We start from the raw sequence: 144,179 nt of genomic DNA on the forward strand, positions 1-144,179 counted from the left end.
TGGGAGAAGGAAACGTTACAGAGTGGGGGCTGAGGTTTTTGATGTTACCGACAGAAAAACAACCTTTTTGTCTCTCTTAGGACTCTGTGCTGGGGCAGCTCCACCTCCCCCAGTGACCCCACGCTGGGGGGATATATCCATGACAGCAAACAACGCCTCCAGACGTTGTGTTTGTCTGCTGTTTGTTCACACAGAGAGAGACGAGGAGGTCATGCCTCATAGCCTGTGGGCTAAACAGATGACACAAAAGAAGGAATGCCTCATCGCTCTCTGTCAGCCTGCAGTCTGGAGCTCATATTTACCCAAAGCAGGGCAGCTTTGTTCAGCCTGGTCTCCTCATTCTGTCCCCAAATACTTCATCTCAGCTGAGAGGAAAGACCAGAATGTTCTGATTATTTTAATTTAACTAGAACTCAAAACCTTATTGAACATTTCATTTCTCCCTAAATAAAAGACATGCAGACAGGGAGACTTTACTGAAGCTGACGGGCAAAAACTGAAAAATGTTCTTTGGTTTCTTTGCATTTTCCTTCCAAAAACAGAAGTGAAGGAGGGAAATAACCTGAGTTTGAGGAGCTGTTCAGACTCAGTTTCATCACATGTGATTTAAATCCATCCCCACATGCATCCTGATGGAGGACATGTGATCAGCTCCATATACCTTTAAAAACACACGGCCTCTGTCACAGTCAGTCAGCTGAGCAGCAAGCAGGACATCAGCAGGTTCTGATGTTTAAGATCAGGAAGACTTTCAGGAACCTGAACTGCATCGTTATCATGTTTCAGATGCTCCTGAGTCGCATTTAATGCCAACAGAAGTAGAGCTGGGCAACGATTAAAATGTTTAATCTAATTAATCACATGATTTCCCTGATTAATCGCATTTGTACGCAGAATCCAAAAATGAATCCAAAAGTAGCGTATAGCTTTTAGCATTTAGCTTTATTTTAAATGTGCTGCCATATGAATGAAAGTGCCATAACATTTGTTGTGCAAACACACTTTTAACATCAGCATCTTTCTGTAGTTTTTATGTAGAAGCCTCGCTCCACTGTCTGTTTCCTTGAATGACTTGCTGCTATCAGTTGTGTGTTTTGCCTTTAAGTGATATTTTAGACTGGAACTACTACGCTGAGAAGACAATTCAACTTGGCAGTGTTTACAGATGACTTTGGTTCGGTCGACTCCGCCGTCTGGAAGAACTTTAAAATGAAAATGGCCGAGTAAAAGTTCCGTACCCTTCTCCATGTTTGGTGGATCCGCCGATTACTTTCTTTTCCTGTTCCACAGCAGACAGCAGGAGACTTTTACAAAATAAAAGCCTGTGAGCAACAGACTTTTACAATAATAAAAGCCTGTGAGCAACAGACTTTTACAAAATAAAAGCATGTGAGCAACAGACTTTTACAAAATAAAAGCCTGTGAGCAACAGACTTTTACAATAATAAAACCTGCGTTAATGCGCAACATGTTATTTTACGCGATAAAATTAGTCGATGTTAATGACATAGGATGAACCTGAACATGTACGGCGTGCGTTCAATCCTGTAGTTGATCATTTCCCGTCACCATCAGGAGTTTCAGACGTCACAGAAACCTTTTCCGCCTGTAACCAACATGCTGGAGAGCCTCTAAAACCCTGAAAAATAACACGTTTCCATGGAGATAATCACCAACATCTTTCCCAGCGATGCCTCAGAGAGCACAGAAAGCACCCAGAGAACGACTTGTCTAAAGTTTTATTTCTGGAATGGGTCAGAGTGAGGGCTGAATGAGTCCTACGGCAGGACCACGATCTTCTTCTCCAGCTTCTGCGGCGGGAACATGAACCTCCTCATCACGTCGTCCAGCTCCTCCAGAGCCAGCTGCGCGTGGAGCACCGCAACCTCGTCCGGGTCCGAGCGAACCACCCACTTCAGGGCCCGGTACAGGTCCAGCAGGACGTCCCCGAGGACCTGCGGGGGGGCAGAGACACAGATTAGATACCCGGGGATGCGAGGGTGTGGACAGAGGGTTAGCATGTTAAAGGTTAAAGGTCACCCCAAGGTCAGACACCCAAGAGCTACATCTCAGACTGCAGGCCTCAGTTAGCATGTTAAAGGTTAAAGGTCACCCCAAGGTCAGAAACCCAAGAGCTACATCTCAGACTCTGCGGGCCTCAGTCAGCATGTTAAAGGTTAAAGGTCACCCCAAGGTCAGAAACCCAAGAGCTACATCTCAGACTCTGCAGGCCTCAGTCAGCATGTTAAAGGTTAAAGGTCAGCCCAAGGTCAGAAACCCAAGAGCTAACAACATAATTTCCTGAATCACTTTTCCGGTTTAGCTCCTTCCTCTCAGAACAACAACACCGCCATTTCTGAAAGAGTTTACTGTGTGCCGGTCAACATTTGGTCAGAATTATTTGCATTTCAACATCAACAAGCTCCAACTCCAACAACAGTCTTTCTCTCTCGGTCGCCATCGTTCACTGTGAGGAGTGGAACGGAGCCGGAAGGTGAACAACCAATCAACCACTTTCACCATAGACGTCACCAGATTGGGTCGTCTAACGTAGCACCGCCTGCTGATCGGGAGGTGAACTGCCTTGGGTATGCGACAGCCCGACGGAGAAGCATACTGAGGCCTTTAAGTTCATGACAGCACAATTAGAGAAAGACTAAACAAGTACGGCTTTTAATAGTTCTTTACTGCACGTGCAGCTTCCTTTTTAAACTATCACACACAGTAAGAACCATATGAAGGGTAGGGGGGAATCAAACTCCTGACATACGATTGGTGGACAACCGCCCAATAACCCGAGAACAGAGGCTGCTTCTAACATCTAATGTTTCTGTAACAGAAAAATAAGTAGAAGCTCTCAGTCTGCCAGCCAAATAACTCTGGCTGTGTTCGAAACCGCATACTTCCATACTGCATACTTCCATACTACATACTTCCATACTGCATACTACCATACTGCATACTTCCATACTACATACTTCCATACTGCATACTACCATACTGCATACTTCCATACTACCATACTGCATACTTCCATACTGCATACTTCCATACTACATACTCATCGATCAGACAACTTTAGCAACATTTGAAACATTTTCAGGAGAGAAAGTAGTCGTTTAGATCCCCAACGTGTTGAAAACCTGACAAAATACCGGCTATTTACCATTTTGTTCCCACGAATTCGGCGCTACTAAAGCTAGCCGCAGTGAGCAACGCACTTCTGGTTATTTTCACAAAATAAAATACCCGTTGCCTTTTATCATAGGGAAAGCCATTACCATACAATTGGTGCTTTTGTTTTGAAAACAGGAAGTGAACCTACCCTCGTTGTAGCTAGCTTGAAACTGCCGTTTTGACAGGAAATGACGATCGGCGACGTCACGTTACGTTGCATCTTGGGTAGTTTGAGTATGAGTAGTAACCTCATGATGCATACCCAACATTTAGGAGAATCTAGTATGCATCCGGGAACTTCTGCTGACTCAAACTCGCATACTAACTCAAAAAGTTAGTATGAGTAGTAGGAGTAGTAGGTGAAGTATGCGGTTTGGAACACAGCCCTTTTCTGCATCTCGGGGTTGTAACTGTGAGCAGCTCAGTCTGTCAGGGGGCAGCGTGGGACCTGAAGGCCACTCCACCCTAACCAAGCAGACCTCCTGGCCCCCTTTGACCTAACCTCGCTGCTCTGGTCTGCCTGGGTCCACCTCTTCCCCTGTTCCCACGTCTCTGTGTGTCATTAGCTGCTTCTAGCTGTGGCAGTAATGACAGGACCAGGTCAGGACAGCAGCTGGAGGGGAGGCAGCGTCTCAGGATCCACATCCCACCTGAGGCAGCCGCCCACAGACACATGCAGGTGGCAACAGATGCAGAGAAATGCTCAGATGTCATATTTGAGTTCATATTCCTCCTCATCGTACAAAGTTTCTCTCACAACCAAATGTAAAAAGCCAGGTCAATTTATAATCATCTGGGAAACATCTGGGCCCTTCAGGTCTGGGAAAAGTCAAAGTGGTGAAGATGATCCGATCTTCATGTTAAAGATGAAACTTTTCTTCAGTGTTTGAAACACCTTTTATTTCCAGATCTGCATGTTGTCCACAGACTGGAGGATATTTAGGTCGCGGGACCGTAATAAAACCTTGGACCGGCACCGAGGCTTTGTGGGGCGCTTAGGATCATTATCCTATGGCAACATCTTTCATCTTCCTTTGCAAACAGAGAAAGGTTTGCTTACATCACATTACGGTCATTCTGCAGACGCTTTTATCACAATAAGTGTGTTCCACATCGGTAGGCAAAAGAACTTCAGCTCACAAGAAATCATAAGTGCATTTCCTTCCAAAACCAAACAGCTAAGAGCAGAACTAGTGCTAGAGTAAGTGCAGTAAGTTAGGTGGAAAAAATACAATTTAGGGAACAAATAACAGACTTAAACGGACAGTTCGCCTCTTTAAAGGGACAGTTCGCCTCTTTTGACATGAAGCTGTGTAACATCCCATATCAGCAACATCATTTCTGAACATCTTCTTACCCCCTGCTGCGTCCTGTGAGCAGAGTTCCAGCCTCGTTTTGGTGTTGATGAAGGTAGTCCGGCTAGTTTCCTTTTGTTTCTGTCTCCTTTCCTTTCCTTTCCTTTCCTTTCCTTTCCTTTCCTTTCCTTTCCTTTCGTTTCCTTTCCTTTCCTTCTCTTTTCCTTTCCTTTCCTTTCCTTTCCTTTCGTTACCTTTCGTTTTGTCTCCTTTCCTTCTCTTTTCCATTCCTTTCCTTTCCTTTCCTTTCCTTTTGTTTCCTTTCCTTTCCTTTCCTTTCCTTTCCTTGTCTTTCCTTTCCTTTCGTTACCTTTCGTTTTGTCTCCTTTCCTTCTCTTTTCCATTCCTTTCCTTTCCTTTCCTTTCCTTTTGTTTCCTTTCCTTTCCTTTCCTTTCGTTTCCTTTCCTTGTCTTTCCTTTCCTTTCGTTACCTTTCGTTTTGTTTCCTTTCCTTCTCTTTTCCATTCCTTTCCTTTCCTTTCCTTTTGTTTCCTTTCCTTTCCTTTCCTTTCGTTTCCTTTCCTTGTTTTTCCTTTCGTTTTGTCTCCTTTCCTTCTCTTTTCCATTCCTTTCCTTTCCTTTCCTTTCCTTTTGTTTCCTTTCCTTTCCTTTCCTTTCCTTGTCTTTCCTTTCCTTTCGTTACCTTTCGTTTTATTTCCTTTCCTTCTCTTTTCCATTCCTTTCCTTTCCTTTCCTTTCCTTTCCTTTCCTTGTCTTTCCTTTCGTTACCTTTCGTTTTGTCTCCTTTCCTTCTCTTTTCCATTCCTTTCCTTTCCTTTCCTTTTGTTTCCTTTCCTTTCCTCTCCTTTCCTTTCCTTGTCTTTCCTTTCCTTTCGTTACCTTTCGTTTTGTTTCCTTTCCTTCTCTTTTCCATTCCTTTCCTTTCCTTTCCTTTCCTTTCCTTTCCTTTCCTTTCCTTTTCTTTCCTTTACCTGCTGTGCAGAGCGAGCAGTTCCCTGCTTCCGAGCAGCAAACAGCGTAACAGGCGCAGCTGTCGGCAGGCGGCAGCAGGCAGTGATACGAAGGGAGAGAAAATAGGGCCGAGAGATTGTGAGGTATGACTTTTTCCTGGAGAACCATTTTGTGATGCAAATGTATTACTCTTTATTTTTTAAACCCCAGCCAACTAGCCGGACTACCTTCATCCACACCAAAACGAGGCTGGAACTCTGCTCACAGGACGCAGCAGGGGGTAAGAAGATGTTCAGAAATGATGTTGCTGATATGGGATGTCACACAGCTTCATGTCAAAAGAGGCGAACTGTCCCTTTAAAGAGGCGAACTGTCCCTTTAATGCTGCAGATTGATGGGCTATGAAGGTTGTTGAGGACACAAGGTCAGACAGCAGGCCGGCGGCAGGTGGAAGACTAAACTGGGTTTGTATGAAGCTGCAGATTACAAAGACGCAGACTGTGGGAACAGAAGCTGCTGCGTCTCTCAGCACCACGTTCAGGACGAGCCTCCTGTGCTCAGGGACAAACTAACTTTTAGTCTTTGATCTGGGTGATGACAACAGGGGAGCTGGGGCCGGATTACAGGACCTGACCAGCTGCTCGCTCCAACAAACACACCTTCGACCGAATGCTTCAGCCCGAAGAAGCACCTGAGAAGCCCTGAGCCGCGGCGACACCCGTGTCAAACACACACCTGAGAGACCACCTGCGAGGAGCCCAGGTGGGAAATTACAAGCCGGCCAGGAACATCCATTAACAGGACAAACAAAGACTCGGTTTCACCTGCAGGTCAGAAGGTTCAAACTCCACAAGTTCAAATCTTCATGAAAAGATCTTAAAAGTTCACAAATACTGTGTTCGAAACCGCATACTACATACTACCATACTGCATACTACCATACTACATACTGCATACTACATACTGCATACTACATACTGCATACTGCATACTACATACTGCATACTACATACTGCATACTACATACTTCCATACTGCACACTGCATACTACATACTGCATACTACATACTTCCATACTACATACTTCCATACTACATACTTCCATACTACATACTGCATACTCCATACTACATACTTCCATACCGCATACTACATACTGCATACTACATACTGCATACTACATACTTCCATACTGCCATACTGCATACTTCCATACTGCATACTTCCATACAGCATACCGCATACTACATACTTCCATACTACATACTTCCATACTGCCATACTGCATACTTCCATACTACATACTTCCATACTGCATACTTCCATACTGCATACTTCCATACTGCATACTTCCATACAGCCATACTGCATACTTCCATACTTCCATACTGCATACTTCCATACTGCATACTACATACTTCCATACTACATACTTCCATACTACATACTTCCATACTACATACTGCATACTTCCATACAGCATACTGCATACTACATACTTCCATACTTCCATACTGCATACTTCCATACTGCATACTACATACTTCCATACTACATACTTCCATACTGCATACTTCCATACTGCATACTTCCATACTGCATACTTCCATACTACATACTTGCATACTACATACTTCCATACTGCATACTTCCATACTGCCTGTGAGCAACAGACTTTTACAATAATAAAATAAATAATAAAACATGCGTTAATGCGCGATTAAATATTAATCGGCGTTAAATAATTAACGAGTTAACGCGCCCAGCCCTACTTTAAGGCCACTGAGGAGGTTAATGCAGCACCTTGTAGGAGCTGCAGACGCCCTGTGAGGACAGGAATGGATCTGCTTCTGAATCACACCTTCACATAAGCGCGTAACATACCCGTCTGTACCATCCCCACCATGTTTTTCACAGAAGTTCCCAAAATGTTACAGATCTTTCACCTTATATTTGTCACTGTTCAGCGGCACAGATGCTTTGCAAAGATTCAGCTTTCTCTGCAGGCTTGTCTTTGAAACTTTGCACCACAGCAGACTCCCCGACCTGCCTGTTGTTGTGCAGCGTGCGCCTCCACGTGCACGGTCACAGTGTGTAAGTACAGTCTGATGTGAAGGCGTTTGTTTCCTGCACAGTGTGCACAGTACCTGTGTGGTTTTATCGCTGAGGCCTCGGAGCAGCAGAGCGATCACGTGGACGGCAGCTCTCCTCACCTCGGCCTCCTTCTCTGTCTTTATGAGAGCCGTCAGACAGGAGCTGATCTGCACAAACAGAGCACAGCAGCAAGAGCGCTTACAGTCATTCAGTAGAGCGGCAGCAACACGCCCAGCCGGAGTCTAAAGGAGGCTGAAAGCACAATCACAAACGGACACAAATCAGTTTCAGAGGAGCTCAGGAGAGCTGAATCACTCCCTGAAACTGCGTCGGTGGTCAAACAAACAGCCAACATACATTACAAACAAACACTTAGAAACAAAGTCGGCTTTATTTCTAATTTAAGCTGCTTACATTTAGGCAAGGCAAGTTTATCTGTACAGAAACTGTACACAAAGTGCTTTACAGATACATTAAAAAAGTAGAAATAAAAAGCATGATTTAAATTTTAAACAAAAAAGAAAGAAATAAGAACAATAGATAAAATCAGGAGTTAAAATGTGATTAAGTTTTGAAACTCAAGCTTCAGATTTGGAGCTTTATTCAGATGCAGCTGAAAATAGGTGTGTCTTCAGCCTGGACTTAAATACACTGAGTGTTCCAGCTGATCTGAGGCTTTCTGGGAGTTTGTTCCAGACATGTGGAGCATAGAAGCTGAACGCAGCTCCTCCATGTCTGGTTCTGACTCTGGGAACTGATAGAAGACCGGATCCAGATGACCTGAGGGGTCTGGAAGGTTCACACTGGGTCAGGAGGTCACATTTACAATCATTCACAGCAATCAGAGAGCTGGAAGGCTCGGCCTGGATTCAGTTTCCTCACCTCAAACTGACATATTTCAGGATGTTGCACAGCTGCAGAAAGTTTTCATTCTTTCTTTGGGTGGAGAAAATATGACCAAACCTGACATCTTGGTATTCTTTTTGTCAGAATGCAATGTGCTATTATTAGAGCAACGTTTAGGGTACTTTACTGTCTCTGTGGTGACAAAAATCTAAATTCACTGAAAGAGTGAAGCAACAGGAAATAAATAACATTTCACTGCTCTAAGCAGCTGTGACCATTTAAATGAACCCTCCTGCTGTTGAAAGTGACGCAGCTTCGCAGTCAGTTGGTGTAACTGCGTCTCTTCGGGATTCCTGCGGCGTCACATGCTGTTCCTGCTGGAAATGAGTTAGTTTACGTGGTCGGACTGATGCTGCTCTGCAGAGGTGAGGAAGGGAAGCGGGCGGGGTCTCCATCAACACGTCGCTGCGTTTAACACTCGCTGCTTTATTGAAAAAACATCTGGACAAATTCGCCAAGTTGCCAACGATGAGGACCAACAGGTGGACCAACAGGTGGACACATAATCCCTGGCACAGCTCTACAGGGGAAGCAGGTTAACTTGTGTTGAATCAAACTGTTTTATGTGACTTTATAACTCGTTTGAGGTAAATTTTACTCTAAATATTATTTGAGGTCCTCATACAGAGCCCTGGGGCACACCTCTCTATGTAAATGCAGAATGGACTGTACTTCTACCGTACTTTTCTGGTCTACTTGACCACTCAGAGCGCTTTTAACTCGATTATCCTCCTCGACAAGGATGCTGGTCCAGTTAGATGGCCGGGTCGAGCTGCAGCTGAACCCCAACTCAACTGTGCAATGAGAGTCTGGGTTTACGCACTGGAACAGTGAGACAACACTGCCACCACCAGGTCACAATATGCATAACAACATCGACTGATAATTCCTTATATCTTTAAATTAGTCAGACAAAAGAATCTTTTTTTCTCATTTCTGATATCTTGACCTCAGAACCTTTGATAAAAGGCAGTCGAATGGTTCAGAGATTATTTTGTCGCTGCAACTGTGTGAAAGCAGCAAATCTGATTTTCTTTAGATACCCAAAGGAGTCCCGCAGGGCTCCATTTTAGGACCCTTTTTTTTCTCATTTCTGATATCTTGACCTCATAACCTTTGATAAAAGGCAGTCGAATGGTTCAGAGATTATTTTGTTGATGCAACTCTGTGTGAAAGCAGCGAATCTGATTCTCTTTAGATACCCAAAGGAGTCCCGCAGGGCTCCATTTTAGGACCCTTTTTTTCTCATTTCTGATATCTTGACCTCAGAACCTTTGATAAAAGGCAGTCGAATGGTTCAGAGATTATTTTGTCGATGCAACTCTGTGTGAAAGCAGCGAATCTGATTCTCTTTAGATACCCAAAGGAGTCCCGCAGGGCTCCATTTTGGGACCCATTTTGTTTTCTAATTCTGGTTAAGTGTGGAGTTATTTTCATACAATAACAGAAGCTATTAAGGGCCCAGATTGGTAGAAGACTTTTTATAGGACTAAAACAGCAGCCACATTTAAAGAGGAATTCTTCTTACTCTGATGTTTACTTGTCAGACGAACGCTACAAGACAGATTTTTACCATGTTTGAAATTTTGAAACGAGAATATCAGACCAAGGGAAACGGCTTCAGGAAAGCCAGGAAGTGATTAACTTAGAAAGAAAGACTTTTACAATCTAAGGTATGGATCTGGGGGTCGATATAGTCGATGAGTTCGCCATGACATTCAGTCTGTTCTTCAGCCGCGGGCCGACACTGCTGAGGTCAGTGCCGGAGCTGAAATGGATCGATCGGTCAGACATCAAACCAACATGGGCTCCACGAACACACTCACAGCCTGCCAGAGGGAAAAAGTCAAAGTGTGCACGTTCATGAATAAGCATCCTGTTCCTGCAGCTGACAGGGCTGCTTATTCATAGCGGCCAACACAAACACGCACACGGCAGCATCTTCAGTCGAGCTGCCGGCCGCCGCCGCGGCAGCCCGGAAAGAGGCCGTGGGCGGCGATTCTGCGGCTGCAGGCGCTTCACGGTCAGCGTTCAAATCTGTCAGGACTTTTTTTTACTGCTTTATTTGATGGAAGTGAACACACCTGTCAGAAAGGAAAAGTTTGTTCCATCATAAGAAAACTATTTTTAACCCGTTGTGACAGAATCCCCGTCTGAGGAGGAAGTTAAATGAAAGAATTCTTCTGATTCCAGCCCGAATGTGGGATCATCTTTTGTTTTTTTGTGAATCCCACTTTTCTTTTTCATTCTGCATCTTATGTGTTTTATTTAGTGTCGTTATTATCTTACGTTCTGTTTTTAGGATGACTCTAACATGGGTTCAGGGACAGCAGATGATCTTATTTAAACAGGTTAAATCAAATAAAAGTGTTTTTCCTTAATAAAAACAAAGCTATTCATTTACTTTGGATGAAGCTGGAAGCGAAGCAGCTGTTTGTTTACTTTAGATTAAGAAGTAATTATTGGACAGATTTTAAATTCAGAATAATTAGTAAGTGATTTTGTCTTTATTCAAACTGTTATTGATTAAAGTTGCTTTTATAAATCATAAAACCCTGTCTCCATCCAACTTATTCTGAGGTGTGATACATTCTGAAGTTCTTTATGGCTCATCGTAAGTAAAGTTGACTTTGAGGAGAAGTTTAATTTCTTTTGGCCCAGGACGGCTCTCATCCTCACCTCTTGGGCCAACGGTCCCAGGGCGTAGTCCAGTCTCTGACAGAGCTCCCCCAGGTTGGACAAACTGCTGGCTCGAACACTCTGGTCCGGGTCCTTGGTTCCCCGGAGGAAGACGCTCACCAGAGGACGGCCCAGGTGTGGCGCCAGTTCACCTGGAGGAGGAAGATCAGGCAGACGGGTCACTGCAGGGACTGTTTAGACTTCATCAGCCGTCAGAAGGCGTCTCTGGTTCTCCAGCAGACGGGAAACATCCCCGTCTGTGGAAAGTGTTGCATGAGGACACATTTTTATTTTATTTATTTATTCATTTATTTTTATTTATTTATTATTATTATTATTAGTTAGTAGTTTTTATTAGAATTTGTATTATTATTGTTGTTGTTAATATACAATCATTGTAAATATTAATTATTTTTTAAGCTACTTGACTAATTTGAATTTCCCCCATTGGGGGATGAATAAAGTATTTTTCTATTCTATTTCTATTTAACAACATGTGGCTGTAAACGACTCCGTCGGGCTCAGTCCATCAGCAGGCAGGAGTTCATTTAAAGACAAAATTTAGATCTAACAAGCAGAAAAATGACAGAATATTTTCTGGCCAGTTTAGCTTCAAGCTCCACACAAACATCAGGTTATTTACAGGCTGTGTTTGCAGAGCTTTCACACTTTTTTGGTCCTAAAACATGTGAACAACTCCTGGATAGACAACCAGAGGATTCTGTGCTGATCTGCTTTTGCTCCACAGATGATGAAGCTTGACGACACCACCACACTCATCTTATGCGGACTGATGGTTCTGGCTTTCAGGGAGATGTTCGGATGACTACTGAATGCGTTGCGTTCCAGCTGCCTTTGGTACAAAGGGACCCTGAACGCAAAATGCAAAATGAGCTACTGAAAGACTCCGCATTTCATCCGGCCAACAGTCAAAAATCCTCAAATATTTACTTTACTACTCTGAAAAACACCACAGAAATGTCACATTTTTGTGTAACTGAGTTCCGAAACTCAGCTGAACATTTAACAGGTAACACTTGATCCTTTTTCGTCCTTTAACTATTCGAAGAAAAAGTCGGATTTGAACCAGGCAGGTGGATATTTTTTGGGAAATATATAAAAAAAAGTCAGGAGTTGTTTTTTCTACCCGAATATCCCTCATTAACCAGCGTATTTTAGCTGTAACTGATGGTCAGCGGCTCGTCTTTAACTTTGTTGTTTTACTTCTTCAGGCTCTCATTTAATGAATTCACAGAAAAGGAATTTTATAACACAGCTCAGGTTTTAGGATTTAGGTTATTAAAAAAAAAAAAAAAAAAAAAAGAAGCTCCTCGGAACACAGAACAAACATATGTCGGCATAATAGAGCGAACAATCTGAGCTATGGGCTGCTCTTGGTTGTGTTGGTGCAGTTGTTGGTCCTTGAAAAGACAGAAGTCACAGTTTTTATGTACTTTTAGAGTTTTGTCCTCTTTGTATATGATCGTTTGTTGCCAGATTAGCATCAAATCGGTATGAAGCGTATCTGGAGTCTATGGCTGTGTTCGAAACCACATACTACTCCTACTACTCCTCCTAACTTTTTGAGTTAGTATGCGAGTTTGAGTCAGCGAGAAGTTCCCGGATGCATCCTAGATTCTCTGAAATGTCGGGTATGCATCATGAGGTTACTACTCATACTCAAACTACCCAAGATGCAACGTAACGTGACGTCGCCGATCGTCATTTCCTGTCAAAACGGCAGTTTCAAGCTAGCTACAACGAGGGTAGGTTCACTTCCTGTTTTCAAAACAAAAGCACCAATTGTATGGTAATGGCTTTCCCTATGATAAAAGGCAACGGGTATTTTATTTTGTGAAAATAACCGGAAGTGCGTTGCTCACTGCGGCTAGCTTTAGTAGCGCCGAATTCGTGGGAACTAAATTGTAAACAGACGGTATTTTGTCAGGTTTTCAACACGTTGGGGATCTAAACGACTACTTTCTCACCTGAAAATGTTTCAAATGTTGCTAAAGTTTACAGAGTTTAGAGCTTAAGGGAAATCAGCTTCAGGCCGGCTGATTTCGGCTCGGGCAGGAGCCAAATGCATTGTGGGTAAACGCTCTGCATACCGTCTGATCGATGAGTATGCAGTATGTAGTATGCAGTATGCAGTTTCGAACACAGCCTTAGTGTTAGCTTTTTATGTCTCTGAAGGAATAAAACGTGATTTATATTTTTATTACACAGGAACATCTAAGATTAGCAGAAATCAGTAAATATTTTTATTGGCCCTGTGATGGTAACCTGTCCAGGTGTGTCCTGCTGCTCTGCTGGTGGCAGCTGGGAATAAGATGAAGCAGGTAAAAGGTTAAATGTAAATGTACTTTATTTCTACAGCCCTTTGGTACACCGTAAGGATTGTCTGTAAAGTGCTTTACAGCAGGTAATAAATAAAGAGAAGAATAAGTAAAAACAAATAAAAACAATGAAAGAACAGTGAAAGCAATAAAATACAACAAAATCGAATAAGATAAAATAAGATAAAAGTGTCATCATGCTACTGGGTATTAAAGCCATCCTAAATAAGCAGGTTTTTAGCCCAGATCTGCAGAGGCCCAGGTCAGAAATAAGACGCAGCTGGACGGGGGGCTTATTCCAGAGCCTGGGGGCAGCTTTGGGAAAAGGCTCGCTCACCCCAGGGTTTGTATTCTGACCTGGGCACTTCCAGCAGAAACTGATCTGCTGACCTCAGAGCTCTACCAGGACTGTTAAAAGCTCAGATAAATACGACGGGGCGAGGCCGTTAAGAGCTTTAAAAACCAACATTAAAAGTTTAAAATCAGTTCTATAAAGGACAGGAAGCCGATGGAGGGAGTTCAGAACAGGAGTGATGTGCACACGTCTGTTGGTGTTGGTTAAAGACGGGCAGCAGCGTTCTGCAGCAGCTGAAGGCGGCTGAGAGAAGACTGGGAGACGCCCACATAAAGAGCATTAAATAGTCTGACCTTCAACTTATCAGGGCACGGATGGCTTTCTCAAGGTCATGACGACTTAAAAACATTTTGACTTTGGCCAGTTAAAGGAGGGATGAATTTAGATTTTTAAAAGTGGAATGAGCAAATGATGAACAGGTTCAGGTGACTGGACGAGTCGGGTTTTAAACATTAAACAACATGGCGCCCAAGCGGTACAAACGCTCGAAGGTTTGGTTACACATCCCTAAAAAAAGACGACAACAGGGCAACTTGCAAAGTGAATATTTCACCAAAGGGAGGAAATACTACCAACATGCAATAACTATGAATGAATGATTAATGTTGGTGAATCTGAACCCAGCAACGTTAGCAACGTTAGCATGTCCTCGGCTAACACTGCAGGTAACTAACTAACTAACAAACACTGCCTATCATGTTAGCACCATTTGCCTGATTGTAAAAGCTGCTGTTAGTAACGGTTAAGGTTAAATGAATGCCTTCTCAGGCATTACATTTAGATGAAATCATGAGAGACAGAGCCTGACTGGCTCAGAGCCAGAGGCTGGTGGTACTACCCCCAGTTCACCTCTACCTCCAGCTTCTCCTTTCACCAGAGCAGGAAGAGTTCAATTACCCAGGCCATGATAGACCAATGTAAGGGTTTGTTAGGGTTTATAAGGTCATGACTCGTGTTACTTCTAAACTAAACAAAGTTGATGCTGATCGACCGGTTTGTTGTCCTTTTTCTCCAAATGAGAATCGATAAGGGAACCGATAAAGAACCGAATCGTTAAGCAGAATCGAAAACGGAACTGGACTCGTAAAAATCTTATCAATTCCCATCCCTAGTGAGGAGTCATTTCATAAAGACGCACAAAGAACAGAGCCTGCAGCTGCTCCTGGGCTTCCTAAGACCCACCCAGGCCATGTGTGTGTCACAGCTGGTCACATCTGTCTGAGCAGCAAACACACACAGCAGCCTGATTTAGAGCGGCTCATCCTGCCCTCCGTTTGTGTCTCAGCTCCAGCAGACCAAATGAAAGGGAGTCAGTGTGTCGCTGTGAGTCAGCAGCAGCTTCAGTCTGCGTCAGAGCCGCACACGCAGCTGGAAAACATGGACGCAACACGGATCCGGCCACATGTGCCCTTCCTGTGCCTGTACAGAACTCTGCATGCCGCTGAGTTCCGTCTCTGAGAGCATCATCTGGTAGAAAGCTCTCCCCTCTCGGCACATGAACCGTCTCTGCATCCCACAGCAGCTCACAGGACTCAGCAACCAGCCAGCACCTGGGAGCCAACCAGAAACCAAAACAGAGCCCCACATTCATTTACTGAGCCTTCACCCAGCCAGGCCAGTCTGTTAAGAAAACCTTTTTATTTACAAATCACAGCCTGGCAGAAGACTGGGTGGGGGGGGGTGTTCTGGTCAAACACAGCAGCCCTCTGAGTGTCTGCGAAGCAAACTGAAGCTCCCACCAATCTTTCAGCAGGGATATAAACCCTCCGATTGTCCCAGAGAAGTGGCACGATAGCCGTCTGGCACATTACACCAGAGCAGAAGGACAAAACAGGAGTGTTCATCAGGGGGCAGGTTGTGGTCCAGCAGGGATGTGTGCAGGAAACAGGCCCGCACTGTGGCTCATCATAGCCGTCCACCTCAGGAGCACATACATGCACATAAAAACATCTGTGCATCAAGAGGAATGAGAACATCTGCAGACTCATAGATGTGTATAGAATGGCTCGATGTGTTACGTCTGAGTTTAGAACGTCCGCACAAGTCGGCCATCTTACCACAGGGTGAGATGTCCGGGAGACAGTCAAACCTGAGGTAACCATAGTTACGCTAAGTGATCAGCTCTGAAGCCATTACTCTGATCTCGCAGAAATCTCAACAATTTTACACTATTTTACATACTAAAAGACCCTGTGCCATATTTTATTTATTCGGTCATCTGTGCAATAAGTACGTCACTACTGTGCAATATCTTATCTATTTATGGTCAGACTATGTGCATACAATGTGTAATTAACACAAGTGTAGTGCAATATGGGCAATAACTCAACCATAGTGCTATAACTTATTTGATTTAACTCTCTTTACTTTGTATATCTTGTATAGCCTATATTCTTTTTTACACTTTGTTTTAAATTTTCATATTAATTATATTTTAATTATATATTATATTAATTATTCTATATTACACTGTATTTTAGATTTATAGAGATCCTATGTGTGTGTTTGGAGCTACTGGGGACTTGAATTTCCCTGAGGGAGTCATCCCAAGGGGTAAATAAAGTTGAGTCATGGGGCAAATAAACGTGAAATATTTCCGTTTTTATTAAAAAAAAATACATATATGGACTTCGTCTGTAGTGTGATAATTAGCTTACTACTTTGATGTTTATAATAACCTAAACGTTTGAGAATTAAGCAAGTTATGTCTTGAATGTTTGAATGTTTCACCATCAACACAATGTTGTCGGGGAGAGAGCTGCCTGTGGTAAGATGGCGGCCATCTGCAGACGTTCCACTCCGTTGCCCAGCAACGCGGACGAGACATCGAGCCATTAAATACATATCTATGTGCAGACTGTGCAACACTGTGTGCAGCCGGGGGGCTTCGTGCACGCTTACCTGATTGGCTGGCTCCTGAATAAGTAGGAAATGAAAAGCGTGACACCGATTCACAGGTTTGGGTGAATTAAAGACACGTTTCCATTCTCCTTCAGGTGGGTAATGTGGCCTCAGTCAAAGCTGCATCATGTCATAATGATCCAACTCATGTGGACTTACAGGAGCATCTAACCTGCTCAGGACGAATGAAGTTGGGTACGTAAAGAGACGGGAGTCCAACCAAAAGCTGTGATGGAGCCGCATCTCTGTGGAGATGTGAGCCTTTGTGTTGCATGGTGTTTAAAGTTAGGGCCGGGCAACGATTAACATGTTTTATCTAATTAATCACATGATTTCCCTGATTAATCACGATTAATCGCATTTGTACGCAGAATCCAAAAATGAATCTAAAAGTAGCATATAGCTTTTAGCATTTAGCTTTATTTTAAATGTGCTGCCATATGAATGAAAGTGCCATAACATTTGTTGTGCAAACACACTTTTAACATCAGCATCTTTCTGTAGTTTTTATGTAGAAGCCTCGCTCCACTGTCTGTTTCCTTGAATGACTTGCTGCTATCAGTTGTGTGTTTTGCCTTTAAGTGATATTTTAGACTGGAACTACTACGCTGAGAAGACAATTCAACTTGGCAGTGTTTACAGATGACTTTGGTTCTGTCGACTCCGCCGTCTGGAAGAACTTTAAAATGAAAATGGCCGAGTAAAAGTTCCGTACCCTTCTCCATGTTTGGTGGATCCGCCGATTACTTTCTTTTCCTGTTCCACAGCAGACAGCAACAGACTTTTACAAAATAAAAGCCTGTGAGCAACAGACTTTTACAAAATAAAAGCCTGTGAGCAACAGACTTTTACAAAATAAAAGCCTGTGAGCAACAGACTTTTACAAAATAAAAGCCTGTGAGCAGCAGACTTTTACAAAATAAAAGCCTGTGAGCGACAGACTTTTACAAAATAAAAGCCTGTGAGCAGCAGACTTTTACAAAATAAAAGCCTGTGAGCTACAGACTTTTACAAAATAAAAGCCTGTGAGCAGCAGACTTTTACAAAATAAAAGCCTGTGAGCGACAGACTTTTACAAAATAAAAGCCTGTGAGCAGCAGACTTTTACAAAATAAAAGCCTGTGAGCTACAGACTTTTACAAAATAAAAGCCTGTGAGCAGCAGACTTTTACAAAATAAAAGCCTGTGAGCTACAGACTTTTACAAAATAAAAGCCTGTGAGCAGCAGACTTTTACAAAATAAAAGCCTGTGAGCAGCAGACTTTTACAAAATAAAAGCCTGTGAGCAACAGACTTTTACAAAATAAAAGCCTGTGAGCAGCAGACTTTTACAAAATAAAAGCCTGTGAGCAACAGACTTTTACAAAATAAAAGCCTATAAAACGGTGGTTTGTGGCGTAGTGGGCTGAGCAGGCGCCCCATGTACAGAGGCTATAGTCCTCGCTGCAGCTGGCCCTGGTTCGAGTCCCGCATCGGACCGCCCTGTGCTGCGTGTCGTTCCCCCTCTCTCTGCCCCCTGCTTCCTGTTTCTCTGAACTTTCCATTAAAGGCACAAAAGCCCCACCAAATTTTTTTTTAATTAATTTATTTTTTTTAAATAATAAAATAAAACAAAACATACATAAATTAAATAAATAAATAATAAGTAAAATATTTATCTGCGTTAAATAATTGACGCGTTAACGCGATAATAACGCGTTAACTCTCCCAGTCCTAGTTTAAAGGCTGAACTTCCCCTTTAAAATAAGCACATGCATCATTATCTGTGAACATGATGAACCAGCTCACCCAACGCCCTGCTCGCCCGCATCAACACCTCCCCCACTTTCAGTCGGGTCTCCAGCGAACGCTCCTGGCTGGATGAAGGGAGGGAGGGCCCGGTTTGGAAGTCTTTCAGAAGCCTCTCCAGGATCCGGTCCGGGTAAGAGTCAGCCAATGCAGCCAGACCTAAAGACAGTTTATACTCGTCAGCAAACACCATCATCTGCCGACATTACGGAGGTCATCGCCACACGCAGCCGAGCCGAAGCTCTTACCTTGAATGGCTGACAGGTAGACAAACGAGTCTTCATGCTCCAGGTTTTCTAAGAAGAGCTGGAGAGGACACACATCAGCGAGATTTATCACAGAACTCACAGCTGAAACCCACTGGGCTGCTCAGATAAAGTCTCAGCTCGTTGGACAGATACTGAGAAAGAACTTTATTATATGGAAGTTTTTCTGTGCCATCAGCTTGAATACAAATTTCTAATATTGAATTTTTACAGCATCGAAAAATATCAGACTTTGAATTTGAAAAACCAACGGTGTAAAAAAAAAAAAAAAAAAAAAAAAAAAAAAAAATCTGTGTAAAAAAAAATCCAACATCTAAAAAAAAAAATTCAACTTCAAAAAAATTCTATGGAAAAAAAATTAAATAAAAAGAATAAATCAATGGGAAAAGAAAAATCACCTTCAAAAACTTAAGTGGAAAAAAAAGTTGAATTTTTTTCAATTCAATTTTTTACACAGATTTTGGTTTTTAGAAATTGATTTTTTTTTTTAAACTGTTAGTTTTTCAAATTCAAACCCTGATTTTGATGCTGTAAAAATTCAATATTAGAAATTCGTATTCAAACTCTGATGGCACAGAAAAACTTCCATATTATTATCCTCCACTTTCTACCATTTATTAGTAATAAAGACGCAGAGCAGTCCGTATCAAGGTGCTTTTTTTCAATCCATGATTGTCTTCAGGTTTGATAGGATGTAGAAAATATCTGTCAGCCCCTTTATCCTTCAACCCAAACCCAGTTAAGTCCCTGCTCTCACGCTGGAAAAAGCTCGCCGTTTGTGGGTCGGGACGCTCGGTTAAACCATTTGCAGATCTGAGATCACATTTATTCTGGAACTGGCAGGACGACGGTGTCAAAGATAGAGGAGATTCTGGAGAGCGACACATCTGGAGGAACGTGTTGCAACTCATCAGGTAAACTTCTATAAAAGAGAGCACCTCAGAGAGGCAGAGTCCTCCCCTCGGCCTCCACAGTATGAATCCCAACACTTACGGTCGATGTGCTCGGTGTAAATTACCGGTTCTGGGTCACTGATCCACATGCAGGGGATCAAAACAATTCCACCAACCTTTTGTACTTATTACACGCAGAGCTGCACAGGAAGCTGGACCAGATGCCATAAGACTGGCATCATCATAACAAAGATCCTCCCTAACCGGAACCAGCAGAAACCTTTTAAAGACCTCTGATCGGTGACTTTAGATGCAGCCGGACTGCCAGCCAATCTGTGACCACGATTCAGCTCCCCGTGTTTTTATTTTCACCATCTAACACGGCCCGTCATTTCCCTTCATCTTAACCGTCTCTGCTGTAGTCTGGGAGAATAAAAATCAGCAGCAGAAGCAAAGAGGATCAAAGCTGCGTGCGTCTGGAGACGCACAAAGAGAATAAATCCAGTTAAAGATGGCGGGTCTGATGAGAGGTTTCAGGGAGGCTGGGAAGGGACGAGTGAACCTATGAAAGCTGGTCTGTGCAGAAGCCCAACGAAACTGAGAAATGGCAAAATCAATAGTGGGGGTTTGTGCCGTATCAGCAGGGGCTTCTGATTAAAGAGAATTGTAAATGAGGCGTTGCCCTGTGCTGACCATACCACCTTAACAAGCCCCGGGGGACCACCGGGTTCAACCGGCTCATTTATTAATCATGTCCCCGGAGACTCGGACAGAAGCGCATCCTGCTGATGCTCACATTCAGAGGTTCATGTTAAACCTTCAGACTCACATTCAGAGGTTCATGTTAAACCTTCAGACTCACATTCAGGGGTTCATGTTAAACCTTCAGACTCACATTCAGGGGTTCATGTTAAACCTTCAGACTCACATTCAGAGGTTCATGTTAAACCTTCAGACTCACATTCAGAGGTTCATGTTAAACCTTCAGACTCACATTCAGAGGTTCATGTTAAACCTTCAGACTCACATTCAGAGGTTCATGTTAAACCTTCAGACTCACATTCAGAGGTTCATGTTAAACCTTCAGACTCACATTCAGGGGTTCATGTTAAACCTTCAGACTCACATTCAGGGGTTCATGTTAAACCTTCAGACTCACATTCAGGGGTTCATGTTAAACCTTCAGACTCACATTCAGAGGTTCATGTTAAACCTTCAGACTCACATTCAGAGGTTCATATTAAACCTTCAGACTCACATTCAGGGGTTCATGTTAAACCTTCAGACTCACATTCAGAGGTTCATGTTAAACCTTCAGACTCACATTCAGAGGTTCATGTTAAACCTTCAGACTCACATTCAGAGGTTCATGTTAAACCTTCAGACTCACATTCAGAGGTTCATGTTAAACCTTCAGACTCACATTCAGAGGTTCATGTTAAACCTTCAGACACATTCAGGGGTTCATGTTAAACCTTCAGACACATTCAGAGGTTCATGTTAAACCTTCAGACTCACATTCAGGGGTTCATGTTAAACCTTCAGACTCACATTCAGGGGTTCATGTTAAACCTTCAGACTCACATTCAGAGGTTCATGTTAAACCTTCAGACACATTCAGAGGTTCATGTTAAACCTTCAGACTCACATTCAGGGGTTCATGTTAAACCTTCAGACACATTCAGAGGTTCATGTTAAACCTTCAGACTCACATTCAGAGGTTCATGTTAAACCTTCAGACTCACATTCAGAGGTTCATGTTAAACCTTCAGACACATTCAGAGGTTCATATTAAACCTTCAGACTCACATTCAGGGGTTCATGTTAAACCTTCAGACTCACATTCAGGGGTTCATGTTAAACCTTCAGACTCACATTCAGAGGTTCATGTTAAACCTTCAGACTCACATTCAGAGGTTCATGTTAAACCTTCAGACACATTCAGAGGTTCATGTTAAACCTTCAGACTCACATTCAGAGGTTCATGTTAAACCTTCAGACTCACATTCAGAGGTTCATGTTAAACCTTCAGACTCACATTCAGAGGTTCATGTTAAACCTTCAGACTCACATTCAGAGGTTCATGTTAAACCTTCAGACTCACATTCAGAGGTTCATGTTAAACCTTCAGACTCACATTCAGAGGTTCATGTTAAACCTTCAGACACATTCAGGGGTTCATGTTAAACCTTCAGACACATTCAGGGGTTCATGTTAAACCTTCAGACTCACATTCAGAGGTTCATGTTAAACCTTCAGACTCACATTCAGGGGTTCATGTTAAACCTTCAGACACATTCAGAGGTTCATGTTAAACCTTCAGACTCACATTCAGAGGATGGAGCACCACAGAGGTTCAGGTTCAGGTTCTGGTTCAGGTTCTGGTTCAGGTTCAGGTTCTGGTTCTGGTTCTGGTTCTGGTTCTGCCATCCCTACAAACAGGGCGGTCTGAGTCCCGACTGTTCTCCCTGGCGGTTCCATGATGCTGGAACCAGCTAGCAGACGCCATCAGAGCCCCTCCTCTCCCGACACACACCGACTTTGTTCTTCTGGACCCGTTCTGCTTAGATTCTGTCCTAATTACCGCCTCAAAGCGCCACTAATTCTTTTAGGTTTGAGTCGTTCTAAATGGTGAAAGGTTCCCTCCTGAGGTGGCCCTGCTCCGAGCGCCTTTAACTCACAGATCAGGAAACTTTCTTCTCACCCTTTAGCTGACTCTGCTGACTCTGGGCTCTGTTCCTGACTTCTACGTCTGTTAAATTATGGTTTCATCTCTAATTCCTGTAACATTAGATGTTGTTGGGTGCAGGGATGCTCGGCAGCTAAGTGGATGAATCATGAAAAGACAAAATAAAGATATTTCCATGCTAAATCCTTAAAGGTGATAGAATCAAAATCATCTTTTTCCTGTTTTTGGTGTTAGTTCTGAGTCTCCCCGCTGTGGGGAGTACACACCAAGTGCCAGCAAGTGTCAGAACCTCTGTTTTAAGTTCTCCCCTTTTTTGAATTGCCGCCAGAAAATGGGCAAATCCGTGTTTGAGCATAAAGTGACGTATCTTTTTCAGCAATCACCCCCCCGCACCCAAATCCACAGCCACCCCCTTTCAGACACGCCCCTTCGGCGAGAAACATAAACAGGTGAGCCTTCCAAGGCTGTGAAAACGGACTACGATCGTTACATATTCTTCCCCCGGAGAGCAATGTTCGCGATCAATGGCTTTTATTTATTTTTAACAGCATCCCCAACCGCCGACTTTTCCTTTGCACTGCGCATTTCACGGAGGACAGTTTCACCAACCTTGCACGATTCCGAGCAGGCTTCAGTCGGAATTTAACGCTCAGTAGAGGGTCAGTTCCGACTTTGCAACAAAATCAACCCCAGCAGTCAGTGCAGCCTGTAAGTATCACATTTTATTTTGTTTTAAATGTGTGTTGTGCCATATTCCTGTTGTAAGAATTGCACGTTAGCTCTGGCTTGTTCATCTAAAGGGAATGAGCTTTCTTTTCAGTGAGAGCAAGGGCAGCCAATCAAGCAACGGCAACCGAATAGCGCCAACACCTACCTGCATTTCATAATGAGGTTGCCAGATAAGCTCTGAAACGACGCCAATAAGGGAAAAAGACGCATTCTAAACCCAGCATAGTAACAGCTGTTTCAGAGAGCCTTTTAGGGAGGTTCTGAGCCATTACAGACCCAACCAATTTTTTTTGGGCTACATATCACATCACAGAACAAGGATTAATGCCCCATTCAACCTTTCTCTATCACCTTTAAATGTCCCACAGAGGAAAGGAGAAGATGTTACATACCGGGAGGACTTTCTCCTGGGCCTGAACGGCCTCTGGATCCCTGCGCTGCACCTTCTGGGTCAGCATCCTGAGGGCGAACGCTCTGGTCGGCACGTCCGGGTCACAGGCCTCCAGCAGCCACTCAGAGAGGGGCTTCCTGGGATGGCCCTTCTGCTCCTCTGCTGTGCTTTCAGTGGTCCTGGAGGCCCGGGCGGCAGCCGCTGAGAGGGGTCCAGGCACGAAGGCGCCGTGAGTGGCGATGACGGCTCCGAGGTTGGACGCCAGCTCCTGAACGACCACGTCACGGTGCTGCTGAGACAGAGTCTGCAGAGGTGGAAGCAGCCTGGACATGGACGCATGATCCTCCGCACTGAGCTGGGAAACAACAGGTTTTATCTTCTTTAGGCAAGGCAGGTTTATCTGTACGGCACAATTCAACTACAAGACGGTTCAAAGTGCTTTACAGAGACATTAAAACAGTAGAAATAAAAAGCATGATTTAAATTTTAAACAAAAAAGAAAGAAAGAAGAACAATAGATAGAATCAGGAGTTAAAATGTGATTAAGTTTTGAGCTTTATTCAAACGCAGCTGAAAATAGGTGTGTCTTCAGCCTGGACTTAAACACATTGGTCCTCATTTATCAAACTTGCGTAAGACGAAAAACGTGCGTAGGTCGTGTGTACGTTCTTTTCTGCGCAAAGGTTGGCATTTATCAAATCCATCGTGAGCGCAGGAAAGATGAAATCGCCACGACAGGTCTGAGGCCGTGTACGCACTTTTCCATTTTGACTTGCGGTGACTGCAACACAGCAGCGTCACTAGTGCGTGCCTCAGGAGTCGCAACAAATCCCTAGGTTAAAATTACAGACTTATCACTTTAAAGAAGGCCCATGTTTTATTTGACTTCAACATAAATATAAACATAAACACAAATTAAATAAATTAAACAAGTACAACTCCGTAATTGGGAGAGTGATGGCTCATTATTCAACCGTGCACCCTCACACCGAACAGAGGCGCTTTAACCCTGCGCATTCGCGCACGCGTGCCACTGTGGAGAGGTGTACAGGGCTCCTAAAGCTGGATCTGTCTCTCAGCTGCGGGGGGAACCCTATACGCCCGAAAAGGTATGCAATATTATTATTGCATGCGGGGATCTCCATAACATTGCCCAAAAAAATGGAGTGCCATTTCCAGATGAACATCCAGAGGACCCCGCACCCAGAGATCCACCAGCCTGCACAGCCAAGAGCGCTCAGGAGGAGAGAGGAACTTATTCAGCGATTCTGACTTTCGGTAAGCATTCTTTTATTCAAGGAAAAAAGAAAGGAGAACAACGATTTCTTTCAGCATTTATTCTGTGACTTCAGTGTTTCATTTATGTCTTTCAATGTACTGCCGATAGATTGCATGTGTGTTAAAGCCATCATCCACTTCACGATCTCTGTTTGTGTTTCTAGGACCTCTGTGGTCAACACGGCTGGCCGGTGTGACGCTGCAGACCGGGGGGGCAGAGGCAGAGGCAGACGCTTCGGATGTTGACGGGGCCGCGTATTCGTCGCGCGGGTCAGGTTGCCCGGATGCCACTTCGGATTCATCTGTGAATGAAAAATATTAGTTTGATTAGGAACCTCATTTATGTTGAAAATTAAAGCAACTGTTTTATTTAAACGTCTTGGGTGTGCAGTCATTCTTACCATTCTCGAGCTCTGACATGGGCGCATCAGTGTCAAGTTTCGTAGCTCCGATCAGGACAGCCACCCTCTCCTCCAAGGCACTCAAATCCAAACTTGGACCCCCCGACCCCCCCCCCCCCCTCCTCCCGTTTGTGACATGCTGCGTCGGAGAGCTGCGACCTTCTTTTTTGGCCAATTTCATATCGGACCACTTCTTCCTAATCTTACTGGAGAAAAAGTAAAACATCGCTCAATTTTAGATTTAATTTAATCTGGAGTTTATCACATTTTATTGACCATCACAGTAGGGGAAAATACATACCTCGTCCGGTCTGCGATTTACATCGCCAACGCTGTTGACAGCTGGGACGGCTGTCAACGCTGTTGACAGCGTTTCTTTGCCGCCTTTCGTCTTTCCATGTCGCAAACTCTAGAGGTGCGGCCTCTCAGCCCCGTTTTGTAGAAGGCGTGGTTAGGATCATTACGATGGATTTCAGCCGCTGGATTTATCAACAGCCGCTCGATCTTACGATGGGATTGGTGTGGTACGCATGTTCTGTAAATCTCACTTGAACCTCTGCGTACGACGAGTTCTCCGCTCATATCTACGATGCTTTCTACGACGGCTTGATAAATGAGGGCCACTGAGTGTTTCAGCTGATCTGAGGCTTTCTGAGAGTTTGTTCCAGACATGTGGAGCATAGAAGCTGAATGCAGCTCCTCCATGTCTGGTTCTGACTCTGGGAACTGATAGAAGACCGAATCCAGATGAGCTGAGGGGTCTGGAAGGTTCATCCTGGGTCAGGAGGTCCCTGATGCATTCTGGTCCTGGACCATTCAGAGCTTTATAGAGCAGCATCAGAACTTTAAAGTCTATCCTCTGATGGACAGGCAGCCGGTGTAAAGACCTCAGAGCTGGACTGATGGGGTCCAGTTCTTTGGTCTCAGTGAGGACTCGAGCAGCAGAGTTCTGAATGAGCTGCAGTTTTTAGGTAGACCTGTAAAGATGCTGTTACAGTAACCAAGCCGACTGAAGATGGATGCAGGGACTAGTTTTTCCACTTTAGTCTGTTTCTCTTTCGAACGCCTCGTTTTTAAAGCTTCACCAACGAACTGACCTCAGATCAGTGTCACATCCCCACAAGCAGCGGTCAGTTCTTACAAAAGGAAGAAGGAAACTGTGCGGCCTGAGATGCTGTTAAACATGAAGTTTTAAACATTGAACAGCATTAAAGCATTAAACATCCGTCCTAAACTGGATAAAGGGAACCGCCGTAGCAGCTCAAATCCATCAGCGTTTCAACTAAAAAGGCAAAAGCTGCTGGGAGCTCAGTTTCTAAAACAAGAACACTTTTGAGCTAAATAAGCTTTTAAAGTGGGGGATGGGGTTCCCAGTAAACTGGCACTGAATATAAATATGACACACATGTGCTGTTTTTGTTGGGATGCACAGATTGTGGAATGCTAACGTAAAACAGGATCACTTTAAAAGCCAATAATGATTGTGTTGTGAATTATTTTCCACTTTAAAACCAAGAAAACAATGAAATGTGCTTTAATAAAAGTATTTCATCACACTGTATTAATTAAAAGAAATGTTTCCAAAGACTTTTTTGCCTTTTAAACCAACTCAATGACTTTTGAGCCCAACTAACTTAAATCTAAATAAATCTGGTCTGGCTGCTGCCATCCACTGATCTTATCCTGAATATTTCTCTTCTTCAGTGCGATTTTAAAGCTTTTTGGTGTTTGATAACGCTTTGCCTCCACATTGATCATCCTCTGTCTGTCACACACCAACTACGCCCCCTGGTGTTCAATGTGAGGAGATCCATTTCTTTTCACGGGGACCTTAAAACTTAATTCCATCCAGTTTTACCGAGCTCGTGCCTGTAATTACTGATGTTACAGAAACAGCTGCGAGGCAACAGAAGAGATGCTGCAGGAATATCACACATGATAAAAAAATAAAATAAAATAAAATAAAATAAAGCCTCTGAAGCTCAAACAAGCACCTAAAAAACGGAAAGTTCTGATGAAGACATGTTGTGTGTGGGTTGCAGAGTTCACTTCGGGCATCATTCTGCAGGGAGCGCCACTGTAGGGCCACTTAAGCATCAGCGTGGCAACAAAAACCTCCTTTTCCTTCTTAATTAATGAGATTATAGCCCGTTTAATTCAGTTTGTTGAGAAAACGTGACAGAATTTAAACAGATTTGTCTGAAACTAACAATGATGTGACATCAGGAGGACCTACACGATCTAATGTTGCATTAAAACAGGACATAAATATCATATATATATGTATATATGTATATGTATATATATATATATATATATATATATATATATATATATATACACACACACACACAGTGAACCCTCGCTATAACGCGGTTCACCTTTCACGGTCTCGCTGCTTCACGGATTTGCATCGTGCATTGTGTTCTGCATTCTGATTGGCTAAACAGTCTCTCCGCTTCTTCTCTACCTGTGTGTCAATAACGTTGCGGTTTAATATGTACACGTACACGTTCATTACAGTTCTCAAACATAATCGATGGTGGCATGTCGGTATATAAAAATCTTTTTGCCCAGAAGAAAAAAAAAGAGCAACAACAACTACTGATAACTATGTTCTTCTCTCGAAAAAACACACCTGCACCGCGGGCTTTAGAAGAAAAAAACGCTACAGAGCGGAGTCAGGATGCAGCGGCTCAGTCAGAAGAGCAGTGAAATACACACGAGTCACTATTTGTCCCACTGTACTTTGTATTTCTTTTCATAATAATTTTTCATTTTCTCCCGTTCTAATCCAATGACTCGGGTCGCGGTGGGCGGCGCTGATCTCCGCAATTTGAAGCCTTCAGTTCGTATTGATGATTAAAATGATTATCTTACAGTACAGTAGTTATTTGTAAAAAGTACTTTTATTTGTTAAACAAATGCTTGGACCTGTAAAAAGGTTTTGTTCTTTGGTTTCAATGCATTATGCAGTATTTCATTGTATAATAATTGTAAAAAAAAATAAAGGTTACTACTTCACGGATTTCGCCTATCACGGGTTCTTTTTGGAACGTAACCCCCGCGAAAAACGAGGGTTCACTGTGTGTGTGTATGTATGTATATATATATATAGGAACGACGGCTCCGATATATATATATATATATCAATCATCAACAGAAGTACTATTGAGCTGAATGTGTCAATAAATGCCATCAGTATTAAGTTATTTTTCTTTTAAACAAGATCCAACCCAGGATGAGAGAATAAATTATTTGATCTATTAATTACATCACAAAAAGCTACTTATTTAAGGTCTTAAATTAGACGTCAGATTCAAAAATTTTGGAGCCAAGTCTTAAAGTATATCTCTCAGATATACCTTTATGTCCTCAGGTATGTATATTAGGCATTTACGCAGATGACTGTACTTTATCCTGTAAGGAAAGAAAAATGGTCGACCTTTGTTTACTGCAGACCAAACGCTGTGTTGCACTATGCTGGAAGAATGTTGGTTGCAAAACAACTAAACATCAAGTTTGGCTCTTGAGAAACTGACGTATATTGTTAAAAAGAGGGCTTCTGAATTTTATGACATTTGGAGGATGTTTCTGGAGCTGTTGAGGGAGAATGAGAAAATGAAAAGTATTTGGTTGGTTGTTGGGAGTGCAGGCTGCAGCCTACATTTTGAATACTTTTTTTATTTATTTATTCTTTATTTATCATTATTATTTTTATTTATATGTGTTTATTTACTTATTTATTTTTTATTCTTTTTATTGTTTCATATTCATTGCACAATGACTTGCTGTCTAATTACTGTAGTTTGTTGTATCTTTTTTGGTCATTCGACTATTATTTTCTTTTCTGCCATGTGTTTTGGATGTTTGAACTGTTGGTTGTTATATTGAACTGTTGAACTTTAAATAAATATCCAAAGCGCTGCAGATGCTCTGTGATCCTACACATGTGGGGCAGATTTAATAAGTCTGGGTGGTGGATGTGGGCAGTTTCCGGTCGTAGGTACCTGAGGTGCAGACAGCATTGTGGCCACCAGGCCCATCCCCATGCTGAGAGTCTGGCTCTCTATCGGGTTCCCAACGTTTGGCCCGGAGGCCGGATCCAGGCCCACACAGGCCCTCTGGAGCAGGGACACCATGAAGTCCACCACCTGCAGAGGGGACAAACACGTCCACCGCAAAGGTTAAAGGTCAGAGAGGAAAGGACAGAAAGACGAAATAAAAAATATCAGCTGGTATCCAGAGGAGTTCATGGTGGACTCAATGGCTGCAAGGTGCCCAGGTCCTGTGGCTGCAGAACCAGCCCAGATCATCAGCCCTCCACCGCCGTGCTTGACAGCTGGTGTGAGGTGTTTGTGCTGATATGCTGCGTTTGGTTTCCTCCAAACGTGCTGCTGTGCATCATGAGCAAACATCTCCACTTTGGTCTGGTCTGTCCAAAGGACATTGTTCCAGAAGTCTTGTGGTTTGTTCAGATGCAGCTTTGCAAACCTAAGCTGTGCTGCCATGTTCTTTTTAGAGAGAAGAGGCTTTCTCCTGCAGCCCTTCCACACAAGCCATACCTGTTCAGTCTGTTTCTAACTGTGCTGTGATGACCTTTAACCTTTAACATGCTGACTGAGGCCTGCAGAGTCTGAGATGTAGCTCTTGGGTTTCTGACCTCGGGGTGACCTTTAACCTTTAACATGCTAACTGAGGCCTGCAGAGTCTGAGATGTAGCTCTTGGGTTTCTGACCTCGGGGTGACCTTTAACCTTTAACATGCTGACTGAGGCCCGCAGAATCTGAGATGTAGCTCTTGGGTTTCTGACCTCGGGGTGACCTTTAACCTTTAACATGCTAACTGAGGCCTGCAGAGTCTGAGATGTAGCTCTTGGGTTTCTGACCTCGGGGTGACCTTTAACCTTTAACATGCTGACTGAAGCCTGCAGAGTCTGAGATGTAGCTCTTGCGTTTCTGACCTTGGGGTGACCTTTAACTTTTAACATGCTAACTGAGGCCTGCAGAGTCTGAGATGTAGCTCTTGGGTTTCTGACCTTGGGGTGACCTTTAACCTTTAACATGCTGACTGAGGCCTGCAGAGTCTGAGATGTAGCTCTTGGGTTTCTGACCTCGGGGTGACCTTTAACCTTTAACATGCTAACTGAGGCCTGCAGAGTCTGAGATGTAGCTCTTGGGTTTCTGACCTCGGGGTGACCTTTAACCTTTAACATGCTGACTGAAGCCTGCAGAGTCTGAGATGTAGCTCTTGCGTTTCTGACCTTGGGGTGACCTTTAACTTTTAACATGCTAACTGAGGCCTGCAGAGTCTGAGATGTAGCTCTTGGGTTTCTGACCTTGGGGTGACCTTTAACCTTTAACATGCTGACTGAGGCCTGCAGAGTCTGAGATGTAGCTCTTGGGTTTCTGACCTCGGGGTGACCTTTAACCTTTAACATGCTAACTGAGGCCTGCAGAGTCTGAGATGTAGCTCTTGGATTTCTGACCTCGGGGTGACCTTTAACCTTTAACATGCTGACTGAGGCCCGCAGAGTCTGAGATGTACAGAACAGATGATACTTTCTTTTTCACACACGTGTCTCTCTTACAACGAAAACATATAGTGAATATACAGACTAAAAATAAGACACGATCCAGTGAAGCGAGGCCCAGTTATCAGACTATACAAGAACGCAGACGAAGCAGACATGCTATATCTGGTGTGGCAGCATGACTCGATGCGGCCTGCTTCCATTATCAGAACTCCCACTGGGCTGCAGACTGATCTCCAGATATGTTGCACAAGCAGAGATGTGGAGGCGGGAGGCCGAGCCGCAGTCTCAGGACAAAGTGGCTCTTTACCAACGGTTTCAGACATTTTTTATTTGCTGCTACAGTTTGTTTTTAGGTTTCTGGACTAGTTTCTGAGGGAAAACCACATCAACCAAACGGATCCGCAGTTCAGTTCTTCGGTTCCAACATTCAGTTTTTGGTCTTGTAGAACACGTTTGCCTTGATAACGACTTTGCCGACTTTTGTCAGAATGCCAACCAGCTACATGCTAGATGCTAACTGGACCAGCTAACGGACGAGCCTCGTCTTGGTTGGGTCGTGTCTCTCTGAAATAGTTTTGTTTTGGGAAAATCGGATCTCTTTTGAGACGCTTTTTATTAGATACCGAGCAGTGAAACTGCAAGGACCCTGTAAGGTTTCTTCTTTCTTTCTTTCTTTCTCTTTCCAAAAGGTACTCCAAAACTCATGAAATTTTGCGAGCACCACCTGCCAGTCGACGACATGAAAGACTCTAAACTTGATACTTTACTCACCTGTGAGGTCTTCCTCAGCAGCTGTGTGTGCTGCAGACACTCCACCATCGCAGCCAGCACCTGGAGCAGGGCCAGCCTCCGGGCTCGTCTCTCAGCTCGGCCCAGCAGCCGCCGCTCCACCTCCAGCAGCGTCATGGCCGACACGTCCACCTCCTCCTCATCCTCGTCCCGTGGCTCTTCATCAGCTGCGGCGGCCCAGCTGGTCAGCTCCTGCAGGGGCAGCAAACAGAATATAACGCACACCGAAAAACCGGCTGAAACCTAAAAGGTCCGACAAACCTCCATATGAGTAAGGATTGAGAAGACAAAGCTCGACTAATTAAACATTATTAAAGTATTAAACATCCTATCTTCAACATGTTAGTTAGATAGATAGATAAGTACTTTATTCATTCCAATTTGGGAAATTATTGTGTTGCAACAGCATACATTTAACAAGCAAATAGAATAAATAGAATAGAAATAGAATAGAAATAGAATAACGTTATACATTTGGTTTCTAAGGAGCAGAAAAGAAACTTTCTCTTCTGATAAAGCTGCCTCAGTTGACCTTGAGTCGTGTTTATTCATGCTGCTGCAGACTGACCTCCCATGATGCTCTGCATACTGTCTGATCGATGAGTATGTAGTATGTAGTATGTAAGTATGTAGTATGCAGCATGGAAGTATGTAGTATGTAGTATTGAAGTATGGAAGTATGCAGTATGTAAGTATGTAGTATGGAAATATGGAAGTATGTAAGTATGTAGTATGTAGTATGGAAGTATGTAGTATGTAAGTATGTAAGTATGTAGTATGGAGGTATGCAGTATGCAGTATGCAGTATGTAGTATGGAAGTATGCAGTATGCAATTTGTAGTATGGAAGTATGTAGTATGCAGTATGTAGTATGTAGTATGGAAGTATGCAGTATGCAGTATGGAAGTATGCAGTATGTAGTATGGAAGTATGCAGTATGGAAGTATGCAGTATGCAATTTGTAGTATGGAAGTATGTAGTATGCAGTATGCAGTATGTAGTATGCAGTATGGAAGTATGCAGTATGCAGTATGTAGTATGGAAGTATGTAGTATGCAGTATGTAGTATGTAGTATGGAAGTATGCAGTATGGAAGTATGTAGTATGGATGTATGGAAGTATGGAAGTATGTAGTGTGTAGTATGGAAGTATGGAAGTATGTAGTATGGAAGTATGTAGTATGCAGTATGTAGTATGCAGTATGCAGTATGTAGTATGCGGTTTCGAACACAGCCTCTCACTGTAGTTTTCTACCTTTCTGCAGGTGTTTGGCTCCAAAGCTAAATGTTTTGGACTTTTTTTTTTTTTTAAACATACCTTTATATTGTTTTTAACACATAACAACTTACAAAACACTCCCATCCCACCCCCCACCCAATAGACAGCTTATAAGGGCGCAAACAGAAAATACAGGGTACATTAATTAGTAAACAAAATAATAAATAAAATAAACAACAACAGATAAATAGACATATCACAAATAATTTAAGAGAAAAATGTTTTGGACTTTTGAACCCGTAGGATCTCAGACTGGGGGTTCTGGTGGCAGACGGCTTTAAAAACACGCTCGTTTCCACGTCACCTTGGTCTGATCTGTTCGGCGCGCCCCCGTCTCACCTGCAGCAGCTCCAGGAAGAAGTCGCCGGGCAGGTCCGAGTCCCCGAGCTCAGCCAGCAGCTGCATCAGACACTCCAGCCTCCACTGCTCCCCCGACAGCTTCTCGTACATCTCATCGTCCTCGTCTCTGGGAGAGGAACACAGAGGTCAGAGGTCACCGACGGTCAGAGGACTTCTCAGAGGACGAGCCGGCCATGAGCGCCACCACCTGCTGCCGATCTGGCTGCAGCTGAGCGCGGCGCCTCCATCCCCGCCGGCGGTGAAGCAGAAGCCTGCCGCCACGTCGTTCCTCCGGCCCTGCAGGCCCGACAGCTGCCTCAGCGCAGACAGCGCCGCAGGCGTCTCAGCGTGGCTCAGGTACCACAGCAAAACCTCCCGACAGGGGGCGCTGTGGAGCACAGAAACACCGCGTGAGGATGCAGAGCTGCAGTAACTGGGAAACGTATTCAGCTGAATAACTTTGGACTCGTTGATCCAAATTTCACAAATGAGGCATCGTTGGAATCCTTGGATCATGACGAGGCCGATTTTTCATGAGTGAAGCAAGCAATTCTCAACTAAATACACATTAAAACAATTTTAATGGTCATTTTGACCTCAGAGACGTTTAAAACACTGTTTATCTGGTATGATGATGATGATGAAGTCAGTTTCAGCTGCAGTGAGAGGCTCATCTCTCTGCGCTGCAGGACTGAGAGGTTCAGAAGGTCCTTTGTTCCCACAGCCAGAAGGCTTTTTAACAGTGACTGCTGAGTTCTTCTCAAATTGATTGATTGATTTTTTTTAAATTATTATTTTAATTTAATTTAATATTCATTTGTTTATTTAGTCATTTATTATTATTATTAGTTAGTACTAGTAGTTTTTTTTTTACTAGAATTGGTATTATTATTTTTGTTGTTAATACAATCATTGTAAATATTTAAAAAAAATGTTGAGCTTCTTGACTAATTTGAATTTCCCCCATTGGGGGATGAATAAAGTATTTTTCTATTCTATTCTATTTTATTCTATTCTATGTTACCGACAGGAAATCAACTGTGGAGTTACTGCGTCACAGCAGAAAGGTTGAATACAAACATTCCATCACATTCCATCACATTATGGTCATTCTGCAGACGCTTTTATCCAAAGCGACTTACAATCAGTGTGTTCCACATCGGTAGGCAAAATAACTTCAGGTCACAAGAAATCATAAGTGCATTTCCTTCCTAAACCAAACAGCTAAGAGCAGAACTAGTGCTAGAGTAAGTGCAGTAAGTTAGGTACCGAGACAAATGGGAAAACAATTTAGAAAACAAATAAGTGCGTAGGAAGCTGGGATTCTTCTTGGTTGTAAGTAAATCAAGTGCTTCAGATAATACCATTCCACAAAAAACATGGAAAAACCTTTAAAGTTAAACAAGTAATTTATTGAGTTCACAACTATGTGTGAATTCTCTTATGCAGAATGCAACACTTTTTCTAAAAATCGGCGCATAAATGTGTAAAAATGTGTAAAAGCAAAAGATTTCCACATTTATGTGTGTAAAAGCTTCACGTGTTTTTTTGCACATATGACTTTAACATAAATAGAAAATACCTCCCAAGAATCAAGAAGCAAATGAGGCCAGCAGGAAACCCGGGAGGTTAACAGCTCCGCTTTAAGATTAAAGAAACAATAAAGCTTCAGGGAGCTCACAAAGCATGTGGAGCGGGTGGTCGCCATGAGCTGAAGTGGTTAAAGTGACACTAGAGAAGTTAGTGAACCTTAAAACTGTGTGCTTCTGACTAGGGATGGGAATTGATGAGATTTTTACGATGCCAGTTCCATTTTCGATTCTGCTTAACGATTCGGTTCTTTGTTGGTTCCCTTATCGGTTCTCATTTGGAGAAAAAGGACAACAAACCGGTCGATTAGCATCAACTTTGTTTAGTTTAGAAGCAACACGAGTCATGACCTCACAAACCCAACAACGGTGAGGTCCACATTGGTCTATCCTGGCCTGGGTAATTGAACTCTTCCTGCTCTGGTGAAAGGAGAAGCTGGAGGTAGAGGTGAACTGGGGGTAGTACCACCAGCCTCTGGCTCTGAGCCAGTCAGGCTCTGTCTCTCATGATTTCATCTAAATGTAATGCCTGAGAAGGCATTCATTTAACCTTAACCGTTACTAACAGCAGCTTTTACAATCAGGCAAATGGTGCTAACATGATAGACAGTGTTTGTGAGTTAGTTACCTGCAGTGTTAGCCGAGGACATGCTAACGTTGCTGGGTTCAGATTCACCAACGTTAATCATTCATTCATAGTTACTGCATGTTGGTAGTATTTCCTCCCTTTGGTGAAATAGTCACTTTGCAAGTTGCCCTGTTGTCGTCTTTTTTAGGGATGTGTAACCAAACTTTCGAGCGTTTGTACCGCTTGGGCGCCATGTTTACTGTTGGCTGCTGGCTGCGCTGGACTCGCCACGCAACGCTGCGTGGTGACGTCATTCGCGCCCACTGGGATTGATAAGGGAATCGTTTGCAAAATCGCCAAACAATTCCAAGGAATTGAAACACTGGGAACCGGTTCTCAACAAGAACCGGTTCTCGATTCCCATCCCTACTTCTGACTCATTTGGAAGTGCATCGACCTGGCTGAGATGCCACAGGTGGTTTCCTGCCCAAAAACAACACACTCGTGAGCGAAATATTTCATATCTGCAGCGTGAGTGTGGTTCATCTGCATCTCAGAGCAGGGCTGTGATCATGTTGAGTCTGAGGGGTTAATGAGCTATAAAACAGCAGTTTTATTTCCTCTCTGAGACATTAAATCAGAACCAAAGATGGTGAAGAAGAGGACACGTACCGGAGGTGGGAGACATTCTGTTTGGTGAAACAGGAGAGTGTGAAGATGACCGGGAGAACTTCTTCCAGCGCCGCCAGGAGAGTCGCTGACGGGCTGTTTCCAACCACCCAGATCTGAACGGGACACAACAAAAACAGCGTCACATCGCTGCACATCAGCAGTTTGTTTGCCTCGAGTCGGCTCGAAGGCTTCAAGGAAGGAGTTTGTCAGAAGTAGAAGCAATGACTCCATATGTCTGCGTAGATTCTCAGCCCCGTGGTGATGCTGGAGGACTGAATGAGGGCAACGGGACTTCTTCTGGGTCCTCAGCTAAGCTGGTTGGTGGGTTTCAGTCGAGAGTAAAGGAAGCAGGTACTTTGAATGCTTGAAACATGCAGATATAAATGTAAACGCAGAATATAAGTTTGTACACCTCTAAAAAGCTTGAAAGTCTGAGCAGCTTTATCCTTCAGCACAGCCTGAACCCCCTTGGAGAAGTTCTAATGTGTGCGTATCATTTATTACAGGTTAAAACATTAATCTTATGAAATAACTGCACTTACATTGACCTGCAGCTTTATCTGAAACATGCTGATTAGTAATGTTAACACACAGAGAGCGGGACACAGGTTGGGTTTAAATTGAAACTTTGGAAAGACCTTTTTATTTTAAACTTGCAGCACAAAAAAATAAGTTTATCACATAGTTATGTTGAGAAGACACGAAGTGAACCGTGTCTTTAAAGGCGATTCTTACAGTGTGTGTGTGAAAGCGTGAGCCTTGTATTTAGTGTGGTGCATGAACCCAATAACCCAAAGATTCGGTACTGTGTGACGACAGCCATTTATTCTTTATTAGAGGAACTTTTTACAAATAAAACCACGATACGGGACAAAGAATAAAATTATTCAGCTGAGTGATTAAACCATCTTTAGACATTTTAAGATAAATAAGAGCTCTATTTTTTTTTTTAAAGCGTAAAGTAATTTTATTTGGTCATTATAATATATAACAAAATATAAACATCAATCGATTTCTTTGATTATGTAATGACCAAAAGGGTCTAGGCTGAAGTAAAAAGAAACTTATTGTGCCTCGCCCTATTACACACGTTATATATGATTCCAAGAAAACAAGACGAGCAAACACAACTGCAGCCGATATTTTACAGCTTTACAGAAAACATCTGAACATGACAGAAGATTTAAAGCAAAACAATGTCCATCAATCATACTACAGCTTTATAATTTTAAATTAACAATGATTTATACCTTTTTTTTTTAATTTTCTACTGTTTTAGAACGTTTTAAGTTCTCATTTAGCTTATTCCACACACTAACACCTTGTATAGAAATACAAAACCTTTTTTTATTCGTTCTAGTTTTAATCTTTTTGAATATACCCGTTCCTCTGAGTTTATACCGACTCTCTCGCTGCTCAAAGAGCTCCTGGACTGGTGATGGGAGCATGTGATTATACGCCTTGTACATCACTACGGCAGTGTTCAATTTAACAAGATCAGGAAATTTTAGTGCGTTTTGGTTAATAAAAAGAGGATTTGTTGGTTGTTATATAATTAACTTTAGTAACAATTCGGATGGCCTTCTTTTGAAGTAAGTAGATATTATTTATATTTGTTTTATAAGTGTTTCCCCATATCTCCCCACAGTAGTTTAAGTATGGAAGGAATAAAGTGTTATAAAGAAAATAAAGTGATTTTAGATTTAATAAAGTTTTCATCTTGTTCATTATGGCTATAGTTTTAGCTAATTTTGTTTGAAACACACTAATTAGTTTTTTCCAATTTAATTTTTCATCAATATAAATACCCAGAAATTTGTAATCAGTCACTCTTTCAAGTTCTAAATTGTTTATTTTAATTTCAATTTGATTCTGAACTTTCCAGTTACCAAAGATAATATATTTTGTTTTGTTCAAATTAAGTGAAAGTTTGCTATCAAACCATGACTTTATTTTTGTTAGCCCTTTCTCTACACTTGTTTGTATCTGTTGTGGGTCTTTACCTGAACAATAGAGACTAGTATCATCAGCGAATAGAACACAGCCGAGTTCTTTCACTGTCTCACCAACATCATTAATGTACATAATAAATAATTTGGGCCCCAAGACAGAGCCTTGTGGAACACCATATGTGGAGACCTTACTCTCAGAGTTTACATTGTGCACCTGCACATACTGCTGTCTGTCCTCCAGCTAACTTTTCAGCCACGCTAATGCTGTTCCTCTGACACCATATTTTTCCATTTTCTGCAGAAGCAGCCCATGGTCAATGGTGTCGAAGGCTTTACTGAGATCTAAAAACACACCAGCTGTACATTGTTTCTTATCCATTGCTGTAGATATGTTTTCTACAAATTCCATGATAACCATCGAGGTAGACCTTTTTTGACCTGAAGCCATATTGATGGTCGCTGAGCAGATTATATTTATCAACAAAAGTATCTAGTCTGTTTACAAAGAGCTTTTCTAAAATTTTGGATTTAAAATAAAATAAAATGCAAAAAAAAAAACACAATAAATTAAAATACACAGTATTTAAAACAATTAAGATGACATTTCACATTTCCATGAAGTGAAACAACAATGATTCCCATCATGTTCTGTAAGCCCCGCCCACTTACTGTTGCTAAGTTACAGTCACAATTTTCACTATCCCATGAATAATTAAAAAACACACAAACAAGTAAACAAAAATATAGCTTCCTTTTGTTTGCCTGACATTTTATATCCACTTTTACACAGTGTGTTCTACCTTTGCTCAGATAATCAGTAATATTTATAAAGTGAACCTTTTTATTTATATTAAAAAATTAATATAAAGCAAACTGTTTTTGCTTTATATTAATGATATTTGTAATGTTACAGATCTGTTGAATTTAATTATTTTTGCAGATGATACAAACATGTACCGTTCTGGCAACAATTTACAGGAACTTTTGTCTTCTATAGAAAGAGAGCTAGAATTCCTAATTAGAATTGTCACTTAATATAAAAAAAAAACTAAATTTATGGTCTTTGGATATCGAAAAGAATTTGACAAGGACATGAAATTAAAAATGTGTGATGCTGAAATTGAAAGAGTGACAGACATAAATGGAAACCACATGTTAATTATATCAAAGGAAAGATTTCTAAGACAACAGCAATTCTGTACAAATCAAGACACATATTAAATTATATGGCCTTACATATTATTTATTGCTCATTTATACTTCCTTACACATCATACTGTGTGGAAGTCTGGGGCTCCACATATAAAACAACTGTTAACGCCATAGTTCTCCTACAGAAACGAGCCGTACGGATTATTAATAAGGTTGCTTACTGCGCACACACTCCCCCCCTATTTATGAAATCACACGTTATGAAATTCAATGATCTGTTATATTACAAAATAATGCAAATAATTTATCGAGCTAAATCAAAGTTACTCCCAGTCAGCATACAAAGGTTTTTCTCATCTCAAGAAACAAAGTACAATTTAAGAGACATATGCAAATTTACTGTACCAAAAAAAGGCCAAATAATTAATTAATTAATCTGAATAAACTGTTATCCTGTCTTCCTGTTTTTAGTTCAGAATGCACATTAATATTCCAGGTGAATTGTTCTGATTGAAGATGGCGAGCTGAGCTGACCTGCAGGCATAATGATGATAGAATGTCTCCGTTTCATAGAGCTTATTATGGGATGTAGTCTTTTCCCTTCCATGAAAACAACGCTTCTAAATTGAATCTGTACGGAGTGTTTGCTGTTTTTTTTCCACACACGGGCACCATCGCTGTACAGCTACATTCAGCCGGGCCTTACCTCTCCTGGAAGTTGTTCTTTTGGCTGTTTTGTTTAAAAAGAAATGAACCAGGAAGCCTCTCATTGAAATTAAAGATCTCTTTTTGCAAGAGTGTCCTGATGGCAGCAACAAACTGCATATGCAGAAGAATCATAAAAAGTTTCAATGGAAATGAAAGTGAATGTAAACTGCCTTATTACGGTAAGTTAAGGTAAAACCAACCAGCAAAACGTCACAAAAATGATCAGTCCTAAACGTTTACAACTGAAGGATTCTGAGTCGAGATTTACAACAGTAATATCGTCTCCTTTGACTTCCGGGTCACGACCCCGAGAAAACATCTGGAGCATACGCAGAACGCAAAGTCTGAGGCTAGCTTTACACAACAACGCTCTGAACACAATCCGCAAAAAGTGGCGTTGCGTTCCCACTTTTTATTTCGCGTTTAGACGAGCGTCTTTGGGTGAAAATCTGCATGCACACGGTGACGCAAAAGTGTGTGAAATTTGATGTAGTTTGCATGCCAGGTGGCTAGGTGGTACTGTGAAGCACTGCCATACAACAACACCAAGAGCGCGCGCATGCGTTGAAACTTCCTTCTACTTCTCTCCGTAGTAGTGCGAAATAGGAAATAGCCCACAGTCGAAAACCAAAACATGGCGAAGAAGCAAATAGCTATCAAGGCAGCTAAGACAACTTGAATGTCTGACTGATGGAAATAATCCGACATGTTTGTTATTGTTTGGCTGTACTGCACATGGTTATGACGTCAACACGTATGCGAGGATACCCAGCGTGAGCAGCTCAGAGCACACATTTGCGTTTTCAACCCTTTCGACGGGAACGCGGCGGTGGAGCGTCTTTAAGATTTCCACTCTGGAGGGTGGGTTCATTTTTTTTTGAAAACTTTGAATTGAAAAACGCTGTTGCCGTCTAAACGAAAGGCACATCTGATAAAATATTTTGTCGGTTTCACCCGGGAGCGTTGTCGTGTAAAGCCGGCCTGATTCACCACGTGCTTCAGCGTCTACAAGCAGGTTTAGAGTGACTTTCAACCCAGTTATCTCGGGGTCTGAATCCCATCCGATTCTTAGTCAGATTAAGGTGTCTACATGCACTTAATAACTCAGTCTGATTGTAATTTAGCCGATAATCTGAACCTTCACAGCTTCTGCGTGCTCACCTTGTAAACGTCCTCCACGCAGCGCGTCAGCTCCGACTCCTCAACAGCAACCTGAGAATCACCGTCTCCTGAGAAACGAGCACACGAGCCAAATTATCATCCAGCTGCAGATTAAAGAGAAGTAGAACAAACAAACAGCCTGAGAGGGAGGCAGAGCCTTCAGTTATCAGGCCCCTCTCTGAGGAACCAACTGCCAGTTTGGGAGGCAGAGCCTTCGGTTATCAGGTCGCTCTCTACCTTTAAGATAAGGCCTAAAACTTTCCTTCCTGATAAAGCTTATAGTTAGAGATGGCTCAGGGGACCCTGGAACATCCCATAATTAAGCTGCTGTAGGCCCTGACTGTTGGGGCAGCTCCCATGATGCACCTCTCCATGTACATGTGACATCATTGTTGTCATTAACTTGTTTCTCTCTCTCAGCAGGTGTCTCTGGCCTGGTGTTACGCTGCTTGTTGTCCCCTCTTTCCTGTCCTCTCAGCCCCCAGCTGGGCCAGGCAGATGGTTCCTGGTTCTGGTTCTGATGGAGGTTCCTTCCTGTTCAAAGGGAGTTTTTTCTCTCCACAGTAGCCTCGTGCAGCTCAGGACGGGAGATTGGATCAGGGAGAAGCTTCAGTGCAGTCTGCTTGGCTACTGTTTTAAATTGGCTCTGTATGAATTGGACTAATTTGGATGATGATTATTGATTAATGCTGATGGCAGGCAGATAAACAGCAGCTGTTCTCAAAGTTAAACATGTAACATGAGGAGATGGTGACGGCCGTGCTGCTGTTACTGACCGGCGGCGGCGGCGGTGCAACGGTGCAGCGGCGCCAGCAGTGGGCTGAGCAGGTACTGCTGAGCGAAGCTGGGCCTCTCCTGAACCATAGACAGCGCCGCCCTGGTGGCCACACGCTGGAACTGCAGGGCTGTCATCTTGTCTTTGAAGTGCAGCAGTTCGAAGATCTAAAGAAAAAAACGTGCCAAAGTTTTACCACAATTAATTTTTCACTTTTCTTGCAACAATGTTGGTGATTGTGTTGTCCATCTATATTATATTATAATAGAGTTGTTTTGGGTTCTGAATTGGTTTCAGGTTGAATCATCACAAAGATAAAAGGTCCTGTGTCTGTTTAACTTTGTATAACTCACACTGTGGGTTCATAAGTCTGTTTAAACCTTCTGGATTCATGACTTTTCGGAACAAAAAAAGTGTCCATAAGGCTTTATGTTAAACTAAGCTTTGTTCATTGTAGCTTTGTTTAACCCCTTCCAATTCCACTGAAACTGTCCTAAAACCTCCAGCGATGGCATACTCAAGAGAAGACTCAGTAGAGGAGTATGAATTTGTTCATGTTCTGGAGGATCACCTGCTGTATTCAACCCAAGGTGTGGGAACTTAGCTGCAGCTTCTCGTATAAACGAAGCCGTACTTCTCGTTGTCTTTTCTGATTTTTACTGATACAAAAAAAAGACTATCACAGGACAATAAAACAACGACAAAATTTCAACTCAAGATATAAACGTTTGTTTTCCTAACTGAACATTTTGTTCTTCTTCCATTCGAACCTTGACCCATTCTCAACTGACATGTAAACAAAGAGACGCCCCCTTGTGGTCTAAACATGTAACACCACATACAAGAATAAATCGAATCAGGTTTGGAAATAACTGTTCTTTTAATACCATCTATATAATATTTAAACTAAATCTGAATGTGAATAATAATGATTAAAGATACAACCTAAGCCTCATCAAAAAATGGCGGCAGGCTGGTGGAATTCAGAGTCACGTTACAGGTAGTAGAACAGCAAAGAGTGCGGGAAGCTGACCTGAGGGCAGACGAGTCTGAAGTAGCCGTCGGCTGATGTGGATTGCTGGGGGCAGGCCGCCAGGATCCTGGCCACCGCGTCGCATTTTCTCCAGTCCGACTCGCCTCCTGCAGGAAACAAACAGAACCGATCCGAGTCCCAAAAGAACCAGCACCAAACAGGTCTGCTGTTACCCATCTAAACAACTCTTTGAGAGTTGTTCAAACACTTTCTGCGTCTTCACCGATCAGACTTTAGTTTTGTTTTCGTTCTTTTGGCTTTTTCCTGACAGGACTCCCATGCGAGGAACACTTTCTGCCTGTAGATGCAGCACTATGACACCAGCAGCTGCAGGTTCTGGGACCACAACTTTGTGTGGAATTATCTATTTGTAGGGCTGGGCAACGATTAAAATGTTTAATCTAATTAATCACGATTAATCTCATTTGTACGCAGAATCCAAAAATGAATCCAAAAGTAGCGTATAGCCTTTAGCATTTAGCTTTATTTTAAATGTGCTGCCATATGAATGAAAGTGCCATAACATTTGTTGTGCAAACACACTTTTAACATCAGCATCTTTCTGTAGTTTTTATGTAGAAGCCTCGCTCCACTGTCTGTTTCCTTGAATGACTTGCTGCTATCAGTTGTGTGTTTTGCCTTTAAGTGATATTTTAGACTGGAACTACTACGCTGAGAAGACAATTCAACTTGGCAGAGTTTACAGATGACTTTGGTTCTGTCGACTCCGCCGTCTGGAAGAACTTTAACATGAAAATGGCCGAGTAAAAGTTCCGTACCCTTCTCCATGTTTGGTGGATCCGCCGATTACTTTCTTTTCCTGTTCCACAGCAGACAGCAGCAGACTTTTACAAAATAAAAGCCTGTGAGCAACAGACTTTTACAAAATAAAAGTCTGTGAGCTACAGACTTTTACAAAATAAAAGCCTGTGAGCAACAGACTTTTACAAAATAAAAGCCTGTGAGCAACAGACTTTTACAATAAAATAAATAATAAAACCTGCGTTAATGCGTGATAAAATATTTATCGGCGTTAAATAATCAACGAGTTAACTCGTTATTATCGAGTTAACTCGCCCAGCCCTATCTATTTGTAATACTTTTAAGATCTTGTAAAATCCGTAACCAAACATCCTGTTGACAGCCGTTTAGATCTTGGTACAATGACATCACACAATTTAAAAGCAGAAAAGATGAATTTATAAAAAATAAAGAAATGTGATTATTTTCGTGTGTGTTTTCTTCTCCAACAGGCATGCAAACTGGTCAGGGGTGAAAAAGGTGACAAGGGTACACGGACACACGGCACGCGCGGAAAAGCGGAAACATGAGACGCATTAAGTTGTAAATTATACAAAATATATATTATAAAATATACAGTATGTCCCATTTGCATTAAGTAGAGAACAGCTGTGCAGCATAAAAGATGAATTTATAGGTACAGTAGGCCTATCAATTGCATTTACTGTACTATTATGTGTTTGATGTATAACATCACAGGTCTTCAAAAGCATTTAACTGTAGTATCATACATTTAATTACATTAAATTTAACGAAAAAGTTAGTCCCATGGTCCTTAAAGGGATACTACAAGTATGTAGGATTAAACGTTTAATTAATTACTGCCCCAAGACAGCCTATGCTTAGTAATAGCCTGAACGATGACTCTCCCGACCACTTTCGCGGTCCGCTGTCATTAAACCACGAAAGTGAACGTTTGGCATGCCGAGCCAAACGAGCTCCACGGGAAAAACTTATATCAGCAATTCACTTGACGTACCGCCAGAGACAAATTTGTATCGACAGCTGGCACTCTAACATAAAAAACATTCTCGCGGCAAGCTTAGTTAAACGGCATTTTTTCATGACAGTGTAAGTTTTGAGACATGCATGCCACGAGCACTACGTAATCCTACACTGTGCCCGCTTTAACTTCGATTGATGGTGCATCATACTGGATGAACACGAGTGCACCTGTAGGCTGTCATCATCAACGGGGGTGTGGGCGAACAGCGAGGGGATGGGGGTCGCACTCTCAAATACGACCTGTGGCAGAGCTCTCCGGACTCTGCATTGATAAACTCACGACGAATGAAACGACCTCCTCAAATGGGCAAAATGTTCGCCCTCCTCACTTCTGATTGGTGATAGTGCTTCTCTCACACGCCACTCTTGTCAGTCATTTGTTGTCACATAGGTCTAGTGTAGTTTTGAGGTTCACAGTTCCACTCGCTAGTTGACATGCTCACCCCCCCCCCCCCCATTTTTTTTTTCTCCTCGGATCTACGCGATTCAGAAGAATGACCCATTTTGATTTCAAAACGGCGAATTTCGCCGAAAGGTAGCAAGTTTGCATGCCTGTCCAAATACAGTATGTCAGAAAAAAACCTGCAGCTGCATGTTTAACTTGTGTCGCCCCTCCTCCTCACCTGTTCCTCCCTCCAGGACGGCTCTGACCACCGCCTGCACACCGCGAGGCCGCATCAGACGCTCAGACAGCAGCTGGCCGCAGAGCCGCCGCAGCCAGGCCGGCGCCGATCCCAGACCTGCCCTGCTGCCAGGTCCACTGGAGGTCCCCGCAGAACCAGACTGAGGAAGGACGGCAGTCACAGCAAAGGGAAAACAATCAACATCCAAAGGAATTCTGAAACTTTTTAAAAGTTCAGAGCAGAAAAAAAACGTCTTTCAGGCAACAGATGAAAAACAGATCCGTTGGAACATTTAAGATGCAATTTCAGGGTTAGAGTTTATTCATGAATTCATCACCGAGTTTATCCTCAAACCAGGCCTGATATAGTCTTGTGGTCTAAGAGCAGAATGAGAGTCTGTTTCATAGAGCTGACTGTTCCTTGGGAGGAATTAGTAGCATATAAAAGGAAAAAGCTTAGGTATGTGGAGTTGGGGGCAGAAGCAGAGCAGCGAGGATGGAAGGTTAGAATCTGTCCAGTGGAAGTAGGATGTAGAGGATTTGTTGCAAAGTCTGTTGTCTCATTGTTGAGGGAGCTGGGTGTAAGTGGACAGAGTGTGAGGAAAATAGTGAAGGAAGTGTCAGATGAGGCAGTAAAGTCCAGTAATTCATCCAGTAACCCTAACCCAAAATAAAAATCAACTTTCTAAGATCTCAAGAGGAAAAAGGAGACAAATAATGAGCACTGACAATGAAAGGCAGAGCTATTAAAGCTCCGAGTCTGTTCCAACCTATTTTCTTTCCTAATCCACAGACACTCTTTGTTCTACGTCGAGCTTCTTTTATTGGTTTTTGCTTTGATCGTCATAATTTTCCTGAGTATCATCTCATGGTGTTTTAATTTTATTTTAAACGCATTTGTTGCGCTACTACAACGCCGACAATGAGGCAAAAATTTAATGCTTCTGTTTCCCTCTGATGACAATGAGCTCAAACTAAAACATAAAATCTACTTTTTGAGATAAAATGCATCACATCCAGGCATCTCTCAGTGAGAAATAAAAAGCAGATGGTTTTTTTTTTTATCTGGGACATTAAACTGAGGAGCAGCGGTGACGTGACATATAGGCTGTGTTCGAAACCGCATACTTCTCCCACTACTCCTACTAACTTTAACTTTTTATAAGTTCCCGGATGCATACTAGATTCTCCGAAATGTTGAGTATGCATCATGAGGTTACTACTCATACTCAAACTACCCAAGATGCAACGTAACGTGACGTCGCCGATCGTCATTTCCTGTCAAAACGGCAGTTTCAAGCTAGCTACAACGAGGGTAGGTTCACTTCCTGTTTTCAAAACAAAAGCACCAATTGTATGGTAATGGCTTTCCCTATGATAAAAGGCAACGGGTATTTTATTTTGTGAAAATAACCGGAAGTGCGTTGCTCACTGCGGCTAGCTTTAGTAGCGCCGAAATCGTGGGAACAAAATGGTAAACAGCCGGTATTTTGTCAGGTTTTCAACACATTGGGGATCTAAACGACTACTTTCTCACCTGAAAATGTTTCAAATGTTGCTAAAGTTTACAGAGTTTAGAGCTTAAGAGAAATTAGCTTCAGGCCGGCTGATTTTGGCTCGGACAGGAGCGAAATGCATTGTGGGTAAACGCTCTGCATACTGTCTGATCGATGAGTATGTAGTATGTAGTATGCAGTATGTAGTATGTAGTATGCAGTATGTAGTATGCAGTATGCAGTATGTAGTATGTAGTATGTAGTATGCAGTTTTGAACACAGCCTAAGTATTAATCCAAAAAGCAGCACCTGTTTGGGTCCACCTTGGAGGATCAGCAGCTCCTTGATGACGATCGGCTGGTAGACTTTGTTCAGGAGGTTCCTGAGGGCCTCCTTACACGTTCGACACTCGTCAGCACTGAGCGGCTTCATCAAATAAGAAACAAGAGAAATGAGAACACGTGACTTTTAGGACTATTGACTTCATGCATCTGAAGAATAAAATGCTGTTTGGCCTTTTTACAACAAGTACTCTGATTACAACTTAATAACTGTGAAAAAACACATAATCACACATAATAAGTCATGACTCATGCGGTCACCCAAATGGTCCCCAAGCCCAGTTTAAGGGCTAGATGACCATTACACCTAAAAAAGTGTCACCCTCACCCTATGCCTTCAAAAGGAAAGGGTAGAGCAAGGTCGGTAATATGTATCGGCCCTATATAAACTATAAAAGTTTCAAATCTCTCATGAGAAAGAAATCTTGGATTAAATCGAGACTTAAAAATCACATAACGGACAATTTTTACAATCTTGTGACCTTGTGTTTTCATCAGAATCCTGACTTTTGCGAGTGCTGAAGCTGTAATCACCCGGTCATCTTCTCTGTGCGGCTGGTAACCCAGCTGGCACAGAGCCGCCATCAGGTCTCCCAGGTGCTGCGTGAACACCAGCGTGGCCGGAGCCGACAGCTCGGCCAGCTGCAGCAAGACTTTGGTGGTGGTAAGAAGGCGGCGGCCCGCTGTGGGCGGGGCCTCCCTGCAGATGAGTTTTTCCACCACAGCTCCAAACGCAGACCTTCTGCCCAGCGGCACGCCCACTCCTGGGGCCAGGTAGGGGCAGAGCCCCAGAGAAACCACAAACTGCAGAGCAGCTCCGAGCGCTTTCTGCTGGGAGACGCTCAGGACGTCGGGCGGTAAAGACGGAGCCATCTCAGGGGTGCGATGTTTGGCCGCAGAGGGAGGCGGGGCCTGCTGAAAGGCCCTCAGCTCATCCGTCAGGTGTCGCTTCAGGCTGAGGAGCAGCAGGAGACACTCCTGAACAAAGCTCCACGTGTCGTCTCCCGTCTCACTGCAGAACCAGTCTGCTGCTACCAACACCTCCTCCCTCAGCCTCCTCACCGACTCAAAGCCGTCACCGCTCTGAAGCTGCTCCAGGAGAAGCGCCCTGTTGGCCCCCAGAGCAGCCTGCAGGGCCTCCTGATGCGAGGACTGCGCAGACGCCTCTGCAACACACAGAATATCACACTGACGGAGGTGTACACACATTATACTGTCGACAGTCAACAGATATTACAAACTTTAAAAAGCAGCTAAAAACACATCTATACACCCTCGCCTTCTACTAGTTTTATAAATTCTATTATTATTACTATTTATATATTACATTTATTGTTTCTCTATTTTATTGGTAAATTCATTTTACTTTATCTTTAATTTATATCTATTTCCTCCTCACTCTATGAGGAGAAAATAGATATATTTTCTATTGTAACATGTTCTATTGTACTCTATTTTGTTATTCTTGTAGTTATTTTACTTTATTTACTTTGTATATTGATCTTATTTGTAAAGCACTTTGAGCTACATTTTGTGTATGAAAGGTGCTATATAAATTTATTATTATTATTATTATACTGTAATTATACAGCATCTCAAAGTCCGTGGGAGAATTCTGCTGGATATATATATATATATATATATATATATATTACAAGTCCAAATGAGAAAATGTTGGGATAGTGTAGAAACACCCCAAAACTCAGTGATACTAATATTTACATTTATATAATTTACTTTTAATTGCAGACAGTATGGAGTCAGTATATTTCATGTTATGTGTCATCAAAATTATTTAACTTGTTAATAAACGTCAAATGTTTCTGGATTTCAGGTCTACAACCTAAAGAAATCTCAACTGAAATCCGGGTTTATAAAGTTCAGAATAAGAACTGATTTCAACAGGTTTCTCTTTAAACAATTCCTGCAAAACAGGTTATGTAGGAACTGTGTTTGATATCAAATCAAATTTATTTGTATAGCACATTTCATGTACAGTACAAACAATTCAAAGTGCTTCACATAAAATAAAAGCATTGCAGCAGGGAGTGTAAGAAGCATTAAAAATACAAAAAAGAATATAAAGAGAAACAAATAAAATAATTTAAATGAATTTAAAAACAAGCAATAGTCTAGATAAGTGCAAATATATGATACTATTTGAAAGAGTCAGGTTTTTCCTCACGGAATACACAACCAGCTCGGGCAAAATGCCCCATAAAGCACACATGTGATTCCCCTTCAAGACTCAGTTAGCTTCTTATCTTCGGTCTGTCGCACTTCCACTTACCGCCAACAGGTCTGGTGAGAATATTTATCGCCGAAAGGATCGCGGAAGTCATCTTAGACCGTAAACTTCATATCAGCAGCCTGAAAAATACTGAAATCCTCTCTTTTCTCATAAACGCTAGCTAAACTGCTACACGCTAAGCTAAAAACAACTCAAACTGACGCTCTCAATTTACGTCAGCACGCAGCCTCCTAGAGATGACGGGATTGGCTGACGCTACGCTGCATTCTTTGTACCGCTGAAAATGGAGTTTCATAGAGCAAAATCATGAATGATGAAGAGAAGTAAAAACTGTGACATTGCTGAGATGTAAGTATTAAGCTTAAAAAAATAAATATGGAATAGATATTACGTTGGTACAAAAAAACCCTGTTATATATCAACAATGTGATCAAGGTGGGTGATTGATCTCTGCAACGGCGTAAAATCCGAGTTTTTTTTATGCCATGCAGCCGGTCCTCAAATCAGACATTGTCACCAAGATTGTTAGGATCTCAATGTATGCGTTTACTTGAAGATTTTGTGAGGTCACCATATATAATATTATGAAATTCAGAAGCAATGAATGATAGATTTGATATAAACGGAGAGGGCCAAGTTATTATTAATCAGTTCCAGCCACTGAAGCTCATCTTGGCAATGGGGCTGTGATCCCCTTGGAATTTTGAAAAACTTCCATCTTTTCAGTCAATTGGTAAAGTTTAGCATCTTTGTCATTTGTCTTTAGAAGCTGGACTTTACCAAACAAACCAGGCCAAGTGTTGCTCCATGCAGCCTAGTTGCACCCCCCCGGTGACGAACTTGCCTAGAAATATATATAACCTACATATATTAGGGCTGGGCGATAGATGTTTAATCGCGCATTAGCGCAGGTTTTATTATTTATTTTATTCTGTAAAAGTCTGTTGCTCACAGGCTTTTATTTTGTAAAAGTCTGCTGCTGTGGAACAGGAAAAGAAAGTAATCGGCGGATCCACCAAACATGGAGAAGGGTACGGAACTTTTACTCGGCCATTTTCATGTTAAAGTTCTTCCAGACGGCGGAGTCGACAGAACCAAAGTCATCTGTAAACTCTGCCAAGTTGAATTGTCTTCTCAGCGTAGTAGTTCCAGTCTAAAATATCACTTAAAGGCAAAACACACAACTGATAGCAGCAAGTCATTCAAGGAAACAGACAGTGGAGCGAGGCTTCTACATAAAAACTACAGAAAGATGCTGATGTTAAAAGTGTGTTTGCACAACAAATGTTATGGCACTTTCATTCATATGGCAGCACATTTAAAATAAAGCTAAATGAAAGCTATACGCTACTTTTGGATTCTGCGTACAAATGTGATTAATCAGGGAAATCATGAGATTAAGGCTACAGTCCTCACTGCAGCTGGCCCCGGTTTGAGTCCCGCATCAAACGGCCCTGTGCTGCGTGTTGTTCCCCCTCTCTGCACTTTCCTATCCATTAAAAGCCCCCAAAAAAAAAAAAAAAAAAAATTTAAAAAGCGTGATAAAACATTTATCGGCGATAATGAGTTTACTCGCCCAGCCCTTATATACACACAGTAGTATTTTGGAGAATAGCCAAAGTGGGACCGTTCTGGCATCCCATACCTCTAATGTTAAGCATACTAACCATTAGAGGTGAAATAAATACAGCAGAGTCTAAAGGTCCAAAAGAGTAACTTGAAGCTCTTGATAATTCATTAATCAGAATAAAGTGGAGAACAGAAGTTGTTTGGCAGAGTTAGTCAATAAGAGCAACAAAGCACTACCAGTAAAACAGGTTGCGTTTCGATTGTATATTAAATAACCCTGAATAGTGTTTGACAGATCTAATAACTGAATTTTCAGAATCAGTCCAACATGCACAGGTCTGAGCACATGACTTTATTCACAGCATACTTCAGTTGTACAGTTTAACAGGTGTGGCTCCTCTTCAGCAGATTAATCTCCGTTGCAGAATGATGCCAAAGCAGCAGCGGTTTAAGCCGAGCTAAACAAGACCATTTACTCTCGGCGTCTCTGGTCACATGTCGAGTTTCTGATGGTCGGATCGGTGAAGTCTTCAGGTCATCAACAAAACCATCGAGACTCAAGTTGGGACGTTTGCACATGGGCAGTGATCTATGGGAGGAAAAAAAAAAATAAAAAATAAGTAAAGAAGAGGGCTGAAATACAGTCGGTGACATACGGAGCCCCTAAAGGGACATGGCGGAAGTAAAACAGCCACAGCGATGGAGGAGCCTACCCATCATCCGTGGGAGAAGGTTATCGATTTCTATTTTAGTATTGGCCTAACATATAAAGACATCAAATCCATTCTTGCACGTAGACATGGCTTTGACATAAGTGAGAGACATCTGAAATCGCTGTGTCTGTTTTACTTCCGGCTCACTGACGTGGGAAAAATAAATGAAGCCCTCCATTTCCCTTTAGGGGCTCCATAGTGACAGAATGTGGCGAGCCTCACCAGAAAACATCTTCAAAAGTCATGGCTGACCAGAGCTTCAGGATCACTGTGGCCAAAACTGTTGGAAAACTGGCGTCTCAGGGCGCCGCGAGGCGTGAACCGGGCCTGAGTGACCACTTTCCTCTGATGGTGGTAGTCTGAATGCGAGTCAAGAGTGTAGAGCGGCTCCCGATTGGACATGTCGGTGAAGAAGGGCTCGTTGTCATGGTCACTGGGAGCGGAGTTCCAGTTCTCCTCCAACCAGTAAGGGCGACTGCTCCACACCTGCCCAGCCGAGCCGGCTCCTGGGTCCCCATACCGACCCCCAGCCGAGCCGGCTCCTGGGTCCCCATACCGACCCCCAGCCGAGCCGGCTCCTGGGTCCCCATACCGACCCCCAGCCGAGCCGGCTCCTGGGTCCCCATACCGACCCCCAGCCGAGCCGGCTCCTGGGTCCCCATACCGACCCCCAGCCGAGCCGGCTCCTGGGTCCCCATACTGACCCTCCTCAGGGCTGAACTGTTCCACCAGGACGGGGGAACCTTGGCCATCAACAGCAGCCACATTCATGCCCTCTCTGTGGTACAGCGCAGGATGGTGGCTGAAACCATCGGACCGCCCAGTGGGATCCTCATAGTTCAGCCCGGGCGGACCGAGGTGAAAGGAAAACGGTGAAGTGAAATATGGCCACATGGGGTTTGTGGTCCAGCCGTTTCTTCGATCTGAAGATAAAGTTCAGAAGGAATGAAAGTTTATTTACACCTCGGCTTCAACTGGTCACTGGGAAAAAAAAAAAAAAAAAAAGTGACTTTTTGGTGAAGTAAACTCTATTAGAGGAATAATTTCTACCTTGTATTTTTAAGATTCAGTAAGAACTCGAGCTTCTTAAGTAAAATTAAACATTTTATTAACGTAAAACATGAATTATGGGGAAGAGTAAGTTTTACTTAGGTTTCCTCATACAATTTAAATGTTTAATAGTTGTATGTACATAAACCTAGAAATACTACATAAACTTTACTCTGAAAGTGTATCGGTAAAATCTACTAAGTTACTTCATAACAGCAAATACTACAGATATATAACATTTACTTAAAGGTTTGAGTAAAATGATGTTCCTGCTTATGAAAAACAAGTAGACTTTACTTCATTTGTTTAAATAAATATAACTTAAAACTTAGATGTAATTAAGTAAATGTTACTTAATATCTTCAAAACTGTTCTGTTTTATGGTCAGTAAAATTTACTTGATATTGCAGCATTAAATCTTACTTAAATCATTTGAATGCAAATACTTACAAAGGGTTTTTTAAGTAAATCTTATGAGTTGTTTTTTTTTTTTACTGTGGTTTGCCAGTGGAGATTAAACTTTCACCAAATGGAGACATTTTTAAATCCAGGTTAAAAACATTTGTTCTCATGTGTCTATGCATGAAATCTGCACGATATCTTTGAACTTATCTGGACTGTTGCTTGTTTTTAATTCATTTAAATTATTTTATTTGTTTCTCTTTATATTTTTTATGCATTTAAACGCTTCTTCCACTCCCTGCTGCAATGCTTTTATTTTATGTGAAGAACTTTGAATTGTTTTGGACATGAAATGTGCAACAAATAAATTTGATTCGAACCTTTACCAGCTTGTGAAGGAAAGCAGGCGATAGTTCCAATCAGCAGACAAGAAATCCACAACACCCTGAAGAGAAACATTCACAGTGTCAGTGCCAGAGTCAATTAATCATGTAATGCTTTACTTAAGTTTACTCACTTCATTCTGGAACAAATGGGTAGAACACAGATTTAACGTCTCCCCTACATAGAGCAAATTTAAACAAATACATCAACACACTCATCAGCAAAGATGCACAAAAACAGGCTAAAAACCACCGTTCTTACCTTTCACCAGCACAAAAGCTCACACAATACTCCTCTGTGGCATCAGCTCAGGAGATGTGCTTCCTTAAGATGCAGAGGCCGCTGATTACTCAGTGGTTGCAGCTGCTGCTGGAGCGGCGAGGCCACACTCCTCACTGTTAAAGGGACAGTTCGCCTCTTCTGACATGAAGCTGTGTAACATCCCATATCAGCAACATCATTTATGAACATCTTCTTACCTCCTGCTGCGTCCTGTGAGCAGAGTTCCAGCCTCGTTTTGGTGTTGATGAAGGTAGTCCGGCTAGTTGGCTGGGGTTTAAAAAATAAAGCGTTTTGCTTCTCAGAACAATATGCGTTCAACAGAGTAATACATTTGCATCACAAAATGGTTCTCCAGGAAAAAGTCAGACCTCACAATCTCTTGGCCCTATTTTCTCTCCCTTCATATCACTTGTATCACCATCCATCCATCCATCCATCCATCGTGCCTGCTTCATCCAACTCATGGTCACAGGGAGGTTAGAGGCAATCCCAGCTGTCATTGTTGCAGGGTATGTTCTGTACGGGTCAGTCGTTCATCACAGGGCGAATCAAATCAAATTTATTTGTATAGCACATTTCATGTACAAAACAATTCAATATATATATATATACACCCATATATCTACATATGCCTACACAATTACACGGACCTTACTCATATACACACATTTATATACTCTTATATATTTCCATAAACTAAATTCTATTATACAACTTGCACTGTTGCACTGCAACATCTCCAGTTAACGTATTTAAACTCTGTTCCCATTGTAAGGACATTATTAGCTATACGAGCTGCGAGTGGGCTGTCAAAACTAGCATCATCTATTTACATTGGCAAACGCTGCGCAAACTACTTCCGGCGGAAATTAAGTTCATTTGTGGAGGATAATGGCCCAGGGTTTGTTGCGTAAAAGGCCTATAGTCCTCGCTGCAGCTGGCCCCCAGTTTGAGTCCCGCATCGAAGGGCCCTGTGCTGCGTGTTGTTCCCCCTCTCTGCCCCCCGCTTCCTGAACTTTCCTATCCATTAAAAGCCCCAAAAAATAATAATAATAAAAAAAAAAAAAGCGTGATAAAATATTTATCACGATAACAACGAGTTAACTCGCCCAGCCCTTATATATATACACACGGTAGTATTTTGGAGAATAGCCAAAGTGGGACCTTTCTGGCATCCCATTCCTCCAATGTTAAAGCAATACAATGTAACTTCTCAAAAATCCCACTCTGGAGCTCCCCCTACAGGCTTGGATTGATAAGTTACAACATCAGTTTTTACAGCTTTTTAGTTTTTCCCACAATGGCAGATTACAGAAACGGCTCCCATAGACATCCATTATAATGAATACAGCATTAGACTATGGCACACACACAAGTAAAATAAAATAAATTTGAATGGAAAGGGACACTTATCGGCTCAAACTCTATTGAATCAATGATGTATTGTCACTTAAATTTAAATAATTATTTGTGGGACTCCTCTCTGTTTTTGCCATGTTTTATTCCCTGTTACAAACCAAAGGCCACATTTAGAAACTGTTAGATAATTAGATACTTTATTGATCCCGAAGGAAATTCAAGCATCCAGTAGCAGACATACAATAATACAATAATAATAATAATACAATAATAAACACTTTAAAAACAATCTAAGAATTAAAAAAAAAACTGTTTAAAGATACATTAAAAATACATTAAAAATAATTAGCATATTTCCTGGGTCTGAGATGAAGCCCTGCACCTGTTTGTACCTCCTCTGCACGCCTCTCACCTTCCGTCCTGCATCAGGTGAAACTGGCCCCAGAAATCATTCTTTATCAAATTCAATTTTGTTGATCTTGATCTGAAGTGTGCCTTTTGTGACACTCATACTGAGACCATTATTTATCTGTTTTGGAAATGTGAATATACCCGTAAGCTGTGGCAAGATATTTGTAGATTTATTTTAGATAATACATGCTGTGATTTTGAGCTCCTTTTGCAAAATGTCATTTTTGGTTTTATAAAGAGTGATGCTCCCACTGAAAAATAATATTTTTTAATTAATCTCATTTTAATTCTTGCAAAGTATTACATCCACAAATGTAAATTTGCCAAAGTGAAACACAATTTTTGTGCTTTCATGATAGAACTCCAGATGTATTTCAAGTCAATTTCCTCCTCTAATAACAAGAAAGCTATCAAAACTATAAATCTAGTCTCCCACTTTGAAATCTTTAACTCAGTATAATCCTCATTGTTCATGTCCCCTGGTATATTCTCTCTCTCTCTCTCTCTCTCTCTCTCTCTCTCTCTCCCTCTCTCTCCCTCTCTCTCTCTCTCTCTCTCTCTCTCTCTCTCTCTCTCCATTTATTATTTAAACTACTTATGTATGTATTTATTTTGGTATGCTTATTTGTTCTTCATTTATTATTAATGATACTTGTCATGTTTTTGCACTGTTTTTGTATCTTGTAAAGCTTGTAAGCTAAAGTTGTATTAAAAAAAAATAAAAATAAAAAACTGGCCCCAGACAGAAACGTGACACAGTTCGTTACGTCACCGTTGCCGCTTAGCAAATCAACCAATCACAGCTCTCCCGTTTTGTAATTCACGCTGACGTTTCTCTGATTGCCCAATCGGCTAAACGGACAGATTGATACTGAAGCTTAAACCCCGCTCATAATAAAACTAACCACGCCCACTAGTTGTTGGTTACCGTTTCACAGGAAAGTTTCTCCGACTACCGACGGCTGTCCCCGTTTCACCCCCGTTTTAAGTGAATTTTGGCTGCGCGTCGACTGGTCTCGTGGATTTTCTACTCGTATGGTGGGATAAATAAAGGAATTATGGTGGTGAATTCCGTGCACTGGTTCCGCAAAGGTCTGCGTCTGCACGATAATCCGGCGCTGCAGGAGGCCCTGAGCGGAGCTGACACGGTGCGCTGTGTTTATATCCTGGACCCCTGGTTCGCTGGCGCGGCCAACGTGGGAATCAACCGATGGAGGTTTGTGGCCTGTAACTCTCCCAGTGACGTCCTTCAAATGTACTATATTTAAGTGCTGAACAGGGTTTATAGCGTTAACGACATTTATCAGGGCGCCATTTGGGCCTCCGCTACGCGACAGTTGGCTAAAGCTAGCTGGTGATTTAGAGCGATCCACGACGAGCTTCGAAGGGAAAACGCATAATTTTAAAATATACTCCCATATTCCGTCTGTTTGTCCACCTATAATGACACCATCTTTTAAAAAATGGAAAATTCAATTTGCGGTCTTTACTTCGGCATACATATTATTCGATTATCAAACATTAAAAATGTTGAAAACAAGCAAAAGCATCGACAGAGATCAAGGTAATAAAGCCTGTTTGTGTGATTTTAAGTACCAACTAACTTACTTTACAGCAGTTCGGTGACACATTTTAAACATTTCTTCATTTTAACCACAATATTCCGGTCATGGAGCAGCAAATGCATATTTATATGGAAAAAGTAATCGTGGGAAAGTACACTTACTTTTTTATAGGACAGACCTTAGAGAAAGATGAAGCTTTTGTTGTCATACTGCATTGTTTTGAGTTGTAAACAGGGAAGCATGGAGGTGGGAGTATGATGATATGTGGCTGCCTGATCCACGAGGAGCTTCAAAGGGAAAACGCACAATTTTCAAATATACTCTCATATTCCGTCTGTACGTCCACTTATAATGAGACCATCTTTTAAAAAATGGAAAATTCAGTTTGCGGTCTTTACTTCGGCATACATATTATTCGATTATCAAACATTAAAGATGTTGAAAACAAGCAAAAGCATCGACAGAGATCAAGGTAATAAAGGCAAGGCGTCTTTATTTATATAGCGCATTTCATACCACAGGCAACTCAATGTGCTTTACATAAAGACATTTAAAGGCATTTAAAAGAACAGCATAAAGCAGCATAAAATATAAACTCAACCATACGCACACCGAAAGAGAAATGTTTGTAACCTGGATGTAAAAGTGCTTACAGTTGGGTCTGATTTCAGGTCTGCAGGTAGTTTGTTCCAGTTGTGTGCAGCAGAACAGCTAAAAGCTGCTTCACCGGGTCCAGTTTGAACTCTGGGCTCCACTATCTGACCTGAGTCAGCAGATCTCAGAGCTCTGCTGGGTTTATACTCTGCCAGCAGGTCATTCATGTATTCTGGACCCAAACCATTCTGTGATTTGTAGACGAGTAGCAGAACTTTAAAATCTATTCTGTATCTGACCGGGAGCCTGTTTAAAAAAAATAAAGCCTGTTTGTGTGATTTAAGTACCAACTAACTTACTTTACAGCAGTTCGGTGACACTCGGATCACACTTTGTCTTTACATTTTGAACATTTCTTCATTTTAACCACAATATTCCGGTCATGGAGCCGCAAACGCATATTTATATGGAAAAAGTAATCGTGGGAAAGTACACTTACTTTTTATAGGACAGACCTTAGACCTTAGAGAAAGATGAAGCTTTTTTTGTCATACTGCATTGTTTTGAGTTGTAAACAGGGAAGCATGGAGGTGGGAGTATGATGATATGTGGCTGCCTGAGCTTAAAACATGTTTATTATAAATTACTGTTTTGTGGCTAAGTAGCACACAGATGACATGTTGGCTTGAGTGTAGACAGAACATGGTGTGGTCTGCAAATACAGGTCTGTCAGTCTGAAGGTGCAGATTTGGACATAAAAACTGTTTTTATCCAGTCCTCATTTCTTCATATTTTGCTTCCAAGCAGCCAGACTTTTTCCAATTCATTTTTATTTATATAGCGCCAAATACAACAAATGTCATCTCAAGGAACTTAGATAATAAAGTCCAATTCAAGCCAATTGGAATTCAATTAATTGTAATCATAATTATTCATAAAACATTATTGTGACCTTTCAAAGTGGTCTTGAGCAATAGTTCTCCAGACTTTCTGAAGGTTTTCTTTGGACTCTAGCTGCTTAATCACTTATTTTCTCAGAAAATAGAATTTCTGCAGCAACAAGGTGATTCCCAAAGAGCTGTTAGCTGAAAACTTGGCATATCTCAGCATGGTGTGCAGTGTGTCCTTAAAAACATTTGAGGAAACTGGACAAGTGGAGGACAGAAGAAGAAGTGTCAGGCCTAAAGAACTATCTACAGCAGATGAACAGGATCTGAAAGTGATGCCTTTCAAAGAAGAAATACTGATAACATTCTTCCCTTCATTGTTCTCTGTGTGCAGGTTTCTTCTGGAAGCTCTGGAGGACCTGGACAGCAGTCTGAAGAAGCTCAACTCGAGGCTGTTTGTTGTCAGAGGGCAGCCTACTGATGTGTTTCCCAGGCTCTTTAAGGTCTGTACTGGTGCTTCTCTGCTGCTGTTCGTCACCAGGAAGGTTGGCAAACCTAAAGCATACTCTGAATGTGTAGAGCCCGGGCACGTTTCCACAAATTTCCTCATTCAAGAGACTACAGTCATCCTGTGCTCTGAGCGTCACTGTGAGGTCTGTCTCACAGCAGCAGGAAAGCTGCCGAGACCTCGTGCTTGGAGGCTCAAATTGGTGACTCTGTTGTACAGAATGTAGTTAAAGTTTGTTTCTTTTTTGGAAGAAGTAGCTTCAGGGGGGGTCTGAATGAGGGCTGAAACTATTCCTTTAGTAACCTAAGAAACGTAATTTCAAAACATCCTCAATTTCAAATGATTTACTTTGTTTAACTCCCACCATGAGGTTCTGCTCAGCGGTCGCCCTGTTTCTCACCAACAGTTATTACTGCCACACAACGTGCACACGCACGTGCTGCGTCTGCAGCAGCTGGATTTGATAGAGGAAACCTTAGAAAACGACGAGGAGCAAAATCGGAGAAAAAGAGGAAAAATGTGTCAAGTTTGGGATCATTTCAAAGAAAAGAAAAGAGAAAATACTGTACAGTGTGACCATTGTAAAAGCCAGTTAGCTTAGCACGATAGCACAACGTCAATGCTACAGCATCTCAGCAGAAAGCAGACAGTTCACATATCGAGTCCACTGAGCGGAACAAACACAAGGGACTATTTCACGTTAGCATTTTAATGGAAATCTGCCGGCTTGTTAGCTGAGAAGGAAGCTAGCGGAGAACAGAAGGAAGCTAGCGGAGAACAGAAGGAAGCTAGCGGAGAACAGAAGGAAGCTAGCGGAGAACAGAAGGAAGCTAGCGGAGAACAGAAGGAAGCTAGCGGAGAACAGAAGGAAGCTAGCGGAGAACAGAAGGAAGCTAGCGGAGAACAGAAGGAAGCTAGCAGAGAACAGAAGGAAGCTAGCAGAGAACAGAAGGAAGCTAGCAGAGAACAGAAGGAAGCTAGCAGAGAACAGAAGGAAGCTAGCAGAGAACAGAAGGAAGCTAACAGAGAACAGAAGGAAGCTAGAGGAGAGCATAAGGAAGCTAGCGAAGAACAGAAGGACGCTAGCAGAGAACAGAAGGAAGCTAAAGCCTGATTCTTACTCGGCGCAACCGCGCAACTGTTCTGGCTCGAGAACCATTAATGACGTCATCGAAAGCGCCAGCCCCTTCACAGTTCCTTCAGCTCATAAGCGCAGTTTGCGCCGAGAATGCGTCACATTTGCAGTTCTCTCCAGACCAGCAGGCGTCACTGTTGAGGAAACAAGCTGAAAAGCATACGAAGAAAGCATACACAATGCCACCTGTGGTGTCACGTCAGCAGAGGCTGGCACATCAGATGCGAAATGAATTTACTCTGGGTGTAGAACTGTATATGTATCTCAGAGCTAAGCGGCTGCGGCAAAAAGAGAAGAGAAGGTGGAATGTTCGTCCTTTGCAACAAGACGAACTTTGTCAAACGTTGTCAAACGTTGTCCTTTGGGACAACGTTGTCCCAGTGTAGCTTCATAGACGTGTCGTACAGATGTTTGTAGAGGCGCACCCTCTCGGTCACCGCGGTCTCTGCAGTGTTCATGTTTCCTTTCTCTTCGTCAGCTGTTTCCGGTTGAGCTCGCACGAAGTCAGAAAAAAAGTCGCCCTTGCGACGCGCGAGGATTTTTTAGCTTGCGACGGGGGGCGTGGCGGAATTTTGGGTCACGTGACCGTTTGCGCCATTTGCGACCAGCTAGTAAGAATGGGTCAAAGCGAGGCTTAACAGAGAACAGAAGGAAGCTAACAGAGAACAGAAGGAAGCTAACAGAGAACAGAAGGAAGCTAACAGAGAACAGAAGGAAGCTAACAGAGAACAGAAGGAAGCTAACAGAGAACAGAAGGAAGCTAACAGAGAACAGAAGGAAGCTAACAGAGAACAGAAGGAAGCTAACAGAGAACAGAAGGAAGCTAACAGAGAACAGAAGGAAGCTAACAGAGAACAGAAGGAAGCTAACAGAGAACAGAAGGAAGCTAACAGAGGACAGAAGGAAGCTAACAGAGGACAGAAGGAAGCTAACAGAGGACAGAAGGAAGCTAGCAGAGCACAGAAGGAAGCTAACAGAGAACAGAAGGAAGCTAACAGAGGACAGAAGGAAGCTAACAGAGAACAGAAGGAAGCTAACAGAGAACAGAAGGAAGCTAACAGAGGACAGAAGGAAGCTAACAGAGGACAGAAGGAAGCTAACAGAGGACAGAAGGAAGCTAACAGAGGACAGATGGAAGCAGAGGCTCATATTGTCCTTAATGTGACTCGGCCCATCAGAGCAGCTTCAGCCTGGAAGCTGTTAATGTGAACTAATATTCTGAGTCCCATCAAAGTCCAACCAGAATAAAAACGGCTAATTTTATTAGACCATGTTGTATCTGTAGCATCAGAGGCTGCTGGTTAAGGTGTCGCGTTAACTGCTGTTATTCTGAGTCACTGTGCTGTCTGATAACAGACAACAAAACAGGAAATAAGAGGCTTTATTAGGATTTCAGCTGCATTAAAATACAGTTTGTGAACGTGGAGACAGCAGGAGAGAAGCTAACAGATGTTAGCGCAGCTGGATGTTAGCTGGAAAGCTAATAGCTGCTGTTCTATAGTCTTTTTAGTTTTAGAAGTTTTTTGGTCATTTCACCCAGCCCTAAATGTGTCTGTATGTCAAAGCTGGTTCATAATGTAAAAAAGTTATGTTTTAGTGAAAGTATTTCCTTTCTAATTACTCGATTACCTAAATAACCATTTGCTCCCTGAAGTCCAGAAAGAAGTAACTGTGTCTGCTGGGAAAAGCAGCAGCAAACCTCCAGTGCGCGATCATGTTGTTATTCATTGTGTGTGTGGAAAGGAGAGGCTCCCATGGGTGGGACCTTAAACTGTGAGCTGTGCAGCCGGAGGCAACGCACCACAAACAGCTGTACAGTGAAGAAAGACCCATTTCAGCTGATTGAAATCAAAATGTGACCGGGTCACACATGTGTTTCTGTGTGGGAAACACGAGCAGCAGAGGTTCTGGAAAGATGTCACGAGAACCAAGGAAACATGTCAGTAATCGGACCCAAACAGACGGGTCTTTCTGAACTGTCGCAGCTCACAAACATGTGGAAATGTGGCCCAAACCTTGCATTCACTTGGTTTCTAAATGTCGTTATATCACAGTCATATAGGGTAAGAATCTGAGCCTAAACACAACAATGGACCTCAGAGATAGTAGTCCACACCCCTGCCTGAGAATTATGGGACAATAATAGCCTGTGCTGTTACTCCTTCACCCAAACTGTGTGAAGATTATTGAAAAAATTTCTGATAATAGGTCTTCCCTTTTGCCGTCTGCATCGGATCCTGCTGCCCCTCCTATATGCTCTGCTGTTTTTGATAATTTTGAGCAAGTCTCCCATTTTTAACTGATGTCTTACAGCACATCAGTCCCTCCTGTTGTCCTCTTGATAGCATCCCGCCTTTTTAAGGAGGTTTTCCATACCATTGGGCCTTGTGTTGTGGATCAGATGAATCCTTCTTTGATGACCGGCTGTGTTCCAGTTGCTTTAAAACATGCTGTGGTTCAGCCCCTCATCAAAAAGCAAACCCAAACAATCCTGTTAAACTTAAAGGGACAGTTCGCCTCTTTTGACATGAAGCTGTATAACATCCCATATCAGCAACATCATTTATGAACATCTTACGTTGCATCTTGGGTAGTTTGAGTATGAGTAGTAACCTCATGATGCATACCCAACATTTCAGAGAATCTAGTATGCATCCGGGAACTTCTGCTTACTCAAACTCGCATACTAACTCAGAAAGTTAGTAGGAGTAGTAGGAGAAGTATGCGGTTTGGAACACAGACAGTTTTTCCGGCCACATCATCATTAGATTGATGAGATGGTGACACAGAGTTGGTTGAACACTATCTGTCATGTTTTTGATCTCTTCAGTCCACATCTGTTCTAACTGACGGGTCAAAGCTTCCCTACAGGTCCACAGGTTCTGCTCACAGTTCTGAGCTGGTAACAGGCGTTTAAACGTCACCTCGTGGGGTTTTCTGATGTACGAAGGTGACTCGATGTTTGTCCGTGTGCCTCGCTGCAGGAGTGGAACGTGACCAGGCTGACGTTCGAGAACGACCCGGAGCCGTACGGGAAGGAGCGGGACGGCGCCATCATCAAGATGGCCCAGGAGTTCGGAGTGGAGACCGTCATCAAAAACTCGCACACGCTCTACAACCTGGACAGGTTGGTGGTTCCTCGCTCATTATTCAGGTCGCATTCAAGCGCTGCAGCTCAAGTTCAAAGACCTTTGTTCTGCGTGTCGAGTTAAAAATACCGAGGCTGCGTTGAGGCAAAGCCGTAATTCCATCAGATGATAACGTTAGATGGTGAAGAAGGGATGTTTTTTTTTAATGTGTTTATTCATTTTCCTTTTTCAACATAAACAAACACAACACTCAAGCAACACACAATGACTCAGTTACACACAATCAGTATCCATGTGGATAAAGACTGTAAAGAAAAAAGTACATAAATAAGTGAATAAAAGAAAAGAAGACTGGGTGCACAACGTGTCCCGTTATTATGACCTTCCAGGGAATCCCTGTAAAAGAATGGAAGATACATTGGGATCCAAGTCATTTAAATAAGGTTTCCAAACCTCGTAAGATTGTTTGGAGTTTGAATGTGATGAGCAAGTCAAGTATTCCAGAGGCACCAACTCAAACAGAACTTTAGCCGTCCCTTAACATTTGGTTCCTTATTGCTAATCCACTGCAATAAAATATTCTTCCTCGCTGCAAATGTAAGAAAACAAAACAGTCTTTGATTGGTAAACCTCACACCTTTAGCAGGAAGACCTGATATAAGAGACGGTGGGTCCATCCCCAGCTTTAATCCCAGCATCTTTTCAATTTCTGTCAAGACATCAGACCAATATTTCTGCAGCTTATGGCAGGACCAAAGACAGTGAGTTAAAGCCAATTTCTGTTTTACATTTCAGGCACATTGGAGACAAACTAGGGTTGAACTTGTGTCTGCGATTAGGGGAATATATGCATCCTGTGCAAAATCTTAATCTGTATTGTTTGGTCGCGGTTACAAACTGAGATTAATTTAGCACAGGTCCACATACTTTCCCAGTCAGCAGCATTGATTGTGACGGACAGTTCTCTCTCCCACTTTCTCTGAGTTCTCGTAAAGCCGTGAATGGAGCGAAGTGATGACTGTGAACAAAAATCTGAACTGATTTTAGGTAATCCATCCAACTTTGTTTGTTTTTCTATGTTTTTCCGGTTATTTTGGGAGACTTCCACTGAATCCTGAGACCTTCTCAGAAGGTTGTTGCATTTTTCACATCATTTGGTGACTAAATTTAAAAGTATGGGAGCGTTTGTAGCAGCTTGATTTGATGGAGGAAATGGGCTTCTTGAAGGACAGTCCTTCAGATCCGTAGCCTTTTATTTATTTATATATATATATATATATATATATATATATATATATATATATATATGTATGTATGTATATATATATATGTATGTGTATATATATATATATATATATATACACATACATATATATATATATATATATATATATATATATATATATATATATATGTATGTGTATATATATATATGTATATATACACATACATATATATATATATATACACATATAATGGCTTTTATATCATGTTAATTACCATCATATAAAGATTAATTAACACCTGAATATAACTGTGGGAACTCATGAGTTGTGGTGGCGCCCCCCGGTGGCCTCCTGCTGCTGCTGCAGGTCACACTCCCATTCATGTGCCGGTGTCAGCTGGTTGTATTGAGTCTGAGCGAAGGACCTTTTTTTCCCTGCGTCATGATGTGAATGTGATTGGCCCGTGTGTGCGTGCGCTGTCAGAGAGGCGGGGGCGGGGCAGAGCGAGGCTTTGTGCGCCGCAGGGGTTAAGCTGGACGTCGTGGACATGTGCCCGGCTTAGTGGACACGGCGAGGCGGCCAATCAGACGCTGTAAATCCACACATTGCAGACCCAGAACAGCCAATTTGTTTTACAGGAGACTATAAATACAGATGTGGAAATAAACCGTTCAGGTTCAAATATAGATTTATCACAGGCTGATGAGCCGTGTGAACACCTGAACTCTCCCACGGTGCCGTTAGGTCTGTTTCCTGAACCGAGAGGGTGAAAACTCCAGACTTAGGAGCTGTTGTGGGGTGGTGTTATAAAAACTGAGATTACAGTTGGGCCACATCTTGTTTATGGTCAGAATGAAGCTCTGATCAACAGGAATTTATTTTGATATTCACATTTTATCTTCTAAAACTGAATATATTTTGTTTTGGTGTTTGAGTTTTATAATTTCTGCTCAGCTATTTTTATCGTTATTATTATTATTATTATTATTATTATTATTACTACTGTATTATTATTATTACATCTTTGTTATAGTAATTATTTCAGAAGGTAATTTGTGTCTTTCAAAACCTTTTTGTTCTTTCAGATCAGCATATTTTATATCCTATATTCTGTATTCTGACATCGGTGTCTCTTGCATAAAGTGATAAAATGGCCAAAGCGGTAAAAAACGAGCTCTGATGAGCCTTCACAGAAGCTCAGCTCTCCGTTGATCCACTTTTTCATGAAACTTCCCTCTTGCGGTTGCAGGATAATAGAGATGAACAACAACAGCCCTCCTCTGACCTTTAAGCGCTTTCAGACCATCGTGAGCAGGCTGGAGTTGCCAAGGAGACCGCTGCCTCCCATCACCGCTCAGCACATGGACAGATGTTGCACTAAGATAGCCGACAACCACGACCAGCTCTACAGCATACCGTCCCTGGAGGAACTCGGTAAGCGTCGCGGTTCTTATTAGTTGTTTTCAGATTACGCACAGAAAGATTCCCGAGCTTCAGGCTCCTGTTCAAACCAGATTTTGGAAGACTTGCGTTCAGCGTTTACTGTATGATCAGTTCTGAAACTGCTCTGCTCAAAGAAGGGCTAAAACCATTCCTCGAGTATCCAGAGTCCCAACGCAAAGTGTCTTGTGTCGGCATGGGCCGGTATGAGATTCTGACGGTATGATAACCTTAGGCAAAAATATCACGGTTTCACGGCATTATGATTAAAGCTCTAAAATGTGTATTTTGAATGTCTGTATTTAAAAACAAGAAAAATAAAAAACTTTTCCATTGAACAGTCTTAGTAAATATGTATTTAAACTAAATAATTTAAAAAAATGACTGAACTCTTTCTAAATAAAAAGAAAAATAAATGCAGTCTGTCCTTTAACTAAAGCTAAACCCAGGGCCGGGGTGGGCCATTTTCTCAGTCCGGGAATTTAATTCAAATTCAGGCCACTCTGATATGGAGGAGGAATTTAATATATTTAATAGTGAGTTGATGACCACAGTGTGCGCGCCTCTGTGGAAATGCGCGATATGACGGCGAGACGAAATAGGTTACAGTTGCAGAGGAGATAAGCGTGACAGCACATTTGAAACTGTTTGTCAAAAAATGGAAAACTGGAATGTAAAGCAAATGTTCGGTTCGTTTACACACAGCAAGCACGGGCTTGCATCTGCATTCGTGTTCAGTCCAAAATGGATAGAAATCAACAAGACAACAGGTTCTTCCTTTCACATCAAAGCGTCGTGCCCGCGCGGTGTCCGGATAAGTGCTCAGTGCAACTTGAAAATAGAACAGTCTATTCCCTGCACGGGCGTGAGCGGGCTCAGCTCACATTATAATAAATGGGAGGGGAAGGCTTGAACATGAAACATGATGCTGATTCCCGCGGATAGAACGCGCGTGCAGACTCTCCAGTAATTAAAAAAGGCAACTAAACACCCCAACGTGCTCGCGCTGCCCCTGTCCCTGCGCACGCGAACCATGTACAATATTTGCATACAGCCCTTCTAAATAATTATATTTATTTTAATTGCATGTTTGAGGTGCATTTAATAACAAATATCAAACAACAAATGTGATCGCCCCTATTTAATATTGCGTTAGTAACCACATGTGCGCGCCTGTGGGAATGCAGGCTACAGTTGATGAGGAGATAAAGCGTTAAGCAATTGTTCATCAGAACTGGAATGTAAAGAAAGTGTTCGGTTCTTCTTTGAATATAGGAATACACTTCTAAATCATATAAATTGTGAGATTTTACATATTTAACAACAAAAGCTGTCAGATGACAGTTGACATTGCAAACGTTCACCACATTATAGCCTATTTGATCAAATTCACAACCAGGCCTATTATCCATATCTCTCAGTAACCTACCAGCTTGTCTTGAGAAGATATCTGTCAATTTGGCACATTTGGCTGCCACCTCCTGTCTTTTTTTGAGCTTAGCCCTCTCTGTTCCACCTGGCCTCTTTCTACCCTCCATCACTGACGCACGCGCTCTGTTCCGTGCCATAAAAGACGAGCCATGGGCCAAACCATCTGAAACATTTGGGAGGAGAGAATTCCCTTACATGGTAGAACCTATTTAATCTGCTGTGATGCAGCAGGCGGCTGCGCTGCAATGGTGAATTTATGCAGACTACAGTTGAATTGATATTAATGCAAGAATAAGATAAGTGACAAAAATTAGTTACAACTATTGTCCCCATGGGCCAAGCAGCCCAGGTCGATGGTTTGGGCCGGGATGGGTCCCGGATAATACCGTTGCCAAACCGGCATTGGCTGAACCTGCAACTCAAGTCACAAGTTTATGAATTATTTTTAGTGGAAAAAAAACAACAATAAATGCAGAGACTTAACCTGTGGCTCAAGATCAGAACATAAATAATTGAAAAAAGTAAAAACACTTCAGCTGACTACACTACAACGATGAAAGTGGAGAAGGAAACAATGCAGGAAGAGCAGCACCGTCCTCAATGATCAGCATTCTGACCCGTTACTTACTATTATTATTAGATAGATAGATAGATTTTATTAAAGACTCGTAGTCCAGATCACATAGAAAAACAATCAATAATAAAAGTACATAAAAAGAACATTCATAAAAAAAATAATAATAAAAACACTCCTAATCTTTTGGGAGGCAAACATACCAATGTTTCCAATATACGGAAGTATATCTTACTGCACTATATTTAATGTTAGTCAACAGTAGGATAATTCTATTATTAGACTCATTTAGCCGGTAAATAAATGTACACATAAGCTTCCTTAAAGCAGCCATCAAAGAGCTGACATTCACCGACACAAACAGTTCACCGGCTCTGCTCCATCTGGGCTTCTTTAACTAAAGTCTGAATGCATCATTATAAGCCACCTTCCATCTCTGAAGGCTGGCTTTTTTATAATGGCACCATAAGTGTGCCGTACACAGTGAGCTACAATATGATGTAAACAAGTTCAGTTTAACTTCAGCAGAGCGATATCCACATTTCAGAACCAGAACATCAGCTTGAGCGTATAACGTTGGAACCTGACGGTAACTGTCCTCATCATCTGATCTGCACATGACCGAGATATTTAACTTCATTAGAGATGTTCAGTCAGATCCCAGACAGCTTAAAATGAGAGGGAACCCTATATGTGTCTTCTTTAGTGCGACATATCAGAATGACACTGTTTGATGGGTTAAATTTAACATCATGAAGTTCACCGGATACCGAACACACATTAAGCAACTTCTGAAGACCGGCTGAACTTGGCCTAAACACCACTGAGTCATCAGCATACATCAAGTGCTTTATAACTGTGTGTCCAACCGTGCAGCCAGTTTTACACAGATTTAACTGCTTAGAAAGCTCATTCAGATAAAACAGTACAGGGGAGAGGACGGCTCCCTGTCTGACTCCATTACTGACCCGGAAGGGTGCAGACACACAGCTGTCCCACTGGACCTGCATGGTTTAAATGACATACCAATAAGACAGACATCTTGTGTTACCTTTTCTTTGTTTTTTATGAAACAGTGTGTTTCAGTGGACACACTTGGGAATTATGTTATTACTTTCAGGATGCAATGGTAATAGTAATAGATTGGTTTTATACACTTTCTCCACTTTCTCTCTGACGAGACGTCACATTAAAAAGATTTTAAAAAAACAAAACACGCTCATACCGCAGGGACTGTATGACAGAAAATGTTGTCATTTTGAAACCTTGACTTTTTCATACCGTGGTGTACCTTGACACCGGTAACCGGCTCATGCCTGCTCTTGTGACAGCTTGATGCCGCAGACTCTGTTTTTTTCTGGACCTTTGCTTGGCCTCTGACGCTGCACCTTGCTGTTGTTGAATGGATCATTTCTGTCCAACAGGACCTTCTGTGTTTATATAAATGAGATCGGGACGGACTACTGGCCTGTAATGTGGGGTCCCTCAGGGTTCTGTTCTAGGCCCAGTGCTGCGCTTGCTTTGTATGTTCCATCTGGGACAGATTCAAAATTTACTGACATCTTGTACCTGATTATGCTGATAATATTTAGCTGTACTTCCCATTTTAGGAATCTGAGCCCCACAAATTGTCAGAATTGGTTGGTTAACAGACAAAGAAATGTTATTTTATGGATTTTGGCCTCATATTTCCTTCATGCTGTTGACAACAGAAGGGGGTGGACTTTCTCATCTGCTTTTTATTTGAGCTCTCTTCATGTAAATTTGTCTCCAGGTTTCAGGATGGAGGGTTTACCTCCAACTGTGTGGCGGGGAGGAGAGTCGGAGGCCTTGGACCGACTGAGCAAACATCTGGACAAAAAGGTAAAGCACGAGCTGACAGTCCCATCAACGGTGTAACGCTCAGCAGTTTCAGTCTGTTTTGGTTCTTTAATGTCAAGTTGTAATGGCAGCCCACGCTGAGTTTGTTCTTGTGAGTTTGCAGGGACAAGAGGATATGCTGTAGGTTCTTAAACAAATTTGTGTTAAAGGAAATGTTTTAGGTGTCCATTGTTCCTACAGAAAATGCTAACAGACCGAGAGCAGTACACACAGCGTTCAGTGTAGCAGCGAGAGTGAGGAGAGGACCGGTGTTGTGTTGGAAACACACCTTATCCACACAGCTGCAGGTTGATGAGTTACAGAAGGGAACTGTTCAGCTAGAAAGCTTCAGCTAACAAAGTAATGTGGGAACAATAATGTTCATCTTTCAGAAAGGAACAGCAATAACTCCTTTGAAGCTGGTGTACGTCACCTTCATTAGCTAAGCTGTTAGCGTTAGCTGCTGCTAAAGGAGAAAATAACTCCTTAGAAGCTGGTGTACGTCACCTTCATTAGCTAAGCTGTTAACGTTAGCTGCTGCTAAAGGAATAGCAATAACTCCTTAGAAGCTGGTGTATGTCACCTTCATTAGCTAAGCTGTTAGCGTTAGCTGCTGCTAAAGGAGGAAATAACTCAATAAATAAACCAGGAGGAGTTGTTTCTCAGATGGTTCCATTTCCCTGCTCTGAAGTTCAGGCTCTGAGAGTTGGAACTGATCCCTCTTTGTGGCTCAGTTTCTTCAGTCCAGCGTTGAACTGGACCAAGTTGTTAAAACAGTGGGATGAAAAGTGGCTGCTGCACATCCACAGTCTGTAGCTAATTCTGCTGGAACATTAGCCTCAGATAGGGTTCATCCACAGTCTTTAGCTAACGCTGCTGGAACATTAGCCTCAGATAGAGTTCATCCACAGTCTTTAGCTAACGCTGCTGGAACATTAGCCTCAGATAGAGTTCATCCACAGTCTGTAGCTAACTCTGCTGGAACATTAGCCTCAGATAGAGTTTATCCACAGTCTTTAGCTAACTCTGCTGGAACATTAGCCTCAGATAGAGTTTATCCACAGTCTTTAGCTAACTCTGCTGGAACATTAGCCTCAGATAGAGTTTATCCACAGTCTTTAGCTAACTCTGCTGGAACATTAGCCTCAGATAGAGTTTATCCACAGTCTGTAGCTAACTCTGCTGGAACATTAGCCTCAGATAGAGTTCATCCACTGGGCTCTGGTATCCTCTGAGGCTGCTGCTGGATGGGAGATGCATGCTCCTCAGTGCAGCTGACAGCAGAACATTTCCACCAGAAGCTGGCTTCATCTGTCCAGCAGGGTGGATGTGAGTGGGCGGGCTTAGCAGAGGAGGCGGAGTCAACTTAAGGAACTTATCAGAACAGCTCATTAAATGAGGAACTGTCAGGGTTTTACACCTTTATATATGTTTTTACAGAATATGTCACCTTTAATGTGGAGTTGCAGTTGATTGGCTGAATCCAGCTGCAGAGCTTTTTGTACCTGAATATTTGGCAGACTCGGACACACCCTGATGTCTTCACTGCGTCTGTCTGTTCAGGTGTGGGTGGCCAGCGTGGAGCACACTCGGGTCAACATGTGCTCCCTGTATGCCAGTCCGACGGGCCTCAGCCCCTACCTGCGCTTCGGCTGCCTGTCCTGCAGAGTTCTGTACTACAACCTCAGAGAGTTCTACATGAAGGTACCAGTAGCTCATCTTCTCCTTCACCTGAGAAAAATCAGCCTGTATCCAACAACATCCGGTCTGTAGTGGGTTTAATGACTCTGCTGCCACCACTATAATCAGTCCTGTTGTTTAATGACTGCAATAATTACAGCTTTTTATCTGCTCCAGTAACAGTTTAGCAGAGATAGAAACACAACAGCCGGCTGGATATGAACACAAAGTGTCCAGAGGTGGGTAGAGCAGCCGAACAAACACTAAAATATGTCGTTCAGACCAAATGCAGCTGCTGTATTATGTGTCTGTGACCATCATAAAGGAAGGTTGGTGTTTATCTCTATAGATATCAGGAACCTTGGCTCTATCTAAGTTGAGTTGCATTGTACCTGTCACATTGTGTAGTTTTCAGTTCTTTTAGGCAAGTATATAATGCTCAAAACCTCAAATATGTGGTAGATGTACTAAGATGCGTCATTGCACTACTGTTGCTTGTAAGTATTAGTTCTTAGTTTATTATTTATTGACTGAGTTAATATTAATCTACTTAGTTTTTTCTTCATTGTTTTGTTCTTCATTATATTTTATGCTCGTGCATGAAGCTAAGCTAAACCGAGTCACATATCATGTATGTGTGAACCAGAGGTGGGTAGAGCAGCCGAAAAATTGTACTCAAGTAAAAGTACTGTTACTTCAGAATAATATGACTCAAGTAAAAGTAAAAAGTAGTCATCCAAATAATTCCTTGAGTAAGAGTAAAAAAGGTGAAAAAACTACTCAAGAACTGAGTAACTGTTGAGTAACGTCTGATTTATTTGTTAACACAAGCATTCAATCAGACAGACAAAAATACTAAATAATCATCTTTAGGCAAATTAGAGTTCATCCAGTTGATAAAATAAATTAAAATGAATGAATTAATTACAAAATAGCCTAAATTAAAATAATCCAGGTAAATTCAAGAACTTCAATAACTAACTAAAACATATGTAACCCATATGTAACCTAAAAAACAAACATTCACCTATCCATGGGGGAAAAACGAGTTTAGGAAACTTAGCGCTACATGTTTCCTCAAGTTAGATGTTGAGTTTCTGCTGAAATGTGCGTTTGTTTTGGTTGCCACAGAAGACACATAATGTAGCTGCTGTTTCTCACTCTTTGTAAGGTAAACATGCTTTCAGTATGAGGCCTCGTCTGCGTCTTCATTTCCCACCGTTGGTTCTGACATTTTTCATCTGTTTCTTTGTTTGTTTGCTACGACTGCTAATGCTAAAGCTAACCCGTCCCGCCGCTGAGATCGAGTACGGTCACGTGACCAGACTGCACGGCTGCGTCTGATTGGTGGAACACAGTCAGGTGGTAGAGCCTTTGGCGGAAGTCTCTCTCTCTGTCAGAATAAAACATTAAAATGAGGCGTACGCGGGGGGATAAAAATAATGAGGCGTAGAATACCAAAGAGGTAAGAACAAAAGCAACCAGCTCATTGTAGCCTAATGTAGCGGAGTAAGAGGACAGTTTCTGCTGCACACATCTACTCAAGGAAAAGTAAAAAGTATAGAGATTTAAAACTACCCACCTCTGAAAGTGTCTGACAAATAGGATTAAAAGTGATGAGTTTACCAACCTCTGATAAAAAGAGACGCAGTGGATCCTTTTTAAAGGCAGCTGTCCAATCAAGAGGAATGCAGTCTGGAACTGGTCTTGTTTACATCTGCAGAGTCGTCTTGTGATGCCATGTGATGATATCTACCCCGTACAAAAACAAGTCCAGCCTCGGAACGGGTTAAAAAACAGAAAGCTTGCACGTTGAAAGTTAACACAGTGCACGTCCAGCCGGCCAAGAATCAAACCGTGGAATCTGCAAGACGGATCAGCAGAAAGTCGGCTTAACTGAAAGCAACTTGTTCCGTTGGAGAACCTAATGAGCCGCTCAGAGAATAAACTGAAACATGGAGGAATAAGATCAAAGCAAAGCCCGTTACCGCCTGGTTTCTGTCGTTTCTCAGCTCCGGAAGCGCTGCAGTCCTCCTCTGTCCCTGTTCGGCCAGCTCTTATGGAGGGAGTTCTTCTACACGGCTGCCACCAGCAACCCCAACTTCGACCGCATGGAGGGAAACCCCATCTGCGTCCAGGTGAGCCTCTTTTATCTGCTGGGAAACGGCTGCCAGAGGCCGACAGAAATGTTGGGAACAAACTCTAAAATTAACTAAATCTTTGGAGATGAACCAGATTTGTCTCGTCCGTTTGTCTCCAGATCCCGTGGGACCAGAACCCGGAGGCGCTGGCCAAGTGGGCCGAGGGCCGGACCGGTTTCCCCTGGATCGACGCCATCATGACGCAGCTGAGACAGGAGGGCTGGATCCACCACCTGGCCCGGCACGCCGTGGCCTGCTTCCTCACCAGGGGAGACCTGTGGATCAGCTGGGAGAGCGGCATGAAGGTAGGTCTGCCTCCCCCTGCCTCCCCCTGCCTCGCCCTGCCTCCCTCGGCCTCCCTCGGCCTCCCTCTGCCTCCCCCTGCCTCCCTCTGCCTCCCTCTGCCTTCCCCCTGCCTCCCTCTGCCTCCCTCTGCCTCCCCCTGCCTCCCTCTGCCCTCCCTCTGCCCTCCCTCTGCCTCCCTCTGCCTCCCCCTGCCTCGCCCTGCCTCCCTCTGCCTCCCTCTGCCTCCCCCTGCCTCCCTCTGCCCTCCCTCTGCCTCCCTCTGCCTCCCCCTGCCTCCCTCTGCCCTCCCTCTGCCCTCCCTCTGCCTCCCTCTGCCTCCCCCTGCCTCCCTCTGCCCTCCCGCTGCCTCCCTCTGCCTCCCTCGGCCTCCCTCGGCCTCCCTCTGCCCTCCCCCTGCCTCCCGCTGCCTCCCTCTGCCTCCCTCTGCCCTCCCTCTGCCCTCCCTCTGCCTCCCTCTGCCTCCCTCTGCCTCCCCCTGCCCTCCCCCTGCCTCCCCCTGCCTCCCTCTGCCTCCCCCTGCCTCCCTCTGCCCTCCTGCCTCCCTCTGCCCTCCTGCCTCCCCCTGCCCTCCCCCTGCCTCCCCCTGCCCTCCTGCTGCCTCCCTCTGCCCTCCCTCTGCCCTCCCTCTGCCTCCCTCTGCCCTCCTGCTGCCTCCCTCTGCCTCCCTCGGCCTCCCTCTGCCCTCCCCCTGCCTCCCGCTGCCTCCCTCTGCCTCCCTCTGCCCTCCCTCTGCCTCCCTCTGCCTCCCTCTGCCTCCCCCTGCCCTCCCCCTGCCTCCCCCTGCCTCCCTCTGCCTCCCCCTGCCTCCCTCTGCCCTCCTGCTGCCTCCCTCTGCCCTCCTGCCTCCCTCTGCCCTCCTGCCTCCCCCTGCCCTCCCCCTGCCTCCCTCTGCCCTCCTGCTGCCTCCCTCTGCCTCCCTCTGCCCTCCCTCTGCCCTCCCTCTGCCTCCCTCTGCCTCCCCCTGCCTCCCTCTGCCTCCCTCTGCCTCCCCCTGCCTCCCTCTGCCCTCCCTCTGCCTCCCTCTGCCTCCCTCTGCCTCCCTCTGCCCTCCCTCTGCCCTCCCTCTGCCTCCCTCTGCCTCCCCCTGCCTCCCTCTGCCCTCCCTCTGCCCTCCCTCTGCCTCCCTATGCCTCCCCCTGCCTCGCCCTGCCTCCCTCTGCCTTCCTCTGCCTCCCCCTGCCTCCCTCTGCCCTCCCTCTGCCCTCCCTCTGCCTCCCTCTGCCTCCCCCTGCCTCCCTCTGCCCTCCCTCTGCCCTCCCTCTGCCTCCCTCTGCCCTCCTGCTGCCTCCCTCTGCCCTCCCCCTGCCTCCCTCTGCCCTCCCCCTGCCTCCCTCGGCCTCCCTCTGCCCTCCCCCTGCCTCCCGCTGCCTCCCTCTGCCTCCCTCTGCCCTCCCTCTGCCCTCCCTCTGCCTCCCTCTGCCTCCCTCTGCCTCCCCCTGCCCTCCCCCTGCCTCCCCCTGCCTCCCTCTGCCTCCCCCTGCCTCCCTCTGCCCTCCTGCCTCCCTCTGCCCTCCTGCCTCCCTCTGCCCTCCTGCCTCCCTCTGCCCTCCTGCCTCCCCCTGCCCTCCCCCTGCCTCCCCCTGCCCTCTCCCTGCCTCCCTCTGCCCTCCTGCTGCCTCCCTCTGCTTCCCCCTGCCCTCCTGCTGCCTCCCTCTGCCCTCCCCCTGCCCTCCCCCTGCCTCCCTCTGCCTCCCCCTGCTTCCCTCTACCCTCCCTCTGCTTCCCTCTGCCCTCCCTCTGCCTCCCCCTGCCTCCCTCTGCCTCCCCCTGCCTCCCTCTGCCTCCCCCTGCCCTCCCCCTGCCTCCCTCTGCCTCCCCCTGCCTCCCTCTGCCCTCCCTCTGCCCTCCCTCTGCCTCCCCCTGCCTCCCTCTGCCTCCCTCTGCCTCCCCCTGCCTCCCTCTGCCTCCCCCTGCCTCCCCCTGCCTCCCCCTGCCTCCCTCTGCCTCCCTCTGCCTCCCCGTGCCCTCCCCCTGCCTCCCTCTGCCTCCCCCTGCCTCCCTCTGCCCTCCTGCCTCCCTCTGCCCTCCTGCCTCCCTCTGCCCTCCTGCATCCCCCTGCCCTCCCCCTGCCTCCCCCTGCCCTCCCCCTGCCTCCCTCTGCCCTCCTGCTGCCTTCCCCCTGCCTCCCTCTGCCCTCCTGCTGCCTCCCTCTGCCCTCCCCCTGCCTCCCTCTGCCTCCCTCTGCCCTACCTCTGCCCTCCTGCTGCCTCCCTCTGCCCTCCCCCTGCCTCCCTCTGCCCTCCCCCTGCCTCCCTCTGCCTCCCTCTGCCTCCCCCTGCCTCCCTCTGCCCTCCCTCTGCCCTCCCTCTGCCCTCCTGCTGCCTCCCTCTGCCCTCCCTCTGCCCTCCCCCTGCCTCCCTCTGCCCTCCCTCTGCCCTCCTGCTGCCTCCCTCTGCCCTCCCTCTGCCTCCCCCTGCCTCCCTCTGCCCTCCTGCTGCCTCCCTCTGCCTCCCCCTGCCTCCCTCTGCCCTCCCTCTGCCCTCCCCCTGCCTCCCTCTGCCCTCCCTCTGCCCTCCCCCTGCCTCCCTCTGCCTCCCCCTGCTTCCCTCTACCCTCCCTCTGCCTCCCTCTGCCCTCCTGCTGCCTCCCTCAGCCTCCCTCAGCCTCCCTCTGCCTCCCCCTGCCTCCCTCTGCCCTCCTGCTGCCTCCCTCTGCCTCCCTCTGCCCTCCTGCTGCCTCCCTCTGCCTCCTGCTGCCTCCCCCTGCCTCCCCCTGCCTCCCTCTGCCTCCCCCTGCCTCCCCAGAAGGTGACAGAGCTCTAAGGAGTGTTTATGCTTGTGTGTTCCTGCAGGTGTTTGAGGAGCTGCTGCTGGACGCCGACTGGAGTGTGAACGCTGGCAGCTGGATGTGGTTGTCCTGCAGCGCCTTCTTCCAGCAGTTCTTCCACTGCTACTGTCCTGTGGGCTTTGGGAGGAGGACTGACCCGTCAGGAGACTTCATCAGGTGACCGCCAACCCCCCATAGCCTTCCTATGATCTTCATTTTTAATGAAAAACTGTGCACGTTCTGTCCGATCCGACTAAAGGAGGCAGAATCTGTGTCGTCTGACTGGATCTGCTTCTGGTCCCGCAGGCGTTACATCCCCATCCTCAAGGACTACCCCAACCGCTACATCTACGAGCCGTGGAACGCCCCCGAGTCCCTGCAGAAGGCCGCGAACTGTGTGGTGGGAGTGGATTACCCCAAACCGATGATCAACCACGCAGAGAGCAGCCGGCTGAACATCGAGCGCATGAAGCAAGTGTACCAGCAGCTGTCCCATTACAGAGGCCTCAGTAAGTTCCAGGGGCGGGGCGGCGCTGGGCTCACTGTGGGGGGGTTTCCGAGCGTTTTAAACACGACGTCTTCAGAAGAATTCTCAATGAAAGGAAGTTTATCAAAGAGAGAATCCGTCTCACACAGCTTCAGAAGTTCAGAACCAATCGGCTCCCTGTGCAGAACTGAAGCTGGCCGTGTTCACTTTTAATTACGCCATGCTCGTTTGCTTCTGACCTCAGAAAGATGCGTCCTGTATGCTAACATCAAAGGGCTAAAGGGCTCTGAACCCGTAACCAGAAGGTTCCACACCAGTGAGCTCCCACCGTGCACACCTGCAGGATTAAATCCTTCTGGGAGCTTTCCCGTAGTTCTGCTGTTTGTTTGCTGACTTCCAGCTTCTTTCCTTTCGTTCTCTGAATGTTTCAGAGATGAGGCTCTGGCTCATTTCAGGGGTTTCATTTTTAACCTTTACACGTTACTTTACATTTCCACAACCAGATTTCTAAAAGCTGCAGCTTAAAATGGTTTCACAACACATTTCCCCGTGTTTTTCTTTCCTTTTTTCTCCTTTTTGATCCTTTTCTGAGTCCATGAACACAACTATGAACAAAGCTGTTCCAACTTCTGACCTTTTTCATGTTTTTCTCTCATTTTATCCACATAAAAACAGCAGAAAATCAGTGAAATGAACGTCGGTGAGAATCAGTGAGACGTCTTTGCATCAGATCCTGATTCTTCAGTGTCTGAGTGGCTGAGAGCTGGTGTTCATCTCTGTTAGTTTCATCTGTTCTCAGAGATCATCAGTTAGGAGGGCCAGCAGCTCCGTGGGCTCAGCATCTGGCACATCTGTCTCCTCCACGGCCAACAGGCGCATCAGAGGGTCTGACCCCCCCTGGTTCTTCATCAGAATTCAGAGAAACCCATATGGAACTTTTTCTGTGCCATCAGAGTTTGAATATGAATTTCTAATATTGAATTTTTACAGCATCAAAATCAGACTTTGAATTTGAAAAACCAACCGTGTAAAACAAAAATCAATTTCTAAAAACAAAAATTCACCTTTAAAATATTCAGAGGAAAAAAATTCAACTTAAAAAGATTCAGTGGGAAAAGAAGCAGACTCAACATCCGGGTAAACGGGGAGAAGCAATCGATCCCTGTTCTCAATTCATCAACGGCAGCCAAACAGACTAATGGCCTGTTTATGGTCGGAAACCAGGTCGTCTGCGTGTGTGTCGCAGTTACCGCAGACATGCCCCCCCCCCCCCCCCTTAAGGCGGTAGCATGGTTGCCGCGTCTGTCACGGCGGTGTCGGACCGTGACGTCAAAATGACGTTTCTGGCCTGGCGCTTCCCTTGAAAAGACGGCGCAGCGCGTTGTCATGCACCAGTAGATTTTTGTAACTTGGCGGCGCCGAGCACAACGAACCGGATGGACCGATGTGAGACCAGGCTCAGTGAGGAGGTGCGTTTGTACAGGCAGCTGTATGAAACTGCAGTGAAACAGCACAGGGAGCACGTAAACTCCCCAAACTGGTGCACAGAGATGGGCAGAACTTTGGGGAAAGAGGGAGAGTTCTGTAAGAATGTGTGGAAGAAGCTACGGGACAGATAGGTGAAGGCAAAGAAGAGGGCAGAGACTCTGTTGATGCCGGGGGCTTCAAACCTTCACCTCTATTAACTGAATTAAAAAATTAAAATGATCCGAAAACTGCAGCAGTATCATTAATTACAGTATTCCTGCTCTTGACAGCGGCATTGTTTTCTTCTCCACTGTCGTGGTTGTAGAGTAGAGGTAACCTTAACGTAGCAGCGGCACCTCTGTGACGGAGAAAATTGCAACTACTGGCGCGCAACGACTTGCGCCACTATATAGGGTCCTATGGCGGGCACGAACTCGTGACGTCATCAACACCGCTCGCGCGAGCGGACGCGGCAACCATGCTAGAGCCTTTACGCAGACACTCTGATGCACCTCCCCAAAACTGTAACTCACCGCAGACAGTGCCGCAGACATCGCCGCAGGGAGGAGAGAAAGGAGGCCTCTGATTGGTCAACTCTACATCCGCTCTACTCTATGCGTATTTCCAGTTTGCTAACCGGCTAATGGTGACGCTAACCGTGCTAACCGTGAGGATTCTTTCCCTCTCTGCCAGCTCCAGTAGTAGCAATATTTCTTCGATTTCTAGATCGATCAGCTGCATCTCAATCAAAGTGCGCATTCGTCCAGTCGCCATTGTTGTTGAATGACCTCCGTAACCGGAAGAGAAACACGCCACCCACCACACCCACAATCCTAGCTTGTTCGTGATTGTCCCTCTTGCATTGTGGCGTGGAATTAACATAGCGCAGACCGCGCTTCAAAATTGGGCATAAATCAAAAATAACTGCGTCATGTCTGCGACACACTGCAGCGAGAGTATACACGGCCCTTTACACTCCATTGGTCAGATCAGCTCAATAGATATTAAGTCATATCTATCACTCAATTTTACTAACACAAATGGCAAATAAAGTAAACTCACTCACCGAAGCGGCATCACCTGTTGGTGGACATGGCTGATCTGTTTCTCCCTGTTTACCCGGATGTTGAGTCTGGTTCTTTTTCCACTGATTTTTTTTAGGTGTTGAATTTTTTTACACTGATTTTTGTTATTAGAAATGGATTTTTTTTTAATTCATATTCAAACTCTGATGGCACAGTTAAACTTCCATAAACCCAGTCCTCATCACTGCCGGTTTCCATTCAGACCCCCCTGTGCTCCATCTCCCTCCACCTTTTCTCCGTCACCTCTGCGGGGGGTTGAGATCGCCGCCCTGTTTGAAGAGAAAGACATAAACACAGATACGATGTATTTAAAGCATTTACTCCGGCCTTCTGAAGGAGAGGACGCCTTCATTTAACGGCTGACTCGCAGAGTAGTGGACTGAACAAAGATCGGATGTGTTGAAGCAGACTTTTGACTTGTTTTATTCGAGGTTAAACCATTATAACGGTGCACTTACAGGCTGTGTGTGTGTGTGTCAGGTCTGCTAGCATCGGTACCAACGATCCAGGAGGAGGCAGAACCACCGATGACGGACGAGTCTCAAACAAGCAGTGGTCCTGGTATGAGGCATATTGTGTCCTCTGAGGTGGAAAGTGTTTAAAGATGAGCTGTGAAGCGTGCTGACGGTCCTCTTCTTCTCAGATTCCCCTCACAGAGACGCCGCCGACTGTGAAGCGGCCGGCTGCTCGACGGCGCCCGATTCCTCCACCTCGGTGCCACACCCGCTGCAGGAGTACGAAGCCCCGAGTCCCTGCAGCTCCTCGTGTTCTCCCTCTGAGCCCAGCAATCCTCTTTCCCCGGCCTCGGCCGCGGGCCGCAGCGCTTCGTCCAGGTCCAAACCCAACTCTCCTTCCTCGCCCTGTTCCAGCTTCTCCCCGTCCCCCAGCCCGTCCGCCGGCCCCACTCAGGCCTTCTCTGCGGGGCCCAGGAGGAAAGGCTTCACGCGCAAAGTCCGGCGCAGCCACAGGCAGCGAGGGCGCCAGTGCTGCCCGCCGGCGGCCAGAAACGAGAGGGAGGAGGCCAAAGAGGAGGAGGAGAGGATGGAGGAGACGGTGGAGGAGGAGGAGCAGAGGATGGAGCAGAGGATGGAGCAGGAGACGGCTGGTCTGCAGCAGTGAAACCAGGTGAGAAACCAGGTGAGAATCCAGGGAAAACTTTCCTGGACAAAGAAACAGAGGATCCAGCTGGTTTGGATCCCTCCTGCATGGAAACACTCAGCTGCTCCGTTCAGGCTCCAAACCTCCATCTTTCAATAAAAACTAGGGCTGGGCAAGTTAACTCGTTAATTGTTTAACGCCGATAAATGTTTAATCGCGGATTAACGCAGGTTTTATTATTTTATTTTTGTAAAAGTCTTTCGCTCTCACAGGCTTTTATTTTGTAAAAGTCTGTTACTCACAGGCTTTTATTTTGTAAAAGTCTGTTACTCACAGGCTTTTATTCTGTAAAAGTCTGTTGCTCACAGGCTTTTATTCTGTAAAAGTCTGTTACTCACAGGCTTTTATTCTGTAAAAGTCTGTTACTCACAGGCTTTTATTTTGTAAAAGTCTGCTGCTGTGGAACAGGAAAAGAAAGTAATCGGCGGATCCACCAAACATGGAGAAGGGTACGGAACTTTTACTCGGCCATTTTCATTTTAAAGTTCTTCCAGACGGCGGAGTGGACAGAACCAAAGTCATCTGTAAACTCTGCCAAGTTGAATTGTCTTCTCAGCGTAGTAGTTCCAGTCTAAAATATCACTTAAAGGCAAAACACACAACTGATAGCAGCAAGTCATTCAAGGAAACAGACAGTGGAGCGAGGCTTCTACATAAAAACTACAGAAAGATGCTGATGTTAAAAGTGTGTTTGCACAACAAATGTTATGGCACTTTCATTCATATGGCAGCACATTTAAAATAAAGCTAAATGCTAAAAGCTATACGCTACTTTTGGATTCATTTTTGGATTCTGCGTACAAATGAGATTAATCGTGATTAATCAGGGAAATTATGTGATTAATTAGATTAAAAATGTTAATCGTTGCCCAGCACTAATAAAAACACCGAAGTGTTCATTAATCCTGCTGAACTCCCCATAAAGCTGCTGTCACATGTTTTTCTGGTTCTTCGGTCAGAAACTGGGACTGATAATCAGCCCATTAAGTCAGCTCACTGAAAGCGTTCGCAGACTGTGGCTCTGCTCTAATAAAATCCTGATTTCAGAACCACAGCTGATTATTACTTTGAGATGCCCCAGAGACCTCATCTGAATGTTTGCACACTAAATGTCTTTTTCACCGAGAATCCAACTCTCAAAGATGGTTTCTTCCACGCTGAAAAGGAACCGAACATTTATACCAGGTCACACAGGATTTCATGCACGCCATATAATCTCTGTATGAAATGTGATGAGAGGCAGCTCAGCTGTGCATTTATGAAGCTGGAGTGCTGCTTGGCTTCGAGTTCAGTGCACCAAAAACACCCTGAGCCATTTATTTAGGCTGTGTTCGAAACCGCATACTTCTCCTCCTACTCATACTAACTTTCTGAGTTAGTATGCGAGTTTGAATAAGCAGAAGTTCCCGGATGCACATTAGATTCTCCTAAATGTTGGGTATGCATCATGAGGTTACTACTCATACTCAAACTACCCAAGATGCAACGTAACGTGACGTCGCCGATCGTCATTTCCTGTCAAAACGGCAGTTTCAAGCTAGCTACAACGAGGGTAGGTTCACTTCCTGTTTTCAAAACAAAAGCACCAATTGTATGGTAATGGCTTTCCCTATGATAAAAGCCAACGGGTATTTTATTTTGTGAAAATAACAGGAAGTGCGTTGCTCACTGTGGCTAGCTTTAGTAGCGCCGAATTCGTGGGAACAAAATTGTAAATAGCCGGTATTTTGTCAGGTTTTCAACACGTTGGGGATCTAAACGACTACTTTCTCACCTGAAAATGTTTCAAAATCTTGCTAAAGTTTACAGAGTTTAGAGCTTAAAGGTAGGGTAGGAGATCCTGGATTTTGAGTCCAGCGAAGCTGCATTTTGAAAATACACAGGTAAAAAGTCCCAACCCCTTTCTTCACTTTCCCCCTCAAGACACGCCTCTAGAGTACATGAACATGCACGAAGGTGCACGAGCAAGCATCGATCGTTGCCGTATTTAGTATTTAGTATATGTTAACTATACGTTTAATAATGCTAGGTGCTAGCCAAGCTGGCTCTAGTTTAGCTTCCTGCCAAGCTTCTGGACGCGTAATTAGTTCACGGAGCAGGGTACGTGCACAGGGGGGGAGGGGTAGATTGCAGTTTGATTGACGGCATCAGTATCCAATCATCGTGAACGGTCCGTTCAGTATGATTGGATACTGTTTTTCCTAGATTGTACGTTCCAGAGGCCACTAAAACTTTTCATATTTGTGTCAAAACGTTTAATTAATTGGTTGCAATGGGGGTGTGAAGAGTATTTCAAGCAATATGTAAAAAAATGTTCCAGAAAAAGAACACCTACCCCGCCTTTAAGGGAAATCAGCTCCAGGCCGGCTGCTTTCGGCTCGGGCAGGAGCGAAATGCATTGTGGGTAAACGCTCTGCATACTGTCTGATCCATGAGTATGCAGTTTCGAACACAACCTTAGTGTTCATTTCACCCCAACCTGCAGCGTCTCCACCTGTTAACCACGTGACTCTGCTTCGTCCTCAGGTGGACCTTCAGGGAGCGGCCTGCACACATCAGCCGGACGCCCGGGCTCAGAGCAGTGTTCTGGATATGTGGACAACATCATCCCAAACAGAAGCATGCACACAACACAACAAGGGGAACCGGTGCGGCAGCGTCTTCAATAAGCGTTTAGATAAGTTCCTGCACCATGAAACATCTGGAGAAGAACTCTTCTCCTGCACCGTGAAACATCTGGAGAAGAACTCTTCTCCTGCACCGTGAAACATCTGGAGAAGAACTCTTCTCCTGCACCGTGAAACATCTGGAGAAGAACTCTTCTCCTGCACCGTGAAACATCTGGAGAAGAACTCTTCTCCTGCACCGTGAAACATCTGGAGAAGAACTCTTCTCCTGCACCGTGAAACATCTGGAGAAGAACTCTTCTCCTGCACTGTGAAACATCTGGAGAAGAACTCTTCTCCTGCACCGTGAAACATCTGGAGAAGAACTCTTCTCCTGCACCGTGAAACATCTGGAGAAGAACTCTTCTCCTGCACCGTGAAACATCTGGAGAAGAACTCTTCTCCTGCACCGTGAAACATCTGGAGAAGAACTCTTCTCCTGCACCGTGAAACATCTGGAGAAGAACTCTTCTCCTGCACCAGGAAACATCTGGAGAAGAACTCTTCTCCTGCACCAGGAAACATCTGGAGAAGAACTCTTCTCCTGCACCGTGAAACATCTGGAGAAGAACTCTTCTCCTGCACTGTGAAACATCTGGAGAAGAACTCTTCTCCTGCACCGTGAAACATCTGGAGAAGAACTCTTCTCCTGCACCAGGAAACATCTGGAGAAGAACTCTTCTCCTGCACCAGGAAACATCTGAAACCTCTGACACACATGAGCTGCAGCTCCTCACACTAAACTGTCCTGATTGTGACCCGCTCCGGTCATTTCTGTCCTGCCGACTCCGTTTGGAGGCTCTGACTCTTTGCTCCGGTCGTTCCTTCCTCATATTCACTCAGAACCAGTTAATTCTGGGTGCTTTCAGACCAAAAAAACGGACCTTTTCTTCTTCTGTGGCAGCCCTGGGAGTCGGTCCTGCGTCCCGGGGTCTCACGTTCCTCCAGCCTGCACTCCGCAGGCCTGCAGCTTCACACACTGTGGGACGTCGGGTTCAGACTTCTGTCCGTCGGTTAAAAGAATTCATCTCATCTTAAAAAATGTTAAAACGGGGAAAAAACCTCAGAAACGTCTTCAGATGAAGGAATTTGTTCTTTGCCCCCTAACCCCCCCAACAGCCCTGCACATGCACAGCCGTACGCATGAATTTGTCGTCACATTGAAGAGGCCACGAAAATGTCACGGGAAACGTTGTAAACTGCGCTATAAGACGGACTTTAATGATCCCACAGGGTGGAAATATAAGTGAACCGCGGGCAGAACGGCACAAAAGAAGCATTACACAGTTATAGAACCGGCACCTTCATTTATAAAAGACATGAATAACTGCAAATGTCTGGTATCTCAGCCTCCAGGTGCAAAAAGAAATGAGTCTTAGGGTTCACAAACTTCCCTAAAGTCACTTTTAAAACAGCTAAGGCTGCAGATTTTTTTATTTATTTTTTTTGCTCATTTCAGATATTATTTATCTTTAGTGACTGTTTTCAGCATCAGGCAGTCGGTGTACAGTCTTTTCTTCTTTGGCTCCTCCTTTGTGATGACATCACCTGGGTGTGAGCTGTGATTGGCCGGCGTTTATGGCTCGATAATCGGGACAGAAGCTTCCAGCAGTCTGAACCCGATGTTTTTGGAGGAGAAAGCTCCCGTTAGTTTGTTCCTTTCAGGTCTCCATGTTAAATAAAATCACACCAACGAAACGCCACACATTTATATTTAATGTGAATATTTTGAAGAAATATCCGATATTTTTACTAGCCGCAGTGTTTATTAGGGAACATAATGTTGTTTTTTTTAGTCCATCAATCCCCGTCCGGTGGCTGGGTCGTTTGTCTGTGCAGGTATAGCAAATTGCTAATTAAAAGAGTTTAAATCAACACGGTGACAGTAGATCCTGCAGCTGCGGAGCAGGGAGGACGGGAGGAAGTTCACTCTTTGCCATATTTGTTGTCTGACAACTGAAAATGCTGCTTGTTGTGACCTGAATGTAGAGAAAAAAAACATGCTTTGTTGTTCTCCCCACATATTTATCTGTTTGTACATAAAATGTTTAAAACCTTAACCTGTCTGAGTGTGATGAGACTTTAACAAAGAGCGATACCAGAAGTGTCCTCCAGGGGGCAGCAAACCCAGCCCGTACAGCACAGAATCTGAGTCAGAACCAGAGTTAGTTCAGTTCTGAGCAGCTTTAAAGTGAATATCTGCAGATGTTTCCATGGTAACAGCTGCAGAGATTCACTGAAACATGTTCCAACATGAACATAAACCCAGAATCTGAGTCAGAACCAGAGTTAGTTCAGTTCTGAGCAGCTTTAAAGTGAATATCTGCAGATGTTTCCATGGTAACAGCTGCAGAGATTTATTTGCTGCACAAATCAAATTTAATTGAATTAACTATATAAAAAGTATACTATATGTAACTATATATAGAATATATATAAAAATCTATAAACTATATGTAACTATTTATAATCTATATGTAACTATTAACTATATGTGACTATATGTAACAATATATAACTATAAATTATATGTAACTATCTATAATCATATGTAACTATATATAATCTATATGTAACTATATATAATTATCTATAAACTATATGTAACTATAAACTTTATGTAACTATTAACTATGCGACTACATATAATCTATATGTAACTATATATCACTATCTATAAACTATATGTAACTATCTATAAACTTTATGTAACTATTAACTATGCGACTACATATAATCTATATGTAACTATATATCACTATCTATAAACTATATGTAACTATCTATAAACTTTATGTAACTATATATAATCATATGTAACTATATATAAACTATATGTAACTATCTATAAACTTTATGTGACTATATAATCTATATGTAACTATATAATCTATATATAACTATAAACTATATGTAACTAGCTATAAACTATATGTAACTATATATATCTATAAACTATGTAACTATATATATCTATAAACTATATATAATCTATATGTAACTAGCTATAAACTATATGTAACTATCTATAAACTTTATGTAACTATATATATAGAATATATATAAAAAATCTATGAACTATATGTAACTATTAACTATATGTGACTATATATAACTATATTCAATCATCCAGAATTATTACCAGGGCAATTCCGTATGTTAGAAAACAAACAGTGTAAAATCATGGAGATTTCTGCGAGATAAGAGTAATAGCGTCAGAGCAGATCACTTACCGTAACTATGGTTACCTCAGGTTTGACTGTCTCCCGCCAGGCAGCTCGCCTGTGGTAAGATGGCCGACTTGTGCGGACGTTCTAAACTCAGACGTAACACATCTAGCCATTCTATACACATCTATGGAAACAACAACACAGAGGAGGAGAACATGTTTGAAGTTTGAGGAAGACTGGATGACTAAACAAATCTGGTCTGTTGGACACATAATGGATGATAATGGAAACATACTTGAATTGAATGATTTTAATGCTAAATATAGCATGAGTTGTTCCAGTGAGACTTATGGGAAAGTCATACAGAATATCCCACAAGTCCTTATCCAATCAGTAAAGAACAATATCTTGAACATTCCAACTCCAAATTTACATCAAATAAAGTTAGATGATTTGGACCTAGTAAGTGAAAAATGTAACAATAACTTTTTAAGACAGTCAGTAAACACCTTATAGTTATAGCAAGAAGCTCATTCATTCTTAGAGATTATAACAAATGTGAAAAATCAACTATTCGGACAAAATACTTAAAATTCCCAGTTCCCCCAAAATGTAAAGAAGTTCATTTAAAAACATATAAACAACATATATCCTTCAAATGAATTTTTAAAAATATTTCAATTTGTTGTAGAAAACTGTTATAATTGCAAAACAAATCTGGAAACAACATGTTTTATGAATGTGAGACCCATGAATCTCCCCATGAATAATTATGGTCCAGTTCCATAAACACTGATTTCTGCTCTTTTCTAAACATCCAAGTAGGCGTAATCCTCCAAGATTAAAAAAACCAGAGTTCTTGGTAAATAACCTCATCATCATCACTAAATATTATATTCACAAGTGTCGATATGCCAAATCCCCACCTTCATGGCTTACATTAAGTCCTTACCCCCCCCCCCCCCGTAACTGTTTAGAATGGATTTACCTTTTCTTTTCTCCTCGTTGTTTTATGATTTATTATCCCTTTTTTATCTTGTGCATCTAAGATCTTTCAATATTTATTTTTCTATAAGAGATAGCCCACACTACAATCATTTATTTTCTTTCAGTTTGTGCTATATGAGTCTGTGTGAATATGTGAAGTTAAGAAAACACAAACTGTTTACTGTCAGTGTGACATGTTTAAATAAAAACAATGTGAAAAATGTTTGAGGTTTGAGAAACCCAGGCTGCTTCCACACGTGGTCCTAAATCAGATTCATATCTGAGGTTTTGCACAGCGACCTCAGCCAACCTTTGCCTCATCTCAGTGAGACAGACGCCACAGCTCTGCACCGGAGGAGGCGGCGTGCACAGCTCTGCACCGGAGGAGGCGGCGTGCACAGCTCTGCACCGGAGGAGGCGGCGTGCACAGCTCTGCACCGGAGGAGGCGGCGTGCACAGCTCTGACGCCTTTTGCATTTTAGATTCTTGATTTTGTGGCTCCTAAATGAGTTGACACATGCTGACAGGTGTCCATGAGTCGGGACAGATGTGGGTTCTGATGGTTCTTTTCCTCAGAGACAGCCAGGATGGCCCCTTTTATCAAAACTTTGCTTTCTTCTCCTGAACCGCGTTGGTTCCTCTGGGTGCAGGCAGGCTTCAGAGCTCAGCGTTCACCGTAGAACTCGCATCATTGTTCTCACTCTGTAAGCAGACAACTGTTTGCACCTGGCTCAGCTTTGTAATGTCCCTTTAATCCTCTGATAAAAGCTGATCCTGAAGTTAGTTGTAGACTGGAGCAGAACTGATTGGGGTAAAGAACATGTTCTTGTCTACATAGATGGTGATCTTTATCAGAAGGCCAGCATCCATCTTTTAAGAAGCGGGTGGGTCTGCAGGACAGACGGATGAAGGATGGAGACGTGTCTCTGATTCTGAGGACAGAGGAACATATGAGTGTCCAGTCGTCCAGGAAGAAACGAATGATGGAAAGATATCTGATCCCAGCAGCACCATCCTGGCAGTTGTTGAACCAGCAGGTGAGTGTGAGTGTGTCTCTGGATCAGAGCTGAAGCAGCTTCCTGGTTGTTGATGTGAGAGGGAAACATCTCAGATCAGATGTTTCAGGTGTTTTCTAAAGAAATGTTGCTGATGAGACTCTGTAGAAAGCAGCTGGTCTGAGTGCAGGAGATGATGTGGGACAGCAGTTAGAAGAGGAAATGTTCTTCAGTCATCACCCACCTGACAGCTGGTAACCACATCTGTTTCTGACCTGCAGGGACGGAGGGTGGAGGAGAGAAGGAAGGAGGAGGAGAGGGTGGAGGAGAGAAGGAAGGAGGAGAGAAGGAAGGAGGAGAGAAGGGAGGAGGAGAGAAGGAAGGAGGAGAGGGTGGAGGAGAGAAGGAAGGAGGAGAGAAGGAAGGAGGACAGAAGGAAGGAGGAGAGAAGGAAGGAGGAGAGGGTGGAGGAGAGAAGGAAGGAGGAGAGAAGGAAGGAGGACAGAAGGAAGGAGGAGAGAAGGAAGGAGGAGAGGGTGGAGGAGAGAAGGAAGGAGGAGAGAAGGAAGGAGGACAGAAGGAAGGAGGAGAGAAGGAAGGAGGAGGAGAGGGTGGAGGAGAGAAGGAAGGAGGACAGAAGGAAGGAGGAGAGAAGGAAAAAGGAGGAGAGAAGGAAGGAGGAGAGGGTGGAGGAGAGAAGGAAGGAGGAGAGAAGGAAGGAGGAGGAGAGGGTGGAGGAGAGAAGGAAGGAGGACAGAAGGGAGGAGGAGAGAAGGAAAAAGGAGGAGAGAAGGAAGGAGGAGAGGGTGGAGGAGAGAAGGAAGGAGGAGAGAAGGAAGGAGGACAGAAGGAAGGAGGAGAGAAGGAAGGAGGAGAGGGTGGAGGAGAGAAGGAAGGAGGAGAGAAGGAAGGAGGACAGAAGGAAGGAGGAGAGAAGGAAGGAGGAGAGGGTGGAGGAGAGAAGGAAGGAGGAGAGAAGGAAGGAGGACAGAAGGAAGGAGGAGAGAAGGAAGGAGGAGGAGAGGGTGGAGGAGAGAAGGAAGGAGGACAGAAGGAAGGAGGAGAGAAGGAAGGAGGAGAGAAGGGAGGAGGAGAGAAGGAAGGAGGAGAGAAGGGAGGAGGAGAGAAGGAAGGAGGAGAGAAGGGAGGAGGAGAGAAGGAAGGAGGAGAGAAGGAAGGAGGAGAGAAGGGAGGGGGAGAGAAGGGAGGAGGAGAGAAGGAAGGAGGAGGAGAGGGAGGAGGAGAGAAGGAAGAAGGAGAAGAGGGTGGAGGAGAGAAGGGAGGAGGAGAGAAGGAAGGAGGAGAGAAGGAAGGAGGACAGAAGGAAGGAGGACAGAAGGAAGGAGGAGAGAAGGGAGGAGGACAGAAGGAAGGAGGACAGAAGGAAGGAGGAGAGAAGGAAGGAGGAGAGGGTGGAGGATCCCATCCACAATTTTCAAACTTTTTCCCATTTTGCCGGAATACCTTTCGACTAATGAGAGCCAAACGTGATTGCACACCGATCGAGGTCGTTGCGCACGCAGCGGTGTGCTTTCTATGCCGGTCGGACCATCGCTGCTAGACTAGTAGCGAACCGAAATTTTCGTTTTTACAGCTTCTTCTAAAGAATATGAAAGCAAACTGAAAACTTTGTTCATTTAATATTTCCCAGCCTGTTCTTTTCTTTTGAAGTTGAATCTGAAAGTTTTCTTCTTTTAGCCAAAGTATATGTGCCTCTACTTAAAAAGAGGTTCTGTGTACTTTAGCAGCCTCTGAAGGAGAGTCAGAAAGCATCAGTCATACCTGAACACACCTGTTCTAACGCACAGACAGCAGAGAAATGTTTTCAGATCAGTTTGTTGTTCATTAACATGGAGGTGTGTTCTAACATGAACTCCACCTTCCTGTCCCGCCTCCATCACAGCTGGACTCTGCTCTGACTGCTTCCAGGAAACAGCTCACCTGTGTCTCAGTCTGTGGAGCGGAGAGGCTTCTTCTTCTTCTTCTTCTTCAGCTCTGAACAAAGTGTAAGTTCAAACTTTCCTGTTTGTTTCTGCTCTGAAATGTTGGAGAACATGTTCACTTCTTATTTCAGAACAAACTTTGATCAGTTTGTCTTTGAAGACAAATCTACACGATGATCAGCTTATTGATTAACTGGTGTGGTGGAAATTTTAGTAAGGCACAGAGTCGGTTATTCTCTACTGAGGAGATTAGCGTTTAATAATATCTTGAAAGACAGAACAGTACAAGGTACAGAGCTGCTCTGACCACTGAGACAAAAACTATTCAGTTATAACGCACATTGCTGCGTCATCGCTCCTCGGGTGTAGGTGAGCGTTCTTATATATTAACTTACCTTGCCAACCTTTCATCCCTAACTAGAGTTAAGGTTGCCCAGACACGGCTGTAAAAACCAACTTCACCCCCCCTAAAGTACAGCTTCAAGACAAGTCTGCTGAAGACAGCATTTTCATTTTTATCAAGGTCCTGTTTAAAATACAGCGTTTATGGCATTTTCAAAATGGCCTCGGTAAGTGCTTTTCAATACATTCTCCCATTGCATTGTGGGTATTTTCAAACTTCCCCTCACTATCAGATTAAAGGAGAGAAAGAGGCGGCAGAAGCCAGCGGTGTAATTTTCATTCGGCTACTATTTTTATGGCAGTTTTAAAATCATTTTGCACCTGAATTTGATGACTTTAGGCCTTTATAAAGGAAATGGAGAGGCGACCTCTGGGCTCAGAGGCAATTTGTGATAAATCTGTGAGGCAGAGCTCAATAAGTGTGACTTTGTGTGAAAGAAGACAAAAATGCCTACGTTTTGAAGTAAAATTAGTCCAGATTGGGCAGATATTTCAGACACGAGAGACATTTGTTCAAGGAATTGGTGCAGTATCGAATTTAGAGTGAGAAGCAGAGTGGGAGAGACACCTCGGCCGAGATGTAGTCTCCCTAAAACATAAACTGCCGTTGTGTCAAAGCTGTATAATGTATCAACAAACCCTTTGGTTCAGTTAAAGCCGAGAGTCTCCTGTCACATAAAAACTTTGAATGAGGTCTGTGTTATGGTTTATAGCTGAGTAAAAAAGGCCTCTAAAATAGGCCATTTAAAATTGGCCCATAGGCCAAAATGGGCCATCCACAATTTTCCCACTTTTTCCCATTTTGCCGGAATCCCTTTTGACTAATGAGAGCCAAACATCATTGCACACTGATCGAGGTCGTTGCGCACGCAGCGGTGTGCTTTTTATGCCGGTCGGACCATCGCTGCTAGACTAGTAGCGAACCGAAATTCATGACAGAAACGGAAGAATAACAGTCCAGCACAGCAGTAATATGTGTGTCTAATGCCTTCGGCATCGGCACCCATAATAACCAGTAACACTTGGTTTTATTGATTGGTCTGAATATGTGAAAACCCTCATTCAAAGACCTCGATGGAGCGGCAGCAGAGTAACCGGGTCACCTGCAGGTCTCGGTTCCACCTCCAGATGCTGAAAACTAGTTCCCGACGTACTGCGCTCGTGCCACGGCGTTCCCCCGGGAAGTTTGAAGCCAAAACTTAGTTTCTACAGCTTCTTCTAAAGAATGAGAAAGCAAACTGAAAACTTTGTTCATTTAATATTTCCCAGCCTGTTCTTTTCTTGTGAAGTTGAATCTGAAAGTTTTCTTCTTGTAGCCAAAGTATATGTGCCTCTACTTAAAGAGAGGTTCTGTGTACTTTAGCAGCCTCTGAAGGAGAGTCAGAAACCATCAGTCATACCTGAACACACCTGTTCTAACGCACAGACAGCAGAGAAATGTTTTCAGATCAGTTTGTTGTTCATTAACATGGAGGTGTGTTCTAACATGAACTCCACCTTCCTGTCCCGCCTCCATCACAGCTGGACTCTGCTCTGACTGCTTCCAGGAAACAGCTCACCTGTGTCTCAGTCTGTGGAGCGGAGAGGCTTCTTCTTCTTCTTCTTCTTCTTCTTCTTCAGCTCTGAACAAAGTGTAAGTTCAAACTTTCCTGTTTGTTTCTGCTCTGAAATGTTGGAGAACACGTTCACTTCTTATTTCAGAACAAACTTTGATCAGTTTGTCTTTGAAGACAAATCTACACGATGATCAGCTTATTGATTAACTGGTGTGGTGGAAATTTTAGTAAGGCACAGAGTCGGTTATTCTCTACTGAGGAGATTAGCGTTTAATAATATCTTGAAAGGCAGAACAGTACAAGGTACAGAGCTGCTCTGACCACTGAGACAAAAACTATTCAGTTATAACGCACATTGCTGCGTCATCGCTCCTCGGGTGTAGGTGAGCGTTCTTATTTATTAACTTACCTTGCCAACCTTTCATCCCTAACTAGAGTTAAGGTTGCCCAGAGACGGCTGTAAAAACAGCTTCACCCCCCCCAGGGCTGGACTGGGGAAATTTTTCAGGCCGGGCATTTTTAACCAAGACCAGGCCATCACCAGGTATTGAAGGGGAAAAAAATTAAGTGCGCTGTGACAGCATGTTTTTTTTTTTGTCCCTTAACCACTGTTTCCACTCACTAATACAAAATTATTATGACTTGATCAGGTGCAGTGACAATGCATCCTCGTTCATATTTCACCAAAAATCATTCCCTTCCAAACATCAAAACCAATCAGATAAAATAGATATAAAGTATATAATATCACTGCAAATATTGAATATCATTTTTTTGGATGAATATTATTTTAAATCATTCAACAAAACTTGGATTTAAATTCTTCTTTTTGTTTGACAGTCCACAGGTCTGGCCAGTCACTACTGATGTCTCCAGAGAAACAGCTAAAATGATGCATGCATCACACATCTCACACCCACTCACACTATTGTGATGACAATATTCACCAGCAGGACATACGCATCCCCCCTCTTTACATTAACAATCTGGGCAAAGTGAGGCTCCACTTCTATAAAGTGGAGATGCATTTAGCTGCCTTTGAATACTGACCTGGTGGTGGTAGCCTGGCTCCTTGTGTCTGCCCACACTGACCTGCTTCAGGTTGGGAGCTGCCAGGGCTGCTGGTTTCATGGCTGGGGCCTGATCTGGGTCTGACTTGTGCTTCTTTACAAAGAAGTCTTTTCATTGTTATCTGTCCCTACACAAAATAAGACAGCCGGGTTAAACCTCAATATTGTGTTCATCTTAAACTCTTTGTCTCCATTCTTGTGCTTTAACTTACTTTAAAACCAACTCCAAGCCGAGCTGCTATAAAATTAAACTAGATCATGTAGGTCAGTCAGGTGAAGTAGCTTAGCTAAAGTTATACTTTTATACCTTTATAATAACAAAAAAGCTTTTCATCAGTTTCATCTAACGTTACAGTTATGAAATCCTTATGAACTGTGTTGATTATACACTTACTGAAAACCAACAATGATTAAAGTGCTACATAATAGCTTCATGCTAACGTGACATTAGCCTTTCATAACTTTAGCCTACTCGTTTAGCCTAACAATTGGCAACTAAATATCTTCTCTAAATGTGCAATCTTTAAAAACAATGATTCATTTGGAAATCATATTAAAACTTAACTCAAAATGATGTATTCCAGGTAAGTAGGTTCACTGACAGTACAACAGGACACTCTCTATGCCTGCTCCTCATTTCAAAGACGCCGCGTTTCTCACTCATCTTGCAACGAGACTTGCCTGTCAATCAACTGGAGTGACACCTGAGGTGTCCAATCAGGTTCCAGAGGTGGCCGTTCGGGAGCCGAGTCAAAAGAGCCGAGCTTCGCCCCTGGCCTGCCCCTCACCTCATTGGCCCAGGCTTAAATCAATCATGACTAAAGGGCCGCTCTACCAGTTTATGCACCAATAGGAGGGTTTATATACCGTTATCCACATATTGTTTTAAATCTTTATTATATTATATTTCGTAAAAAAAAAAAAAAAAAAAAAGCGCAGGCCAGTAAGTCATCAGGCCAGCGGGCAAATGCCCGGTATGCCTTACTATCAGTCCAGCGGTGACCCCCCCCCCCTAAACTACAGTTTTATCATTTTAACGAGGGGAACCAGAGCCAATCAGAGGAGGAGCAGCTGATCTTTTTAATAAATGATGGAGAGGAGGATGTGAGCTGCTGTGCAGATGAATGATGTGTGTTTCCTCTGCAGAAGAAGGTAGAAAGTGTGTGTGAGCTGCTGTGAGTTCAGCAGCATGCATCAGAGTGAGGACACTGAAACCTCTCTGTGTGGGGAACATGACAGCCAGAGCAAAGCTCAGAGGTGAGGTGACCATCTCTAACTGTCCATGACTCTCCTCCATGTCCCAGCTCAGCGCTCACAGCACCAAACCACCTTTATTCACAGGAAGGGACAGAGACCTGGACCCAGGAGGGGGTCCTCACAGAGCCACTTGCTAAAGGATCACCCACTTTTCAGCTTACAGGCCTCGAAAGCAGAGTAAGTTAGCATCAGGTCATTGATTTAGAGGTTATTAAGTATATCATGCATGCAGGCTGAAAAGTGTTTTTTTTCCATCAGGATCCACCAGGAACCTGAACCTGAACCTGAACCTGAACCTGAACCTGAACCTGAACCTGAACCAGAACCTGAACCTGAACCCAGCTGTGTGTCCTTTAAGAGCGACCGGTCGATGGATAATCCTATTGTCTTCAAATCAGCCCAACATCCGTCCCCTCAGAGGTGAGCTGAGTGTAAATGCTGTAACAGAGTAAAATGCAGCAGCTGAGGGTCGCTGGTGATTGGTCTGAATCTGAGGGTTAAAAGCCTCAGAGTGTGTGTGTTTATCAGCATTGAGCTCTGTAAGATCACAGAGCTGCCACCAGGGGGAGCTGTAACATTGTTCCACAGCAGCCACACTGACTCTCTGACCGGCCGTCTCACTGCAGACTCAAACACTATCACTGATACTTTAGTTTGACGAAAACAAGTGTTTTTCTGTCAGGATCCATCACAGTCTCGGACCTGGACCCAGCTGTGTGTCCATGAAGAGTGACTGGTCAATGGATAATCCTATTGTCTTCAAATCAGCCCAACATCCGTCCCCTCAGAGGTGAGCTGAGTGTAAATGCTGTAACAGAGTAAAATGAGTCAGTTTGAACAGTTTTTACTCCAACATGTGTTTAATGTGAGCTCAGCTCTGCTTCACATCCATTTCTCTGTTCATATGTGAAGCGGTGTGTGTTGGATGTTTTCCACCAACACTGATGCAGGTGGTACAAATCTAAGGCCTGATATAGTCTTGTGGTCTAGGAGTAGAATGAGAGTCTGTTTCATAGAGCTGACTGTTCCTTGGGAGGAATTAGTAGCAGAAGCATATGAAAGGAAAAAGCTTAGGTATGTGGAGTTGGGGGCAGAAGCAGAGCAGCGAGGATGGAAGGTTAGAATCTGTCCAGTGGAAGTAGGATGTAGAGGATTTGTTGCAAAGTCTGTTGTCTCATTGTTGAGGGAGCTGGGTGTAAGTGGACAGAGTGTGAGGAAAATAGTGAAGGAAGTGTCAGATGAGGCAGTAAAGCCCAGTCAGTGGATTTGGATTAGAAGAAGCAATAGCAGCTGGGGGCCCAGCAGGGGGGGCACTTAGGGTAAACAGACTTTTGGAAGAAGCAAAGAAGAAGTTCAAGATATTTAAGTGGAGGGTGCGGCCCATGTGAGCCTTTTGAAACCAGGCGGCCATTTTAGGTGAGTTGGCCTGTATGGCCTTGTTTTTGCTGGCATTTTTAGTGACTGTTAGGACTGTTTAGGTGAGTTTGTCTGCTGAATCTACTGGTGTGTCTTGTCCTTCCTCCACCTCTGGCACCCTCTATACTTTCATTACCCCCTACCCGAACCAGGGTTTGAATCCCATTACTTGAGACTTGGATCAGTTGTTGACGTCTCTGATGAGACTAATTAGCTGCATCATGTGTGTGATGTGATGTTTTAGTTCAGACCTGCAGCTCTTTGTGAAAACAAAGGGAGAATATTGCTGAATATCTGTCCACTGATGTGGCTTCTTCACAGGATGCTGATTATGCAGTGAACAGGGCGGCTGATGCAGAAATATTATGTTTGTACTGATCTGATGAAAAACACTCAGAGCCAGTTAACATTTGGCATCAATGGAGTGTGAAGAATCTCAGTTTTCCAACAGGACGTCACATGTGCAGCCACTTCTATACAGCAGGAAGCTGTGCAGGAAGCAGCTGAGGGTCGCTGGTGATTGGTCTGAATCTGAGGGTTAAAAGCCTCAGAGTGTGTGTGTTTATCAGCATTGAGCTCTGTAAGATCACAGAGCTGCCACCAGGGGGAGCTGTAACATTGTTCCACAGCAGCCACACTGACTCTCTGACCGGCCGTCTCACTGCTGACTCAAACACTATCACTGATACTTTAGTTTGAAGAAAACAAGTGTTTTTCTGTCAGGATCCATCAGAGACCCGGACCTGGACCTGGACCTGGACCCAGCTGTGTGTCCATGCAGAGCGACTGGTCGATGGGTCAGCGTAATGACTTCAAATCAGCCCAACATCTGTCCCCTCAGAGGTGAGCTGAGTGTAAATGCTGTAACAGAGTAAAATGCAGCAGCTGAGGGTCTCTGGTGATCGGTCTGAATCTGAGGGTTAAAAGCCTCAGAGTGTGTGTGTTTATCAGCATTGAGCTCTGTAAGATCCCAGAGCTGCCACCAGGGGGAGCTGTAACATTGTTCCACAGCAGCCACACTGACTCTCTGACCGGCCGTCTCACTGCTGACTCAAACACTATCACTGATACTTTAGTTTGAAGAAAACAAGTGTTTTTCTGTCAGGATCCATCAGAGACCTGGACCCGGACCCGGACCTGGACCTGGACCCAGCTGTGTGTCCTTTAAGAGCGACTGGTCAATGGATAATCCTATTGTCTTCAAATCAGCCCAACATCCGTCCCCTCAGAGGTGAGCTGAGTGTAAATGCTGTAACAGAGTAAAATGAGTCAGTTTGAACAGTTTTTACTCCAACATGTGTTTAATGTGAGCTCAGCTCTGTTTCACATCCATTTCTCTGTTCATATGTGAAGCGGTGTGTGTTGGATGTTTTCCACCAACACTGATGGAGGTGGTACAAATCTAAGGCCTGATATAGTCTTGTGGTCTAGGAGCAGGGGCGTAGCACCAAATTTGGGGCCCCAGGAACAACCACTACCATGCATATTTGAACCAACATCGACCCTATGTTAGGCTTTTGGGACACTTGTATAGGCTAATAATTATTATGAAAATAAATACATTTGAGACAAATATGGCTTCTATTTCACAATCATGTGGTAGCCACCAAAATGAGAGATTATTTTTTAATTATTTGACTTCGGCTGCTATCAGGGCCGTAGCCAGGATTTAGGAATAGGCGAGGTCCATGATGCGCGCGCTGAAATTTTTACTATATATATATATATATATATATATATTAAATTATATAGTTTTTCATATATAGCAGTGTTGCCCATTGAGGCTAGTAGCAAAATAAACCATTATAATGTAACAAGAACCCATAGCTAAAAAGAACCTGATTATTTCCCAATGCAAGCATACAAATGTTTGGTACAAGCAAAGGCCATTTGGCCAGGCATAGAGTAAGGCTAACTAACCAATATAAAAAATAGAGTTAAATATAGATCGATAGATGCATATTGTAGGCTATAGCTGTTGCTAAATAACCTATAAATATTTATGGGCTATATTGAATTCATTACTAAATTGGATGTGAAAAATTGTCTCCAGCCTACATAAATGTGCATTGCTATAACAAGGTGCTGTCTTCTTTATTCACGAACCATGCATGACATTGATATAACAATCATATCATTCTAAAGAGCTCGAGCTGAGCTTTCCGTCAGTATATAGCAATCGCCGCTGCACTGCAGAGTGGCCGAGGAAATCGTTCGTCAAATTCGTCTAATTTTTCTATACTGATTACTCGTATGCAGCTACTATGTTGACGGTACTTTTCTCACCGACAACGGAGCGCGCACACGTGTTATACACACTGTTGGAAAGGGCAGAAACAGACCTTTCAAATGGTACCACGCAGTCACACATTCACGAAAGTGATGTCAACACAAACGTCAATTGAAACGTGTATGCGAAAACCGAGATAAAAAAAAACTAAAAAATCCCTGAAAATTACCGAGGTCCAGACCTAACTTTCCTCATAGCTGGCTACAGCCATGGGTGGTATCACAGTGGTATGCAACGGAATGTGAATGGGATAATCAGTTACTGTAGGCTGTAATTTTGACATTTGGGCTCACCTTTCTTGGGAAAGAAATCAGTAAGCAGTTGCTTTCCTTCATTTTGTCTCTCTTGCCTTTCTTTTCTTTTCTGAAAGCCTAATTTTTTTTTGGATGACATCTTTCATGTGCCGGCTGCTGCGTTTAATGCCCAATAATGAAGTGAGTGAAACTTTTGGCGCATGTACAATCAAAAGTCGGCCAGAGGGCGGACTAAACCAATGGGTACTGATAATGGGGGTGTCTGATATAGATTATAGCCTATTTGCAGGCTGGGATATACATTTCAACACATGTATTTCCAGAGAACATTGGATTTTTTTAAATTACCAGCATATATTGATATTATTTAAAAAATGATTTTTTGAAAACGAAAGAAGAAGAAAATTTCCCTTAGGGCCCCCCCTGTAGGCTGGACCCTGTGAATCAGTCTGACTTTTCCCCCCTGTTCGACGCCGCTGTCTAGGAGTAGAATGAGAGTCTGTTTCATAGAGCTGACTGTTCCTTGGGAGGAATTAGTAGCAGAAGCATATGAAAGGAAAAAGCTTAGATATGTGGAGTTGGGGGCAGAAGCAGAGCAGCGAGGATGGAAGGTTAGAATTTGTCCAGTGGAAGTAGGATGTAGAGGATTTGTTGCAAAGTCTGTTGTCTCATTGCTGAGGGAGCTGGGTGTAAGTGAACAGAGTGTGAGGAAAATAGTGAAGGAAATGTCAGATGAGGCAGTAAAGTCCAGTCAGTGGATTTGGATTAGAAGAAGCAATAGCAGCTGGGGGCCCAGCAGGGGGAGCACTTAGGGTAAACAGACTTTTGGAAGAAGCAAAGAAGAAGTTCCGGATATTTAAGTGGAGGGTGTGGCCCATGTGAGCCTTTTGAAACCAGGCGGCCATTTTAGGTGAGTTGGCCTGTATGGCTTTGTTTTTGCTGGTGTTTTTAGTGACTGTAGGACTGTTTAGGTGAGTTTGTCTGTTGAATCTGCTAGTGTGTCTTGTCCTGCCTCCACCTCTGGCAGCCTCTATACTTTCATTACCCCCTACCCGAACCAGGGTTTGCATCCCCACCCCGCTGTGACTGGTGTGCAGTTGGTGAGAGGCTGGGGTAGCTTGTGACTGTGGAAAAAAAAAGATGGTTGTTGTGGTGTGAGGAGCAGTGTTGGCTGGCATTAGGGGGTGACTCTGGGACGCCAGTGATCACTCTCTAGCCTCCTGGAGGTGTTGTGGGCCCAACTAGACGAAACACTGATGAAAGGAGGTTCCTTTCATCTTTTTACTTTAAATGGATGTCTCTGGGATTTCCAGTGAAAACCATGTTGTCCAGGGAGTCCTCTGACCCACTGCTCACACCCACACATCCCTTCATGGAGCTTCACCTTGTGTTGCTCTCTGTGTGGACAGACACAATGTGAGCTCATTCTTCATGATTCCTCCACAGAGTGGACCAGCAGAGCTCAGAGGGTCCCAGTGGTCCGTCTGCCCAGCAGCATCAAACACAGCTGGACTCCATATTTATGGTCTGTACATGAGCAACAACTACTTTTCCATCTGTTCTGCTCACAGCCATCTCCATGCTGCACTCTGTAGGCCAGTGGGTTGTCAGTGTGTCCAACATGGATCTGATGTTTGGCTCCATGGTTTCAGTCTGATGGGCTCATTCATATAGTTTTCTGTTCCAGCTGCTGGAGGACAACATGCTCACTTTTGTGAAGGAGGAGCTGAAGAAGATGCAGAAGGCTCTGAGTCCAGATTACCCAGAATGCTTAGAGAGTCAGAGGGAGGGTGAGGATGAAGAGCAGAGGAGCAGCAGAGAGGCATTAGTGAAGATCACAGTTCACTTCCTGAGGAGAATGAAGCAGGAGGAGCTGGCTGACCGTCTGCAGAGCAGTAAGAGGATTTCTCTAAAGGTTTAACCTGCTGGATAAATGACACATTTACTGATGTCTCAGCACACAGAACAGCAGATGTTCAGATACTCATTCTGTACAGGGTTGAAATGTGTGTTTACTGATGTTATTTCTTGTCTTCATTCAGAACTTGTTGCTGCAGTTTGTGGACGTAAAGTTAAATGTGCTCTGAAGAAGAAGTTCCAGTGTGTGTTTGAGGGGATTCCTAAAGCAGGAAAGCCAACCCTTCTGAATCAGATCTACACAGAGCTCTACATCACAGAGGGAGGGAGCGGAGAGGTCAATGATGAACATGAGGTCAGACAGATTGAAGCAGCATCCAGGAAAGCAGGCAGAGCAGAAACATCCATCAGACAGGAAGACATCTTTAAAGGCCCACCTGGAAGAGATGAACCAATCAGAACAGTGCTGACAAAGGGAGTGGCTGGCATTGGGAAAACAGTCTTAACACAGAAGTTCACTCTGGACTGGGCTGAAGGCAAAGCCAACCAGGACATCCACTTCATGTTTCCATTCACTTTCAGAGAGCTGAATGTGCTGAGAGAGAGAAAGTTCAGCTTGGTGGAGCTTGTTCATCACTTCTTTACTGAGACCAAAGCAGCAGGAATCTGCAGCTTTGAACAGTTCCAGGTCGTGTTCATCTTTGACGGTCTGGATGAGTGTCGACTTCCTCTGGACTTCCACAGCAAGGAGCCCCTGACTGATGCTACAGAGCCCACCTCAGTGGATGTGCTGCTGACAAACCTCATCAGGGGGGAGCTGCTTCCCTCTGCTCGCCTCTGGATAACCACACGACCCGCAGCAGCCAATCAGATCCCTGCTGGCTGCGTTGGCATGGTGACAGAGGTCAGAGGGTTCACTGACCCACAGAAGGAGGAGTACTTCAGGAAGAGATTCAGAGATTCAGAGCAGGCCAGCAGGATCATCTCCCACATCCAGACATCCCGAAGCCTCCACATCATGTGCCACATCCCGGTCTTCTGCTGGATCACTGCTACAGTTCTGGAGGATGTGTTGGACACCAGAGAGGGAGCAGAGCTGCCCAGCACCCTGACTGAGATGTACATCCACTTCCTGGTGGTTCAGGCCAAAGTGAAGAAGCTCAAGTATGATGGAGGAGCTGCGACAGATCCACACTGGAGTCCAGAGAGCAGGAAGATGATTGAGTCTCTGGGAAAACTGGCTTTTGAGCAGCTGCAGAAAGGAAACCTGATCTTCTATGAGTCAGACCTGACAGAGTGTGGCATCGATATCTCAGCAGCCTCAGTGTACTCCGGAGTGTTCACACAGATCTTTAGAGAGGAGAGAGGGCTGCACCAGGAGAAGGTGTTCTGCTTCATCCATCTGAGTGTTCAGGAGTTTCTGGCTGCTCTTCATGTGCATCTGACCTTCATCAGCTCTGGACTCAACCTGATGGAGGAGCAACAAACAACCTCTGTGTGGTCAAAACTATTTAACAAACCTAATCTGAATTATCTCCATCAGAGTGCTGTGAACAAGGCCTTAGAGAGTCCAAACGGACACCTGGACCTGTTCCTGCGCTTCCTCCTGGGTCTTTCCCTGCAGACCAATCAGAGGCTCCTACGAGGCCTGCTGACACAGACAGGAAGTAGCTCACAGACCAATCAGGAAACAGTCCGTTACATCAAGGAGAAGATCAGTGAGGATCTGTCTGCAGAGAGAAGCATCAATCTGTTCCACTGTCTGAATGAACTGAATGATCGTTCTCTGGTGGAGCAGATCCAACAGGCCCTGAGTTCAGGAAGTCTCTCCACAGATAAACTGTCTCCTGCTCAGTGGTCAGCTCTGGTCTTCATCTTACTGTCATCAGGAAAACATCTGGATGAGTTTGACCTGAAGAAGTACTCTGCTTCAGAGGAGGCTCTTCTGAGGCTGCTGCCAGTGGTCAAAGCCTCCAACAAAGCTGTGTGAGTACAGATATAGAGGGATGTGTATGAATATCCTGCTGCTGTTTCTATAGGAGAGAAAGTCCCAGATTTATCTCATTATTCCCTCCTCAGGCTGAGCGGCTGTAACCTCTCAGAGAGAAGCTGTGCAGCTCTGTCCTCAGCTCTCAGCTCCCAGTCCTCCAGCCTGACACAACTGGACCTGAGTAACAACAACCTGCAGGATTCAGGAGTGAAGCAGCTGTCTGATGGACTGAAGAGTCCAAACTGTGAGCTGGAAGCTCTCAGGTCAGGATTCTCTGCTGTTTCAGCTTCATACAGTCTCTGTGATGCAGTAACATCTGTTACATTTTCAGAGATGTTTAAAATCAAAAAGTAAAATATCTCCAGATCTGTGTCACTTTCCTCTGATCTAGTCTGCACACTCACACACACAAACACACACACACACACACACACACACACACACACACACACACACACACACACACACACACACACACACACACACACACACACACACACACACATACATATGAACTCTGGCTGAAACATGTATTTATAACCTTTGAAATATACATAAAAACAACTATTTTCAGGTTAAATCAGTCGCTGCAGCTGTGAAGATGCCGTCTACAGATGCTGGCCTGATGCCCAGGTGTTTGATAATCACGAGGGGAAATAATTTCCTGTTATCCTTTGAAAACAAGCTCAGTTAAGCCAGTTTAGGACATAAACTAACATGTTATGATGAAAAACCAGCTTTGATTTGTGAACAATATGAGATAATCATTCATTTTCAGCCTCTGTGCCTCAACACCTCTGACAGGAAGCTGTAATTCAATTCAAATTCAATTCAAATTCAAAAATACTTTATTTATCCCAGAGGGACATTAAATGTTGATGTAGCTCAATTAAATCAAGCAGTTATTATAGATGCTGATGGCTGTGGGCAGGAAAGATTTCCTGTAGCGGTCCGTTTTGCATCCAAACTGAAGAAGCCTTTGACTGAAGAGACTCTGTTTTCCGATAACAGTCTCATGGAGAGGATGTTCAGGGTTGTCCATAATTCTCTTGATTTTATGCAAAATCCTTCTTTGCATTATTGTCTCCAGAGGTTCCACAGTCGTCCCCAGAACAGAACCAGCCTTCCTTATCAGGTTGTTGAGTCTTTTTAGGTCCCTGGTTCTGATGCTGCTGCCCCAACAGATGACGCCAGAGGAAATGACGCTCTCAACAACAGACTTGTAGAAGATCTGCAACATCTTGTTGCAAACCTTGAAGGACCTTAGCTTCCTCAAGAAGTACAGTCTGCTCTGTCCTTTCTTGTAGATGGCTTCACTGTTGTGTCTCCAGTCCAGTCTGTTGTCCACATGAACACCAAGGTATTTATATTCCTCAACCACCTCCACTTCTTCTCCCATGATGGAAACAGGGTTTGATCTGACCCTGTTTCTCCTGAAATCTACAATCATCTCCTTTGTTTTGTTAACATTCAAGATGAGATGATTGTTCCCACACCATGCCACAAAGCGGTCCACCAGCTCTCTGTACTCAGCTTCTTGTCCATCTCTGATACACCCGACCACTGCAGAGTCATCTGAATATTTCTGTAGATGACAGGAGTCTGACTTGTACTGGAAGTCTGAAGTGTACAGAGTGAAAAGGAATGGTGAGAGTACAGTCCCCTGTGGTGCTCCTGTGCTGCTGATCACCTGGTTAGACACACATTTCTTCAGTCTGACAAACTGTGGTCTGTTTGTCAGGTAGTCATTAATCCAGGTGATTGTTGAGGCCTCCACCTGAGTCTTCTGGAGTTTCAGATGAAGCAGATCAGGCTGGATTGTGTTAAATGCACTGGAGAAATCAAAGAACATGATCCTCACAGTGCTGCCTGCTTTATCCAGATGACAGTGGGTTTGTTGAAGCAGGTGTATGATAGCGTCTTCAACTCCAACTCCATGGCGATAAGCAAACTGCAGGGGGTCCTGATATGTGCTGGTTTGCTTACACAGGTGGGTCAACAGGAGTCTCTCCAGGACCTTCATGATGTGGGATGTCAGGGCAACAGGTCTGTAGTCATTGATGTCTGAGGGGTGAGTTTTCTTTGGTACCGGAACCAGACAGGATGTCTTCCACAACAGTGGTACCTTCTCTTGGGTCAAGCTAAGGTTGAAAAGGTGTTGCAGAATCCCACAGAGCTGCTCTGCACAGGCCTTCAGGACTCGGGGGCTGACACCATCTGGACCTGCAGCCTTGTTCCGGTTCAGTCTTTCCAACTGCCTCTTCACCTGACTTCTAGAAACAGAAAAGTGGGAGGGGGAGGCAAAGGGGACAGCAGCATCTCCTGATTGGGTTGAAGACAAACTAGTGGAAGCAGAAGAATCCATGACTGAGGTGGAGGTGGAGATGTTACAGTAAAGCTGTGGGTCAGAGGAGGGTGGGATGTCTCTTTGGCTGGGAACAGGAGGAGAGGATGGTGAGCTTGTTCCTGAACTGAACCTGTTGAAGAATGTGTTCAGCTCATTTGCTCTGTCCAGACTTCCATCCATCCGATCCTCCCTCTGCTTGAGGCCTGTGATCTTCTTCATTCCTGACCACACATCTCTGATATTGTTCCTCTGCAGTTTACTCTCAAGTTTCTTTCTATACACCTCCTTGCTCTCTCTGATCTTGACTTTGAGCTGCTTCTGTATACTCCTCAGTAACTCCCTGTCTCGCTCCCTAAAGGCTCTTTTTTTCCTGTTCAATAGTTCCTTTAGCTCACTGGTGATCCAGGGTTTGTTATTAGGGAAGCATCTCACTGTTCTGGTGGGGATGGTGTTGTCCAAACAGAAGTTTATATAGTCAGTCACACACTCAGTCATGGCATTAATGTCCTCTCCATGTGGCTTACAAAGAGAAATCCAATCGGTTGGATCAAAACAACCCTGTAAGGCTTCTTCAGCTTCCTGTGACCACTTTCTAACAGTCCTTTTTGTGACAGGTAGTCTCTGGACCAGGGGTTTATATGCTGAACAGAGAAAAACAAGGTTGTGATCTGATTTACCCAGGGGAGGTCTTGATTTGGAAATGTATGAATCCTTGACATTTGTGTAAAACAAATCCAATGTCTTGTTTTCTCTGGTAGAGCAGCTGACAAACTGTTGAAAAGTTGGCAGTGTAGCAGAGAGTGAGGCATGATTAAAATCACCAGATATTGCCACAAAAGAATTGGGGTGTTGTGTCTGTATCTTAGCAACAACAGAACTGATGACATCACATGCCGTGTCGGCAACAGCTGATGGTGGAATGTAAACAGCCACCAAAACAACACTGGTGAACTCTCTTGGCAAATAATATGGACGAAAACTTACTGCCAATAGTTCAATGTCAGGACTGCAGAGATGACTCTTCACAGTAACATGTCCTGGGTGACACCATCTGTTGTTGACAAGCACTGCCAATCCACCCCCTTTCCTTTTCCTGCTACTCTTTAAATCTCGATCTGCTCGTACAGTCAGGAAGCCCGGCAGAGAGACGCTGGAGTCGGCTATATGATCCTGTAGCCATGTCTCAGTAAAACACATAATGCTACATTCCCGATATTCTTGCTGAGTCCTTATCAAGGCTAAAAGTTCATCCAACTTGTTAGCTAACGATCTTACAGCAACAGTCAAAGGTTTGGACACACCCACTGATTCAAAATGAATGAGGAGGTCAGTCCAAACTCTGAAGTGGTCCCTACGATAAACAGAAATAAAGTTCAGTCCTTTGTTCTACTGACGAGAAGAAGACGAGTGTTGGGTGAAATAAAGATGTTCCACCTTGTGTTTCTTCTCCTGGTTGAAACCCGGCCGCCGTCCTTCTCCTTGATGTTCCTGTTGTTTGGATCCAGGTGCTGCAGAGACTCTTGTTCCTTCTCTCAGTTCAGACTGCAGTTCTGTCAGCTCATGTGGGGAATGCTGCCACCTGCTGCTGTAGTTAGGAACTGCACCTCACATCGGTGCATCTTCTCTACAGATCAGCTGCACTAAAATGACACAAAACAGTCGGAGCAAAGTAACAGATTACATGTCACACACTGACAGGAAGAGATTCACAGATGTGCAAAACACATTTCACATGTAAAAATGGATCCACAACCTTTTAGATGCCACTCTGCATGTGTTTTTGTTTCATGTTAAAGCATCAATCTGCACATATTAATCTGTAGTTTTACACAAGCCTTTATGAATCACAAATAAAATGTTCTTCAGCATCGTGAGATATTTGTGACTGATGGGAGACATTTACAGAATCTCTCCTGTGGATTACTAATTAAAATGCTTTAAAAAACTGCCATATAAAATCAAAGAATTAAACTATACTGTATATCAACAAATTCAGCAGCTCCTAAGTAGAAGCTAGAAAGATACTCTGCCCGTCCATAAAAAGTCTCTCTAATATGCTGTTTATCATCAAATGCAGCAAATAGGAGCTAAAAGTGAGGAAGATATCTTGGTTTCTCAGAGCAACTTAATGTGATGTTTCCAAGGATTGTCTCTAAGATGACATTAAATGTGACTAAGTTTTAACACTAATGTTATTTAATATCTTCTCCTCAGACTGAGCGACTGTAACCTCTCAGAGAGAAGCTGTGCAGCTCTGTCCTCAGCTCTCAGCTCCCAGTCCTCCAGCCTGACACAACTGGACCTGAGTAACAACAACCTGCAGGATTCAGGAGTGAAGCAGCTGTCTGATGGACTGAAGAGTCCAAACTGTGAGCTGGAAGCTCTCAGGTCAGGATTCTCTGCTGTTTCAGCTTCATACAGTCTCTGTGATGCAGTAACATCTGTTACATTTTCAGAGATGTTTAAAATCACAAAGTAAAATATCTCCAGATCTGTGTCACTTTCCTCTGATCTAGTCTGCACACACACACACACACACGCACACACACACACACACACACACATATGAACTCTGGCTGAAACATTTATTTATAACCTTTGAAATAGACATAAAAAACAACTATTTTCAGGTTAAATCAGTTGCTGCAGCTGTGAAGATGCCGTCTACAGATGCTGGCCTGATGCCCAGATGTTTGATAATCATGAGGGGAAATAATTTCCTGTTATCCTTTGAAAACAAGCTCAGTTAAGCCAGTTTAGGACATAAACTAACATGTTATGATGAAAAACCAGCTTTGATTTGTGAACAATATGAGATAATCATTCATTTTCAGACAGCAGCATTCAAGAATCACTTCAAGCACGACTGTTTTCAGCCTCTGTGCCTCAACACCTCTGACAGGAAGCTGTAATACAGCAACAGTCAAAGGTTTGGACACACCCACTGATTCAAAATGAATGAGGAGGTCAGTCCAAACTCTGAAGTGGTCCCTACGATAAACAGAAATAAAGTTCAGTCCTTTGTGCAACTGACAAGAAGAAGACGAGTGTTGGGTGAAATAAAGATGTTCCACCTTGTGTTTCTTCTCCTGGTTGAAACCCGGCCGCCGTCCTTCTCCTTGATGTTCCTGTTGTTTGGATCCAGGTGCTGCAGAGACTCTTGTTCCTTCTCTCAGTTCAGACTGCAGTTCTGTCAGCTCATGTGGGGAATGCTGCCACCTGCTGCTGTAGTTAGGAACTGCACCTCACATCGGTGCATCTTCTCTACAGATCAGCTGCACTAAAATGACACAAAACAGTCGCAGCAAAGTAACAGATTACATGTCACACACTGACAGGAAGAGATTCACAGATGTGCAAAACACATTTCACATGTAAAAATGGATCCACAACCTTTTACATGCCACTCTGCATGTGTTTTTGTTTCATGTTAAAGCATCAATCTGCACATATTAATCTGTAGTTTTACAAAAGCCTTTAAGAATCACAAATAAAATGTTCTTCAGATATTTGTGACTGATGGGAGACATTTACAGAATCTCTCCTGTGGATTACTAATTAAAATGCTTAAAAAACTGCCATATAAAATCAAAGAATTAAACTATACTGTATATCAACAAATTCATCAGCTCTTAAGTAGAAGCTAGAAAGATACTCTGCCCGTCCATAAAAAGTCTCTCTAATATGCTGTTTATCATCAAATGCAGCAAATAGGAGCTAAAAGTGAGGAAGATATCTTGGTTTCTCAGAGCAACTTAATGTGATGTTTCCAAGGATTGTCTCTAAGATGACATTAAATGTGACTAAGTTTTAACACTAATGTTATTTAATATCTTCTCCTCAGACTGAGCGACTGTAACCTCTCAGAGAGAAGCTGTGCAGCTCTGTCCTCAGCTCTCAGCTCCCAGTCCTCCAGCCTGACACAACTGGACCTGAGTAACAACAACCTGCAGGATTCAGGAGTGAAGCAGCTGTCTGATGGACTGAAGAGTCCAAACTGTGAGCTGGAAGCTCTCAGGTCAGGATTCTCTGCTGTTTCAGCTTCATACAGTCTCTGTGATGCAGTAACATCTGTTATTATGTTGTTATTATCTGTTCTAACAGCAGCTGTGTTGCTCTGTGTCTGCAGCCTGTCAGGCTGTCTGATCACAGAGGAAGGCTGTGCTTCTCTGGCTGAAGCTGTGACCTCCAACCCCTCCCATCTGAGAGAGCTGGACCTGAGCTACAACCATCCAGGAGCCTCAGGAGGGAAGCTGCTGAGGGCTGCACTGAAGGATCCACACAAACTCAGGTATGGAGAGGCCTGCTGCAGCCTCACAGTGTCTGACAGAGGAGGAAGAGCAGGGAACATGTTCTCTGTGCTGCACTCAGCCCTGTGCTTCTGCTTCCTGCTGAGTGTTACATGAACAATCACACATGTAGGAGCCTGTTTCCTTTGCTCAGCAGAAACACTGGTTGGACAGAAACAGCAGGTGTTTGAGCTCTCCAAGGAGAACATCTGCAGGAACAACAGTGAGAAGTGTCTGTTGGTCAGAGTTTCTTCAGTTTGGTCTGAGGGGTGTTACTAGATGTTTGTTACCTGGATTTAAATGGGATGATTTGGTGAAGGATAGAAAGGAAATGTTCATTATACAACTGCAATAGTGCCTGTGGTTCAAAGTGGGCTGAGGACGCAGAATTAAAGGCGTTGCAAAATGTAAATGCAGAGTCAGCATTGGAAATGTGAGAGTGTAAGGTGTGACCTTTGGAGTGTGTAGCCTCTTTCACTGACTGAGGTTAAAAGAGTGGATCAGATGTAAAAGCTTTAGGGCCGACAGAAGGTTGCAGCTCTGGCTCAGATCAGGAGCAGATGGCTGAAAGAAGCAGTTTGTTGGTGTCAGTGCTGATCAGACAGCTTTCATTCTAGTTTCCAGATGCTCCATTCCAGTGGATGTGTCCAGATGTTGGACTGTTCCTTTCTCTGTGTAGAACAGTGTGTGTGAGAGCCATGTAATGTCCATGTTTGATGCTGCTCTGACCCCCCTCCTCCTTTCAGGGTGGAGCCTGCTGAAGAACGATGGCTGACACCAGGGCTGAGGAAGTGTGAGTGTGTTCTTCATCTGATTCATGGCATCCAGCCATCTTCACACTGTCACATCACTCATTGATCAAAGTCAACAGATGATGGATCAATAACTGCAGCTGGACTGTGTTTGTTCTCTCCATCAGATTCCTGCCGACTCACAATCGACACAAACACAGTGAGCAGGAAACTGAAACTGTCTGACAACAACAGGAAGGTGACACGTGTGAGAGAGGATCAGTCATATCCTGATCATCCAGACAGGTTTGATGGCTGGTGTCATCAGCTGCTGTGTAGAAATGTTCTGACTGATCGCTGTTACTGGGAGGTCGAGTGGAGAGGAGAGGTTTATATATCAGTGAGTTACAGAGGAATCAGCAGGAGAGGAGGCAGAGAGTGTTTGTTTGGATGGATCGATCAGTCCTGGAGTCTGATCTGCTCTGATGGAGGTAAATACTCTGTCTGTCACAATAAGAGAGAAACACACATCCCCTCCTCCTCCTCCTCCTCCTCCTCCTCCTCCTCCTCCTCCTCCTCCTCCTCCTCCTCCTCCTCCTCCTCCTCCTCCTCCTCCTCTGTCTGTAACAGAGCAGCAGTGTATGTGGACCGTCCTGCTGGCACTCTGTCCTTCTACAGAGTCTCCTCTGACACACTGATCCACCTCCACACCTTCAGCACCACATTCACTGAAGAACCTCTGCATCCTGGAATTGGGTTCCTGTCATCTGGATCCTGGTTGTCTCTGTGCTGAGTACACAGAGTGTCCTCCTGTCAGAGAATCCCTGCTGAACAGATAGTTCAGGCTGTTCATGTCTGTCTCTTTCACTCAGAAACACCTTTTCAGATTCATGGACTCAGTCAGTTTCTGTTTGAAACTCTTCTGAATGATTCCTTGGAAACTTCTTCCTCTTCCGGCCCTTTAAAGATGGAAGCTGCCATTCTTCCAGGATGTTGTTTTTCTGTGTGTTTCCAGTCAGAGCTTCACACTGAGTATCAGCAGGTTGTGTTTCTCTGCAGCTCACTTCAGCTGAGCCCATTCAGCTGATGTCAGCTGCAGTTAGTTTGCTGCACATGTGACAAACTGTGACATCAGAGAGGAATCACTGAGCTGCATCAGCCCAGATGGATTCCAACCTGCTGACAGATCTTCACTGATTCTGCTGCAATGAGCAGAAGTCTGGTGAGCAGCCGGGGTTCATCCTGATGTTTCTTCACTTTCACTTCCTGTTAGATGATGAAAGGACACCTGGACTGGAGCTGCTTTCTGATGCAGAATGTTGCTGAATGTTGCTGTTGAACGCTCACACAGAGGACTGAAATGATCCTTTACAAACAACATTTGCATGAGCATGAGGGCCTGCCCACAGAGTTTAAAGGAGGCGCTGCCACACTCCTCACTTTGGATCACCTCTTCCTCCCGGCTGGAGAGGGAGAGGAGAAGAGCCCAGCAGCATCCTTTCTTTAACTCAGAGCAGCTTTTTGTCCCCCAGCAGCCACCGTCCTGTTTCTACAGACTTTAACAGTCCACAACATCTGCTTTGGACTGAAAGTTCCTGATGTTCAGCATCAGAATCCTGCCAGTGTTTCACTGTTAGTCTGTTTGGCTCATTCTGTCTTTATTCTGACTTTCTGTTATTTTCACCTGGTGAATTATTATTGAATTCTAGATTTTTCATCTCAGAAATGGGACTTTTTGCCTCATTATTCATCACAATGTTAATTTTTCATGTTTTTATCTGATTATTTTATTCATTAAAGTTCAAAGTTGGTGAAATTTTGTCTCAGATGTTTTCTCTCATTTTTACTCTTTATCTCAGTCGTGTTTTTTACTTTTTATTGGAAAATATAGAGTATTGATCTGAATATATTTAGGTATTAGATTTCTATTTTAGAATATTTGACATTTTTTACTTGTATTATAAAAATCTAAGTTTTAAGGCAACAGTAAGAATGAATATTTAATGTTGGACAAACAGGACATCAGCAGGTCGACTGATGTTTCTGTAAAATCACCGATACGTTCACTAACTCAACTATATCATCATTCACACATGAATTCAGGACGCTGCTTTTACACAAAGTATTTTTCCCAGAAAACATCCTGGTGGAACCTGGACTGCTTGTGTGGAGTCCCGTCAGGTCAGTAGGTCCTTCAATGTGGCCCAGGATGGATTTGTGTTCACACTGTTCTGAGAATGTGGACACAAGTGTCACAGAGCACCTCTGAATGTGGTCTGAGCCATCGGATCTGAATGCGTTCACACCTGTATTTAGTGCTGTCCACCTGTGATCGGATCAGCCGGGACTCATGTCAGCAGCAGGTGTGAACAGCCTCTGTGTTCATTACAGCCACATCGTGCAGTTTGTGGTTTCACCACCAGAGGGCGACAGAAAACATACATTAAAGGGGAAGTTCGGTTTTTTTAAACCTGGACCTTATTTCTGGCATGAAATATGTTCATCTTCTCACTGATAACAGTTTTGGTGAAAGTTGGCGTCCTTCGGAGGAATGAATGAATGAACGCGACCATTCATTGGTCTTAAAGTGTTGGTGAAATAAAGACATTAGGCCTTATTTAGAGGCTGTATTGTCTCTGCCCTGTTCTCTCCCGTTATATGGATATACGCGGATCTCAGTGATCTAAATAGCATCCTGTTATTGGCAGGGCTCTCAAGTTTTCAAGTTTGCTTGGAGTGAGATTCGGGTGGGGCAGGCGCCGGGCCATGTGCGCGGCAGGGTTTCTTTCGTTGTTTTTTTTTTTGGGGGGGGGGCTGGTCCCTTGCAGTATCCCATCGCCATAAACTAGCTACTTAAAGAACAAAGAAATTGTTTTATTTATACCAAAATCACAAATCTTCACTTTTACACTAAATTTTGCAATATTTGAAAATAAATTGTTTTAGGTAGGCCTATGCGAAGTCTTAACAAAAAAAAAAATGTATGTCTTATCGGAAGTGTTTGTGGCAGATTTTGATGCTTGATGACTGATATTGGGGGCTCACATTTAAAGCACTGTGGCTCAATGTCAGCCATTTCCCCAGTCATGATGGATGACAGAGTTCCATTCAGAGCCAACGTGTTCCTGGTCTTGGTTTTATTGAGCCCCACCATGGAAAAAACCCTCTCTGCATCAGCATTTCAGTGCGGCAGAACTAATACCAGTTTGGTAATTGTAGATAGCCTTATTGGGAATCTGTTCATACCAGTCACCTTTGAAAAAAATTAACCACGGAAGCCTAATTACACTCCTACATATTTTTCATTTTTCATTAAGTTGCTCATGTCAAAGAGTGTGTGCTGAATATTTAGGCCTACTACTCCAACGAACACTTTAATCTTTTAAAGAGAGTAGGAAAACTATAGTAACTAATAAAAGATTCAAATAAATGAAGATATGACCTGCTGATGATCCTGACGGTTCTCTTCCACCTCCAGCTCGTCTACAACGAGCTTGCTTGCAGCTGAAAGCTATTTCAGACCTCACCCGGCAACAAGAAATTCTCTTTTCTGATTGGCTGAGAAATTCTATTTTGTGATTTGCCGATGGGTTGCTAAATCAAGACGGCTGTACCAGAGCTATAGTTCTGAGCTGTACGGAGAAGGGCTGGGGTGTGAGAGATCCGGCAAGATGGCGAACTGAGTGCACGCTCCAACTAGTGCTCTTCGCGGTTCATTCCCCAAACTTTTGGAAATCAAGTCCCTCTTGATATGTAAATTTAACATTCGCTCTGTTAAAGGATTGTCCGAGAGTTTATATTTTTATTCTACTGTAAAGCTGGCCATGGACACAGATTCTGAAAAGACCAAATCAACTGCTGCTGCTGCTGCTGCTCTGGCCCTGCATGATTACTGCGACAACGTGGCACCTGTGGAAGACATGGAGACTTCGACTGCAAAGAATTCCCGTCCTTTGCCCGAGACGCCCACAAAAACCCAAACTGACGCGAAGAAAATGAAACTGCGTGAGTCCACCTCGAGTGAAACGGAGGGAACCAATGCCACCATTCTAGCAGCTATAAACAACCTCTCAGCTATGCTACATGACATGAAGTTGCAAGTAAAAGAAAACACCACAACCATAGCCGAGGTAACCAAAAGTGTCGAATTCAATGCCAACGAAATCGAAATGTGCAAATCGGAAAATGCTGCTGTTAAAAAAAAAGTTGCTAATCTGGAAAAAGAAAACGCTGACCTCCGAGACAAGGTGGTGGAATTGGCGCGTTACAAACGCCGATGGAACCTGAAGCTCCGCGGGCTCAAGGAAAAGGATAGCGAAAACACACGGGAACGGGTTTCCCACGTCATCGCACAGATCGCCCCACACTGGTCAGAAAAGATCAACTTTGCCATCGACTCCGTGCATCGCTTAGGCCAAAAGGAAAAGGGCAAACACCGGCAGATCATCATACAGTTCACCATGCGACACTTCCGAGATGAGCTGTGGCGCCTCTCAAAGGGCTCGGAGGTGTGCTCGAAGCTCAACATCAAATTCGCCGAACACCTTCTCCCGGAGGACAAGAAGGTGAGAGAGGCTGTGTGGCCACTGATCAAGGCGGCAAGAGAGGCTGGTCAGCAAGGTTATTACAAAGGGTCGGTTGGCTACATCGACGGGTTGCCATTGAGGACACATAATTCGGTAAAGTATCGAGGGACATGTTTTGAATCAATCACTTAAAGGGGAATCGTTTTTGCCAAGTTACCTACAGGAAAAGTTTATTCCTGTGACTCCCTGAAGTTTACTTCCAAGTTCAAAGGTTTATTTTTCTACCTTATTGTTACTGTCTAATATTTTCTTTCAAAGAAGATTTTAATTTAATTTCTTTTAATGCAAGGGGCCTAAGAGACAGTATCAAAAGAAAAGCTGTCTTTTTTTTTTGCAAACATAAGAAGCCAAACGTTGTTTTACTGCAGGAGACTCACTCCATAGAAACTGATGAAAAGTTTTGGTCTAACCAATGGGGCGACAAAATCATTTTTGGACACGGTACCAATCGCTCTGCTGGTACTGCTATTCTTCTGCACAACTTCCCTGGGAAAATTCTCACCACCAGAAAAGACTCTGATGGACATTGGATTCTTTGTGTTTTTTCAATTGAACACTCCTTTATTATTCTGGGAAACATCTATGGTCACAACAACTTAAGCCAAAATAAGGAATTACTCTCTGAAATCAGCAATATCATCACAGAAATGAAACTTATTTACCCTACAGACAACATTATACTGGGGGGTGACTTTAATATGGTTCATGATGAATGGTTAGACCGCTGCCCCAGTAAGTTTGTTAACCACCACTATAATCCTCATCTGTGTCATTTCTGTAACCTTCACAATTTGATAGATCCTTGGCGTTCCTTACATCAAGATCAAAAAGAATTCTCTTGGTTTAAGCCAGATGGCTCAAGTAGGTCCAGGATTGACTTCTGGCTCCTCTCTGACTGTTTCAAAGAACTTATCAGCGACTGTTCAGTTTCCGCTGCTCCTTTATCAGACCACTGTCTCTTAAGTTTACTACTTAAACCTTCCAATTCTGTTAAACGCAATAGAGGTTACTGGAAATTCAATGCCAATCTTTTGAATTCTGATGTTTTCTGCATAGGGATAAAGAGCATTATCAGAGCCATCTCTGAGGGTGAAAGTCTGTCATCCTTCACTTCAAAATGGGAATATATTAAATACAAAGTCAGAAACTTTTCTATATCCTTTAGCAAACTATTAAAGCAATCTGCTCAACTTGAGGAAAATGAATTATTAAGGGAAATTTATATATGCTGCAACAAGCCCACTATGTCTGATTCAGACAAAAGGAAACTACTTAACTTACAAACTAAACTAGACAACGTCTATACCAAAAAAGCCAAAGGCGCTTATATTAGGTCAAGAGCCAAATGGATAGAGGAAGGTGAGAGAAATTCTGCTTATTTTTGTAGACTAGAAAAGGTGCGACAGGAGAAAAATAACTTAGAAACTTGACTAATAAATGGCACTGAATGTTCTGACCCCAAAACTATAGCAAACGAGGTTTTCACTTTTTACAACTCATTATACTCGAGCAACTTCTCACCAGAGGCAGCTGACATCTTTTTGACAAAATTAAAGAACACATCCCACAGATGTCTGAAGATTTCAAACTAACTTGTGATGCACCTCTCTCACATGAGGAGTTAGATAAAGCTATGCAATGTTTAATACCAGATCGTTCACCTGGTCAAGACGGCCTCACAGCCAATTTTTACAAACATTTCTGGGAGGATATTAAGGATGTCTTATTCCATACTTTGAACGAAATTATAACTAACTTGTCACTGCCACACACCATGAAACAAGGTGTAATAGTACTTATTCCCAAACCTGGTAAAGATGAAAAAAGTCTTGGCGACCAATTACTCTCCTTAACAATGACTATAAACTACTAACACACATCTTCTCAAATAGACTTAAAAACGGTCTTCCTCAAATAATAAGCGAAACACAATCTGGGTTTATGAGAGGCAGATCTATACATAATAATGTACGTTTGATATTAGACTTAATAGAATATAATGACTATATACAGGATGACGGTTTTATTCTCTTCCTTGACTTTTATAAAGCATTTGACACTCTTGAACATTCATTTATTTTTCAGGCTCTAAAGCGCTGTGGGTTTGGAACATTTTTTAGGAACATAATCAAATGCATCTACCATGACACCAACAGTTCTGTCTCTCTTTCAAACGGTACATCCCCTCGTTTTAACATCAAAAGAGGCATAAAACAAGGGTGCCCCATCTCACCTTATTTATTCCTAATTGCTGCTGAAATCCTTTCTATTTTAATTAAAAATTCAGAAATTCAGCACATGACTGTTTCAATACTAAACTTCAAATAAGTCAGCTAGCCGATGACACCACTTTGTTCCTGAGAGACCATGAACAAGTCCCAAAAGCCATAGAGTACATAAAAGAGTTCTCAAATGCCTCAGGGTTACAACTTAACCTTAATAAATGTGAACTTCTAGCTATACACAACTCCTCCCACTCGTCTGCTGACGGCATTCCCATTAAATCCTCTGTTAAATATCTTGGAGTACATATTACAAATGATGTGAAGCTCAGTGAATCGCTAAACCTATGCTCTAAATTAGATGAATGCAAATCTAGATTGGATAGGTGGTTAAATAGGGACTTATCCCTCTATGGTCGCATCTACATAACCAAAATGGAAAGTATTTCCAGATGTATTTATCCTGCTAGCTCTCTGTCCTTTCCTAATAAAATGATTAAAGCCATAAATAAATTAAACTTTGACTACATGTGGAGAAGGAAAGTCCACTATTTAAGAAAGTCATCCATGGTGAAAAATTATGAAGATGGTGGGTTACAAGCTATTGATTTTGATTGCATCAATGGCTCTTTAAAAATCAAATGGCTAAAATCATTCCTTGTTAATAACAACAGTTTTTGGTTTTGTGTCCCTAGGGAAATCTTTAGAAAACTTGGTGGTATTCATTTTCTCTTGCGTTGTGATTTCATCCCAAATAAGTTGCCTGTGAAACTATCCTCTTTTCATTCTCAAGTCCTCCTGTACTGGAATCTTCTGTACAAACACAACTTTACACCACACAACGCACCCATTTGGAATTGTAGATATATCCTTCACAGAAACAAATCCATATTCTTTGGCGAATGGTTGGAGAGGGGCATCTGGTCAACAACACACCTGCTAGATGAACATGGAAATATCTTACCTTTTGATAATTTCTGTTTAAAACACAACTTTCAATGCAACCGACAACAATACAACAAGATCATGAAATGTCTCCCTCCTGCTTTTCTGTCAATGGTCCAAAACTCAACACCTTTTGTTTCTACTCCAGACCTTCCTAGTATTTTAAGAATTGGTGAAGTTGACCTTATAAGTAAAAATATTTCTAATAAAGTTATACGTGGACTATTCACATCTTACTTATTTCCTTTTCAATGTAAAAACAATCTCCAAAATATTGACTCACATACTCTTAAAAAGCTGCGTACACTCTCTTTAAATCTACCAATCCCTCCCAAGGCAAAAGAACTACATTTCAAAATATTTAATGACATATACCCCTCAAGGGAGCTTCTCAACCACAGGTTTAATATTGACATTGACAATTGCATATTTTGTTGTGAAGTTGTAGAAACCACTGATCACTTATTTTTCCTGTGCATGTACAGTAACACTTTTTGGAATGATGTGTACGACTGGCTATGTGAATACATTCCAGCCGTTCCTCTCTTTGACTTGAATGTAATTAAATATGGGTGCTTACACAAAGATAAAAACATAGAACTCTTGATCAACGTCGTCATCTGTTTAGGAAAATATCTCTTACACAAATGTAAATGTACAAAGACAAGTCCTGTGTTCAGCGCATTTAAAAATGAGTGGTCTTTATACAGTAAATCCTTAAAGTGTATGAAGAGTAAAAAGAGCGACAGGCTAATTGAAATAATGTGTAGCTTTGATTTAATGTAATGTAGGCCCTCCTCTCTCTCTCTTGCTATTATTTATTTTATTTTATGTTATATTATTTATTTTATTTTTTGACTGTCAGTATGCTTTGTTATTCATGAAAACTTTCAATAAATAAATAAAAAAAAGTTCTGAGCTGTACGAGCGCACGGTAACCTGCCAGTGACTTGTTTATAGTATCGTCCATTAGAATTTCTGTGCGACGAAGTTGATCATTTTTCAGCGTGAGAAATGGGATGTGTGGCGTGAAATGCGTGTGTCTCACGCTCAATTCGTGAGACTTGAGAGACCTGCATTGGTGAGTAGATTAACGTATTTTATGCCAGAAATAAGGTCCAGGTTTAAAAAACTTCCCCTTTAACATTACACCGTAAAAAGAATGTATTTCAGCCCCAAACGTGATGTTTTCTAACCCTAACCCAGAGATTTTTCCTGAACTTGTTTTGTTTCTTGAAAGAAATGCTTGAAAATTAATTTTTGTCTGCTGTTGAAATGTTAAGTAGTCATTCTTTTTGCTGCAGCTCTTTTTAGTTTTAAATTCACAGAGAATAATAAATACTAAATGAATGAAGAATAAAATCAGATGAAATATGAACAAGTTGGACCTTCATGTAGAAACACGTCCGCATCCAGTTTAAACATTTCTCAGCCTTTGTGTTCCACCTGTTTGTGGGAGTCTCCATCCTCTGTGATGTTAAATAACTCAGTGTGCATAAATACATCATTCTCAGATTAAACCTTATCAGCAGGAATCTTGTGTCGGCCTCCTAAATGTACAGTTCATCCTATGTATTCCACATACAACAGAAAATGAGTCCTCCCATAGAAAGTAATGAATTCCCTCCCATAAACGCATTGTCATGCAACTCCAAAACATATTTGTGGTTTGGTTCCACGTGCTTACACAATCTCCAGCCTGCCTTTTGGTTCAGCAGAAATAAATGTGTATGTTTTAATAAACGTGCCTCTCTCCATGCAGGATTGAGTTGTGGATGGTTGTTGCTCAGGCCTCGCCTTCGCCTGTCGCCCGGCTGATATTGCACCCGACCTTGAATATCCTTCCCTCGGTTGGTGAGCCAATGTGAGGGTGTTCTCCTGTTTCTTCTTAGGCGCTTGCCGGCGAACCCAGGCCTGGCTCCGTGGGGTTGCCCCAGTTTCCCTTTTCCAGGGGAGGTGACTCTCTTACACATGTGCTGACGTCTTTGAATGGCTCTCAGTCTGAGCCCTTTCCAGAGACCAGTCTGCCATGGGAGACTCTATCAGGGACTAAGACCCTGGACAACACAGCTTGTAGGGTTATGTGGATACACAAACCCTTCCACGACATGAAGGTAACGATTCTACGGAGGGGATGCATTTTGGGACACATTTCCTACACTGTGATGGAATGGAATGTGAAGCACCTTAAAACTCTCGGTAGCTCAGGTGTAAAATAATAATTGTTAAAGTATAATGAAGTGACATAAAGCAATAACACAATTAATCAAATTAATCTGAAAAGATGGTGTTTATTCACTGAAAAGTATGAACATCTGTAGCGCATCAGGTAGAATAATAGTGAACAGTATTTTACTTTCCATCCATGTTTTCCTGGTTGAAAACGATCAACTGTCCTGGGGTCCGTTTCACAAAGCAGGTTCAGCAAACTCTGAGTTACGAGGTTCCTCATTCTGATCATGTTTTACACTATAAAATAAATATTAAGTGGCTATTTGACTGCAGTTATTTTATTCCCAACATAATGCTGTTTTCACACACATAAACTGTGTCTTCTCATCTATATCATGTTCTGTTAAATAATTAAGCCTTTTAAACTAACACAGACTTCTACTCAGCCAACAGAAAGAAGGCAGATGCCTGTAAAACGGGTGCTGCCCAGCACCGCCACCTCTAACGGGAGGCAGAGCAGCTGGCCCTAAGCAGAATATTCTTTTTTAAGCCTATTCATATGTCAGGTTCAAATACCTACAATTTCATAAAGAAGAGAGAGAGAGACGTTATAGGACTTTTAACTCATGAGGAGAGCCTTCACAGCTTCTTCCTGATCAACTCTGACCATCTCCTCACGCCTCCTCTATTTTATTCAGAAGTGGGTGTGTACAACAACTCTCAACTGAGAGGAAAGGGGGTGTCACGTTTCAGGCCGCATTCCTAACAAGGAATTTACGACCTTAACACAAATGAACAAGGCACACTTTTCTTACAACTCTTGATCGATACAAAAACAGAGTATATATGGGATCACAAAACAATACATGTATTTACAACTCAACATCATACAAATATTTATTTGTCTTTTATGTCTTTTTTTTCTTTAAATTCTGATGGTGCCGCTCAAAAAGATAATTGTCTGTAAATGCAAAAACATCTATGATGGTCTGATAACCATCTCAGACGAATATTTATTTCTCTGCGCAGTAATGCTGCTCCTTCATCCACGGGATCGTTGTCTAAAGGACATGTTGGTGAAAAAAGTCGCCTCCTCCTGTGCCTGATGGACTTCTAGAAGTAGAAGAACTCGCTCTGCTGACTGAATGAATGAGGAAATCAGATGGCTGAAAGAGGGCGGAGACAGAGAGAAACTCCAGGTTCACTGAGTAAAACCTGGTCCCGACCAGGTTAGGTTCAGAGAGTCTGTTACTACGGTAACTGACCGAGAGCTTAAGTTACCTCTCTTTGTGAAACAGGCTACAGTTACCCCTCTTTCTCGGGGTTGAGTTACCTCGAAAAGAAAAGGAAAGAATGACATGAAATAATGTAAAATATTTATGAATATAAAAAGACAGTTATTCAAAGATTATGAAATAAAAAGAAAATTGAAAAGAGAAGAATAAAATATAATATAATGAAATAAAATAAAATTTGAAATCTGAAAATAAAGGACAAACTGATGCAGGGATAGAACAAAGAAAGAAAAATCATGACGAGAAAAAGGAATGAAATGAAAACAAATCAAAAGGAAATAAACTGAAATGTATTAAAATGAAGACGATCTGACAACAAAATATTAAAATGCATCAACTTAAAAATCATCAAATAGTCAGACTAAATAAAGATAAATACAAATAAAAAGCCAGTAAAAACTTCTACTATCATTGTATGGATGTATTTACAGTAGATGTTATCATTAATATTGTTTCTAAATGTCATGGTGAGACTGTTTAGACTTTTAAGACAAAAAGGTTTTTTCCAGCCAGCACACGCGCCCATGATGCACAGCGGTGGGTATTTAAAGCAAAAACTATTTAATTAGTATTCTGTGACAAAATGAATAAGAAATAAAAACAGAAAACAGACTCTTTGCCACTATCCTGGTGAAGTTATTTCATGTTAAATCCTGTCAACTTGTTTAGGTTTCTGCTCCATCACATGTGTGGACCTCTGCTCTGATCCATGCAGCCGAGTTTTTACCTGGTCCACCATCACAGTCTCACTGCAGCCCCCCAAGACTTACGGGGAGCTCATCAGAGCAAAGAATACAAAGACCATCAGAGACAGCACTTCAAATGTGACCATGTGAGCTGAGAAAGCTTCAGGTAACATCGTTGAACTACTGCCACCTAGTGGTCAGAGCTGGAGATAGCAGTCATCTCACTGGAACTCCAAACTGCATCTGTATACATTGTGTAATACAACCGTTCTGCTGGGAAGAAGTCAGAAATGCTTCTTCCTGCAGTAATAAAACCATTTCTGTTCATCCAGGAAAGCTTCCAGATACTAATAGAAACAGTTTTTAATCTTTTTTTTCTCACAGATTCTTGTTATTGTGGCACATTACAACTTTCAGAGGAAATGAGTTCTGAACTGTGGCTTTTAAAGTCTGAAGTTTGGCCCAGAAGAGGCTCTCTCTGTCCGTTCAGACGCAGCGAGTGCGTTGCAGCCATTTCATGTTGGGAATTCTTCCTGCTCCTGGTGACCCTGCTGATGTTTAGACAGAGCAGATGCTGAGACGAACACTGCAGCACACCGGTAACAGTGGAACAGTTCATATTCAGGGTGGGAGGGCTTCTGAGCAGCGGGCCGACTGGTGCCGCGGCCGAGCTGCTCCTCAGTGTGAACGCGCTCGTGAAGCGTGCGCTGACCTGCTGATGGGAAGCTTTTCTCACAGTGTCCACAGCTGAAGGATTTCTGTCTGCGCTGGATTGTTTGCTGTCTTCTGAGGTCCGCTGCAGTGGTGAATGATGAGCCACCCTGCTGACAGCAGTCCTGTTCACCACTGGGACGGTGCCCACAGGGCTCAGAACTGGCTCCATCTGAGCCGCTCTGCTTCTGAAACAACAAAGACACAAAGACAGGGAAGGTCAGGGTGTCCTGCTGCTTTTTACAATGAACACACCGGCTCTGAACTCAACCAATACCACCGAAGAAGAAGACAGACATCTGCCAATGTTGTAGGAAACTGAAAGCTAAGAGTTTGATTTCAGTCTAATATCTGGAGGTTAAAACTAGAAGTTGGGAGCATTCAGTTAGAAAACAGATCACAGTTTGATGCCTGATGAAGTCAAATTCCTTCTTAGCACAAAGAACAAATACTTTCCACAATTTTTCTGAGGAAATGTCCTGATTTCTGCACTTTGGGCTGTGTTTACTTTACTGATTTAGCTAAATGAAAACAAACTGTGGTGCTTCTGCTCTGTTAGTGCCAATAATCTATTTTAGGAGGAAGAAACCAACGCACACCAGAAGATTCGAGGTGCAGGTAGCGGGTACTAGTTGACTTCAAAGGGGAAGATACCGCACACTCTTGTCCATCATGCTGAATTTATTGTACAAACAACGTTTCGGCCAGTGTGGCCTTTCTCAAGTTTTTACAAAAAGTTTTTGTACAATAAATTCAGCATGATGGACAAGAGTGTGCGGTATCTTCCCCTTTGAAGTGCCAATAATCTGGCATCGAAATCCTAAACCAAACCAAACAAGCAAACAGAGACCGCTTGAAGAGGCGTTTTAGTCGAGATCGAGATATGAAAGGTCCAAAGACGTCCAGGAGTTTAGAAACATCTCTAGGATGCGCTGGGATGCATCATCAGTGATCTTCCTGGGGTCATAGTTAGCTCCGACATGATCACCCGCTTGGTGGCGTCTGAGTGAATAAGCAAGTCTGTCTGTCTTGTCTCGTCTGGGTGATGTGTTCAGGGACCTTGAACTGTTTTCCAAGGTCCACTTTCAGCTGCCAATCTGAGGCTGTGGACAGCCAACATGCATTTGTTTGCGGGCAGGATGGGGGCTTCTCTCCAGCCCTAAGAAAGGGGATGGGATTCTTCCTGGGGCGGTGTCTGCTAGAGAGAGTAGCTGAGGTGACTGCTTCTGCAGCTGCCTTCAGCACCTGGGCCATTTGTTTGTGGGCGGGAATGGGGCAAACATACAGAACAGATTCTTGATTTTAGACGTCAGTGAGTTCTAAACCTAGGAGCTGTGTTGCTCATTAGAGGTCAGCATAGGCATCAGAACCACATATTATCTTGATTTGTGTCTGTCCAGTTGCTGGATGTGGTCACTGAGTCCATTTGTAGTGCCATCAACAACAGGAAACTCTTCAAACCATCATCACACCAGATAACATTCATTAGAACAGGAGAACATCCCAGCTCCTGGCAGAATACTCAAGCAGATGCGGGTGGACCTGGGGAAGCAGCTCAATTTTACTAAAGACATCAGAGAAAAGGCTTAGACTGGACGTTATGCTTTTTGCAAAAACATCTAAACAGGTGGTCCTGGAGGATGGGGTTTAACTTGAAAGACCCAAAACCCTGTATGACCCAAGGTACTATCACTGATGATGTATACAAGAGTATCAAGAGATGCACGTTACAACCATGATAACCATTCCTTGCCAGGGAATTCCAGCATTAGGATGGTGGATGACCATGAATAAACCAGGATCAACTGGAGGGAAAGCTGACAGATGCATCCGGGTCGGAAGGGGCAGCAACTCAACCTGCAGCTTTTGTGTGGGAGGACGCAAACCTGCATTAAAAACTCCCAAAGAAACATAACCAGAAGAGAGGCCAAGAGGAGATGAAATTGAGCACCCCGAAAGACAGATAAGCATGCAACAAGCCATGCGATCACACAAATTACATCAAAACAACCTAATGTACCGTATTTTGCGCACTATAGAGCGCACTGGGTTATAAGGCGCACTGTCAATGAATGGTCTATTTTCGATCTTTTTTCATATATAAAGCGCACCGGCCTATAAGGCGCATTAAGCGAAACAAAACAGTCAGATAAGTCAGTCAGTCAAACTTTATTAAACCTCTTCACAATAACTCCCAACCTTGCTCAGTTGTAACATGTAAAAAAAAGTCTGATACCGCTAAATCAAACCGTAGCGTATTCACAATAACTCTCAAAATTGTTCAGTTATAACACGTATAATTGAACACAATGCACACACTTTTTCAGTTCATTCCTCGTCCACAAATCCCTCAAATTCATCATCTTCAGTGTCCGAGTTAAACAGTTGGGCGATTACGGCATCCAGCATGCCCGGATCCATCTCGTCATTATCAGAGTCGTGTCGTTGCTGTTACCTGGCAGTTCAGTGACGATTCTGGCTTTCGTGAAAGCTCTGACCACAGATGAGACTAATACCTTAGCCCAGGCATCCACCATCCATTGGCAGATAGTAGCGTGAGTCGCCCCGCGCTGTCTCCCTCCCTTGGTGAATGTGAGTTTGCCTTCTGTCATCCACTGCTCCCACGATTCATTAATATTGAATTCTCTTGCAGCTGCTCTATTCCCATGTTCTACTGCGTGACTGATAGCCTTTAGTTTGAAGTCCGCGTCGTAAGCGTGTCTCTTGAAAGATGCCATTTTTGGGTCCTTATACACACACACTGTAATATTATGGTGAAGCACAATATATAATACTCCGCTACCGCTACGCTCATGACTACTGTAGCCGTAATGCTGCGGTGCGGCTTTGTAGTTTACCAAAGTCTTACTAAAACATTTTGACAGAGCGCCGTGTATCACACAAAATTACTTCGAGGTCAGTAAGCACAACAAGAATTAATCCATATATAAAGCGCTCCGGGTTATAAGGAACACTTTTGTTTTTTGAGAAAATTATAGGCTTTTAAGTGCGCCTTATAGTGCAGAAAATATGGTATGTGGCAAGATCTCCAAACACTCCCATAGGCCTGAAATCCACCTGGCTGAGATGAAACTGCAGGGAAAGGTGACATGAGGAGCCATGCCGGGAATCTCGCCAGAAAAGCAAGAACCCCCAAGCCCTGAAAGCTCAAGCAACAGGTGCTTTAAAACACCAGCCATGGTTAAAGGGGCTTCCAGGAGGCAAAGGGAAGGAAGGGCACAAATCTGATTATCTGGATGGTATTCTGGAAGTTACCAAGAAGGACATGGCAGACAGAAAACTCCAGGGAACGACAAACACGACTGTCAGAATTGCCACAAAAAGGTTTGGTTTGGTAGAGGAGGGTTCAAAAGACAGAATTCCAAGAACAAATCCTCCAGTTGAAACAACAACTGCTTTTGAGGAAATAGCTCAAGTGGAAGGTGGAAAGATGAGAAATCCGAACTACAAGGCATCCTGAGGAATAAACACGGTATTAGACGGGCCCGGAACACCTCACCAGATGCCCCAGGAGGCATCCTAACCAGATGCCCCAGGAGGCATCCTAACCAGATGCCCCAGGAGGCATCCTAACCAGATGCCCCAGGAGGCATCCTAACCAGATGCCCCAGGAGGCTTCCTAACCAGATGCCCCAGGAGGCATCCCAACCAGATGCCCGAGCCACCTCATCTGACTCCTCTGGATGCGGAGGAGCAGCGGTTCTACTCTGACCCCCTCCCGGATGACCGAGCTTCTCACCCTATCTCTAAGGGAGAGCCCAGACACCCTGCGGAGGAAACTCATCTCGGCCGCTTGTATTCGCGATCACGTTCTTTCGGTCTCTACGCAAAGCTCGTGACCGACTTACTGCCGGCAATGCGGACCAAACTCTGACACCGGTCATACAGAGACCGAACAGCCCATATCAGTACCCCCAAATAGACCTTACCAGGGAGGATGGGGATAGAATTCAGAAAAAAAAGACTTGTGGGATGTGGTCCAGAATATACAAGAGCTGGACCAATTTTTTCTTTGACCTGACCTCGGATAAGCGGATGAAAATGAATAGATGGTTTGGATTGGCTATTTATGCCCCCTAACAAATCAATTAGTGGTTTTATTTAGACTACACAGCTGTTTGGTCCCAACATGTTGAATTCTCTCCACCCAGTATCTGATAATGCTCTTCCTTTCACAATATAACATGACATTACTTATACTGTTGATTCCCTTTGGTTCTGATTTCACCGAACATTAAAATGACATTGAACACTTCTGACATGCTGTTTAAGGAGAAACAACTATCTGAATATGTTAGGATTAAAAAACTCCAACATCGCTGTCCTTCTCCAATGGGAGCCTCTTGCCTTCTTGCTCAGTTAAATCCTAAACTCATCAGTAGATGGGAAAATAAGGGTTTGATGTACATACCTCACAGTGATTCTTCTTGGATCGTCTCTTTCTGCCGTGGCTTTGTTGGTGACTCTGAAAGCCACGTGGAGTCGTTACATTTTCATCACACTGGGAATCACTGCATTTGTGCTCCATTGCAGACAAGCTGATGTGTTTTTAAGGCAGAGAAGTAACCAAAGGACTTCCCACACTGTCCACAACCAAAAGGTTTAACTCCACTGTGGATACGTTGATGTCTTATTAAGGCACTTTTCTGAGTAAAAGCCTTCCCACACTGTCCACAACCAAAAGGTTTAACTCCACTGTGGATATGTTGATGTGTCATTAAACCACTTTTATCAGTAAAAGCCTTCCCACATTGTCCACAACTGAAAGGTTTAACTCCACTGTGGATACGTTGATGTGTTATTAAGCCACTTTTCTGAGTAAAAGCCTTCCCACACTGTCCACAAATGAAAGGTTTAACTCCACTGTGGATACGTTGATGTGTTATTAAGCCACTTTTATCAGTAAATGCCTTCCCACATTGTCCACAACTGAAAGGTTTAACTCCACTGTGGATACGTTGATGTGTTATTGAGGCACTTTTATCAGTAAAAGCCTTCCCACATTGTCCACAACTGAAAGGTTTAACTCCACTGTGGATACGTTGATGTGTGATTAAGCCACTTTTCTCAGTAAAAGCCTTCCCACATTGTCCACAACTGAAAGGTTTAACTCCACTGTGGATACGTTGATGTGTGATTAAGCCACTTTTATCAGTAAAAGCCTTCCCACACTGTCCACAACTGAAAGGTTTAACTCCACTGTGGATACGTTGATGTGTTATTAAGGCACTTTTATCAGTAAAAGCCTTCCCACACTGTCCACAAATGAAAGGTTTAACTCCACTGTGGATACGTTGATGTCTTATTAAGTCACTTTTCTGAGTAAAAGCCTTCCCACACTGTCCACAACTGAAAGGTTTAACTCCACTGTGGATACGTTGATGTGTTATTAAGGCACTTTTATCAGTAAAAGCCTTCCCACACTGTCCACAAATGAAAGGTTTAACTCCACTGTGGATACGTTGATGTGTTATTAAGGTACTTTTATCAGTAAAAGCCTTCCCACACTGTCCACAACTGAAAGGTTTAACTCCACTGTGGATACGTTGATGCGTTATTAAATGATGTTTCCAAGTAAAAGCCTTCCCACACTGTCCACAACTGAAAGGTTTAACTCCACTGTGGATATGTTGATGTGTCATTAAGGCACTTTTCTGAGTAAAAGCCTTCCCACACTGTCCACAAATAAAAGGTTTAACTCCACTGTGGATATGTTGATGTGTTATTAAGGAACTTTTCCGACTAAAAGCCTTCCCACACTGTCCACAACTGAAAGGTTTAACTCCACTGTGGATACGTTGATGTGTTATTAAGGAACTTTTCCGACTAAAAGCCTTCCCACACTGTCCACAACTGAAAGGTTTAACTCCACTGTGGATACGTTGATGTGTTATTAAGGAACTTTTCCGACTAAAAGCCTTCCCACACTGTCCACAACTGAAAGGTTCAACTCCACTGTGGATATGTTGATGCGTTATTAAGGCACTTTCATCAGTAAAAGCATTCTCACACTGTCCAAAACTGAAAGGTTTAACTCCATTGTGGATATGTTGATGCGTTATTAAGGCACTTTCATCAGTAAAAGCATTCCCACACTGTCCAAAACTGAAAGGTTTAACTCCATTGTGCATATGTTGATGCGTTATTAAATGATGTTTCCAAGTAAAAGCCTTCCCACACTGTCCACAACTGAAAGGTTTAACTCCATTGTGGATATGTTGGTGTGATATTAATTCATTTTTCTGATTAAAAGACTTCCCACACTCGTCACAGCTGTGTGGTTTATCTCTGTTTGCTGTTGTTGACAGAGCTTCATCATTATCCTGAAGGCAGTTAGGTTCCACTGTATTTGGACTTTTAAACTCCTAAAGAGACCAAAAAAAAGAGATCATGAAGAACAAAGTTTATATGTATTTAGCACCTCAATAACATGAGCCAACTCCTTCTCACTGCTATTAGATAGAAACACCTCTATAATAACAGATCTATGACACAAAATGACTGAAACTGACCAGACAAACATGGAAATATCCTGAGTTCATGAATCTTTGGTAATATCTTTATATAGATTATTAACTGATCCGGTAACAGAGTCAAACTGAATACTGAATGAATTTGTAGTTACACAGTGGGATACTGCACATATCTCCATTCAGATCTGCCATCAGGAGGACTCTGATGGACACTACAACACTGAGGCAGGTAAACAACCTGTTAAATATTGAGAACTGAAGATCATCCCATCAGAAACAGGGATATTAGAGCATCATGGGTTCATCCTCAACTCCGAAACCTAAACATTCTCCCTCTTCAGAGGTCTGTAGCACTAACGCAGGTGACCGATATGTAATCGACCAGAAAACATTTTTGGAAACTATATCATTATGAAACCGTCTCACCTCTTCTGAAGAAGTCATTTTCCATCTGTAGTGGTTGAGAAAAACAAAATGTCTGCCAACGTTCCTCCTTCGTCATCTGTTTATCCCGCCGAGCACCTGTAGCATCAGATATTCATTAGCCCCCATCATTGTTTCATGTCCATCAGCCAAAACAGTATGTTTGACAAAGACAGTCTGGGAGAGGACCTTTAAGTTCAAGATCCTTTGGGACAGATAAGATAAAGTGAAAAAGCACACTCTCCTTATTTTAAGGATAAAGTACATAAATCCATTACATTCCACTCAGTGGAGGTCAGGTTGTGGAAGGAACATGTCCAGTTGGGACCTCATATATTATCAAATGACCAGTCCACTCCCTTTATTGAGCTGTTAGCGTTCCCCTGATGGACACGCAGTTCTCCATATAACACTGGTGTTAAGATCTACTGGTGAAACTAGAGTATCTGAGAAAGATGTTTCATAGGCGTCGTTTTTGGGGATCAAAGGTCAAAGAAGCAGCAAATAAACAAAGCTAGTCCTTAGAATCATAAAAGTCCTCTTTCTGAACCGTAACAACACAACAATCTCGTGTCAAATTAACTTTAGCCTAAAAAAAGTTATACATTAAAGGAGCCATGGCATGAGATTTTCACTTTTTAAGGTTGTTTAACATTAATATGAGTTCCTCTAGCCTGCCTGCGGTCCCCCAGTGGCTAAAAGTGACGATAGACCTAAACCATGCACTGGAAATTATTCTCCGCTGTTGGTAATGTGACCATGCAGATGGCCTGATCGGGAAAGCCGCCGCTTATGACGTAGCGCCTCATATGACGTGGAGGTTGCTTCCCCCCAGAGCCAATAAACTGCCTTTCCCCGCCCACAGCTCTTTGGCCAGCTCATTGCTCTGTACATGGATGTAAAAAATCTGTTTAGAGCTCCTGCATCAGAACCTCTAAAGAGCCAGTGGACAGATTTAGTTTTTTATGGGAAAGTGACGACAGAACCGAAGAGATTTGTGTATGTGTGCGCCAAACATTTCACCGACGAATGTTTCCAGAACTTGGGCCAAGCTGGCCTTGACGAATGTCTGAAAATGAACCCTGGATCAGTACAAACTCTCTTTGGTCCAACTACAGACCTCGGACAAGTAAGTAATTTAACGCTCTATAATTGTGTTGCTTGCCTGTATGTACAGTATAGTTACATAGCTTGTTACCACAAGAAAGTGTCTGTATCGTTAGCTATGCAGCTAATAGCCTCAGGTATGCGTGTGTCATGTTAGCAAGCTCTTATTAAGATCAAGATCCGATTTATCTCTGCCAACTGGGCTGTTGGAGGTGTTTGCATGCCCATGAGATGGTTAGCTCTCTCATTTTAGACCAAAACCCCCGACTTCAAGCTTCCTGAAGAACAATGAATCCGCAAATTCAGTGCATTTCATCAGGATAATGATTCATTCATGGTTCCAGAGTCAAAACGGTCAGTCTGTCGTTAGCTCTGCAGCTAATAGCTCAGTCACTGTCGCTAATGTAACGGTAAATAGCATGAGGTATGCGAGTGGACACCTCATTTACTGTAACGCGAGTGTTGTGTACTTATTTGTTGTTTTGATAGCCGTCCTGCTGTTGGTGTTATGGCGCGCAGATATCTGCTTTTCCCCTGATTGAAATGACTCGCGCTACGTGCATCTTTGCAAACCAGAGCAATCTTTGCCCCGCCTTTCTCCTCCTAATTTGCATTTAAAGCTGCAGACCCTAAACAGCTCATTCTGAGGATCCTAAGGAAAGCTCATTTTTGGGACTGGCTGTAATTCTGCACCAAGGCAGAATTTTGGGGAAAAAAACTCAGATACAGTATTAGGGGACCACTAAAGCCTATAAAAATATATAAAAGCCTCCATTTATTTTCATGCCATGGCACCTTTAAACTATGACAAATTCTTATTTTGACAATTATTAACTGATATTTCAGATTCATCAGTTCTCTGTTCAGAAGAAGGAAACGGAGGATGTGCTCATCCTGCCCTGCCCTGCCCCCCCCCCCCCCCCCCCCCCCCCCCTTCCTGCCTGGGGTTGTTCAATGGCTTCTTCACCATGACAACAGCTGAGCAAACAGCAAGTGACTGTTTTAAAGGGGCACTAGGTAGCATTTTCACCTAAAATTATAGCCTTCAGGAGTTTACCAAAGGTTAAACAAGTCAATGGTAAGCGAATGAAGCCTGTCTCGCTCCCAACAGGGGTCTGTATGCTGAAAATCCCATATGTAACTTCGGCAGGAGCGACCCGCTTCTGAAGTGTCGTGATGCGCGAGAAGAGTCGTTTGTGTTTACGGCACTTAGCTAGGTACTGTATGCTAGCTGTAGTTGTAGGCTATGTGTTCGCTTGCGTTGAAGAGCCAACACCAAGCGTTTCATATTCTGCCTTTCACAGACTGAATATCAAACGTTCGATGTTGGCACTTCCCATCTTTGTGAAATTTCTCCAAGCGTGATCTTGTTCATCTACCATAGTGATCTGCGTTTTACATTGTAAAGAGACAGGTGATGATGGTGCTCTAATTCCTCCTGAGTTCAAGACGTAGCCTAGCTTCAGAAATACACGGACTGACCTGATTAGAATAAGAATAGCGTTTTGATACGAACAAGAATTGTTATCTACACATGAAAATTGATTCATTTGTTCGGATTATGATTGTAATAGGAATAGTGTAGAGCTAGTCTGCGTTTATTGCGGCGTGTATGTTGGTAGTGCCTGCGTCTAAGATGTAACTTTTGTAAGTGTCTGCTAATACAAAGGAATCACTCCACGAATACACCATGATGAGGGAAGAATCCCATTCAAGATCAGCAACAGTCCATCCATACATCCATACATCCATTATCTGCCGCTTGTCCGGGGGTCGGGTCGCGGGGGCAGCAGCCTGAGCAGAGAAACCCAGACGTCCCTGTCCCCGGCCACTTCCTCCAGCAACAGGATTATAGCATATTATCTTGAGTTCTCTCTTCAGAAAATCTCTGATTATAGTATCTTACGTGGGCAGTCTACACTTGTGAATCAGATGACCTAACTGGACTGACTAAATAACACAACGGCAGCATTCGCCACGATGTTTAGTTAGTGGATGTGTATAATACAAAGGTGGGCATTTTACGACAGTGTAGAATTTCAGGTTGACCAATAGAGATCGCTATACTGCCGCTATACTACCTTGTATCCCTTTAAAAAACAGAGCATCTGTATCAGTTTGAACCAGTCAGACCCTGAAGAAGAAAAAGATCCTGCAGAGGTTCAACCGTCAGAGCTTCAACAGGTCGCTCATTTCCGCCTGGCGCGGCTTGAAAAGGCGGCGCGGCGTCGTGCACCAGTCGAAATTTGTAACTTGGCGCACGCTGAGAACGACAAACTGGACGGACCAACTGGAAAACTGGCTCACTGCTGACGGTTGTGTCATGTAAAATACTTTGTGCAATTATTTGTAAATAAATGATGTCGTTAGGAATTTGCTGTTGTTTCATTCACTGGAAGCGGCTTTGAGTATTAAGCGCTATATAAAACCGATCTATTATTATTATTGTTTTTGCATCCTGAAAGGTAACGATAATTCCCAAGTGTGTCCATTGAAGCACACTATTTCATAACAAACAAAGGGTAACACAATACACTTAAAAGTCCTATAACAAGGACTTCCGGTTATGGCGGCCACTTAGTGAGACGTGTTTTGCGCTGCTCTGCCTAGCCACTTACATTTCTACTAAAAATACTCGTAATTATAACATAACTTGGTAATATAAGATGAGCGTGGATATTGTAATGCCAAAGGCTGCCACTGTAAGTAAAGGGAAAAGAAACCCGTCAAAGCAGCCGAAGCTACCCGACTACCGTGTTAGCGGTGATACACAGAAAGCTAACGAGTCTAGCAAAGGGGAGTCACTCGGAGGTGCGGCGGCGGATGCGGTGCTGGCTGCCATAAGCTCAATGAAAACTGAGTTTACTTCAAGATTTGATGGAGTTATGGAGGCGATAAAAAACATGAGGAGGGAGATAAATGAGTGCACAGAGCGAGTGACGCAGACTGAGCTGCGGATATCAACCGCCGAGGACGACGTAGCTGGTTAGCAGACCAAAGTCCACACACTGGAGTCACAAAAGAAAAATTTGGAGGACAAGCTCTTGGACTTGGAAACCAGATCCCGCTTAAATAACTTGAGACTGGTGGGTCTGCCAGAGGTGCCGAGGGACGGGACCCGTGCTCCTTTTTGGAAAAGTGGATCCCGGAGGTACTGGATGCTGCGGCTAATATTGAACGAGCACACCGAATCGGACCAGTCAGGGACCCAAAGGCGCCACCGAGAACACTCATAATGAAGTTTCTCAACTACAAGGACAAGCGGGCAGTTTTCGAAGCTGCAAGGGCTAAAAAGGACATCCGCTACAAGGAACAGCAAGTACGGTTCTACACCGACTTGGCTACGGGGATACACCAGATGAGGAAAAACTTCGACCCAATTCGCCTGGGGCTGCGTAACTTGGGGATCCGACATGGAGTGGTTCACCCTGCCAGACTGCGGATAACGCATAAGGAGCGGACTCATACTTTTCAAACGCCAGCAGAAGCTCGAGAGTTCGTCAGGAAGATCCAGGAGGACACCGGCGGGAGTTAAATCAAATGGTTGATCATTTGAATACGGTAATATAATACCTGAACTATGGTGTTGAAATTACCATCACAAAATTGGGTTTAACCTTGTAGTGTATCAGTATTCTGAAGGTGATTCCAGTTAACAATAAATTATTCATAGTGCATACGTCTCCACTCCATGATGAAACTGTAAGGTGGGCCCTGATATCAAGTGTATGCAATGACTCACAGGCAGTCACAAAAAATAATAATAATAATAAAAAATAAAAAAAATGCCCAAACTAAAATACGTTGGGCTTTTGAACATACACATTAATCCTAGGAAACGTCTGATTTGTGGTACATAAAAAAAACAACAAAAAAAAAACGTTTGGTATAGACCAAAACAAACACGCTACATGTTGCAGACGAGTGTTAACCCCTTAACGCCTATTGTCGCATATATGCTACAAACCTTTTGACTCAATAAACCAGCTGAGATAGCATCTTTATTCCCCCAATACCAAAAATTCTACTTATTTTTTGTGCAAAAGTGAAATGAATAATCTCAGCATTATTTACCATCTACTTAAAGGCTAAAACACACACAAAACATTTTTTTATATACAGCTATATAAATTCAGGCGTTAAGGGGTTAATTATTGTTATAACACAGCGGCAGAGATTGCTTATTTTATTATTTTTTCGGTTAAAGGATAACAGGGTGGTTTGACTGATCCTCATTAAGTGTGGAACAGACAGCGATATCGGGAGTTACGATGTTTTTAGGGGGGCTCTCACCAAAGTGGGAAAGGGGAAATAGTTCATGTTCAGTGTGTTGGATGCGTGTTCAAGAATCCATGTTTGTTATGCTCCTCCGGAAGTTTTATTTCATATTGCAAGGTAATCTATCATTGTCGCCTGTTTAGGACGTCTCAAGGAGTAAATGCTCATTTTGTTTCTTGAAACTGCAGAGGTCTACAACAAATTAGAAAAGTTAAACAAGTCATGAATAAAATAAAGGAAATGGACTCCAAAATAGTGTTTCTACAAGAAACGCATCTCTTAGAAAAGGATATGATTAGGATACGGAGGAGGTGGCAGGGTAGTGTACACACAGCATCTTTCTCATCTCAGGCCAGAGGAGTTATGACCCTCATTCATAAAACCGTCCCTTTTTAAGTGAAAAATGTAATTAAGGATACATTTGGAAGGCATTTAATCATCCAGGGCTCTCTACTGTCAAAAAACTTAAATTTGGTAAATATATATGGCCCTAATACAGACGACCCCAGTTATTTTGTAAACCTGTTCCTCACTCTTTCAACTTTTGCAGGATATCATGTAATAGCAGGGGATTTTAACTGTACTTTGAATCCTAGTATGGACAGATCTTCATGAGTAGATCAGTCTCACAATAGGTGTAGAGCAGTTATTGTTCGCTTTATTAACGAATATAGCCTGTTAGATATTGGGAGAGAATTGAGACCACATGCCAAAACCTACTCTTGTTACTCAAACACATTTAAGTCATACTCTCGTTTTGATTATTATCTCTTCACAACTGCGATCTAAAATTCAGGACAGCTTCTATGATAGTATCGTGATCTCAGATCACGCCCCATGTTGTATAGTTTATGTGGATAAAAAATTGACAAGGGACCCAGCTAGATGGCACTTTCATCACAAATGGTTGCAAGATGAAGAGTTTGTGAAATATATAGGAAAACAACAAGAGGAGGTTTTTTTAACATAAAACTACACAAACCTCAGCTAGTATAAAGTGGGAAGCTTTTAAAGCTTTCCTAAGAGGACATATTATCAGTTATACAGGTTCAAAATCAAAAAGGCACGTGAGGAGAGAGTACAATTGTAATATAGAATAAAGACTTTCCAGGAAAAAGTTCACGAGAAAAGTGACCCAAAAATGGAAAGTGAATTACTCATTTTGAGGGCTGAATATGATAAGCTGTCTGCTTCCAGAGCTGCTTCTAGTCTTCTGAGACTAAAGCAATCGTTCTTTGAACAAGGTGACAAATCAGGTAAATTATTAGCATCAGACAACTGGAAACCAAAACATCGATTACAACCATTATATCTAATGGCGAAGATATAGTGGACCCTTTAGAAATGAACAACGCTTTTAGAGGCTACTATAAAGAATTGTACGATACTAAAAACAATATCAATATGCAAAATTTGAATAGTTTTTTGGATGAATTATCTATACCTAATTTACCTGACAATGATAAAGAAGATCTGGAGATGGAAAATACTGGAGAAGAAATAGGCCATGCCATCGATAATTTGAAGTCAGGAAAAAGTGCAGGACCAGATGGTCTCCCAATTAATCTATATAAAAAATGTAAAAATAAGTTTCTTATACCACTTTTGGAAATGTTCCTGGAGGCATTTCAGAAAGGCAGTTTTCCACCCGCCATGAATAGTGCTTTGATTACTTTACTGCCAAAACCAGGTAAACCTTGTAACAAGTGTGAAAACATGAGACCAATAAGTTTGTTGAACTCTGACCTTTAGATACTATGTAATCTGTAGGCAGTACGCTTACAAAGGTTAATGCCAAAAATTATTAATAGAGATCAAAATGGTTTTATAAAAGGAAGACAGGGTTTTCACAATGTAAGAAGAGTATTGAACATTATTCACATAAAAAAAGAAATGCCAGATGCAGCACTCTTATCATAAGATGCTGAAAAGGCCTTTGATAGGGTTGAATGGCCTTATCTTTTCAAGCTTTTAGAAAGGTTTGGAATAGGAACTAATTTCATAAAATGGGTGTTATATAAAAATTCGACTGCAGAAATTTTGACAAATAAAAATATTTCAAAACCAATAGAAATCTGTAAAGGTTGCCCATTATCTCCTTTATTGTTCATATTAGTGATTGAACCTCTTGCAATTGGAGTATGTTCGCATAAGCAATTTTGTGGTATAACAGTGGGGCCGACAGAACACAGAATATGACGTTATTCTATTCATATCAAAATTAAGCAAATCAGTACCAGCTTTGTTACAGTTAATTAAAGCATTTGGTGATATTTCAGGATATAAGGTGAATAATACAAAATCTTCTATATTACTCCTCAACTCAAATGAAAGAAAGAATCCAATTCCAAACGTAATTCAATTTAATGTTGTGGATCAGTTTAAATATTTGGGGGTACAGATTTTGCCAAGATTGGAAAACATTGTTGAAGCTAATTATGAACCTTTGATGATGGAAAATAATGAATCTATCGATAGATGGATGTCGCTACCAGTATCTATAATTGGGAGAATTAATATTTTAAAAAATGAATATACTGCCAAAGCTACTTTATCTATTTCAAAATATAAAACTATAAAAATAGCTGAGGTCTATTATGTTCTACTTTTCAACAAATGAGCTTCCAAATTGGACTGAAATGAAGTCTCATGGTCTGGGGTTGCCTCTTCCCTCATACATATACTCAGACACAGCAAAAGATTGAAGAAACTAACTAAAAACCCAATACTAAAGCATATGTTAAAGATATGGTACGATGTTCAAAAATACTTAAAGGAACAGCACACATTATCTTGATATAGTCCAGTATGGGGTAATCATTTCTTTGTACCAGGGAGAGCGGATGCAGCATTTAACCCTCATACCTGATTTAAAACACAACTTCATTTCTGAAAAGGGACACTTTTGTCCCCTTTTAAAACGACCTAAAAACATCATATGTTAATATTTTCTTCCGCTTTTTTTCCGTAGATCTTTTATTCCACTTCAGTTCTGATCATAACTACCAAGTTTTCAATTATTCTTAAAAATTTTAACCCTTTAGATGCCAATTTGAACTTTTTAGCCCAAATTTTAAGCCTTTAGGTGCCAGTATTTTCAAAATATGGAATGCAGAGAAGGATAATTATGATCTGGGATATGTCAATGATTAGCAACAACATTGATTTTTAGGGATTTTAAATTTTTTTGTTATGCCTGATTTAAAAAAAAAAAAAAAACCAAAATACCATATATTCATATTTTTTTACACTTTTTTTTCCCAGAAATCTTTCATTCCACTTCAGTTCTGATCATAACCACCCAGTATTCAGCGAGGCTGAGCACCGAAAACCCCAAATAATCCTGGACTGTGTGTGTGTGCCATAGTCTAATGCTGTATTCATTATAATGGATGTCTATGGGAGCCGTTTCTGTAATCTGCCATTGCAGAAAAACTAAAAAGCTGTAAAAACTGATGTTGTAGCTCATCAATGACATATCCCAGACCTAATAATCCCCCATAGAATATTTCACTTTGCATTGCATACATTGAAAATACAGCAGTTTTTGTGTGTGTTTTTTAACAGAAATTGTCGTTTACATCATATAAACCATTATTTAAAGGGTTACATTTTTGAAAATAATTGAAAACTTGGTAGTTATGATCGGAACTGAAGTTGAATAAAAGATCTACGAAAAACAAAAAGCAGAAAAAAATATTAACATATGATGTTTTTAAGTCGTTTTAAAAGGGGACAGAAATGTCCCTTTTCAGAAATTAAGTTGTGTTTTAAATCAGGTATGAGGGTTAAGAAAACCACTTATCAGTGAGGCTAATCTGGAAAAAGGCTTCAGTTTAGTGGGAGCATAAAGATTGGACTCTGGAGCAATGGAAGAAGGTCATGTGGTCTGATGAGTCCAGATTTACCCTGTTCCAGAGTGATGGGAGCATCAGGGTAAGGATGGATGCACAGATGAAGTGATGCCCCATCATGCCTGCTGCCTACCGTACAGGCCTGTGGGGGCAGTGCTATGATCTGGGGCTGCTGCAGTTGGTCAGGTCGAGGTTCAGCAACGTTATGAGCCCAAAGAACGAGGTCAGCTGACTACCTGAATGAGCAGCTTATTCCATCAGCGGATTTTTACTTCCCTGATGGCTCAGGTATATTCCAAGATGACAATGCCAGGATTCATAGGGCTCACATTGTGAAAGAGTGGTTCAGGGAGCATGAGACATCATTTTCACACATGGGTTGGCCCCCACAGAGTCCAGACCTTAACCCCAGTGAGAAGCTTTGGGATCTGCTGGAGAAGACTTTGCTCAGCGGTCCGGCTCTCCCATCATCACAACAAGATCTGAGAGCAGAAATAATGCAACTCTGGACTGAAATAAATGTTGGGACATTGCAGAAGCTTATGGACACGATGCCACAGCGAATGCTGCTGTAGTCAGAGCTAAAGGCAGTCCAACAAAATATCAGAGTGGGACTTTTTCTTTTGGACGAGCAATGTATTTTGTCCTTTATCTATTCATTTATTCTGTTTTTCTGTTTTGTAACAAAGAGATCAGGAAAGATTCAGAAATCTCTGTTTCAGTTGTCTTACTTTGTGCCTGAGGGTCCAGCTTCATCACTGAGGTTAGGAGGTTCTCCTTTGGACAGCTCATTCTTCACAGACATAATCAATGTCAATGTCTAAAATTACACTGAACGGTAATCAAGGAGTGCATCCGAGATACTAAAAAAGGTACAAGGATTGTTTGGAGAGCTTGGTACCACAGCAGTGGTCCAAAATGGCTTTAAACCCTGATGGAAGTGAAAAATTGATGAAAAATGGAAAAGTACTGTCTCAATAAGGTCAAAATGTTATAAAGGTCTATGTGTTTATGAATATTTTTTTGTCTAAGAAAGTGGTAGCTAATTGTTAAAAAGTATACACATTATACAATGAATGTTTCCTAAAGTATTTGGTGTGCCTTGTGAGGGGCTGTATGTCAGTCACTGATCAACAGGACTGGGTTAGGGTTGTGGGTTGGTTACGTACGCTGCTACCGCTGTCCGTGGGCCGCCTCCGCTGGCAGCTCTTGTTTTTGGGGGGTTTTGTTTGCAGACGCACCCTGACAGAACACGTCAGCGCACTCGGTCGGTGGTGTTTGACAGATAGAAAGCACAAAGAACAAGGGTGGCGCAGAGATGGCTAGAATTAAAAAGAGGAAACCTCTGGAAACAGACGCAGTTAAATATGCCAAAATGGGAAACTGGGGACGATGAAACGGGTGATATGTTGAACTCTGCCTGCAAACCACCGTTCAAGTTAAATAATTATCAAGTCAATGAATTGTGTGGCGTTGTGGCATATAACGTAATGTTTTATAATTTAAATAATAGCATGAAGCGACGCCACATAAGTGGGAAACTTTGTCTTGTAGCCCCTCAGAGTCAGAAGATGCAGCACCGAGCAGCAGCCCTGAGCCCACAGGTCCAGAGAGGGCAGGTAGGATTACTCACTGAGTGAATATTATTAGAATGAATATAATGAAAAGTATGGTGTAGACCTGCTCTGTATGCAAAGTGCCCTGAGCTGATAGATGATCCATCAGCTCATTAATGAAACTGAGCTGAACTGATCAGAAGGCTTTGTAAAAAGGGGAGATTTGTGCTGAGAATTAGGATCATTTTTAAAATGTGATTTAGTGTCAGAAGCAGAGCCAGCAGCCAGTAGTGATGAGGGAACTGCTTCTGTCAGTATGGGAGGAACAGGTGAGCTGTTGTACACTCAACATGTGAGGTTATAATTACAGGATTTTAATCACATGTTCTGATCTAAAGTGGGTCTGAGGCATGAAACTCCAGGGCTGAAAATGAGTCCCACTCCGGCCCTGGTATACACACACACACACATATATATATATATATATATATTTACACCGTATATACTATATTTATACATGTTTAGATATATATATAAAAACAAAAGGTTAAAGTCAGCTTGTCACCCTGAATATTTCCAACCAGCTTCACATCCTGTTTGGGTTGCCAGTATACGTTGCCATGGTGATATCCAAGATAAGAAGCTGAAACAATCTGAACTTGATGGTTTTACACCCGAGTTGGATCAGTTCTTTGTATCAGAGCCGTCCGATCAGCTTGGTTTCAACAGCAGAAACAAGCTGCTGAGTTCTGCTTCTTCTTCCTCTGCAGTCCACAGAGAGGAAACCCACTCAGACACTCTGACAGTGAAATAAGAAGAAGGTTGTTCACACTCACCTGATTCTGACCTCAGGTTTCCTCCTGCTGCTGTGCACTCAAAATGGAGCCTGAACTGTGTGCATCTGGTTCACCTCGGTCCCTTTTCCTTTACAGGAGATCAGGTGAGCTCATATCAGTGTTTATGGTGCTCAAAGGTCAGCTTTTATCACCCAACCCAACGCCGACACTCCCATTCATATCTCACATATTAATCTGTCCTCACACACAGCAACATCACTCAGAGTTGGAGCTGCAGCAACAAAAAAGTCCAGCAGAGACTTTTCTTTCTCACCAACTCAGAGAGAAACAGCAGCAGCTGCTGCAGCTTCCTCCAGTCCTCATTCAGAGTCCTCACATCAACATACAGGTATTAATGTAAACCGGGCGAGTCTGAAACATGTCAGAAGAAGCAGAAACACAGAGTCAGTGAGCCGTCACAGCAGCCAGCTGGAGCGCAGCTCTCCACAGACCGCACGCATCATAAGCAACATTAATAATTGCAATTACAGACATCAAAGACGCTCCAGTTACACCTGAAATCACTGACTAATGCCAGCCAGAACATGTCAGCTGGTACAGAGGTGGGCATCATTAACATGCAGAGACAGAATAACTGAGACGTCCGCGCATGTGCAAAAAGTTGGAAGAAGTTGGTTCCTTCTATTCTAAGCTTCTATTCTCTGGGGACTGCAGGTCGGGACAACTGAACCGTGAACTAGTGTCTGATTACAGCATTACTATCACCACCACTGTGGAGCCATCTCCTCCCCTGTCCTCCTCTAAAACGCTTATGATCAGACATCAGTGACAGCTCACCTGTGTCGGACGTCCCGGTGCTGCAAATAAAACCAATTCCATGTATTAGGCTGCCCAAAACCTATTATCATCAGTTTATAATCAATAAGAACAGTGTTTGTCACTCCTTTTTGTGAAATAAACTATTTTAATATCATTAATTTGCTTTTGGGGTGCGTTATACCTGAGTTATATGAAACTAAATTACGCTTTAAAGACTTTTTCACATCTGTACACACGTCTTAAAACATGTAAAATGCATGAACAGGACGAAGGGACTCACCTGTTGAGTGACGCACATTTCCTGATATGGAAAGCCTTGTCAGAATGGCGGTTGCCCCCCCGGTGGGTGAACCGCGTGCATTATACATGAGGACGGTTGCCTTTATTCACATTTGCCACGTCAGCTGGAGGAAAACACGACGCTGATATGGTCTTCGGGACATATCCGGACACGTCGTCTTCTTCGATGCTGCACGTTTCACTGCTGAACAGCTTCTACAACACATTTCTTACAAATCACAATGATGACATTAAATCAATTTTTAATAAATCGATGACACCATTTTGGCTTACAGTGTAAAATAAATGTTTTGAGAACACAAGAGTGTTGTATGAGTCTGGCTTTTGTTTTCCCACTTACTAAAAGAACTTCTCACATTCAGAGGCCTCACCCTTTAAACATGGACAAATCTTTTCAAAGTGATTCTAATCTGGAGGTCTGCCAGTGGGTGGGTATCATGTAGTTCTTGTGGCTCAACACGTCCCACTTCCTTGCTTGAGTATGCAAATTTACTATCCTCGTGCACGTGCCCCTTAAATACGCACGGGTGGGATTCATCATTTACGCAGGTCGTTTACACACTTTTTCCGAAGTTAAGAGCATTTGTTGAATCTGACGTGGCGTGTTCGTACGAGACCTTCTTACGAAAAAAGTGAGAGAAATTTAGAATAAAAATACGAAAATGTTCTTGCATGAAGTCCATTGTTCTTTTTTGATTGGATAAGGAATTTTGGGATACAGTGAACCCTCGCTATAACGCGGTTCACCTTTCACGGTCTCGCTGCTTCACGGATTTGCATCGTGCATTGTGTTCTGGATTCTGATTGGCTAAACAGTCTCTCCGCTTCTTCTCTACCTGTGTGTCAATAACGTTGCGGTTTAATATGTACACGTACACGTTCATTACAGTTCTCAAACATAATCGATGGTGGCATGTCGGTATATAAAAATCTTTTTTGCCCAGAAGAAAAAAGAGCAACAACAACTACCGATAACTATGTTCTTCTCTCGAAAAAACACACCTGCACCGCGGGCTTTAGAAGAAAAAAACGCTACAGAGCGGAGTCAGGATGCAGCGGCTCAGTCAGAAGAGCAGTGAAATACACACGAGTTACTATTTGTCCTACTGTACTTTGTACGAGGGTGAACGAGGGTTCACTATATTCTGTATGACTTTCCTATAAGTCTCACTGGAACAACTCATGCTATATTTAGCGTTAAAATCATTCAATTCAAGTATGTTTCCATTATCATCCATTATGTGTCTAATAGACCAAATTTGTTTAGTCATCCAGTCTTCCTCAAACTTCAAACATGTTCTCCTCCTCTGTGTTGTTGTTTCTGTCAGATTCCCACAATGCTTAGCGTGCGTGATGTGGCTGCAGTGGGCGGGGCCTTAAACGATCCAACTTCTCCTCATGTGGAGTATTTACCGGCCTTTAAACCCGACTTACATAGTAAATACTGATACATCCTCCGCCTGAACAGAGAAATCTGCTCATTTTCTCCAGGTGGAAAGGACAAACTTCATACTTTCATAGAACTTTAGTGCTTCACACTAAATAGCGCGCACTAAGAATTGTGGGAATCTGAGTCTCTGTGCACGTAGTTTAGGTTACGTCTTTACATGAATTATTAGCAGTGTTGCCATAGTTACTTTGAAACAGTAATCCGACTACTGACTACTTCTTTAAAAAGTAACTTAGTTAAGTTACTGACTACTTGCTTTTAAAAGTAACTAAGTTAGATTACTTTTAGTTACTTTCAGCAGAGGCTGATCCCCCGCCCCTATAACATGAAAATGACTACCAGTTCCGCCAATACTCACTTTATTGACATGTATTTTAACCGGAACATCAAAAATGACACTGACATTTGCAACTTTTTCTTGAAATAGGCTTACATGTTTTTTAAATAAAAAATAAATAAGACAGTCTTTCTTG

At 43.2% G+C, this 144,179-nt stretch overlaps 5 protein-coding genes and 1 long non-coding RNA gene across 8 annotated transcripts; 3 read left to right on the forward strand and 3 right to left on the reverse strand.

The window, feature by feature from the left end:
* Positions 1-1,724: 1,724 nt before the first annotated feature.
* tango6 (transport and golgi organization 6 homolog (Drosophila)) lies at positions 1,725-49,425 on the reverse strand. The gene is made up of 18 exons (XM_075470766.1): positions 49,262-49,425; positions 47,506-48,137; positions 46,940-47,056; positions 45,136-45,295; positions 42,707-42,813; positions 41,675-41,840; positions 40,899-40,966; positions 35,926-36,038; positions 33,305-33,484; positions 33,097-33,223; positions 31,462-31,671; positions 29,165-29,308; positions 23,477-23,830; positions 18,756-18,813; positions 18,508-18,666; positions 11,125-11,276; positions 7,593-7,706; positions 1,725-1,955 (listed from the first exon to the last, which is right to left on the reverse strand). The coding sequence occupies exons 1-18, from the start codon at positions 49,311-49,313 to the stop codon at positions 1,779-1,781; spliced, it is 3,090 nt and encodes a 1,029-aa protein (XP_075326881.1). The 5' UTR covers positions 49,314-49,425; the 3' UTR covers positions 1,725-1,778.
* Positions 49,426-51,143: 1,718 nt separating this feature from the next.
* On the reverse strand, positions 51,144-53,705 carry LOC142384833 (uncharacterized). 2 transcript variants are annotated; one of them, XM_075471146.1, is made up of 5 exons: positions 53,602-53,705; positions 53,474-53,517; positions 53,337-53,401; positions 51,727-52,427; positions 51,144-51,380 (listed from the first exon to the last, which is right to left on the reverse strand). In XM_075471146.1, exons 2-4 carry the CDS (start codon positions 53,476-53,478, stop codon positions 51,739-51,741), a joined length of 759 nt encoding a protein of 252 aa, XP_075327261.1. In that variant the 5' UTR covers positions 53,479-53,517; positions 53,602-53,705; the 3' UTR covers positions 51,144-51,380; positions 51,727-51,738. The 2 variants fall into 2 exon arrangements, with proteins under 2 accessions (XP_075327261.1, XP_075327260.1); XM_075471145.1 differs by lacking the exons at positions 53,474-53,517; positions 53,602-53,705 and having other exon boundaries at positions 53,337-53,459.
* Positions 53,706-56,313: 2,608 nt separating this feature from the next.
* cry2 (cryptochrome circadian regulator 2) lies at positions 56,314-84,158 on the forward strand. Of its 2 annotated transcripts, none has more exons than XM_075470768.1 (13): positions 56,314-56,608; positions 58,833-58,941; positions 63,066-63,208; positions 65,646-65,830; positions 69,616-69,704; positions 71,265-71,405; positions 73,394-73,519; positions 73,642-73,827; positions 76,620-76,771; positions 76,901-77,103; positions 80,114-80,194; positions 80,277-80,770; positions 83,318-84,158. In XM_075470768.1, the coding sequence occupies exons 1-12, from the start codon at positions 56,451-56,453 to the stop codon at positions 80,750-80,752; spliced, it is 2,049 nt and encodes a 682-aa protein (XP_075326883.1). In that variant the 5' UTR covers positions 56,314-56,450; the 3' UTR covers positions 80,753-80,770; positions 83,318-84,158. The 2 variants fall into 2 exon arrangements, with proteins under 2 accessions (XP_075326883.1, XP_075326882.1); XM_075470767.1 differs by having other exon boundaries at positions 80,277-80,758.
* Positions 84,159-94,824: 10,666 nt separating this feature from the next.
* LOC142384494 (NLR family CARD domain-containing protein 3-like) lies at positions 94,825-103,139 on the forward strand. Its single transcript, XM_075470769.1, has 8 exons — positions 94,825-95,014; positions 95,096-95,257; positions 95,520-95,627; positions 96,977-97,096; positions 97,359-97,484; positions 100,244-100,322; positions 100,485-100,692; positions 100,840-103,139. The coding sequence occupies exons 1-8, from the start codon at positions 94,863-94,865 to the stop codon at positions 102,642-102,644; spliced, it is 2,760 nt and encodes a 919-aa protein (XP_075326884.1). The 5' UTR covers positions 94,825-94,862; the 3' UTR covers positions 102,645-103,139.
* Positions 103,140-109,997: 6,858 nt separating this feature from the next.
* On the forward strand, positions 109,998-111,834 carry LOC142384835 (uncharacterized). The gene is made up of 2 exons (XR_012770118.1): positions 109,998-110,073; positions 110,200-111,834. It is a non-coding gene; the product is annotated as an uncharacterized LOC142384835 (long non-coding RNA).
* A 10,619-nt stretch (positions 111,835-122,453) lies between these two features.
* Positions 122,454-129,566, reverse strand: LOC142384915 (uncharacterized). Its single transcript, XM_075471220.1, has 4 exons — positions 129,549-129,566; positions 128,363-128,492; positions 127,061-128,194; positions 122,454-122,816 (listed from the first exon to the last, which is right to left on the reverse strand). Exons 1-3 carry the CDS (start codon positions 129,564-129,566, stop codon positions 127,158-127,160), a joined length of 1,185 nt encoding a protein of 394 aa, XP_075327335.1. The 3' UTR covers positions 122,454-122,816; positions 127,061-127,157.
* Between the last annotated feature and the right edge of the window lie 14,613 nt (positions 129,567-144,179).

The sequence above is a fragment of the Odontesthes bonariensis genome, chromosome 7, assembly GCF_027942865.1.
Source record: "Odontesthes bonariensis isolate fOdoBon6 chromosome 7, fOdoBon6.hap1, whole genome shotgun sequence".
NCBI lineage: Eukaryota > Metazoa > Chordata > Actinopteri > Atheriniformes > Atherinopsidae > Odontesthes > Odontesthes bonariensis.

Excerpts from the sequence above, each read along its gene's own strand:
- tango6 (XM_075470766.1), bottom strand. The coding sequence starts at position 49,313 with ATGACTTCCGCGATCCTTTCGGCGATAAATATTCTCACCAGACCTGTT. Across the intron at positions 45,296-46,939 it reads TCCAAGGTGGACCCAAACAG|TCTGGTTCTGCGGGGACCTC; the intron begins GTGCTGCTTTTT and ends GTCCTTCCTCAG. Across the intron at positions 11,277-18,507 it reads GCGGGCGAGCAGGGCGTTGG|GTGAACTGGCGCCACACCTG; the intron begins GTGAGCTGGTTC and ends TTCCTCCTCCAG.
- LOC142384833 (XM_075471145.1), bottom strand. The coding sequence starts at position 53,415 with ATGTTTCTCTTCAGGGTGTTGTGGATTTCTTGTCTGCTGATTGGAACT. Across the intron at positions 52,428-53,336 it reads TCCTTCACAAGCTGGTAAAG|ATCGAAGAAACGGCTGGACC; the intron begins GTTCGAATCAAA and ends CTTTATCTTCAG.
- cry2 (XM_075470768.1), top strand. The coding sequence starts at position 56,451 with ATGGTGGTGAATTCCGTGCACTGGTTCCGCAAAGGTCTGCGTCTGCAC. Across the intron at positions 63,209-65,645 it reads ACGCTCTACAACCTGGACAG|GATAATAGAGATGAACAACA; the intron begins GTTGGTGGTTCC and ends TTGCGGTTGCAG. Across the intron at positions 73,828-76,619 it reads GCTGGGAGAGCGGCATGAAG|GTGTTTGAGGAGCTGCTGCT; the intron begins GTAGGTCTGCCT and ends GTGTTCCTGCAG.
- LOC142384494 (XM_075470769.1), top strand. The coding sequence starts at position 94,863 with ATGACTCTCCTCCATGTCCCAGCTCAGCGCTCACAGCACCAAACCACC. Across the intron at positions 95,628-96,976 it reads CAACATCCGTCCCCTCAGAG|GATCCATCAGAGACCCGGAC; the intron begins GTGAGCTGAGTG and ends TTTTTCTGTCAG. Across the intron at positions 100,693-100,839 it reads GGCTGACCGTCTGCAGAGCA|AACTTGTTGCTGCAGTTTGT; the intron begins GTAAGAGGATTT and ends GTCTTCATTCAG.
- LOC142384915 (XM_075471220.1), bottom strand. Across the intron at positions 128,195-128,362 it reads TTCCTTAATAACACATCAAC|GTATCCACAGTGGAGTTAAA; the intron begins ATATCCACAGTG and ends TAACGCATCAAC.